The 119,915-nt window shown below is 38.1% G+C and overlaps 12 protein-coding genes and 4 long non-coding RNA genes across 42 annotated transcripts; 10 read left to right on the top strand and 6 right to left on the bottom strand.

The window, feature by feature from the left end:
• Positions 1-4,478: 4,478 nt before the first annotated feature.
• Positions 4,479-7,239, bottom strand: LOC113678532 (uncharacterized). Its single transcript, XM_027195424.2, has 3 exons — positions 7,100-7,239; positions 6,223-6,551; positions 4,479-5,131 (listed from the first exon to the last, which is right to left on the bottom strand). The coding sequence occupies exons 1-3, from the start codon at positions 7,131-7,133 to the stop codon at positions 4,688-4,690; spliced, it is 807 nt and encodes a 268-aa protein (XP_027051225.1). The 5' UTR covers positions 7,134-7,239; the 3' UTR covers positions 4,479-4,687.
• A 1,704-nt stretch (positions 7,240-8,943) lies between these two features.
• On the top strand, positions 8,944-15,512 carry LOC113678533 (uncharacterized). 11 transcript variants are annotated; one of them, XM_089206203.1, is made up of 4 exons: positions 9,276-9,507; positions 10,371-10,531; positions 12,972-13,302; positions 14,560-15,512. In XM_089206203.1, exons 3-4 carry the CDS (start codon positions 13,048-13,050, stop codon positions 14,998-15,000), a joined length of 696 nt encoding a protein of 231 aa, XP_089062329.1. In that variant the 5' UTR covers positions 9,276-9,507; positions 10,371-10,531; positions 12,972-13,047; the 3' UTR covers positions 15,001-15,512. The 11 variants fall into 11 exon arrangements, with proteins under 11 accessions (XP_027051230.2, XP_027051229.2, XP_089062330.1 ...); XM_089206206.1 differs by lacking the exon at positions 9,276-9,507 and adding an exon at positions 9,754-10,040; XM_027195429.2 differs by lacking the exon at positions 10,371-10,531 and having other exon boundaries at positions 8,944-9,288.
• Positions 15,513-16,624: 1,112 nt separating this feature from the next.
• On the top strand, positions 16,625-22,090 carry LOC149044787 (uncharacterized). Of its 2 annotated transcripts, none has more exons than XM_089206200.1 (3): positions 16,625-16,862; positions 19,053-19,363; positions 21,650-22,090. In XM_089206200.1, exons 1-3 carry the CDS (start codon positions 16,844-16,846, stop codon positions 22,061-22,063), a joined length of 744 nt encoding a protein of 247 aa, XP_089062326.1. In that variant the 5' UTR covers positions 16,625-16,843; the 3' UTR covers positions 22,064-22,090. The 2 variants fall into 2 exon arrangements, with proteins under 2 accessions (XP_089062326.1, XP_089062325.1); XM_089206199.1 differs by having other exon boundaries at positions 16,649-16,862; positions 19,050-19,363.
• Positions 22,091-23,970: 1,880 nt separating this feature from the next.
• On the top strand, positions 23,971-29,161 carry LOC149044786 (uncharacterized). The gene is made up of 3 exons (XM_089206198.1): positions 23,971-24,269; positions 25,500-25,813; positions 27,465-29,161. Exons 1-3 carry the CDS (start codon positions 24,131-24,133, stop codon positions 27,906-27,908), a joined length of 897 nt encoding a protein of 298 aa, XP_089062324.1. The 5' UTR covers positions 23,971-24,130; the 3' UTR covers positions 27,909-29,161.
• A 1,140-nt stretch (positions 29,162-30,301) lies between these two features.
• LOC149044785 (uncharacterized) lies at positions 30,302-36,136 on the top strand. 2 transcript variants are annotated; one of them, XM_089206202.1, is made up of 3 exons: positions 30,302-30,509; positions 33,115-33,425; positions 35,694-36,136. In XM_089206202.1, the coding sequence occupies exons 1-3, from the start codon at positions 30,491-30,493 to the stop codon at positions 36,105-36,107; spliced, it is 744 nt and encodes a 247-aa protein (XP_089062328.1). In that variant the 5' UTR covers positions 30,302-30,490; the 3' UTR covers positions 36,108-36,136. The 2 variants fall into 2 exon arrangements, with proteins under 2 accessions (XP_089062328.1, XP_089062327.1); XM_089206201.1 differs by having other exon boundaries at positions 30,345-30,509; positions 33,112-33,425.
• A 2,061-nt stretch (positions 36,137-38,197) lies between these two features.
• Positions 38,198-45,476, top strand: LOC149044783 (uncharacterized). Its single transcript, XM_089206194.1, has 3 exons — positions 38,198-38,314; positions 39,597-39,910; positions 44,908-45,476. Exons 1-3 carry the CDS (start codon positions 38,296-38,298, stop codon positions 45,346-45,348), a joined length of 774 nt encoding a protein of 257 aa, XP_089062320.1. The 5' UTR covers positions 38,198-38,295; the 3' UTR covers positions 45,349-45,476.
• On the bottom strand, positions 40,551-43,472 carry LOC149044784 (uncharacterized). Its single transcript, XM_089206186.1, has 2 exons — positions 42,993-43,472; positions 40,551-42,719 (listed from the first exon to the last, which is right to left on the bottom strand). Exons 1-2 carry the CDS (start codon positions 43,321-43,323, stop codon positions 41,149-41,151), a joined length of 1,902 nt encoding a protein of 633 aa, XP_089062312.1. The 5' UTR covers positions 43,324-43,472; the 3' UTR covers positions 40,551-41,148.
• A 1,065-nt stretch (positions 45,477-46,541) lies between the features above and the next one.
• On the bottom strand, positions 46,542-53,910 carry LOC113678537 (uncharacterized). Of its 4 annotated transcripts, none has more exons than XM_027195435.2 (5): positions 53,518-53,910; positions 51,669-51,793; positions 49,334-49,643; positions 47,917-48,209; positions 46,542-47,060 (listed from the first exon to the last, which is right to left on the bottom strand). In XM_027195435.2, the coding sequence occupies exons 3-5, from the start codon at positions 49,380-49,382 to the stop codon at positions 46,686-46,688; spliced, it is 717 nt and encodes a 238-aa protein (XP_027051236.2). In that variant the 5' UTR covers positions 49,383-49,643; positions 51,669-51,793; positions 53,518-53,910; the 3' UTR covers positions 46,542-46,685. The 4 variants fall into 4 exon arrangements, with proteins under 4 accessions (XP_027051236.2, XP_027051238.2, XP_027051239.2 ...); XM_027195437.2 differs by having other exon boundaries at positions 51,688-51,793; positions 53,518-53,884; XM_027195438.2 differs by having other exon boundaries at positions 49,334-49,616; positions 53,518-53,804.
• Positions 53,911-54,553: 643 nt separating this feature from the next.
• On the top strand, positions 54,554-56,610 carry LOC149044782 (uncharacterized). The gene is made up of 2 exons (XR_016186532.1): positions 54,554-54,826; positions 55,231-56,610. It is a non-coding gene; the product is annotated as an uncharacterized LOC149044782 (long non-coding RNA).
• Positions 54,828-70,457, bottom strand: LOC113678515 (transcriptional regulator ERG homolog). 10 transcript variants are annotated; one of them, XM_089206187.1, is made up of 5 exons: positions 70,211-70,457; positions 62,872-62,989; positions 60,767-60,830; positions 56,394-56,656; positions 54,828-55,594 (listed from the first exon to the last, which is right to left on the bottom strand). In XM_089206187.1, the coding sequence occupies exons 3-5, from the start codon at positions 60,771-60,773 to the stop codon at positions 55,202-55,204; spliced, it is 663 nt and encodes a 220-aa protein (XP_089062313.1). In that variant the 5' UTR covers positions 60,774-60,830; positions 62,872-62,989; positions 70,211-70,457; the 3' UTR covers positions 54,828-55,201. The 10 variants fall into 10 exon arrangements, with proteins under 10 accessions (XP_089062313.1, XP_027051201.1, XP_089062314.1 ...); XM_027195400.2 differs by having other exon boundaries at positions 62,872-62,934; XM_089206188.1 differs by having other exon boundaries at positions 62,872-63,010; positions 70,211-70,288.
• On the top strand, positions 64,696-65,520 carry LOC149044781 (uncharacterized). The gene is made up of 2 exons (XR_016186533.1): positions 64,696-64,813; positions 65,119-65,520. It is a non-coding gene; the product is annotated as an uncharacterized LOC149044781 (long non-coding RNA).
• Positions 70,458-74,584: 4,127 nt separating the features above from the next.
• LOC113678527 (uncharacterized) lies at positions 74,585-80,935 on the bottom strand. 2 transcript variants are annotated; one of them, XM_027195420.2, is made up of 4 exons: positions 80,366-80,935; positions 76,787-76,837; positions 76,095-76,336; positions 74,585-75,605 (listed from the first exon to the last, which is right to left on the bottom strand). In XM_027195420.2, the coding sequence occupies exons 2-4, from the start codon at positions 76,797-76,799 to the stop codon at positions 75,261-75,263; spliced, it is 600 nt and encodes a 199-aa protein (XP_027051221.2). In that variant the 5' UTR covers positions 76,800-76,837; positions 80,366-80,935; the 3' UTR covers positions 74,585-75,260. The 2 variants fall into 2 exon arrangements, with proteins under 2 accessions (XP_027051221.2, XP_027051222.2); XM_027195421.2 differs by lacking the exon at positions 80,366-80,935 and adding an exon at positions 78,144-78,210.
• LOC149044780 (uncharacterized) lies at positions 78,432-79,623 on the top strand. Its single transcript, XR_016186534.1, has 2 exons — positions 78,432-78,552; positions 78,681-79,623. It is a non-coding gene; the product is annotated as an uncharacterized LOC149044780 (long non-coding RNA).
• Positions 80,936-82,511: 1,576 nt separating the features above from the next.
• LOC113678523 (protein MON2 homolog) lies at positions 82,512-113,760 on the top strand. 2 transcript variants are annotated; one of them, XM_089206183.1, is made up of 33 exons: positions 82,512-82,807; positions 83,036-83,108; positions 84,679-84,803; positions 86,121-86,252; positions 87,120-87,249; positions 87,728-87,825; positions 89,596-89,721; positions 90,360-90,536; positions 91,164-91,288; positions 92,102-92,401; positions 93,036-93,259; positions 96,887-96,974; positions 97,393-97,729; positions 97,982-98,086; positions 98,626-98,706; positions 99,279-99,352; positions 99,736-99,823; positions 100,016-100,117; positions 100,265-100,375; positions 100,985-101,077; positions 101,549-101,631; positions 102,181-102,343; positions 103,006-103,275; positions 103,590-104,684; positions 105,354-105,474; positions 109,068-109,127; positions 109,729-109,792; positions 110,252-110,312; positions 110,414-110,540; positions 111,159-111,278; positions 111,896-112,004; positions 112,411-112,502; positions 112,605-113,760. In XM_089206183.1, the coding sequence occupies exons 1-33, from the start codon at positions 82,700-82,702 to the stop codon at positions 112,772-112,774; spliced, it is 5,232 nt and encodes a 1,743-aa protein (XP_089062309.1). In that variant the 5' UTR covers positions 82,512-82,699; the 3' UTR covers positions 112,775-113,760. The 2 variants fall into 2 exon arrangements, with proteins under 2 accessions (XP_089062309.1, XP_089062310.1); XM_089206184.1 differs by lacking the exon at positions 109,068-109,127.
• LOC149044779 (alpha-1A adrenergic receptor-like) lies at positions 93,908-94,942 on the bottom strand. Its single transcript, XM_089206185.1, has one exon. It carries the CDS (start codon positions 94,889-94,891, stop codon positions 94,049-94,051), a length of 843 nt encoding a protein of 280 aa, XP_089062311.1. The 5' UTR covers positions 94,892-94,942; the 3' UTR covers positions 93,908-94,048.
• A 459-nt stretch (positions 113,761-114,219) lies between the features above and the next one.
• Positions 114,220-118,981, top strand: LOC113678535 (uncharacterized). Its single transcript, XR_016186531.1, has 3 exons — positions 114,220-114,361; positions 115,217-115,286; positions 118,843-118,981. It is a non-coding gene; the product is annotated as an uncharacterized LOC113678535 (long non-coding RNA).
• Positions 118,982-119,915: the final 934 nt, after the last annotated feature.

The raw sequence follows: 119,915 nt of genomic DNA, 5'->3' as shown, positions 1-119,915 counted from the left end.
AAAACTGGGGGATATAAAATATGGAATTAGGACAATAAACTCTGAGCCATGTCTGTTGCATCTTAATTCTCTGTACTAGTTAACAGGTGATTGTAAAAAACCCACGCACTTCTCGCAAAGAGTAGGAGAAGTGGCTCCCACTGCTATGGTCTAACCTAGTTTCCAATTTAAGGCACCCGCAAAGGAAAAAAAAAACATTAAGGAATGAAACTCGTTCGTAAGTTGTTTGGTCACGTCGTTCCTGGCGCTCACCGGAAGTACTACTATAAATAAAGACTGTGGTTTTACCCTGAGATGGACCAACAGGTTTTCTTCAAACATTCTTATGAGACTCTTATCACGCTACAAACGACTATGTTTATCTTAAGAACCCACCGGCTCTCTGATATTCTCCAGCAATAACAACTCTGGGAATAATATCCAATTAAAAAATTTATTTTAAAATTCAAGCAAATTGTGCTCGCTCATCAATATCCGAGGAAGTTTCAAAAGCACTGTGTTCCGTCTGATTGTTACTGGGTAAAATAACTTGATAAAGCGGAAGACAGGACTGAAAGCTTATGGATTTTGAAAAGATAAATGAGATTGACGCTTTGATATCATAAGTGTATCGCGCTGTACTGATGGCGTCTTACGCGTCGTTGGACAAATGAATCAATGACGTAATTTAGCGATAAACTAATAAATGCTATGAGGTCATTTTCACAGACGGGAACACGTCTGTTTGTCCGTCTATGTCACTGACATGCGGCATAGCTAATCAAGTGTTAGATTTACATAATAATCTATTTGTTTTTTCTCTCGTGTCAAAGTATTGAATTCGACTCTAATCAATCTATATCCAAAAAACGGAAACATTTCATTCAGTATTGCTGGACTTGATATAAGGAGAAGACGAAAGCGTTCTTGTCACTCAATGAAGTAGAGTTTCATGGAGGTGCAACTCTATTTCGACGTCAAGGTCAATTGACTCGAATCCCGTTAAGACGTTTTTCAGTTCAAGCTAGCGAGTGTTTTCGGTCGGTCTTGAAAAAGATAATTTTGGCTTTATGAAGTGGGTTGATAATTTAAATTGGCCAACGTAAAGAGTACCAAAGGTGATGTTTCGAGCGTTAGCCTTCGTCATTCGCTCTGACGAAGGGCTAACGTTCGGAAACCCTTTACGGTGGCCAGTTTACATAATAAACTCAGTTGATAAACCCAAAATGATCTTGTTATACTCCCCCACCGACGCAGCACCACAGTTTCTTCTGGAACAACCCCCTTTATTCACCAATCCAGAAAACGGTTGCCTTGGAAAGGGTATTAGTAAAGTTATGTAACCCCTATGTAAATAAATCCTCGTATAACGTACGTCTGGAATGATGAATTGCCCATATTAATCAAAATAAATAAGGTATCGCACAGGAGTTCGATTCAACATGCCGAAGTTACGTTGGAGCGTATGGTTTTTATGTCTAAAAAACTACCACAGGCTACAGATGTTTTGGCGTTATCTGGTTTATCAAAGAATGCACAAAATTGATCTTTAATAGAGCCATCCATGCAGTAATGAAAGATATGTCGCGTGTTTATTTTGCCGTGAAATTCTCGCGACCTTTTCCGAACCCATAATTGCGCACTTCAGATTCCTGTGGCTGAGGTTAGGAAGGGTTGGACCATTTGGGTACGTAAGACAAATCTTTTTTTGCGAATGTACAAAATAAATGATCGGAACAACGAAACTAAGTAAAGGAAACAAATTTCGATATTGCCAAAATTTCCAGTAAATTCACTTGTATAAATATTTTTATCAAATATCAAAAACATTTCATGCATTTCACCAGCTAGTTCTGAACTTGAATAATTCACGTTATTTTAGGTGATCCATCAATGGTTTTCGTTGAATACAGTAATTGCAATGAAGATGCCAATATTTGGATGACTACTTATAAAAAATGATCTCAGGTCATACAAAGCAATATAATCTTGACGAAAAGTCGGACCCACGAGGCCTTTCATGAAGTTAGCTCTTAGACAAATACATACAGCTAAAACCTGTTCCCGTTTGTCTCATCCGTTAGGCCGTTTTGACAATTTTTGGAATAGTGCTCGCTTGAATGGGGGACCGGATGTAAAAATAGAACAGTTGACGTATATTTAGAACTTGTTAAGATTCTTAATCGATGTACGTGCTAGAATTTTTGGCTACAGAGAGTCTCCACGCCCAGGGACAAGTTTCAAGACGGATAACATTTCCGAAGGAGGGGAAACTGTGAAATCAGTTGCACTTTGGAATCCTGTCGTGTTTGGTATTTAAAACGATGTATGTATGCAAGAATTATTAGCTCAAGAGTCTCCGTGCACGAGAAAAGTCCTAAAACGGCTAACATTTGCGACTTAGGGATACTTGTGGGATATGTTTCAGTTCGGCCGTCACGTTTGATATTTCAAATAGATAATAGCGATTTTAATAACAGTCAGTTATCGGCGGTCTACCGCCGCTTACAAGTCATTATAGGGCATCTTTCACTACCGTTTATTAATAGTATTTTTGTGACTTGTGTGGCCCCTCTGCAGTCACAGCCGATTGATCTTCCATCTACATCCACGAATAAAAATATTCAAAGAAAGCTATGAAATATGAAAACAAGATTTAAAGAAACCTTTGCAAAATGGCGAAACATGGTCAGGTCGAATATCGGAATGCCTTGAGGAACCGGCTCTCGTGTTTCGCTTCGCCAGCAACTCGACAAATCAATTACTAAGTTTTAAAAGGTTTTCTTGAAGTTGGTCTCTCGGAACAGCTTAGCTTCTGTTAACATAAACAGCGCTACCGAGTAATCGATTGATTGAGTAGTTTCCTTACTTAAAAATATTTTAAAGATTCTGACTTTGAAAGAAAAGTAGATAAAGTTCTTACGAGATCGTAAGTCATTAGTAATTGACAACACGAAGAAATTTGAAAATTTACTTTAATAACCACGGATTTAAGAATTATTCCTCTAACAGACGTCCACAATCATCCCCGAGAAAAGAAAACGAAAGACAAAAACATTAATAAAACCACTTGCGGCTTCCGATCTGCTATTTTCGATGTTCACATAAGAGGAAGAACGTATTTTGATTCTTGCATCTTGACCTTCTCCCGTCACCGCAAAGGCTCGCTAATCAATGTGTACAATCATGATCAATCATCAACATTTCGTACCACACTGATTAGCGGAAGATGAAAATTGTCTTCAAAGGAAGTAGTTCCATACTTGGTTTTAATAAGCTCTTTATAAAAGTAAAGAAATAACCCGCCCTGGCACTTGAGCTGCGATTAAAGAAAGTAAAGAAAAGAACTAAAAGAGTGAATAAGAGTGGACGATATTCGAACACATGCCTCCCAGATACTACATGAGGTTGGCCACTCGAACCAACTGAGTTTCGCGGTCAACTTTTGGGAGCAAGACATGGTCTAGAAGGTGTCCTTTCTCGTAAAGGAATCTCATAATCACTGATCACAATATATGAAATAAATCATGATTTTGACTTGTGGTCGATAATTTGTATTCATTGAAGGATAACAAGAGGAGAATCAAAACAGAGCGATGTTGTCAGCGGCAGAACCATGAAAATTACTCTTGATTTTTCGGCTTATTTTATCAGATAGCTGATACGTCGTACCAATATTATGAAACTAGGTTTCATCCCCCCTCCTGACATTTTAGTCATAACTCTTTTCAATATCGAGTCTGTCATAACATCCTAATCTCCTTGCTTCCTTCCCTCCATTTCGGCTCGTATTCTCTCTCACTTTTCCTCCCTCAGAATTGCGAATTTGATCCCACTTTTCTGACAGGAACTGAAATGAACGTAAAAGCTAGCAAACTCTTCAAAGCTTTTAGAATATCAGGTCTAAAACTTAACAGTTAACAGTGTTAATTATAACGACTTGATGAAGAACTCAAGTTGAACAATCCCTCTTACACTAGGTGCACTTATAAATTTATATAAAGTATAGTTGATTACTTGGGAAGTTATGATACAAATGTGTTCCCCAACCAATGAGAAATGAAGTGCACTGAACCGTTCAATGCACGTCATAGGGTATTGTACTATTACACAAATCAACACCCTTTCATCAAGATTTTCATCGAGGCTCATCCCTCCATCTTTTCATGTGCTCTGACCTTTGGCGAACTGACATCAGCAATCGGACTTCATGTGAGGCGTCAACTGATCAAGATTTTACCATGGCTGATATTGTGCACACGCAGAGCGAGCTGTTTCCGTAGATGTTGTGGATGATGTTGGTTGTTTAAGATAGAGATTTTACACCGGCTCAATTATTTCAATGCATGAGATTGGAAGTATATTGAAATAACATTCTGCCCCGGATTTTTTTAGTTGCTCTGAAATCGGGTGATCATACGCTATCGCTTTGGTGGGTGAAGTAAGCGTTGAGACCAGGAGATGATACAGGAAACAATAAAATTGTGTTTCAAAAGCAGTTTTTCATACAACCTTCCTTTTATTTACATACACCATTATATACACATTTCAAGTAAGTTTATTGTCTATGTACAAAGAAATGTTTACTACGGTAGCTATGGTTTGTCCTCTTGCCTTCACTCTTTGTTGATACAAGAGAGAAGGGCCGTGGCACCGAGTTTCTACTCGAATAACAGAATCTGGGAGAGCTTTCCAGCACAATATGTCTTTACATGGTTCGCTGAATAACTGAAACTGGTATTGACGTATTAAAAGGTGTTGGCTGAATTGGTTTAAAACCTAATGGAAGTGACGTCAACGGATCCATGACCGGAACCATAATCCTGCTTCTGCCAATGAGGATTGCTGATGGTTTAAGAAGCGAGGAGCCTTGATACCACAACATCGGCCGAGTAGGCACGGGAACAACTGGCCATGACCAATCTTTACTGAGTGGGGTAATAACGGGGCTAATGGGACTTGTTGGACTTGGTGGAAGGAAAGCTGAAGGTACAGGCGATGGCACAGTGACTGTCTGAGGAGATGGTGCTTGATGTTGTTCTTCGGTGTTGCTTTTATTTATTTTCTTTAATTGATGTTGAGATCTTGTTACACCAGGCTCGTATCGATATGGAAGTTTGTTAAACTTGTACACGAGCCTTTGACCACGGACCTGAGAAAGTTAAAGAAATAACTGATCAGTAACGCGCCTCAAGAGAATCATTTCTCTTTCTAAGATCCCCAACCACTAACTATTTTAACAACTATTCTGTTATCTCTCAACGAGTAAAGTGAAGTTACCATTCAATTTTTTGTGTGTTTAACCTGTCTATTAAGCCTGTTACGTCTGAAATCATGATCAATTATTTCAAGTCCTCATTCATGCGTCAAAAGGACGTTAGTGTCTTTCTATCATTAATATCGGCTTAGATTATTTTGGGCACGAGAGAGTACACCCCCTCAATGTAACGAGCAGATAAAGATTTTTTCTCATAAACTTTAAGACATATAATAATAAAAGAATGAACTGTCTATTGAGGAGAAAAGTATGATTGGCGAGAAGACAGACTTCATAATTTTTTTTTTACAAGAGTGACATTATCTTTGCTCAACTTCGAAAAAATTCACAAATTTTTTTCTGACCAAAAAGAAGGCAAAAGTGAAAGTTTCGCTCAGCTTAAGACAAGTTAGGCTTTAATTATCAGGAGAATATTCGCTGAAGACATTCAAAGTATTTGAAACCTTCAGATACTAGTCAAAAGCAAGCGACAATCCAATATTTTGAAACACTATTTTTAGCCAACACATGAGACAAAAGTGTTTTTTCCTGTTTGAATGTGGGGGCGATTTTGTCAAAGCAATTAACCTTGCTAAAGAATTTTCGAACAACTTTAAAGCTAACCTGATCGCAAGCTTTGAAAGAAATTTAGAGTTCACTCTTTTTCTGCCATTGTTTTGATTACAGCGAATAAAATCTTTGACACGTTGTCAATTTCTTGAGTATTTACGTCATCCTAACATACATGTTCCCACGTTCTTTCCGAGCTTAAGGCAATCTCTACTGATTAATGCTTGAAGTTAGCATCCACTTTTTATTGTATGGGTTTTTTTTTTTACCAATTTCTCGAGTCTTGTTATTCTTAATAATTCAAGACATACATACTGTTTTCTCTGGCGACCCGTGTATAACAAGCGCTTCAAAGTTTGAAAAATCACATGTAACACTAAGATAAAACAAAATCTGCTTGGGATCCCTTAACTCACCTTTTTGATAATTCCTTGTTGATAGTAGTATCTCAAAGCTCGACTGAGTTTTTCATAGTTCATTCCTGTCTTCCCTTTTAAGCGTCCCCATCTTTTAGCAACTTCGTGAGGGTTGTTCAACCTGAACTCCCTGTGGTCTTTTCTACTCCAGCAAATGATCCCTTTGCAGCCATCGCTCGCCAACAGCTCCAATAGAAACTCCCACAAGTGGACTATGTTTTTGTAACGAGGTTCTCTTGCGACTGAGGTCATTTCGGACTTCTGAAGATCTACTTGGTTCAAACATTCTTCGGTAAAGGTTTCAGGTTGTTTCTGCATTGAGTGATCAACTGTTTGCAATGAAATGAAAGGAAGGGAACGTTAAACTGATCTCATCATATAGTCAATAGTTCATTGCCTTTGTCCATAAAGACCGACGTAATCACATTTTCTCTATATGAGCAGTTAAAGGCAATTTGATATGGCTGATGCATCTTGGAAAATTTAGCTACTCTTTTGCAACTTAAAGTACGTCTTTATCTCTGCCATCTCTTCACTGCTCGTCGCTTTCAGTTCACCTCTCGCAACGTAACTACTTTTGCACGTAGATTAGACAAAGGTTTTATAAAAGTTTCGTTCTGTGCAAAGTTGTTTCTCCTTAACGCCCAGAATAGATGGAAATATTATAATTCACTCGTTCAATTTTACATGGATTAGGAATTGTTTGCTAATAGTTGAAATGTGTTATTTTCAATTTGTGCAGCAACTCTGTTAGTTCTTGATTAGAAACTAAGAGATCTGCGTGATTTCGAACCTGTACCCCGGGATTTTTATGAAGTGCATAAGCTACGATATCCAAGCCTGCAGCAAACGAAATTTAAAACAAAATATGTTTTACCATGGCTTTCACGCTCCATTGTCGACATATTCATTCGTTCGTGATGGTTTCTCCTCAACTTTTAACCAGCTTTGCTTATGATGAGTTATGGGATGAGTTTCTCCTTGTTTCAACCTCAAATTGGCTGTGTTCGACTGTTTGATCAAGCATCAATACAGGCTTATTTATAACAGAATTTGGAGCGACAGGAAGTGCTTAAATTAGTCATTTGCTATTCACTTTCAATTTGCGTAAAAGCATACGTGAGGTGAGTGAAGGTCACGCAATTACGCACATCTCTTCTGGTTACATAACAAAACACTTCAAAGGCCTCGCGTCTAAAACAAGGTTCCTATGAATTTTGCAAATGTTAAAAATACAATTTTTAAGCCTCTGGGCTACATCGCTCGACGATTTAACTGGCCCGAAACATAAATTGAACCTGCCGACTACGTAATTTGCGAGAAAAATTTTTTACAAAACCATTAATGTTTGAGCTCGTTGTGAGAAGGCAGCTAAGGCTTGCTCGAGATTAAAATTGTCTCAGAGAGCTTGAAAAAGCTCACGAACACGGATTCAAGGCTTGCAGTGTATATAAGTTGGAATGATAGGTTAAACTCATGTATCGCTCGCGTGATCAGCTCACGTTGCGATGAATGGTTTCAAAGAGAATGATTTACTTTCTTTAGAATAAAGAAATATTCGTCCACTCGGATATTCAGCAGTTTATTCGACTAGTGTAAAAAAAATATTCTTAATTTTCAGACCGACAAAACGGAGATGGTGATCTCATTTGGTTTGTTTTGTCGTTTTATATCGTTGCGTGACCAATAAAGGAACTTCAAACTCTAGACACCGGAAACAGGAACAACTCTATTTTCAAATGTCTTCCGGGCTTTGAAATAATATAATATTACAGCTTGTAAATTGAAGCATGCTCAAAATTAAACAAACAACATTTTAAAGGAATTTAGAACTTAAGAAAGAATTTAGGACTTAAGAGCGCAGAATGTGTGTTTCATTCTCTTTTTTCGTGTCCAATGGTGAACCACTCTACGTTTGGTGCAACTCAGTCACGTCACGCCATTTATGCTTGACTGTTTTGATACTGTCGTCAAAAATGCTCGATCCCATTTAGCCCTATCCCACCCACGCAAATTCCTGGCTGAGAAAAAGACAGCAATTCGGACAGGTTCCATTACTTTTTCGATGATGTGGAGCTTAAAATAATTCAGCGCAAATTATGAACTTCTATTTCTACACGATCCACAGAATCAAATTGTTTCCGAGAACATTTCATATCTAGACATGCGTCATGGACGACTGCGTACGATAGCAGTAGGTTAAGTTCTGAAGAAAGTTATGAAGGCTCAATGGCTCTATTGGAACAGTTTATTACATTTCCACTCCCGGTCAGACTTTTTGCAGCTCACATGCGGGAAGTCACGGTCTCTGTCAACGTTTAGGGAAGTGGGTGACATACGGAACTTTTTGTTTTGACGGGGGCTCGTCATGACAGCACACATTATCTTATTAACCTGAGTGACGAAGTGTTTATTGTGTATTGCGTAAAATCGGTCTTGGACAGGGGGCCGTAATGGTAACTACAAACATTATTGCAGATGGCAAAGTGACGTAAGGAAACAAGAATTATTAAAGTTGCCGGGTTATTAGAAATTCTGCATATAGTCTGGAGATTTGTGATTTATGTCGATTGCGTGTTCCTAAATCTAGGCTTGTATTCCAGCATTGCTTTTGAATCAGATCAAAATAGCCTTCTTAGCTCAAGCCTTAAGTTTTACGAACGAATTCACTAAAACAACGGGAATCTTCTCTGTGTACACGAGTAAATTAAAAAACTTGGGAAAGCGTTTAATATGACGCTCATTGTGAAGTCTTAGTGAACACTTGCGGTCGGTTTTCTTTGACATTCCAAAGAAATAATCAACAATACCTGATTCATGCGTAATAGACAATCTGTTCAAATTCTAGAACACATGTTAGGCCAAAAAAATGCGTTACCTCATCAAGTGAAAGCACTCAGCAGGAAATGCATGACCTTCGATTGAACGAATTAACAACTAAACAAAACGCTACTTCCTGTTCCGCACGGCAACTGACGAGCAACTTCCAGGAGAAGTTAGCCAAAAAATGAATGAAGAATATCCTTGATGATATCTCCATGTAGACGGAAACATTTAATCAGTTGAGTAAGTTTACACTGCAGGACACATTCTCTCCGTAAGGTAACTCAACATCCCAAGATATGATGTGGTAATCATTGCGCAATGAATGTATGTTTATAACGTAGCCATTGCACTTTTTTCTGTGGGGGCGGTGGCACAACTAGGAAATATTTAGAAATCTAAATGTATGCAAGCTAACTAGGCGCACCAATTGAGCCGGATAATGCAACATAGTCATAATAGGTAAGTCTTTAGACTTAGTTAAGCTGTATATAATCACAATGTTGAGGCAAATGGTTCTTGCCTTTTCGCTATGGAAACTTGACTTGCGGTGTTTATCAAAATAGTGCGATGAGCTGCTTAACCCGTTCTTTGCATAATAAACTCAGACAGCTTGGAATAGTTGGAAATGCATGAAATTTGACAGATTAAAGTGCTCTCGGAGATAGCTTGTTCATATTTAAGTCGGCCTTTTAGCTGCAGGGACTTGTGAGCAATCGTTAATGATACGAGAGCAAAGGCTCCTGCATCTCTTAGCTGATACGTATACTTCACAAACCAAATTGTATAATCTCGCCCGTTCTTTGAACAAAAAATTTAGACCTTATAGCGGACTCGTCTTTCTTTGTTTCATTACGAAGCTTTCGATATAGCTGATAGTGGCTGTCTACGGCAAGGTGTTCAATATGAATTTAGTTAAGGCCAGGCCCACTATAAACTTCTCTCTCGGTAGCTACACCTTGTATCTGGAGTATCTAGGGTACGGAATCTGGCAGGTCAGTGTATCAAAAGACAACACGATAAAATTAAGAAAGTATTTGCAAGACTTAGACTAGAAATTATTATTTTACAGCCATCGTCTGTAAAATTAAAATTCTATGGCATCTCTTTGACTTAATCCGCTTGACCGAATCTGTGTGAAGAAGCTAACAAGCAGGTTACCCTTTAGTGTAATACAAACTAGAATTCAATACGGTCGGTATTTACTTTTCGTTTTTAAATTCTGTCTCATAGTATGACTGCCGGTGCTCCTTCCGGCCGAAATACTTTTATTCCTGTTTTGTTGTTGTCATTATCTTTAAACGCATGGTATCTTTCCTTTTAAGGCAAATTTCTGAATCTAGATCAGTAATCAAGACTAAGCAACAGATTTTATCAATTTGCCGGTTTCATATACGAGTGTGAAACTGACAGGTGGTTTGTTATTGAACAAACTACGCTTCAACAAGGGAGCGAACAGCGATGAAGATCGGTAGATTATCGTAAGGTATGAGCTAAACCCTGGGTAACGCTGGGAATACTTAGAGAGGTCAAATGAGAATTTAGGGTCATATCTTCTCCTGGTTGTTTTTTATTTTGAAGCCGACGCTACCTTCTGGAATGAACAATTTCGTCAGAGATAAAATGGGAGAACCTTTGAAATTTTAGTCATGTTTGCTGTAGCTCGTGCGATCTGTCATGTTTCTGACCCTTTGACACTGTCTTAGTTAGTCTCTGAATAATCGTTTTTTTCTACTGGATCAACACGTCCGCTATAGTCAACGCCTCCGGAGGAGGAGGAGGAGGCGTTTACTATATAAGGACGTGTTTTTGGTTAGCCTAAAGGAAAAGTTTATTCACCACGAGACACTCATAAAAAGCAAGTTCAACTTTGGTTTTTTTTTTCCTCAGAGGGCTCGGTAACGAATCTACAATCTGATTGGTTCTTAGCGCGGTCCGTATTTTCCTATCTCTGCCCACGGGCACAGTAAGGCTTTCTTGAGTCGCTGAGTACATCCCTACTTTCGTTGCCATTTTTCATAAATATATCTCGTTTTTCCGGCTGAGTAGTATTTTTAAGCAAAGAAGTCGGTCTCTGCCTCAAGCCGAAATATAATTTATTAATGCTCTCTTTTCTCAAATCACTTTGGTTGACAGAAAAATATTGGTTTCGAAATTAATTTGTGTAAGCAAGTATCATTAAATTGATTGACAAGCGGCTTATAAACCGTCTGTGAATAACAATCCTTCACCAAAAGTACCTAGAAAGTTAACATGAGAGGTATTTCGTTACAACTGAATTAACCGATGGAACTTTTATCCATTTCATATCTAAATTCTCTAAGACAATTTTTTTTCGTAGTGAACGGGCGAGCGAAGTTTTCAGTTCTACTTCAAAGACGCTTTCGGTGAGTCTTTCCAAGTCCGTTCTATTTGGACGTTTGAACCGTAAATTGCACAACAGAAATTGAAGGAATTCAATGAGAAAAAGCCGCATTAAATCCCCTCGTGTTTAGTTGAACAAACTAAATTCGCATTCGAATTTAGTTCTGTGGAGGAAAGACCAGATTTACACACGCCATTGCAACTTCAAAATAAAAAATTTGATTATAAAATTACTTTCCTTGCTATTTACTTACTGAACAGAGGTAAATCTTCGTACATTAATAAATCTTCGATAAGAGTGAATGACACTTTCCGTAAGATCATAGACTATTCTAGAAAAAAACATTGTCGTGACCATCCGTTGTTTTTTCAAAGATGCACATGCGTTTGTTTTTCTTGCGCGCTCTCTGATTGACAGGTGTCAGATTGTGACAGATACTTGTAACAATAATGCTTCAAAGTTCGTTTGGAAGCCTTTTATTCACCTTTATCATTACGCAAATTAAAACGTTTTGGTGAGGCCACTCTCTTTAATTTGCATTGCTGCTATTTTAGCTACCATTTACAAGCTCAAAAATTGTTCATTTTATGGAAGATCTTGCTGTAATTACAGCCCTTTATCATTCGGGTTCTTTTGGAAAGAATTTCGTTAACTTTAAGAAAAATGTTATCCACTAGCCTGAGTCGGTCCGTATTGGGAAAAAATGTGCCCGCATTCTTAATAATTGCCCTCGGCATTTGGCCTCGAGCAGTACCCAAGACCTCGAGCGCAGTTTTTCTCAATACGAACCGACCTAGGCTGGTGGATAACATTTTTATTTTTTTCTTAAACTTAAAACTTCATGACATATATATTACTCACTCCTATATTGCTCATTCGTAAGAAACAAATTCGTGACCGCAGCCATGCTAAACGCATCTGGGGTTTCATTTTTGTTGCTAAGAATATTTTAGGAGAAACACGATTCTCTACAAATGTTCCTTTTTCATACTGACAAAATATCGCCATATCAGTTACAAACGCCAGAAAAAAATTTCGGTTTCCACTTGGTTGGAAAGTGATTAACGAGTCGAGATTTGATTCTGACAGCGAAATAGGTATTAAAAAGTTGCCGTGATTGAAAAATGAAACAGGTCATAACTTTTTGTTTAGAAGTTTAAATTTCCCATCGAGGTTGTGATTTCTGCTGATGATTTTAGCGCAAATCCAGAGCCGGAATATAGAGGTTAGAATTGAGAGAACATCACGTAGGCACCTGACTTTCTATTGCTAAAAATTTGATTAATTCTAAATTTAGAGATGGCAGTGACAGGAAACTTTCACCACGAGTATGAAAAGTTAGTGCAGTTTTGAATATTAGACCTAAGGAGTCTCACCACTATGATTTAGCAAATTCATGATTCCTAAAGTGTTTAATTCTGAGTGAGTCGCGTTCGGAAAATTAATCAAGCGTCACAATACCTCCAACAACCTAAAGAGCCAAACCCACCTGTACAAACGCAAGATTTGAGCCCTTCTATTGTTACAGCGGTATATTTACACGGCTTTCTTGTCCTATCAGCTGATGCTGCATTGAGAGGAGCTTCAAAAAATCCCTCTGAAGAAGAAGACGCAGTTTTAGTTTAATCGTGTCTGACATGGATTCCGAGAGCGGTGAACCACGCTACAAGAACATAGTTCACTTGTGGGAGTTTCTCTACGAATTGCTTGCCAGCGGGGACAAGTGCAGCTCAATCATAGCTTGGATCAGAGAGGAACACGGGGAGTTTAAGTTGAAGAACAAAGAAGAAGTCGCAAAGAGGTGGGGCGCTTACAAGAAAATAAAAGGAATGAACTACGAGAAACTCAGTCGAGCTCTTCGACATTACTATCCAAAAGGAATTATTAAAAAGGTAAGCGTTTTACACGAGACTGACCTTAATTTCTGTTTCATTGTTGCCCATCCATTTTTGTAAGGCGTGTATGGCAGTGATCGTAATTGAGTTATCTTGAATGTATTCATCGAATTAAGAAGAAATTTAGTCGAAGGCTAAGAGAGCAAACATATGAAATTCCTTAGGTGAAACCTCTTAACTTCGTAATAGGTGGTGAACCATTCTCCTGTTCACAACTCGGAAATAACGATCTCATTGAGAGCATGTGAAAAAAGTCCTCAGTAATTGTTTCCCCCCAAGTCTTTTCGTCCACTTTGTTTTAAGTTACCTTCCTATTGATAACGGACGCAATTACACAATTTCAAAACAAATTTATCAGAGTGAGGACATGAGGCTTATCGAAAACATCAATGTTTTCGGCAATGAATGCTTTTTTTTTCTACGTCTAATTAGCATAATACAAGCATATACAATCAAGGAACTTTATTAGAAGGACTAAAGAATCGAAAGTGAAAGAAGAGATCACGTTCAAGTAAACAGTTACATCAGAATTGCAGATGCAAGCCAATGAATTTCGGTAGTTCCTTCTGAGCGAATGGATGATAAATTTCGCATTTCGATTGGCCGCGGTAACTCAGAGTTGAAAGCCACTATCATGCATCTTTGAGTGTAGGAATATGATTTTTCGACTAACTTCGATCACAATAAAGCAAAACAAAATTCAAAACAGGAAAAAATGTGCTCTCAACTGCTCCAGGTTGGAAAAAACTGCTTAAATAGGTGATGTTTATCTCACAAACTTCCTCCGAAAGAACATCGATCAATGTAATATGAAATCAATCTAACGTCTCGTTTACTTTCGAAAGTACGGGTGTGTGTGCGTAAGGTCAAGAGGGTTGAGTGTAAAGGAACAGCTTCCCGTCACATCTCCTGGACAACAGCCATATTCCCATTCGTTATCTTGCTGGGCGATTTATAAAAAGATCTTCATAGAATTTCTCTTATCTTTAACCTCATGGCGACAAACAGCCCAGACGACCGGAAAAACTATGGCATGTAGTATCCAAGGTGAAATAACAGTGTGATAAACCGCAGCCAGGACTCAGTCTTTTAGAAGCTCGACAGTTTTTTCAGGTTGCAGTTTTTTTGGATGTGAGATAAGCATTTATCAATTCTGCTGTTGTTTCGTCGGAAACTCTCGTGGCCAATCAAGCAACCATACGTTAAGTCTGTAATGTACAGGTTTTAAACATTCTTATTTTTTTTATTTTGTAGGTTGCAGGCCAGAGATTGGTGTACAAGTTTAACAAACTGCCATATAAGTATGAACCCGGTGTAACGAGATCTCTTTACCACGGGAGTAGAATCAAGGCTTGCATCCAAGAACCAACGAAATCTAAAGAAGCCGACCCCACCCCTCCCAAGACGAACACTAACACTTCACTGTCAGCTTTTACTCCAGTCCCAAAAAAGAGCTGGTCTTGGCCGCTTCTTTCCACGCCAACGAACCCTTTCGTGTTGTACCCAGGTTCCACACCTAACACGCCTACAATATTTGACAGCTCTAAGACCATGATCGTATTCCCGTTTGGTCCCAGTCCACCCGTGCACCATCCATTACAGTTGCATTTGAAACGGGAACACGATAAACCTGTTGGTAAAATGATAACCTCTGAAGTTACTTCGATTCCGGTTTCGGTCATTCAGCGTGTCTAACGCACGCTAATACCGAGATTTAGGACACACTTCACAGCTTTTTTTTCCCTTAAAAAAAAAAAAAACAGAACTTAGACAAGATATTAGATTAGAGTATCTTGCCCTAAAGTTGCTTTACCTTATAACAGTTTATTCAATTACTTATCCTGCTTATATATTCGTTTAGGCTCCTCCACTTTGACGTAGTCCGAACAATAGAAAAATTGCCGCTAAGTTTTCCAGCTCGATGGGATAACATCAAGCTGAAAAGAGAAAGTCATCATCTCAGATAATGCTTCCAATGCTTTAAGGCTGGCCAATATTTTATTCCAAAAGCGCTACGGTTAAAAAGGTAAATTTTCCCGTAAAAAAAGTATGTTTTTTGAAAAGATGTAGAAAATATTTTAGATTTTGCGATAAAAAGTCTGAAGATGTATTTTTTTTTGTACAATTTATTTTAATTTTGCAAGTTAAAATATATTTTTTTTAAACAATGATGTGAGATGGAAATAAATTGATATGGTTTTGACGTATATCTGCAAGTTTTCCCCTTGAAAGGACGTTCCAGCGGCGAATAGATCTCTGATCTGAGTAACTCCTTTGCGGCCTAGAAGAAACTCCTGGCGTTACTGTCCAAAAATGATGCACGCACAGAAACTATTTGCTTTTTGCGTCCGCAGACAGAACTTCTTCTTGGGGTCAATTGTGGTTAAGTGCAAATCATTTATTTTACGATTCCTGGTGACCGGAACAACTTCTTCTGCGGTTGAGGTTTTAAAACGCGGGACCTTCTTTAACGGGTTCAACTTCTTCGCTGTGCTTTTCGCTAAGAGCTCGGAAACAGAATTAGAGTTGATGACAAAAGGCAAAAGTCTTTAACCTCTCACTGTTTTTAGCATTCTGATTTAAATTTGCTTTTAGGAAAAATCTATTATATATATACTTTAAAATCCATGAGCCGTTGCTAAATAGCCTTTTATACCAAATTTACAATTATAATTAGCTTACACTGACACTCTTAGAAGAGCAACTTCCGCTTTTCGACATCCGCTTTCTGCTTTCGTTTTTTGTTTCTATCTCTTTCAAAAATTTTCCAAATATATATTTTTTTGTCCCAGTGTCTTTTTTTACCAAATAAAGGGTGTCTGTGTTACACACGTCACCTTTTCTGTTTCTTGTGTTATATTTCACTCTCACAGCTCAAATATTCAGGCCTCGGTTGATAGAAGCAAAACTCGATCTCTCGTACCTAAAAACACAAAATTGTTGGTAACCAGCTTCTCTGGGCGTTATCCACCGTTCATAGATAAATAAAAAAGACAGTGGAAAGTTCAGTGTTCTTTATTACTTTAAACTTCCGCTAACCGGAGGTGAAGATCACGACCTCCCTTTAGTATATTTGATATGGTGAGATTTAACTCAAACTAAATACGACTAAATTTCCTTGAAGGACCCCAGAAATTGAGAGCTTTGTGTTAAACAATGCAACTGAGAAAATAACTATTGACCTGGTCTTGAAAGCTTCTTCTTTTCTCCTTTTTTTTTATCTCTCTTGGTTGTGGTTTGTTTTGTTTTTTTTTTGTAATACTTAATCACAACCAATTGCGTGACGGAACAGAACTTTCTGGATTGTCACGCCTATTGTGATTTCAACCGGAAGATGCCGAGAGGAAGTAAATATAATTTTATATGATTGATAGAACTTCCCTTGCAGCTTTAGTCATGCTTAAATAAAGCCTCCAGGTGCAGCTATCATTATGAGTGAGACCCATGTAAAGTTAAAAGTCCTCCAGTTTTCTGTTGCATTTCAAATTGAAAGTGATCGAAGAAGGACGCACCTCTGACTGATTGACTCCCGCGCAATATGGCGTCGCAAACAGCAGGTAGATCATTCTTTTATTTTCTTGATTCTGTATTTTAAAATAAAATTATTCAGCCCAAGCCGTGGGTTTCTTATGCCTAAAATTTTAGATGTATCAATTAATTTTGAAAGGTTTTGTTCGGTTGCGTGAATAGTATTTTATCTTTGACTCGGCAATCATGGTATCGAGTACAACGCCTGACGAGCGACGAGTTGTCTAAAAATTATTATTTTGCGAACTAATCACCTAAGAACAACAAGCGAACTTACTTTCTACAAATGGAGATCCTTCTCGATGCTTAAAAAGTATCTTAAAACGATTAATGACAAAAAACAACTAGTTACTTTGAAACAGCTTTTCTCGGCAACTGGCTAGTGCGGCGTGGGTGCACGCGACTGTTTGGTATTATATCATAATGACGAATGTCGGTAACCACAACAAAGAGAAGATATTTCTAGAATTTTGAACAGAAAGAGAGCTGTTGCTTCCAGTGAGTGTCATCTCCTCGTTTCGTTTAAAGTTAATTTGAAGTTTTTAAGGCTCACAAGAGACGACTGACAGAGAATCGCAAAGCCGTATCTTGAGTTAAGCGACGGAACAGTTCTCAGTCATCATTTATACAATTTGCTTGTTGAATCGTGTCACTCACGAGCAACACAATTTTTTTCTTTGAGCTGTGAACAGATAAGAGGCTAGAGCCTTTTATTTGGGAATCACATCGACACAAGTCAAAATAAAACTTGAATTTTTAGAGCATCACCCAAACGTAGGGAGAATGGTGCACTTTGCTGAGTTCAGCGAAGTGAGAGCCAACAATTCTAGTTTCAATCCAAATTTACAATGTTTTCTCGTTTATTTTTAAAGTAAATTACAATCATTACCAAAGATCTAATGGCCATTTTCTCAGAATTTAATGATCATTAATGCAAATCTAGTTTTCAAACTGAGGATTCTCGTCTGGTAAGACTCAAGAGTCCAAGCCGAGTCCAAAACTGTGGTGAAGAGTATTACTAGTTAAGTTTTGAAAAGCATCCATATGTTTCGTTGGATTATCCTTAATCATGTTATCATGTTTTAGGTTCTGTGTCCTAGAAAATATTCAAAGCTTAGAAAAGGCATTCACGAAGAGCTATATCCTCTTCTGTTGAGGAACAGCTGCAGCAAGAGCAAATGGAGTCTTTAGAAAGAAAAACGTTTGCAATAGGAGCAAATCTAAATAAGCTTACGTTTTCTTCATAAGTTTTAATAATTTTGTAGGGGCACACAATAACCAAATTTTTTCTTTAAGTTAATTAGAGAAAGCGTTTGGTGTTATGCAGGCCATCATGAGTTGAAAAGGTAAATATTGTTGTTATTGATCGAAGCGAACTGAGTTGTTTATCGATAAGAACTCTGTCAGAAGCACAATAATCGTTTGTCTCCTGCAATGAAGACACTCGCTGTGAAGATATTGATGATAATAATTGCTTTATAAACGAATAAAAGGCAATTTTTTTTACAGCAATAACATAGTTATTTTCAAGTCTATCACTGATATCTACACAATAAGCTTATGAGTGTGCCATTTAACTCAATAATCTATTGAAACCCACTTTATCTGAAATACATGATTCGCCTACTGAGTCAAATAAATTTTCGGCGGAAATTCAAAGTTAGGTTCAACGCAAGCTTAACGACACATCTGTTGTAATTGGTTAACTTTTAGTTCCCTCCAACAGGTGTAAAACTGCGTCAATTGTCAGCTTAAGTCGTTGTAACCCTTTCATTCAAGCATATGGCTCTTAACTGTATGTTCAGGGCTTTTAGTGCAAACTTTTAAGTAGTTGGGTTGTCAGGAAACTAGTACCCTCTTTAACTGGAGAAAACGTGGTCAGCGTTTGCTTTGAAAGAACTTTGAGCTGCTCTCCGCCAAATTTCAAAGCAGATGGGATCTTACTTCCCATCTTTGACTACGGGGACGGAAGGACTTGGTTTTGAGCTTTCACAGTTCTTTACTAGGGGCTCGTTATAGGGATAAATGTTACGTCAGCAGAAAGGGTTGTAGATGCTTTGTACTTTAGAACGTATTTAACTCAGTTTTAGTGTTTATTTGAAGTATCAAGATTTTATAAGTTGGTGTTACGATTCAAAAGCTGACAAATTGTTTGATGTTAAAACTGATAAGCCTTTCTCTCTCTTTCCTCTTTCACCAAACCACTGCCATGAAAGTAGAGACTACGGTGAAAGATTTAGGAATCGAGGTGATAAACAAATCAAACGATGGAGGTAGAAATCCAGAAGTTAAAAAATATCGTCGCAAGAACATTATCCACTTGTGGGAATTTTTGTTGGAGCTTCTCGCCAACGACAATTTGTGTACGATAATCTGCTGGAGTAGGAAAGAGTTCAAAGAGTTTCAGCTTAAAAGACCCGAGGAAGTGGCAAGAAGATGGGGTCTGCTAAGAAGAAGGAGGAAAGGAATGAATTATGAGAAACTTAGTAGGGCTTTGCGATTCTATTATGGTCAGGGAATAATTCAAAAGGTTAGTACTGTCGTCATGAAGTGTTTACTGATCGATGGATACACTTACTCTTAGCTAAGTAACCCAAAGTTTACTCACAGTTGACATGAAAAGCTTGCAAAAGCCATCTTACTAAAGAATTGAAGGTTGAAGGACTGGAAATGGTGAAGCCCAGGAAAATATACAGCCATAAATTATTCCTGGCTTAATCTAACTATAGTCCTTGAAACGTGTGAAGAGATATTGCTCATAGAGGCGATTGTATTGTGTGTCATTGCTGTCTGTTTCGTAGTCGTGCATTGTATTACCAACCCAGTTTCCTGATGCTCAATTAGTTTGGTAAATGCAATACCCGTTGAAGTTTTAGATACAAAGCTTATTCAGTTGTCGTAAGACTGAAGAATCTTACTGCTAAAAGTACATTGTACATGGTGTCGGCCAGTTGGAGTGTTGCATGGTGTTTGGTAAAATTATAGTGCAATGACTCTATCATTGTAAAGAGATTTCCCGCAGTGCTTCCTGTAATGTAATAATCTTGCTGTTTGCTACCAGAGTTCATGGATCGTATCTGGGTTAGCATGATGAACATTGTTTTTTTCATACCTTGCACAGTATATTTCGATCGTATATAATTACACTGAACGTGGTATGTCATAGCTATGGTACCATATGGTACTTGTTGTGAAGAATGGTACCCTTTTCCTGACCTACATGGGAAAATTGATTCAATCTTCCAATTTTTATGACTCACAGTACAAATGTACTTCACAAAGGTAACAGGTTAATGATGTATAAAATGAGCAATAACCCATGTGTCTACCTTTTCCTATAGTATGGAGATTTTAACATTTCTTTAAGGTTTTATGGCTTTTCCTGCGAACATGAAGGGTGCTCTGAATATCTTTCCAGTGCCTACCTTTTAAGAAACATTCATTGCTCTCTGTACTATGTACTGGTCTATGCTAAATGGCGTTTGGTACTTGGTGAAATAGCGTTCAAGGGTTGTAACCTGTTATCAGAAAACACTGTACATGCAATTAATACCATTAATATCTATTATTCCATGTGTGTGGCCTTGGATTATGGTTACTTTTTATGTTATAGTACATTATATCTAATGCAAGGTGTGGTAACACTATATTCTACATTCACATTCTAAGCTGCTGTTCCAAGAGACTCCGGTGTACCTTATGCACTAAGGAGTAAGTAATACATTGTTACTAGTGTAAAGGTGTTTAATGAGGGTCTTATCTTGAGTGGTCTCACTCTCTTTGCTTTTATTGCGATGGGACACAGAACCAGTTCATAATGTCGACTGTAAGTTAATTTTGCGTGAAGATTGTTGAAGTATTTAGCAATAAACGCGTGCGTTTTCGTTTACTCTATGATTTTGTACCGTGTTATGGTACCCTCGAAAGTGTTCAGTCTTACGAGAGATCAACGAGGCGTGTTACACCTCAATCAACTGTTTAAGCAAAAGACGTTCGCTATTAATAACCGTTTTAACACTGATTGCTTGCTTGACTTAATGAGTAAGGATATTCCTCTGGTGCAAGTTTTTCTTTAAAGTGGACCTCGTAAGTTTCTTTGTGACCTGAAGAGCGGAAACCGGCCATAAACGATATTCATTAAAACTGAAAAACTGCCGAAAACAGTTTTTTAAAACCAATATGAAACGATTTAGGCCGGGAAAAAGAGAACCGAATAGGAAACCGAAAAACTCATTTTTACTTCTTCGCGTCATGTAAAATGACCAAAACCAAACACCCCAATGTTCCTTCCTTTACGTTAGGCATCTTGAATTCGGCGCGCATTTTTTTGTTTTGGTGACAACAGTCCTTCACGACAGCGGCCTTGCGAGGAACCCTAGTGCCCGTATTGAAAATAGTGCCGAAGGGGAGAGTCAGTGAGGCAGGTTATCGAAAACAAGACTTTCATTTCTGGCTTTCCACTGATTTCGAGGAGTATCTGTTGCATATGACATAATTCCCCTGGTCCAGTGGAACGAAAGGATTCAGCCAATGGCTTCTTACAGGTCTTTCAAATTAACTGAGTGAATTAGACTTTGATCGACGTCGATCGTGCACAGTTTCAAACGAATGCTCAAGGTAGCTAATATATGTAATGATCCTTACAATTTGGTAAACTGTATGAAGATGGACTCTAGCTAAAAGTAAACTTGTGAATATTTGGTCAAACTATTACAGTAACACAGAGGAATGGTTTTCACTCACTCGCTCATGTTATAGGTCGTTTGTGGCTATCTATTATTCACCTACCGATAATTTTATTTTCATATTCTCGTAGGTTCCCGGCCAGCGTTTTACGTACAAGTTCGACAAATTACCTTACAGATACGATCCAGAAGTTTCACAATCAAGGTATCAAGAACGAAAGAAAATATCATCTGATAAATCTACATCCTGTTTATCGGGACAATCATTACTCTCGTCTTCATTTAAGCAGTCAACACTTTCGCGTGCCCAGATCCCTTTGGGGAGTAGCATCTCCCCCTCTCTCATACCCAGTGCTGCTCGGTCGACACAAGCAAGCCAAATGACCACTCAACAACTTTCTCCCCAAATATGTATTACTTCAAATCTGAGTAAAATAAGATTGAAAGCTTCTGTTCCTTTACTCTTTCCAAAGCAAGATCTTCTGAATTGTCCAACTAAGTCTATTCCTGTGTCAGTGATTAAGCGAATTGCCTCCAATCCATAGCCAATAAATAAAATGTTGATTTTGTCATTGGTTGCTTTTCTTGTGATATCTGAGACTCTCAACGATCAACTGGAAGCTTTTCTAAAAGTTTCCACCAAAGGTAACATACACAAGGAAAACGAAGGGCTGACGCTCGAAACGCCAGCTTCAGAAACTCTCTATGAATGCAAATTCACATGATCAACTCAAGTGATAAAATCAAATTATCTTAACTGTTAAACTTCCCTCAGAGGCAGCACCACAATTTCTTCAGACACTTACCCCCTATATACACAAGGATAAAAATTTGCCGTCAATTCTTAACGGTAATTGCCCTAAAAGTGTGTAGAGACGTTTTCAATCAGTTAGTTTCCAGATTATGGTTCAGCACTATTTCAGCTGTGAACGTGATCAACCTCCATATTGATGCGTTTTGCAAACAAAAAACACTTAGTTGTATTTCAAGCTACAGCTGTTTCAATGATATGTGACCCTCTACGATAAAACGCATACTAGGCTGAACACACGGACACGGTAAATGACACGTTAACTATTAAGCAATAAATCAGTCGTGCCCAATGACACGACTGATTAAAATATTTCCTTTGTTAATGTGGCACAATAAAAACAAAGGCGCGTGGATGTGTATCATAGATAATCGGAAAAGAACTGAGATGGTAAATTTTGAGCACGGTCATGAAATAAAAGAAACCCTTCTCTAAAGAATAAAAGCCAAGTTTTTCGGATCCCGCGCTCCGATGCTCCACCACAGAGCAACAAAGAACTCCACACCTTCCTCACAATGTTTGCAACATCGCTGATCGTAGCGATAGGGTACCTGTCACATTTAGAAGCAAGTAATCCCCGTTTATTCCCAGGTTCTCGTAAAAGAAGAAACACATCTTTTTTACAATATAAAAAATAAAGAGACCATTAACTTCATCCACTCGTAATATGATACCATGGTTATAAGTTCTCTCCGCTTGAAGAAATATAGCATCAATCAAATTCAAGTCAAAATAATTTTAATTCCATTCAATATTTACATAGTTAATGATTGACAATTACCTTCCTGTTTTATTATTATTATTATTATTATTATTATTATTATTGTTTTCATAGCTGCGACGGTATTTTCGAATGTTCATATCCTCTGAAGAGGAACGTGGCTTAACAACCTTAATTCTGCATTGTAAGGTGGATTAGGAACCCTTTAAGCCTTTAAGACAAAGAAATGCTGTTCAGTACCAAGTTTTAAGGGAGGCTGTTACACTGTATTTCACTTGAAACTTGCGATAAACAGGAAACTTGCACTTCCAGAATCTTACACAGCAGCTGAAAATTATTTTGTAAGACTTTCGCAGTTGTTATTCACTTTCAATAGCAATTTGGACAAAACAACATCCGGTTACCTGCTTCCGGCTTCCGGTCCTATTCATCACTTTCAATCGGCTCAAGATCTTCTCTCTCTTTCTCTGTTTTTTTTTCCTTTTACCACTAAGAAATGCAGGTACCTTGGATTTAAAGCCAGTTAATACTTGGGAAAAAGCAATTTAATTTCTTCAACCTCAGAATTTCCCTTTCACTGCTCGTAGATCACCCAGAAATAAATTCTAAAAACAGAATCACTTTCCTTGTGCTTCAAAATATGTAGCTTTTTAGCATTTATGACGAATTGGATTTTCTAACAAGACGAAGTAGGTGAAAGAAGCAGAGGAAAGTTCAGTTTTCCTCAGGACAATGCACGATTGAAAAACGCCTTGAGGTGAGAATAACGACCTCCAAGACTGTGTAGATATTTCGGTTCAGAAAGTTTCCTAGTAAATAAATATTAATACCATAGCAAAAAAAAATTACATAATAATCATTTGAATTTGAACGACATAGTTGAAGAAAAGCCATCTTTTTATTTCCTATTTGTTTTATAGGCTAATGCGGGACAAAATGTTCTCGTCTGCTGTCACGCCGTGTTTGTTACAGGAAGTCCCTGGAAGGTACTACTACTGTCTAGCTTTGAGAGGAAGTATATTCTCTTTTATAGCACATAAAACTTCCGTTTTATACGTCATGTTTAAATAAAGCTGCAAGATGCAAATATCATTATATCTAACGAAACACGCAAAGCTGAAACTCCTGTCTGAGTCCTTTCTTTTCCATGTGAAAGTAATTGGGAACGACACCCTCAGGGACTGTGTGGGATTAACTGAAATGGCGTCTACAACAGCAGGTAAAATTTTGCTTAAATTTGTTTATTCCTAATAAATACTTGGAGCAATAGCATGGAAAAATATCAATCGTTCTAGCTCTAGAATCCAAGTTTTCTTCGTGTGTTTGACTCTTTATATCGTGCAGAACGCCCAAAGATATTACAAATAACTTGCGAAAATTATTTTTATAAGAACGTAAAATGAATAAATACTGCATTCATATCCTTTTCAGTGATGATCAAGGATAACGATTTACGAGAAAAAAAGGTTTAAATAGCCTTTTCCAAAAACTTGCCACAAGTTTTGTGGATGGTGAGCATGACTGGTTAGTCATTCGTACCAAATTGTGGCATAAACAACCATGAAATACACTTGTTTTTAGACTTGTAAACAGATCAGGTTGTTGTTATTTTACACTCAGGTATTATAGGTGTGAATTTATACTGAATTTCAGGTTGAGAGCTTCCCTTAGAAATACTAAAAATTGAGTTCATGGTCTTTGAGACTAACGAACGACAGTTTTGTTGGTTGTTGTTCCATATTCGTGTGTTCCACTGGCCGTTTAACGTCGTTGTTTTATCTCGCAGTTATACCCGCACAAGTTGTTAAAAATCAGTATGATCATGATAGCTGTACATTTTCGTCAATTTTGGATAAAAAACCGGTAAAATTATTTGATATTATAGAAAGACTGCAGTTATCGATCAGTGATGCAGAAACGAAGGAAAGGGAATATTCACTCTTGCCTCCAAAAGAATCATAAGAAGGCTTAATTTCATTGACAAGTGATCATTTGATGTATGAAAATTCTTTAGAAAACTCCAAATGAAACTAAAAGAGTGACTCATGTAAACACAGCTCGTTCATTTTCGATTTCAATGTTGATGCTTCATTTGTTAGGCTTTCCTTTAAAGAATTTCTTCGTTCTACTTGCATGGCTATAAAGATGAGGGGCGATGTGTTTCGCTTCTCTTGTCTCACATGAGAGACCTCGAGTGAATCTCAAATGATGTTAGCGCTTTTTGACATCGATCCAGTTAATGCCTGGGAGAACAATATATAAGATGCTTCTTTAAAAAGTTGGCTTGCAAGAATGGACATGTAAGGGATGATTTTAAGCTAAGAGACATGGATTGTGTTGTGGTATTCATTCGACAGAAAAAAAGAATGCCGGTAAAATTCCCTACTCGAGGTCGTTATTTTATTTTTACTCCTCTCTCCTTCTCTCCAAATCACTGGTATTTGAACAGAGGCTACAGAATCATCTTTGGAAATCGAGTTGACCAAGAAATCAACTCGCAAAGATGGAACTAGAAATTCAGAAGGAAAAAAACGTCGGCGGGTGAACACCATCCACTTGTGGGAATTTTTACTGGATCTCCTGGCAAATGATGATTTACGAACTATAATATGCTGGAGTCGAAGAGAATTCAAAGAATTTAAACTGAAAAGACCCGAGGAGGTATCAAGAAGATGGGGTCTGGTTAAACGAAAGAAGGGAATGAATTATGAGAAACTCAGTCGAGCATTACGATTCTATTATGGCCAAGGAATCATTCAAAAGGTTGGTATAGTCATCAAGTATTGTTAGATGACAAATGTGCTAACCTGTTACTATAAACGATTAACTTAAAGCTTACCTACTGAGGGGAAACGGTTTCTTGTATTTACCAAAACAAGCCACTGTAGACAGCATTGCTTGTTTGTGTATGATTCTCAAGTGTAATAGTGATTAGCATTTCTATCCTTTATTGTTGTTTCTGACCTTTTTTTTTTATCATGATTGAAATATTTATACATTTATTTCAAAAACACACATTACATATGGTATCAATGATACTTCCGTCCAGAATGCACAATACCAATTGTTACTTTTTATACTACAACATTGCTAACAATACTAGATTGGTAGTACCACCAACTCCAATGCTAGAGTCAACCCTAACACTAACATTGCCTATTTAAAAAGGCACAATGAAGATGTCAACCATACATTCAATTAAGTTGCATATGATTTATTTATCATAAACAACCTTAAATATTAAGATTACGTAAAATTTCTTCATGGAAAACATATTCTATTAATAATATATTTAACATTAATATAATATAATAATTATCTATTAAGACAAATTGCTGCCTGTTTCTTATTGAACCTAATTTCTTTGTAGTTCCTCGTAGAAATTTACATTTCCGTTTCAAATTTTCAAATTTCATTTTGATCTTAACCATAAGTTCAGTAAAACTTGAAAAAATTAAGAAAATCAATCCCACACACATAATATACATAATTTGGCTATCAATACGAGATAATTCCTCAATTCGCTTTTTTTGTTGTTGTTGATGGTTCAAGTTAGTAATGCGATGTTTGATTTTTTTTTTTAATTTTAATTTTTATTTTTTTCAATATATTATACTTACATATGTACTTACACTATACATACTTCTTACACGATGCATATATTACAATACAATTACACTAGTCAAATTGAATTACAGTTGATCTATTTGCGTTATTGTTTGCATGTTAATTGTTCCAGTCACTTATAAGAATTTTGTTTGCTAATTAAACTACATAGGGTATTAATTTTCTAGAATTTACTAGATTATTAAATAAATAGGTAGCGAAAAGAAACAAATCAAAATACAAAAGTTGAGAAGAAAAAGGACACAATACAATTTTATAAAGACAGAAAAAATTTCCATTTGTTCCTGAATTCCTTCTCCTTATTACAAGTGACTGCAATATATTATTCTAGATTAATTTTTTCGCCTACAAGTGAGACAAAATCATCGAATTGGTACGTTATGGTTAAAAGCGTTAACATGTAAGAAATATTTACCCAAAATACCGAGATGGTTGAGGGCTAAACAGTAGGTGTGACAGCGAATAATTCCGAACATAACCGCTAGTTCTGATGTTTTAATTTTTGTACTTTATGACCTGTTGCACCTTTGTGATTTCTACCTATGTTTTAGCACAGGGCACATGGTGCATTTTATTATATCATAGCTTTAAAGGATAGGAATATGGAATAACCAGAGAAGCCCTCCTCCAGCCAGATAATTGGTTTGGCGGGATACGGGATGCGGGATGCGGGATGCAGGATGCGGGATGCAAGTCTGTACCTTCCTCTATAACAATCCATATGATTGTACGTCTGGCTGATATATCTATACATTTTTTATTTTTTTATCTTTTTCATCTTCTCCAGATTCCTGGCCAACCTTTCACGTACAAGTTCGACAGGCTACCTTACAAATATGAGCCAAGAGTCTCAAAGTCAAGTGATCAAGAAAGCAAAACGAGTTCATCCAACAGAGAACAAGAGAAAATTTCATCTGATAAGTCTACATTACATAAAACTGGACAATCCTCACTCTCGTCTTCATCTGAGCAGTCAACACTTTCTCCTGCCGAGACTCCCCGGGGGAGATGTACATCCCCCTGTCTGGTAGCCATACTTGCAGAGTCAGCACAAGCGAGCCGGGAGACAGTTGAATATTGTTCTCCTCAAGAAAGCAATATTTCAAGCTTCAGTAGAAAAAAGATTGAAAGCTATCGTCCCCAAAGTTGTCTAAAGCGAAATCAAATGAATTCAACTAAGGCTACACCGGTCCCAGTAATAAAACGAGTTGCCTCATACAATTGTCAATGAACAAATTTCTTATCATCAAAATAGCTGCCTTTTTGTGAATGAAATTCAAGATAAAGCTGAACAAACTATCGCATGTGGGAAATATCCAGGGTGAAATAACAGTGTTATAAACCGCAGCCAGGACTCAGTCTTTTAAAAGCTCGACAGTTTTGTCAGGTTGCAGATTTCTTGGATGTGAGATGAACATTTATCAATTTTGCTGTTGTTTTGTCGGAAACTCTCGTGGCCAATCAAGCAACCATTCGTTAAGTCTGTTATGTACAGGTTTTAAACATTCTTATTTTCTCATTTTGTAGGTTGCAGGCCAGAGATTAGTGTACAAGTTTAACGAACTGCCATATAAGTGTGAACCTGGTGTAACGAGATCTCTTTACCAAGGGAACAGAATCAAGGCTTCCATCCAAGAACCAACGAAATCTAAAGAAGCCGACCCCACCCCTCCCAAGACAAATACTAACACTTCACTGTCAGCTTTTACTCCAGTTCGAGGACATCCCAAAAAGAGCTGGTCTTGGCCGCTTCTTTCCACACCATCGAATCCTTTCGTTTTGTACCCAGGTTCCACTCCTAACACACCTACAATATTTGACAGCTCTAAGACAATGATCGTATTCCCGTTTGGTCCCGGTCCACCTGTGCACCATCCATTACCGTTGCGGGAACACGATGAACCTGTTGGTAAAATGATAACTGCTGAAGTTACTTCGATTCCGGTCTCGATCATTCAGCGTGTCTAACGCACGTTGATATCGAGATTTAGGACACACCTCACAGCTTTTTTTCCATTAGAAAAAACAGGACTTAAAAACAGGACAACATATTTGATTAAAGTATCTTGACCTAAAGTCGTTTTACCTTATAACAGATTATTCAATTACTTATCCTGCTTATATATTCGTTTAGGCTCCTCCACTTTGAAGTAGTCTGAATAATGGAAAAATTGCCGCTAAATTTTCCAGCTCGATGGGATAACATCGAGCTGAAAAGAGTAAGTCATCATCTCAGGTTATCCTTCCAATACTTTAAGGCTGACCAATATTTTATTCCAAAAGCGCTACGGTTAAAAAGATATATTTTCCCTTAAAAAAAGTATGTTTTTTGAAAAGGTGTAGAAAGTATTTTACATTTTGCGATAAAAAGTCTGAAGACGTATTTTTTTTTTTGTAAAACTTATTTTAATTTTGCAAGTTAAAAGCCTTTTTTTTTTACACAATGATGTAAGATGGAAATAAATTGATATGGTTTTTGACGTATATCTGCAAGTCTTCCCCTTGAAAAGACGTTCCAGCGACGAATATATCTCTGATTTGAGTAACTCCTTCGCGGCCTAGAAGAAACCCCGAGACGTTACTGCCCAAAAATGATGCACGCGCAGAAACTATTTGCTTTTTGCGTCCGTAGACAGAACTTCTTCCTGGGGTCAATTGTGGTTAAGTGCAGGTCATTTATTTTATGATTCCTGGAGGCCGGAAGAACTCGTTCTGCAGTTGAGATTTTAAAACGCGGGACCTTCTTTAACGGGTTTAACTTCTTTGCTGTACTTTTCGGTAAGAAGTCGGAAACAAAATTAGAGTTGATGACAAAAGGCAAAAGCCTTTAACCTCTCACCGCTTTTAACATTCTGATTTAATTCTGCCTCTAGGAAAAATCGATTATATAAATACTTTAAAATCCATGAGCCGTTGCTAAATAGCCTTTTATACCAAATTTACAACTATAATTAGCTTACACCGACACTCTTGGAAGAGTAACTTCCGGTTTTCGACATCCGCTTTCTGCTTCATTTTTTGTTTCTATTTCTTTCTAAAATTTTCCAAATATATACTTTTTTGTCCCAGTGTTTTTCTTAAATCAAATATAGCGTGTCTGTGTTAAACACGTCACCTTTTCTGTTTCTTGTGTTATATTTCGCTCTCACAGCTCAAATATTCAGGCCTCAGTTGATAGAAGCAAAACTCGATCTCTTGTGCCTAAAAACACAATATTGTTGTAACCAGCTTTTCTGGGCGTTTTCTACCGTTCAAAAATATAAATAAATAAAAAACACAGTGGAAAGTTTAACTTCCACTAACCGGAGGTGAACCGGAGGTGAAGATCACGACCTCCCTTTAGTATATTTGATATGGTGAGATTTAACTCAAACTAAATACGACTGCATTTCCTTGCAGGACCCCAAGAATTTTGAGCTTTAAATTAAACGCCGCAACTGAGAAAAGACCTATTGACCTTGTTTTGAAAGCTTCTTCTTTTTTTTCTTTTTTATCCTTTTTTTTTTAATTTTTTTTTTGTAAAACAAAACCTAAAAACAAAACACAACCAATTGCGTGACGGAACAGAACTTTCTGGATTGTCATGCCTATTGTGATTTCAACCGGAAGATGCCGAGAGGAAGTAAATATAATTTTATATGATTGATAGAACTTCCCTTGCAGCTTTAGTCATGCTTAAATAAAGCCTCCAGGTGCAGCTATCATTATGAGTGAGACCTATGTAAAGTTAAAAGTCCTCCAGTTTTCTGTTGCATTTCAAATTGAAAGTGATCGAAGAAGGACGCACCTCTGACTGTTTGAGTCCCGCGCAATATGGCGTCGCAAACAGCAGGTAGATCATTCTTTTATTTTCTTGATTTTGTATTTTAAAATAAAATTATTCAGCCCAAGCCGTGGGTTTCTTATGCCTAAAATTTTAGATGTATCAATTAATTTTGAAAGGTTTTGTTCGGTTGCGTGAATAGTATTTTATCTTTGACTCGGCAATCATGGTATCGAGTACAACGCTTGATGAGCGACGAGTTGTCTAAAAATTATTATTTTGCGAACTGATCACCTTAGAACAACAAGCGAACTTACTTTCTACAAATGGAGATCCTTTTCGATGCTAAAAAAGTAGCTATAAAGCGATTAATGACAAAAAACAACTGGTTACTTTGAAACAGCTTTTCACGGCAACTGGCTAGTGCGGCGTGGGTAACACGCGACTGTTTGGGATGATATCATAATAACGAATGTCGGTAACCACAACCAAGAGAAGATATTTCTAGAATTTTGCACAGAAAGAGAGCTGTTGCTTCCAGTGAGTGTCATTTCCTCGTTTCGTTTAAAGTTAATTTGAAGTTTTAAAGGCTCACAAGAGACGACTGACAAAGAATCGCAAAGCCGTATCTTGAGTTAAGCGACGGAACAGTTCTCAGTCATTATTTATATAATTTGCTTCTTGAATTGTGTCACTCACGAGCAACACAATTTTTTTCTTTGAGCTGTGAACAGATAAGAGGCTAGAGCCTTTTATTTGGGAATCATATCGACACAAGTCAAAATAAAACTTGAATTTTTAGAGCATCACCCAAACGTAGGGGGAATGATGCACTTTGCTGAGTTCAGCGAAGTGAGAGCCAACAATTCTAGTTTCAATCCAAATTTACAATACAATAATTTGAAGTAAATTACAATCATTACCAAAGATTTAGTGGCCATTTTCTCAGAATTTAATGATAATTAATGCAAATCTAGTTTTCAAACTGAGGATTCTCGTCTGGTAAGACTCAAGAGTCCAAGCCGGCAATCCATAGGAAAAAAGTGTTAGTTCGCAGCTCGACTATCTTTACTGAAGTTTGTTCACTGTCAATGGGTGTGATCGATGGCTAATGAAAGAATATTGTCCTGAGAAACTGAGGGGTATGACTAAAGTTTCAAAACTCAGGGAGAAACAAAGAAAATCGAGACATTATCAGTCTTGTGCACAAGTAACTGGAGGATAAGCCTCCAGAGACTTATTTATTGTAGATAGGAACTCTTTCCCAAGGAAACTGAAAGCATGACTCATACGAAGAACTCTTGTTTCAGTTCACATAGTGATTGTACAGCCCTCGTGAGAAGAAAGATTTAGATATTTTGGTAGAGTTGATAAGTATTTCATTTTGTGTCATCCATTATCCGTGTTTTTAGGAGGCTCGATTGTGCAATAAACAAAAGTGTAACTGTGGTGAAGAGCATTAATAGTTAAGTTTTGAAAAGCATCCATATGTTTCGTTGGATTATCTTTAATCATGTTATCATGTTTTAGGTTCTGTGTCCTAGGAAATATTCAAAGCTTAGAAAAGGCGTTCACGAAGAGCTATATCCTCTTCTGTTGAGGAACAGCTGCACCAAGAGCAAATGGAGTCTTTAGAAAGAAAAACGTTTGCAATAGGAGCAAATCTAAATAAGCTTACGTTTTCTTTGTAAGTTTTAACAATTTTGTGGGGGGCATAGAATAACCAAAATTTTTCTTTAAGTTAATTAGAGAAAGCGTTTGGTGTTATGCAGGCCATCATGAGTTGAAAAGGTAAATATTGTTTTTATTGATCGAAGCGAACTGAGTTGTTTATCGATAAGAACTCTGTCAGAAGCACAATAATCGTTTGCCTCCTGCAATGAAGACACTCGCTGTGAAGATGTTGATGATGATAATTGCTTTATAAACGAATAAAAGGCAATTTTTTTTACAGCAATAACATAGTTATTTTCAAGTCTACCACTGATATCTACAATATAATCTTATGAGTGTGCCATAAACTCAATAATCTATTGAAACCTACTTTATCTGAAATACATGATTCGTCTACTGAGTCAAAGAAATTTTCGGCGGATATTCAAAGTTAGGTTCAACGCAAGCTTAACGACATGCGATCGACACATCTGTTGTAATTAGTTAATTTTAGTTCCCTCCAACAGGTGTAAAACTGCGTCAATTGTCAGCTTAAGTCGTTGTAGCTCTTTCATTCAAGCATATGGCTCTTAATTGTATATTCAGGGCTTTTATTACAAACTTTTAAGTAGTTGGGTTGTCAGGAAACTAGTAACCTCTTTAACCGGAGAAAATGTGGTCAGCGTTTGCTTTGAAAGAACTTTGAGCTGCTCTCCGCCAAATTTCAAAGCAGATGGGATCTTACTTCCCATATTTGACTAGGAGGACGGAAGGAATAGGTTTTGAGCTTTCACAGTTATTTACTAAGGGCTCGTAATAGGGATAAATGTTACGCCAGCAGAAAGGGTTGTAGATGCTTTTTACTTTAGAACGTATTTAACTCCGTTTTAGTGTTTATTTGAAGTATCAAAGCTTTTATAAGTTGGTGTTACGATTCAAAAGCTGACAAATTGTTAGATGTTAAAACTAATGAGTCCTTCTTTCTCTTTTCTCTTTCACCAAACCACTGCCATGAAAGTAGAGACTACGGTGAAAGATTTAGGAATCGAGGTGATAAACAAATCAAACGATGGAGGTAGAAATCCAGAAGTTAAAAAATATCGTCGCAAGAACATTATCCACTTGTGGGAATTTTTGTTGGAGCTTCTCGCCAACGACAATTTGTGTACGATAATCTGCTGGAGTAGGAAAGAGTTCAAAGAGTTTCAGCTTAAAAGACCCGAGGAAGTGGCAAGAAGATGGGGTCTGCTAAGAAGAAGGAGGAAAGGAATGAATTATGAGAAACTTAGTAGGGCTTTGCGATTCTATTATGGTCAGGGAATAATTCAAAAGGTTAGTACTGTCGTCATGAAGTGTTTACTGATCGATGGATACACTTACTCTTAGCTAAGTAACCCAAAGTTTACTCACAGTTGACATGAAAAGCTTGCAAAAGCCATCTTACTAAAGAATTGAAGGTTGAAGGACTGGAAATGGTGAAGCCCAGGAAAATATACAGCCATAAATTATTCCTGGCTTAATCTAACTATAGTCCTTGAAACGTGTGAAGAGATATTGCTCATAGAGGCGATTGTATTGTGTGTCATTGCTGTCTGTTTCGTAGTCGTGCATTGTATTACCAACCCAGTTTCCTGATGCTCAATTAGTTTGGTAAATGCAATACCCGTTGAAGTTTTAGATACAAAGCTTATTCAGTTGTCGTAAGACTGAAGAATCTTACTGCTAAAAGTACATTGTACATGGTGTCGGCCAGTTGGAGTGTTGCATGGTGTTTGGTAAAATTATAGTACAATGACTCTATCATTGTAAAGAGATTTCCCACAGAGCTTCCTGTAATGTAATAATCTTGCTGTTTGCTAATTGAGTTCATGGATCGTATCTGGGTTGGCATGATGAACATTGTTTTTTTCATACCTTGCACAGTATATTTCGATCGTATATAGTTACCCTGAATGTGGTATGTCATTGGTATGGCACCATATGGTACTTGTTGTGAAGAATGATACCCTTTTCCTAACCTACATGGGAAAATTGATTTGATCTTCCAATTTTTATGACTTACAGTACAAATGTACTTCACAGAGGTAACAGGTTAATGATGTATAAAATGAGCAATAACCCATGTGTCTAGCTTTTCCTATAGATTTTAAGATTTCTTTAAGGTTTTATGGCCTTTCCTGCGAACATGAAGGGTGCTCTGAATATCTTTCCAGTGCCTACCTTTTAAGAAACATTCATTGCTCTCTGTACTATGTACTGGTCTATGCTAAATGGCGTTTGGTACTTGGTGAAATAGCGTTCAAGGGTTGTAACCTGTTATCAGAAAACACTGTACATGCAATTAATACCATTAATATCTATTATTCCATGTGTGTGGCCTTGGATTATGGTTACTTTTTATGGTATAGTACATTATATCTAATGCAAGGTGTGGTAACACTACATTCTACATTCACATTCTAAGTTGTTGTTCCAAGAGACTGTTGTTCCAAGAGAGGAGTAAGTAGTACATTGTTTCTAGTGTAAGTGGTGTTTGATGAGGGTCTTATCTTGAGTGGTCTCACTCTTTGCTTTTATTGCGATGGAACACAGAACCAGTTCATAACGTCGACTGTAAGTTAATTTTGCGTGAAGATTGTTGAAGTATTTAGCAATTAACGCGTGCGTTTTCGTTTACTCAATGATTTTGTACCGTGTTATGGTACCCTCGAAAGTGTTCAGTCCTACGAGAGATCAACGAGGCGTGTTACACCTCAATCAACTGTTTAAGCAAAAGACGTTCGCTGTTAATAACCGTTTTAACACTGATTGCTTGCTTGACTTAATGAGTAAGGATATTCCTCTGATGCAAGCCGCTTCTTCTTTAAAGTGGACCTCGTAAGTTTCGTTGTGACCTGAAGAGCGAAACCGGCCATAAACGATACTCATTAAAACAGGAAAACCACCGAAAACAGTTTTTTCAAACCAATATGAAACGATTTAGGCCGGGAAAAAGAGAACCGAATAAGAAACCGAAAAACTCATTTTTCCTTCTTCGCGTCATGTAAAATGACCAAAACCAAACATCCCGATGTTCCTTCCTTTACGTTAGGCATCTTAAATTCGGCGCGCATTTTGCTTATTTGGTGACAACAGTCCTTCGCGACAGCGGCCTTGCGAGGAATCCAAGTGCCCGTATTGAAAATAGTGCCAAAGGGAAGAGTCAGTAAGGCAGGTTGTCGAAAACAAGACAAGAGGAGTATCTGTTGCATATGATATAATTCACCCGGTCCAGTGGAACGAAAGGATTCAGCCAATGACTTCAACTGATGAAGTTGAAGTCTTACAGGTCTTTCAAATGAACTGAGTGAATTAGACTTTGATCGACGTCGATCGTGCACAGTTTCAAACGAATGCTCAAGGTAGCTAATACATGTAATGATCCTTACAATTTGGTAAACTGTATGAAGATGGACTCTAGCTACAAGTAAACTTGTGAATTTGTGGTCAAGCTATTACAGTAACACAGAGGAATGGTTTTCACTCACTCGCTGATGTTATAGGTCGTTTGTGGCTATCTATTATTCACCTACCGATAATTTTATTTTCATATTCTCGTAGGTTCCCGGCCAGCGTTTTACGTACAAGTTCGACAAATTACCTTACAGATACGATCCAGAAGTTTCACAATCATGGTATCAAGAACGAAAGAAAATATCATCTGATAAATCTACATCCTGTTTATCGGGACAATCATTACTCTCGTCTTCATTTAAGCAGTCAACACTTTCGCGTGTCCAGATCCCTTTGGGGAGTAGCATCTCTCCCTCTCTCATACCCAGTGCTGCTCGGTCGACACAAGCAAGCCAAATGACAACTCAACAACTTTCTCCCCAAATATGTATTACTTCAAATCTGAGTAAAATAACATTGAAAGCTTCTGTTCCTTTACTCTTTCCAGAGCAAGATCTTCTGAATTGTCCAACTAAGTCTATTCCTGTGTCAGTGATTAAGCGAATTGCCTCCAATCCATAGCCAATAAATAAACTGTTGATTTTATCATTGGTTGCTTTTCTTGTGATATCTGAGACTCTCAACGATCAACTGAAAGCTTTTCTAAAAGTTTCCACCAAAGGTAACATACACAAGGAAAACGAAGGGCTGACGCTCGAAACGCCTGCTTCAGAAACTTTCTATGAATGCAAATTCACATGATCAACTCAGGTGATAAAATCAAATTATCTTAACCGTTAAACCTCCCTCAGAGGCAGCACCACAATTTCTTCAGACACCTACCCCCTATATACGCAAGGATAAAAATTTGCCGTCAATTCTTAACGGTAATTGCCCTAAAAGTGTGTAGAGACGTTTTAAATCAGTTAGTTTCCAGATTATGGTTCAGCACTATTTCAGCTGTGAACGTGATCAACCTCCATATTGATGCGTTTTGCAAACAAAAAACACTTAGTTGTATTTCAAGCCACAGCTGTTTCAATGATATGTGACCCTCTACGATAAAACGCATACTAGGCTGAATACACGGACACGGTAAATGACACGTCAACTATTTAGCAATAAATCAGTCGTGCCCAATGACACGACTGATTAAAATATTTCCTTTGTTAATGTGGCACAATAAAAACAAAGGCGCGTGGATGTGTGTCATAGCTAATCGGAAAAGAACTGAGATGGTAAATTTTGAGCTCGGTCATGAAATAAAAGAAACCCTTCTCTAAAGAATAAAAGCCAAGTTTTTCGGATCCCGCGCTCCGATGCTCCACCACAGAGCAACAAAGAACTCCACACCTTCCTCACAATGTTTGCAACATCGCTGATCGTAGCGATAGGGTACCTGTCACATTTAGAAGCAAGTAATCCCCGTTTATTCCCAGGTTCTCGTAAAAGAAGAAACACATCTTTTTTACAATATAAAAAATAAAGAGACCATTAACTTCATCCACTCGTAATATGATACCATGGTTATAAGTTCTCTCCGCTTGAAGAAATATAGCATCAATCAAATTCAAGTCAAAATAATTTTAATTCCATTCAATATTTACATAGTTAATGATTGACAATTACCTTCCTGTTTTTTTATTATTATTATTATCATTATTATTATTATTGTTTTCATAACTGCGACGGTATTTTCGAATATTCATATCCTCTGAAGAGGAACGTGGCTTAACAACCTTAGTTCTGCATTGTAAGGTGGATTAGGAACCCTTTAAGCCTTTAAGACAAAGAAATGCTGTTCAGTACCAAGTTTTAAGGGAGGCTGTTACACTGTATTTCACTTGAAACTTGCGATAAACAGGAAACTTGCACCTCCAGAAGCTTACACAGCAGCTGAAAATTATTTTGTAAGACTTTCGCAGTTGTTATTCACTTTCAATAGCAATTTGGACAAAACAACATCCGGTTACCTGCTTCCGGCTTCCGGTCCTATTCATCACTTTCAATCGACTCAAGATCTTCTCTCTCTTTCTCTGTTTTTTTTTTTCCTTTTACCACTAAGAAATGCAGGTACCTTGGATTTAAAGCCAGTTAATACTTGGGAAAAAGCAATTTAATTTCTTCAACCTCAGAATTTCCCTTTCACTGCTCGTATATCACCCAGAAATAAATTCTAAAAACAGAATCACTTTCCTTGTGCTTCAAAATATGTAGCTTTTTAGCATTTATGACGAGTTGGGTTGTCTAACAAGACGACGTAGGTGGAAGAAGCAGAGGAAAGTTCAGTTTTCCTCAGGACAATGCACGATTGAAAAACGCCTTGAGGTGAGAATAACGACCTCCAAGACTGTGTAAATATTTCGGTTCAGAAAGTTTCCTGGTAAATAAATATTAATGCCATAGCAAAAAAAAATTACATAATAATCATTTGAATTTGAACGACATAGTTGAAGAAAAGCCACTTATTTTTCCTATTTGTTTCATAGGCTAATGCGTGACAAAATGTTCTCGTCTGCTGTCACGCCGTGTTTGTTACAGGAAGTCCCTGGAAGGTACTAATACTGTCTAGCTTTGAGAGGAAGTATATTCTCTTTTATAGCACATAAAACTTCCGTTTTATAAGTCATGTTTAAATAAAGCCGCAAGATGCAAATATCATTATACGTAACGAAACACGCAAAGCTGAAACTCCTGTCTGAGTCCTTTTCTTTTCCATGTGAAAGTAATTGGGAACGACACCCTCAGGGACTGTGTGGGATTAACTGAAATGGCGTCTACAACAGCAGGTAAAATTTTGCTTAAATTTGTTTATTCCTAATAAATACTTGGAGCAATAGCATGGAAAAATATCAATCGTTCTTGCTCTAGAATCCAAGTTTTCTTCGTGTGTTTGACTCTGTATATCATGCAGAACGCCCAAAGATATTACAAATAACTTGCGAAAATTATTTTTATAAGAACGTAAAATGAATAAATACTGCATTCATATCCTTTTCAGTGATGATCAAGGATAACGATTTACGAGAAAAAAAAGGTTTAAATAGCCTTTTCCAAAAACTTGCCACAAGTTTTGTGGATGGTGAGCATGACTGGTTAGTCATTCGTACCAAATTGTGGCATAAACAACCATGAAATACACTTGTTTTTAGACTTGTAAACAGATCAGGTTGTTGTTATTTTACACTCAGGGATTATAGGTGTGAATTTATACTGAATTTCAGGTTGAGAGCTTCCCTTAGAAATACTAAGAATTGGGTTCATGGTCTTTGAGGCTAACGGGCGACAGTTTTGTTGGTTGTTGTTCCACGTTCGTATGCTCCACTGGCCGTTTAACGTCGTTGTTTTAGCTTACAGTTATACCCGCACAAGTTGTCAAAAATCAGAATGATTATGATAGCTGTAGATTTTCGTCAATTTTAGATTGTTTCAGGTTCAAAGCGAGTTATGATTCCACAGTAATAAAACAATTTCTTTTATCTACCTGTAAAATTATTTGATATTATAGAAAGACTGCAGTTATCGATCAGTGATGCAGAAACGAAGGAAAGGGAATATTCACTCTTGCCTTCAAAAGAATCATAAGAAGGCTTAATTTCATTGACAAGTGATCATTTGATGTATGAAAATTCTTTAGAAAACTCCAAATGAAACTAAAAGAGTGACTCATGTAAACACAGCTCGTTCATTTTCGATTCAATGTTGATGCTTCATTTGTTAGGCTTTCCTTTAAAGAATTTCTTCGATCTACTTGCATGGCTATAAAGATGAGGGGCGATGTGTTTCGCTTCTCTTATCTCACATGAAAGACCTCGAGTGAATCTCAAATGATGTTAGCCCTTTTTGACATCGATCCAGTTAATGCCTGGGAGAACAATATACAAGATGCTTCTTTAAAAAGTTGGCTTGCAAGAATGGACGTGTAGGGGATGATTTTAAGCTAAGAGACATGGATTGTGTTGTGGTATTCATTCGACAGAAAAAAAGAATGCCGGTAAAATTCCCTACTCGAGGTCGTTATTTTATTTTCACTCCTCTCTCCTTCTCTCCAAATCACTGGTATTTGAACAGAGGCTACAGAATCATCTTTGGAAATCGAGCTGACGAAGAAATCAACTCGCAAAGGTGGAACTATAAATTCAGAAGGTAAAAAACGTCGGCGGGTGAACACCATCCACTTGTGGGAATTTTTACTGGATCTCCTGGCAAATGATGATTTACGAACTATAATATGCTGGAGTCGAAGAGAATTCAAAGAATTTAAACTGAAAAGACCCGAGGAGGTATCAAGAAGATGGGGTCTGGTTAAACGAAAGAAGGGAATGAATTATGAGAAACTCAGTCGAGCATTACGATTCTATTATAGCCAAGGAATCATTCAAAAGGTTGGTATAGTCATCAAGTATTGTTAGATGATAAATGTGCTAACCTGTTACTATAAACGATTAACTTAAAGCTTACCTACTGAGGAGAAACGGTTTCCTGTATATACCAAAACAGGCCACTGTAGACAACATTGCTTGTTTGTGGATGATTTTAAAAGTGTAATAGTGATTAGCATTTCTATCCTTTACTGTTGTTTCTGACCTTTTTTTTATTATGATTGAAATATTTATACATTTATTTCAAAGACACACACCACATATGGTATCAATAATACTTCCGTCCAAAATGCACAATACCAATTGTTACTTTTCATACTAAAACATTGCTTACAATACTAGATTGGTAGTACCACCAACTCCAATACCAGAGTCAACCATAATACTACCATTGCCTATTGGAAAAGGCACAATGAAGATGTCAACCTTGCATTCAATTAAGTTGCATATGATTTATTTATCATAAACAACCTTACATGTTGAGATTGCGTAAAATTTCTTCATGGAAGACATATTCTATTACTAATATATTTAACATTAATATAATATGATAATAATAATAATAATCTATTAGGAAAAATTGCTGCCTATTTCTTATTGAACTTAAGGTGGGACTTAACCTAAAAAAGACCCCTTTTTTCAATGACTTGTCACATCCACAGTTTTTAGTTAAACCATATAAAACCATATATCACTGAAAAGCTAATGAATCACAGATTTCAGTTTTTTCAATTATTTCTGCACACAGTTTATTTGTAACCTGATACCAGCAAAATATTGTTACCCCATACTGTGCACAACCCACATGTACTCTAGAAAAGAAATCTTGATATGGAATGCAGCTAGCTCTGATTTGTTTTTATAACTATATAGTATATAGGCTAATCATGGGGATGAGCATAGAGTTTTAAAAAATATAAAAAACTTTGGTTCCAGCCTCCAGTTAAAGTAAAGCAAAATTTTTGGGGTGAATTTCCACCACAATTTTCTTTGTAACTTTTGACAAAGTAAAGCTACAGAAAAACCCTTTGCTCATTCCCAGACACTCTTTGAAAGCAATAAACATTGAAAATTTCAAGTCAATTGGTTAAATCCTCTATGAGATATGTTTTCTAGAATGCGCAAAATGCACATTTTGAGAAAAGTGCGATTAAAGTTAAAAAGCTAAAACGAAGATTGTCTGCACAAATTTGCATGGCTATGAACTATCCAATATCATAGCAAATGTTTCTTTCAGTCACTTAGAAGCCTCCAGGTTCATAGGTATCACCATCAGCCTCCCGTAGGGCATCTTCTCTGCGTGTGCGCCTCATTTGCTCTCCTTGCCGGCGCTTCTTTTCTTTAGCAGAGGTCTGAAGGTCCGATTTTCTCAACCGCCTCTTGTCCTTTTCTTCTGAGGCCTTCTGAGTGTACTCCCCTGCTGGAATTACCAGTCTCTGCATTATTCTTGCTCTGCTGGCAGCTCCACTATGAAAATGGCACACAGTAGAAGCAACTGCACATCTAATCACCTTGGCACCATGATGCTTGTGTTTTGGGCAGCGTGCCCACACCAGTCCGTTGATGCATTCATTGCGATTTTGGGTGGCGCCACGCACACACCTTTGGAGCAGCTTAGTTTCACTAAGTGTGATGAATGTTGGCTTCAGCAGTTCAAAGAACACTTCAGGCAAACAGTCACCTGCTTCATAAGTATTTGTTCCAGTAGCACAATCTTGTTGCCATTTACACCAGGAATCCTCACCAACAGGGCAGAAGCGATGTTGTTTAGCAGCATCTTGTGACTGGACACTGTGATGGAGGATGGCAATGATATTTTTCTTCATGGTGTAAACAACAACATCAACCTCTCTTTCTGTTAGGTTTGCTTTAGTTAGGGTGTTTTGTCTAATGGCTAGACCATAGTACTTCTGAAGGCGTTTAATGCGGCTCTCAGTCAGTCGGCCCCGTCCTCCAATGGGTTTGCCATCTGCAAGTTTACCTTTGGTTCTTGCTTTAAGATTAAGTAGGTGCTTGCCCATGCGTTTTTGCACGTGCCCAACACAATCCAGTTTTTCCACCTTGCAGTCATCGCCATATATATTCTCCACAGTATTGAATGCCTTACTGTCTCCGTCAGAAACCATCCATTTATACCTTATTTTATGCAGTTCCACAGATCTACTCCAAACAACTATGGCACCCTCAGCTTCCATTGCAGGTGAGCTTCCATTAAAATTAATGTCACACTCATTGGAAGCAAGATGCTCAATCTGCCATGCTTCGAACTCCCCGTCAGTTTGACACTGAGACCTTTTCATGGTACATTTCCGGCATTCTTTTGAAAGGACATGATAGTCAAGAACCTCTCCAGTGTCTACAGATATAACAAAAACAACTCCAGTCAGAGAGGTAAACCCCCTTTTCGCCCATGTACCATCAAACGAAACGGCTGCATCGACTACATCATCATTGACTTCATCTCCACTTTCCTTCAGGATGTACTCGCGAACTCTTATCCCTGCCTGTGTCATTTCATCTTTGGCTTCAGCTTCTAAAGCCTCAAGTATTGTGTCTACTTGTCTGTAATAAGCAGGTAGTGATAGACATGGCATGTTCATGATGCTGCAAAAGGTTACTAGCCCTTCATAGCCACCTCCTGTCTCCAGAGAATGATAGACTGCACGACGATTTACATCAAAAGATTGCCCTTTCTTTGTTATTGTATCTGATGTTTTCAATGGTGTAGCTTCAAGGCAGGAGCTACACTCCACAGAGAGGTCTGCCATTAGCCCATTTCTCCCAGAAGAATTCTCCTTCAGAGTTAAACTCCCTAGAACATAATAACAGTATACACTAAAGTTATTTTGTGCATTCTCATACATGTATATGAGTCACAAAATTTATTCACCACATACCACACAACAGACAGTTACAACTGTAATTTTTAATAAATGAAAACAATAAAGATAGTACTGAAGAGAAGTAAAAAAACATTCTTAGAGAAAAAAATGGAAACTGCACACTGTTACTAGCATATGCTACGAGACATGAACAGTAAAGAAAAGGTTAAAAGTAAAACAGATGTTCACTTATGTTTTCTCACCTTCCTCGCACACATGTGCTTCAGACAACGTGGCATATAATTTCTTGAGGTCTACAAGTCTGTATCCCTCTCCCTGAAAATCATTTACATCAGAAATCTTTGATGAACTATCTGGTGAATCTTCTGGTCTCATTTTGAGTCTCGAAGCACTGATGGAAGCACTTTCGGCATCTGACAGAGCCTCATCACACGAGGAACTCGATGCTGAGTTTGTGACTTCTCTATCCGCACGCGGCATTTTCTTCGCTTTCCTTGCGTATCTCTGCACTCCAGTAAAAGGCTTTCCTTTCCGCTTTCTTCTATATACAGTATTCTTCTTCCCTCCTGGCATTTTAGACAAAAACTTCGCTGATATAAAACTCGAATCTCGCTCTCACAGTATCTCCACAGTTGAAAACACGCCAGCTTTCAATCCCACGCCACCTCCGACTAGCTATACTTCATGTAAGGGGTCATATAGCTTCCTCTTGAAAATACTGAGGAAATTCTAGGAATTGGATGGACTTTCGGGCTTCAAATTGGAGCAAGACTGAAAGATGCTACGTTGCGTTGCCATGGTAACCAAAAATATTTTTTTACTAGCTTGCAGAAAACTTATCGTAGGCAACAAAATAAAGCAAATTAGTCTTAAAAACTCATGTCATGGCTTTCTTCTATGCCTGAAGTTTCAGATTTCTCCAAAAACAAAAATTGCATTTTGTAGTCAAATTTTAGGTTAAGTCCCACCTTAATTTCTTTGTAGTTCCTCGTAGAAATTTACATTTCCGTTTCAAATTTCAAATTTTCAAATTTTCAAATTTCTTAACCATAAGTTCAGTAAAACTTAAAAAAATCAAGAAAATCAATCTCACCCACATAATATACATAATTTAGCTATCAATACGAGATAATCCCTTGATTCGCTTTTTGTTGTTGTTGTTGATGGTTCAAGTGAGTAATGCGATGTTTGATTTTTGCACTTTATGACCTGTTGCACCTTTTGTGATTTCTACTTATGTTGTAGCACAGGGTACATGGTGCATTTTATTATATCATTGCTTTAAGGGATAGGAATTTGGAATAACCAGAGAAGCCCTTCTCCAGCCAGATAATTGGTTTGGCGGGATACGGGATGCGGGATGCGGGATGCAAGTCTTTATCTTTCTCCATAATGAGAGTACATTATCCATATTGTAAAGGCTATTATTTGCGTATTAGTTGGTAGTGAACTGGAGCGACTTGGATATAACTAGGCAGGATCGGGATGAAAATGTTCATTACGGCTGGATTGCGGGATGGCGAGATGGGATAAAAAGAACTAGCGTTGGGATGCAGGATTAGGAAAGTCTATTTTAGACCCCCTGTGATCTGCTTTTCTGTAGTTAGGGTGTGGTTGAATGTAATGCATACTTTGGTAAATAGCGTTCAAAGTTTGAATGGGGGTGATCCAATTCATGACTTTTCTTGCAGTTACGTGGACTACATGATACTGATTAACTTTTTGTAATAGTGGTAGCATTTTGTAATGGTAGTAGCATCTGTTTGATGCTTCAAATTGACAAACTTTTGCAGTGAACTAGAATCGTTACTTAACTAGGAAACTACGTTAGCAACTAAATTCCATGATTAATTACAAGTGATGGTGTGTCATATTCTATGGTAAATGGTGTTCGAAGGTTGGATAAGGTGAACCAATTTATGATTTTTTTGCTAGATCTGTGGATCTGCGATGCCTTGATGGTGTTTGTTTTATAATTGAGTGACAGGTTCAGGGAATCACTATGTAGTTAGAAATTTGCAAGTTTCTTTGCAAAGGAGAGAGCTTAATTCTTATGCTTAGAATCCATTGGGCAATTCATTTTTGATCCACATGATTGTACGTCTGGCTGATATATCTATATATTTTTTATTTTTTTATCTTTTTCATGTTCTCCAGGTTCCTGGCCAACCTTTCACGTACAAGTTCGACAGGCTGCCTTACAAATATGAGCCAAGAGTCTCAAAGTCAAGTGATCAAGAAAGCAAAACGAGTTCATCCAACAGAGAACAAGAGAAAATTTCATCTGATAAGTCTACATTGCATAAAGCTGGACAATCCTCACTGTCGTCTTCATCTGAGCAGTCAACACTTTCTCCTGCCGAAACCCCCCGGGGAAGATGTACATCCCCCTGTCTGGTACCCATACTTGCAGAGTCAGCACAAGCGAGCCGAGAGACAGTTGAATATTGTTCTCCTCAAGAAAGCAATATTTCAAGCTTCAGTAGAAAAAAGATTGAAAGCTACCGTCCCCAAAGTTGTCTAAAGCAAAATCAAATGAATTCAACCAAGTCTACTCCGGTGCCAGTAATAAAACGAGTTGCCTCATACAATCGTTAAGGGATTAATTTCTTATCATCAAAATAGCTGCCTTTTTGTGAATGAAATTCAAGATAAAGCTGAGCAAACTAAAACTTGACCACCGAGACACTCAGGCTCCAAGTAATATGGTTCTTGGTTCTTGTGCGTAAGCTAATAAACAAATAATCTCTTTCGTTGTTCCCTTTCAACGAAGACTAAATAATCACTAACCAGATATAAATTGAATCCTTTTTTGTATGAAGCGTTATAATTTTACTCGAGCGTCATAAGCCGCCTACCTCACCCTTTCCTCCATAAAAATTTCTGATGAGAGATAGGTTGCTTTAGCCCTTGAAATCCCGTGAGTGACCAAGACAGAATTTCTCCTTACAATATCAATACAATACCAAGCAGACAAGTGATGAGAATAAAGAAAAATTTCAATTAGGGGATTATTAGTTGATCCAATACCAATTTCTCCGATGCAAAACCATAAAAAGATTGTATGGTAGGCATTAAGGAGAATTTCTTATGAGATCTTGAGAGTGAAAGGGTTAAAGTATAACCCTTAAATGCGATTTTCTTATAAATAGTCTTCCAGGCAATTTAACGAACTCTCCAATTGTTTCTGAGTAGGATGTGAATTTTTTGGAATGAACAACATGGCTTTTTATATAACCTATTCAAGGAAACTTAATTTTGAACGAAAAGAGATGGTATTTTCAGTTTTATTATGTCTAAGCATTTGCTTTGAGGTCTTTTCGGTTTGAAACTGTTATCACGGATAATCATAAAACTTAAAAGGTGACGTTGCTCTCCTTTCTCCACTGATAACACATCTCTCCCAAACTTGTCTCTTTTCCCGTTGTTGCTCTTGGCATATTTCAGTCGACAAACTAAACGTTTCGAATTGGGCAAAGACAGAAGTTGTCTGAGCGGTGTTTTTCTTAGGGAGCGCGAGTTTTTATGATGTCGATCGTTTGCCGAGTTAAAATGTTTAATAATCGGCTACAGTGGGTTAAAAAAAAGCGTGTGGTGAGACGGAAGACGCTTGGAATCTTTTCTCTTATCCCTTACCTCCTTAGTATTTTTCTCGCCGTTGCGCTATTGATTAGGTGAAATATCTCTCTCTCTCCAACTTTCCTCTGCTAAAAAATTTAAGATTGTGTCGATTCACATTTCGCGAGAGTTAGAGAGGACAATGGTTCGCGAGCGTAATTCGGTTCAAAAAATTATGAAGAGGTTCACATTTTTTTTTATTATTATTTCTATTACACTGTTGACAAATAAAACGCAGCAAGTTTGTAGCGGTTCTGCTAAAAGAGGAAACACGATTGGGAAAATGAAGCGAACACCTTTTTCTACCAAAAAATTGGCTACGTTGAATTCATCATGTTCCTATAAAAAGGGTTGTGACCAGAAGGGGAAAAGAACGGCTTCATTGCATCGACACTGGTCGGAAACATGACTTCAGGAAAAGGCAACAGGGAAGATAGGGGATCTGGAAACCACATCTTTGGACGAGGAGGCGTGGGTCTTGGTGTCTGGCAGAAGCATCTTATGATGGGAGCACAAGATGACGATAAGTAACAGCCGTGAATTACAGATTGGAAAGACGCAAGCTCTTTTGTTCTGAGTTTTTTTTGGATACATTCATTGAGTCTGTATCCATGATAGCGAGACCTTGTGACACCAGGTTCGTAGTTATAAGGCAATTTTCCAAACTGGTAGCACAGTCTTAAGCCAGCAACCTGTGAGAAATGAAAAAAGACAAAAAAAATGCAACATTAACCACATGAAATTACTGAAAGTGATTTCTTCTTTCAATCAAAAGCTTTACTACTTGAACTGGCGACTGAAAAGGCTTTTGTAAGGAAAGCAAATAAACGAACCGATATACGTCAACGGGAATGAGAATGTGTATAGAATTACAGGCAGGTTTTACGCCGGTTCACAATGAAATTAATTATCATATTACAGTGATTCTAATTTTTATTTAACTTCAAGAAAAAGCCATAAAATTTAATTAACACGAGAGCTTTAGATTTCCCGTAGGTGACAAGTGAAATCTTTTGACGAGACTTCAGAAAACACCGCGTAATCGACTGCATGTGTCATTCTCATTGCTCTATGGATTTCTAATAACGATGTTCTCGTGCCCTTTCAAGAGTCTCTGAAGGAACAAAGACAGCGACAGCAATTTAAAAAGCGGCGACAAAAGATGCAATTTATAGAACTGATTGCTTTCTAATTTAATTGCGTGTCACAACTTGAGATTTTTTTTTTTTTTTTCACCTTCCCTTACAAAATAACAGGTAAAAGTTACCAAACTTTTCGAGGGCTGAGTCGTGGCGTGTGGGAACTATTCCACACTGTTTCCAACTCACGCTGTCCTTGAGTGATATCAAAAGAGGAAGTCTGGCGCCATTCGTGACGGTGAACATAATTTCAGACAATGTTAATTCATGTTTTTAAACACACTTTTTTGTGTCTTTTGAGTTGCTGAAGTAACAACAGCTCGCGAAGGAAAACACGTTGTTCTGCCATGCATTTTGACTCTTAGTGTAAATGGCATCTTTAAAAATGGATCATTTTAATTTTCCTTACCTTTTTAATGATTCCCTTCTGATAATAATATCGCAACGCTCGACTGAGTTTCGCGTAAGTCATTTCATGTACATTTTTATAGGCACCCCACAGTTTTGCCACTTCCTCTGGATTTTTCAGCACAAACTCTCCACGTTCCTTTCGAGTCCAGGCTATTATCGATGAACTTTGGTGGCCGTATGCTAGAAGTTCCAATAGGAACTCCCACAAGTGTACAATGTTTCTGTAACGCTGCCTTTGGCTCGATGATTCACCTCTGCCTGGGTTGACTCGGTCTTCCACTTGACCTTCAACTAGATAAAGGTAAATTTTGTAAATAGGTTAGTCGTCAAGAGTACTGAATAAATCAAGGAGAGGACCATTGAGACAAAACTAATCGTGCAACCATCTTATTTTTTTCTAAATGCAAAAAGCTTCCTTTTTCAGACAATTCAAATAACGGAGTCCTTTATAAGTTATAAAAACATTTTCCCCAAGTAGATTACACCTTTCTTAAAAATAATTTCATGCAATGGCCACTGCAGAATGGAAATTTTAGAGTTTAAAGAAGATTTTATGTTCAATTGTTTTCATAAGGGATTGCGAACGAATCCATATACACTCTCTCCTTATGATAATATTAGAACTTGACAAAATTTGACTGTTGGTGGTCTATCTTTAGGTGGAAAAGTTTCAAACACGAAAAAAAAAAACCCTTCTGTGGCTAAATTTTCTCGTTTTAAAAAGGAAGGGTGAAATTCCAGTGGTGGCAATGGACACTCAAGTGTACTGCAGCAGTTCCATCAACAAACTTAAATAAAACAATAGATAATTTGATTTTATCAACTGAGTTGATAATGCAAATTGAATAACTTAAGAATGAAGAAAACGGCTTGATGAGGTTGATGTGGCTGCAAATCCTAATTTTGGACTCGTTTTTAAACGGTCAATTTGTTCGCTAATTTCTATTTCTTCAAAAGAGAAACCTCGCGGAATTTTTTTTTTATCAGTATTATTTTTTAAGTTTTGGTCATTCAAATAGCGTCTAATTGAGGCGAAAAGAGAAAATAAAGGTTTCCAAGGGTATAAAAACACCGGACGTGTAAGAAAAAATAAAGAGGGAACAGGAATGTGTTGGGATCAATAGGATTTACGCGGATTTTTTTAGTTTGGGTGTTTGGGACTTTAAATTGCGGCCAATTCAGATGAAGATGTAAAATGATTGTTTCCAAGAGTATAAAACTCCAGAGTGGTACAAAATGAAGGTGCAACGATATTTACGGATGAATAAAATTCACAAGGATTGCAACACGGTTGCCTCGGAATATACTAGCTTGGTATTTCAAGATGCCAACACAAGTCATGGCGAGGCCTCCTTATAGATTAAAAACTGTTAAGAGGAAGTCAAGGATGGGTAACAATGAATTGTAAATCTTACCCTGCTGTTGCATTTTCCTCATTCTTGTCAGCGAAATGTTGTCAGCCATAGTTATCTAATCAAGGTCCCCTTTTTAGCAGCGCGAATTGAAGAGGTATCTGACTTCCTGGAGGTGTTGCCTAAGTTGATGCTCGGTCTTAACTGAATCAAGTTGGACTTTTCCAACAGATCATTAAGAATAAACGTAAGGAGTGGCTAGTAGAGGGTTCATGTCGTCATAAGTGACATATCCTGTCAGTTCATCTCTACCGTCTTCAAACGCTTCGTTTATGGGCTCTGTTACCTGCAGGTAGTTCCAAACACTTTAAACCTGCGATTACAACAATAGCACTATTTTAAGTTTAATATTTCATGCAGCTTTTTAGGTAAAAGGGTACGTTTCTGAAGAAACTCTGGTGCTGCGTCAGTGGGAATGTATAACAAGATAATTTGTTTCCATCAAACGAGTTGGTAATGTAAATTTGCCACCGTAAAGAGTTTCTAACGGCTCAAGAACGGAACTTTTTTTTGGGAAAAGGCTGTATAAGAAAGGGTGAAGAAACAGGCGTTGTGGAGCAAAACGTTTGAAGAGCGTTCTACAATACTACTCAAGCCAGAAGAATTTTCATAAGAGTATGATAAACAGCGTTAATCAAATTTAAACGATCTTAAAAATATTTCTTTTTACTTTCCACTTATAGGGCTGTAAAGAACATTTTGTCTTGCTCAGATGGTTAGGTACCAACGTAGTTTTGTGTGTTTTCATCTTATGGTCTGTCTTTCCATGAAGTACAGAAACCGTTATGGAAAATGCGATAAGGGCATATAGAACTGCTAAATGCAAGTTTTTTATATTTTTGTATAAGTTTTGAGAACGTTATCTTTCGCAGATCTCGATGACTAACTCAATAATACAATACTTAAACAACAAAATTATTTAATAGCCACTATCATGAATTAGTTAAAAGTTTTGTCAAGGCTCTTAAGAATATAACTTTCTTCGTATTTGAGGGATTTCAACATGAACAATTTATTAGATCTCTCAAATTATTTTTGTATATTTTTTTTTGTTGAAGGGATGGAACAAAGGTACTCAAAGGAAATTTTTATTTGCAAGAATATTTCATTTTTCCCACGCCTAATTGGCTCTTCCATGGGAAAACAACAATATTCCCTGAATATTTTCGCGCTCACGGTTTCCTGAGTTTGATAGTGAAGAGTGCAATTCTATTTTCAAACACATGCAACTTTAAAATTTATCAATACTCCACGGAGTTATACGTGACTACTAATTGTGTGAAGAAAAAAAACTCAAATATCTTTGAAATCCATGTCACTCAAGTTGCTGCACGCGGTCGATCCGACATTGTAATACGGAAGGGATCCAGAAATCTTTTGAATGACTTAAAAGAATGGCTATAAGGGGGGGCTGATTGATATTGCTATTTTCTAATTTGGCAGCCCTAGTCAGTTCGTCTCCACTGTATGTGAGCGACCGCTCCATGTGCTTGGAAAACCGCAGGTGCAACAATAGCATAATTTTTGGTTAAATATTTATGAAAGCTTTTTGGGAAAACTGCTTCCAAAAACACTATGGCGGCTTTTGTGAGAAAACACGTGCTGAAGCGAAACTTGAGGTTCGTTGTTGAAATGATACTGTGCAAAAACATTGAAAATATTTCTTCCTTTTAAAAGTAAAAGACGTATCGTGCTATAGGCAAGATTCCGTCGGTGAAATAAAATATGGCACTGCCGAAGAAAAATGATGCTTCCTTATCGAGGTGATTGGGCGCAACATGACCAAGTGCTGTAAATGTTATATAGGAATATTCCTCGTTACGGAGATGACGATCATGTTGGTATTACGAACTTGTCAAAGGCGAATTTTATTTTTAAAAAAATTCTTTGGGTTTTACCACTTTTGTCTATATCACCTTTATCGTTGTTTCGAAACAACCACAATCTTATCATTTTCCCACGCAGAGATTTTGAAATACACATGCTGATCGAAGGTACACTTAATGGCAGAACTGATGTGTGCATGCACCTATCTATGTTACTTTGTCGTTAAAATATACTGTTGCTTTTAGATTATCGATGGTAACTTTCATATGGAATATTTTTTCCTAATTTTTTTGCCTAAACCATTTCCCATTTTTAAGGAATTTCATTTGGAGGTGTTTGTATTGGCATGCATTAAGAGTTAGTTTCAACCACACATTGCTTGAGACGAATCAAAATTTACCCTGAGTAGTAATTTTTTTTTAATACTCAGTATCAGAAATAAGAAAAATCTAAGAACTGCAGCATGAAAAATGGCACGTGTGCTCAATTGGGTTTTTAATGAAGAAAGTACCTTGAATTTTCAACCAGACCTTGTGTTGTCCAATGATATCTCCCCGCTGGTCTTCTCGTCTCCACAGTCTTAGACACCGAACCTCCATGTCATCGCTTAACTGCAGGTACTTTGTAACTGTATCACTGCAAACATAAAAATAATTATTATGGGAAAACAGCGTCTGGAAAAATCTTCAAACACTAACCTATCTGTAAACTTCACCAATAATTAATAAGTTGACTGAGCACGTGTTTTTATACGGTTTCTTACATTATATGTAGCTGCCCTTTACGAAACAGCGTGGATGGTTCATGACATACATCACGGTCTGTTTATCTGGGAAAATTCTCAAGTTCGTTATTTTTCAGCCACTCGTTGTAATTTTGTCTGTCATTAACCTCATTATTTGGGACGCCAAACTTTTCATGAGCCGAACTTAATTTAAAGTTTCCTTAATTTTTTCAATTTTTTTTTGTAATCTTTAGTGGAAAGGAAGTCTTTAGTTGTTTCCTGTTTACTAGTTCCTCTTTGCTTTTTGTCCATACTCGTTTAAGATAGTGTTGTGAAAAAGTTGCTTCAAGATAGTTTCAATTACTTTAAGCTGAGTACAGTATTTCCCCAGTAAATGCCGGAGCGGACGAACTGAACACAAAAAGAGATATGAAATGATCAAGAAGAAACAGGAATGATTAAGGAAAGCCAAGATTAAAACAGTTTTTGCGCGATGAATGGGGCTATAACGCTCTTCATTCAAGACAAAAGAAATCTACTCGTGCTTGAGTTAAGCTTGTGGAAGACTCTTAGTTTAAAGGAAACCAGCGACAAAGTGTGCGCGCGGAACTTGGTGGCAGGTATAACGCAAAGAAAAATAATTCGTGGTTCTTTTCAAGCCTGACACCCACAACCGCCGATTATTTCGCGCCCTTTCTTTCACTCGCCTCCGTCGGTGACTGTAACAGGCTATTTTAAGGTCCTTTTATTTCCCCCAAGTCGTCCAGTAGGGAGTGAGCGCAAACCACCCGGGTCCCGGTTGTAAATTTCGCCATTCGTCGATTTCTCCTACAAAAATGTGAGCCTCGTACGAAGTAAAAATGATGATTCTGTTTTGGAAGTGGACAAGGCTGGCTGCGAAACCGATGGACCTTCATATCAAATTCTGACTTTTAGGGTACTTAACAAAAAAGAATGGGGAGGAAATATTTTTAAGAAATATCATCTAATTGAAAGCGGTTTCCCCTTCTGAGAAGAGTTATGGCCCCTTTTTTGCGACATGCGCTAATTTATTTCAATTTCGAAAGCAGAGGAAGGAAGTCCGAATCAACATCTATAGATACTTGTGTAAACTTGCCTGTTGAGTTCGTGAATCTGCTTTTGAGCTAAGAGCTCAAATGTATTTAGTGTGCATACAACAACGGATTGATTTCTAGTCCACAGACGGACATATTTGACGCAATTATATTTATGCTAAGTTTGTGACCACAACATTTACCACTATTTTAGTCCATTATGACAAGGCTGGAGTGTGAAACCGATCCATATCGGATTGCACTCGCTGATTGGTTAATTCAAGGGTAATATTACCTTCGCAAAGCAAAGATGAGAAACTGAAATTCAAATTCATTACCTTGAGTACAAAATTGTGGCGGCTTCAAAAATTCGAGGATTATATTTTCAATTTCATTATACCAACGAACGGCAGAATCTTAATGAAAACGTTTTTTGGCACTAAATTAGGCGTCCCGACAATGTTAGCACTGGGCGTAAGCTAATGAAGAAATTGAAGGCTAATCCAGTCGGGAACTATTAGACGCAATAATAATGCATCTGTGCGGCCTGTTTTGACAAGCAGGAAAAAGGGAATACTCACCTTAGCGTGTTTACATCCTTTTTCACACCCAAGGTGTGAGTCCTCACGGGGTCTAAACAGTTTCGTTTGGTACATACTCCTTTGTACTTAACTGAATGTGACACGTTTATCGTACGTACTCTTTCAAAAGTCATCATATGATCCGAATTGCGAGCAGCGAAGAAGTCAAAACGTTTGCATGATCTGTGTGGGTGTTATCATTATGCCCATCGAACAAATAAATAATTGTTTCATTTGTCAAGGTGTTTATAGAAATAGGAAGCACGCAGGAAGTTTGGTAAAGCTTCTAGCAAGACCCAGCGGGAAGCAGCTTTGTTTTCTTTTCTGCGTTCCAAGATCATTAGGTACTTCGTACCGAAAGGAACGCACAGCTGAAGCATAAACCTTTGTTTTAAAATATTTCCGGCGCGTCTGTTGAAATTTTGCATTGTGAAAAAGGTCATTTCCTACGCTTCAATGCGTGCACGCACCTTAACACCTTTCATAATGAAAATGAAAGGCACGTTCGCAAAACCAACTTAATTTCTAGAATTTACGGGCTTCTTTTATGAAACGAAGTAAAATCTGACCTGAATGTAGTGATGATAAAGTCCTATTATTAGGTATTAAGGGGGGTAAATTTTTTTTTGCTGCGTTGATGAGGGTTCTACAAGATAATTTGGTTTTATCAACTTAGTAGATAATTTAAATTCATCACTTTAAATAGTTTCCGAAAGCTGACGTTCGAGCTTTAACCCGTCGTTAAATTAGCGTTAAGCAATACTTAGAATATAACAATCGGTCAGTGTAAAACGCAGACTGAAGACTGCAGACCAGGGGTAAAATGAATGAAAAAAAGGGGTAAAATGATTTGCCTCGGGTTCATAATTAAGTGAAACAACGAGCAGATCAAAAGGCAAACACTTTGGGATATTGTTTGGAGGTTTTTAATAGGATCCTTATCTCGCATCCACAAATTAACAATTGGTTCATACGTCAGCGTGCGTTCATCGAGATATGAAGCACGCAGGAAGTTTGGAGAGCACGAAAGAAGCTAGAGTTGCTACGCCTCGAGCAACTCTTACGCATCTTTCGTGCTCTCCAAACTTCCCGCGTGCTTCATATCTCGATGAACGCACAGCTGAAGCATGAGCCTATTGTCACATTTTCAACCCGATGGAAATTTTTTTCTCAAGGGATTTGTTTGCTGACGTCATGAGCTTGCACAATAGGAATATGAAGCACGCTCGAAGTAATCGAAATTGCCGATGTGTGATGAAAGTCTATTGCTACTACTTTCAAGGCCAAACAAAGTATACATGGGCTACATGTAAGTTAAAGCTACCTAATGTTGCTGTTTATTACATAACAAAGGAAATACATTTAGCTAAACTACATATTCAAACACTCACGTTTCTAACCGTTCGTTACCTTAAAACAATATCTGACCTTTTTTTTCTCGAATGATGTTATTGTCGGTCGTTATTGTTTCGGGCAACGTTTTATCTGAAGGTAAAATAACATGCATGTGGACTCTGAGTCGCAAGGTCTCACGAGAAATTATCTTGTTCTCAGATACGTTTTGAATCTTCAGTTCTTGTAGAAAACGTTCACACGATGGCGAAAGTAATTTTTTCTGATCATTTTATCAAAATTTGTACAAATGAAATAAAGAGCGGCCATGTGCGACCATCTTAAAGCATTACTAAACAAATCTCGTTATCACTTGAACAGGCATAGAGCTTGGTTCGTGGAGCATGCGCAATCCGCATCCGTAAACCGCTGACCCCCTACAACTACATGGTGGAAACATTATCTGGCTTCTACAAACTGTTGGCGCATGGGTTCGCGGAGTACATTCAAGACAACTGTAATGGTGGTTCGCGGGTGCGCTGAGCTGACGCTGTGGTTGGCTATTTGAGTGAAACATGGACATCAGAGGCCAGTGCGTCGTCAACGAAACCGGAACGGAAACGATATCAGGTTTTTCTGGTTTGGAGTTGTCCTCTACGGGTGGTCGCCAAGGCCAGTTATACTTCACCGGTTTGTACGCGTAAGGAAGTTTGTGGAATTTATACACAAGTCTTTGACCTTGTACCTAACGTAAAAAGGGAAAACATGTTAGAATAACTAAACTGCGTTTATTTATTTTCCCGGGTATCAATAGGTTTTTTTGGCCCGACCCAGAGTCATTTTAGCCCGAGCCATTGGGCGAGGGTTCAGGTAACTGAGCCCAAACCATTTCATGTCCTAGTACATAAACTGTATCATGGTCACTATCGCAAAAAATACAAAACAGTCGCGTGAGCGGGATAAAATGCATTCTAGCTCGCAAAAATCTATATCTTAGCCTGAAAATGTGTCACATTGCTGGAAAAAGAGATAGAAATAGTTTTCTTAATGCTCGTCCCCTCGCGCATTACACGCGTTCCGTGATGGCCTTCATTTCACTGTATACAGTCCTTTCGCCCTATGGCTAAAACTATTACTGTCTCGTGGTTTTGAAGAATGCACCAGGCGATAACTGCATCTCAAAACAGAGCATTGCTCCGCTTTATAATTGTTAAGGTATATTGCCTGTGCTGGTGCTGAAGTACGAGTTTACTTCCTCTACAATTTCAGGCTTCCTCGATGTTTCACTCTCGATACCTATTTTTTCACAGAAAGGGCTCCTATAATAATAGAGAAAACTAAATTTCATGAAGTAGATTGAAATGATATTGCAGCCAATGGGCGTGTTGACTAAACTCTGCAGTGTTACTCGTTATCAATGTTATGAACGTGATATCATTGCTTGACCTTAAACATATGCGTAAATGTCACGCTGTAACGTAACAGATACAATTTGCTCAGCGTAACTCGCGCGGAGGCAAAATTGAGTATTCTCCAACACTGACCTTCTTTATAATTCCTTTCTGGTAATAATACCTCAGCGCACGGCTTAGTTTATCATAATTCATTCCTGCTCGTTGTTTTAGGCGACCCCATCGTTTGGCTACTTCTTCCTGTCTCTTAATCTTGAACTCTCCATCTTCCTTCTTTGTCCATGAAATTAACGGGATGTATCTTTCGTCTTCCAGAAGTTCCAATAAAAACTCCCACAAGTGTATGGTATTCTTGTATCGAGTTTGTTTCTGTTCCTTCTCGGGATTGTTGCGTTCTGTATAAAAACAAGTGAAGAAAAATTGCATAAATGTATTGGTTATTAACTCGCCCAGAAAACTTAATGCCAGTTATGAAGTTTGCTAGCGATCGTGGAAAGAAAGAGAGTGTCGAAGGTTGAACGTGGGAAAGTGATCATGACTTATAATACTTTGCAGCAAACTTAGACGCTTTAAGAAAATTTGTGCAAGCGTCTTCTCTTTAACAGTACATGTACCTCCGTTCATGTACACTGTCGAAGATTCTGGATATCAAACAGACAAAGCAATCTTCGGTCGCGTATCGAAACTGATGCCAGATTGCAACTTTTTAGGCATTGCTTTACTGCATTGTGCAATTCATTCAATAACTTCGAGCTACTTTCTCAAGAAATCAGATGCAACACTAAAATCATAAGCGACCTGTTTCCTCTCGTTTTCCAGCGCTTAGAGTCCTCATTGACTCGCTGACTCGCTGACTCGCTGTCACTTTCCGACCGGAAAGATGATAATAGATGTAACATTTATTGAGTTAAGAAGTCTAGTCTGGGTCAGGAGGCTCTTTTTTCTCACTATTCGACAACTTGGGTGTATTTTAAAGATGAGAGTGTGTTTCCTGAATGCTACTTTGTTGGATTGTCTCCATTAACAAGCTGATTAGCCTATGGTGTCTCGGTGCAATTATCTTGTTAATGAAGACTTCTCCAGGGGGATCAGCTCTCTCAACAAAGCATAAAGATTACAAGATGCCCTCAAAACCATCATCGTGTGATAAATTGTATTACGATAGAAGTGACAAGCCTACAAGTTCAATAATTTCTGTGGGTCTTGATGACACCCTTTTAGGTGACAGGAAAAAATAAGATCATTTGAAGCATAGCTTTGATTAATCCTTCCACACCGAGATTCCTGCATGTGCAGACTCTCTTTGGTCTAAAAATATACGCGGCGCCGACTGGATTTTCTCTGAATTTATTAATAGCTGACTTTGTCTGAAATAGGGGAAAGGTTTTATCCATTTTGATCTGGATTAGAGCACGTTTCGTTTTTATGCCCCCATTGTTTCGGAACTGGGCATTTTTTATCACAAAGATTTGATTTTTCCACACTTTTATCACCATAGCAAACATTTTAACCTCTTAGAACTGAATTGGTAGCGAAACCGTTAAGGAAGGCGAGGTTGTGTAATAGCACTTCAACTAATTTTCAAGGTCAGAGACAGAATCCATAAAAACACATCCCACACGTGCACCCCAATCAGATTTTCAATCGATTAATCCCTTGTGAGACAAAGTCAGAAAATTTAATCAAATTTCTAGGAAGAGAAAGAGAAAAAAAAAACAAAAACTTAGTGTCAGGGTGTAGCCTTTTAGTCCTCAAGACTCAACTATTGTATTTATTATAAAAAAATGCAACGAGCTTCTCATTCTATATAGACTCCCCATTCCAATAGGCTCGCTTTCTAACGAGCCCCTTCTCTCTGTTAAATTTCCCTCTCTAAAACGCCTACCCTTCTAGGAAATTTCCCTTTCTAATTTTCCTCTTTCTCTAATAACCTCCCTCTCTAATAAGCCCCCTATTAAATAAGCCACCCCCTGTCTGTTAAATCCCCCCATCTAATAAACCCCACACTTTAAAGGGCCTCCCCTATTATGAAACGTCCCTTTCTAGTTAGCCCCCTTCTCTATACCCCCTTTAATAAGTCCCCTCTTTGTTAAGTCCCCCTCTCTCGTAAACTCCCATTTCCGAAAGGCTTCCCCCTCTAGAGAACTCGTCCTTCTAATTGGCCCCTTTCTCTGATAACCTCCCTCTCTGATAAGCCGCCTCTTATAAACAAAGATCCCTTCTCCAATAAACCCTCCTATGCCCACTCTTCCTAATAAAAAAAAATTAAAGACAGTAGTTTTGTCATTCATTTGTTTTAGGTGGTGCTGCAACACAATGTCTTCTTATAAAAGCACTTGGCAGTTTTTTCTTTTTAATGTCTCGTATAGGCTTTCAACCTAATAAATATACTTGTTGTACGTTTTTCATTAAATCGGAGCAGCAAATTACATCGAAAATAGTCAAACAAGAGTCAGGGTAAACTGAGCCCAGTTCCCATACTTGTTGGAAGAAAAAACATAGAGCAGTTTTCAGAAGAGTCGTGATAACTTTGCTAAGATATCCATGGTTGCCAACGATATGGTGCTCAGGAAAAGAGCTTATTACAAAAGCTAATTGGCTTTCTAATTGGCCTAAACTCTTTACAAATTATCCTTCGTGAGCATTGTTTGTCTCTGGCAGGTCTGTGAGATTGATTGATTGATAACCTCACTTGAGGACAATTGACTAACCCATAGGCGCGGCGTTCAACTCCACGTCTCTGTTTGTCTGACTTTGATAGAGAATCCAAAGGAGCTAAATTCTATTGTTTTGCCTTTGATGCAGCTATTGCCTGACAGATGTACCGACTACCGGTACAAGAATTCCGTTATCTTTCCTTTTATCTTACTAATCCCATTCAAACATTTCTACAAATAGATAGGCTTAAGGTAAACCCCTTGATAACTGAGATACCGTAAATTTTCAAGCATACGCGCTTTCTTTCTTGCAATAAGGCCCACCCTGATGCTTAAGAGCTAAAATATAGCAAGAAATCTATATATAGCGAAGACAAAGAACGGGGTAACGTTACACCAATCGGACATAATTATTTGTAACTATCTTCAAATGATCTTCAATAATGAATACCATGCTCTTTTTTTTCTGTTTTTTGTTTTAGATTTTGTTGGTAACAAGAAAAGTCAAATTATGTCATTTCCAGAGTAAAGTCATCTGCAATGTTGGGCTTTACAGTAAAGAACAACCGGTCAATTGGTAGTGATTCTGTTCGTAGCTTATACATAAAAGATCTTATTCAAACGCATATACGAAAAATGATATAAGGTAAAGACAGTTAGAGGCGGAATGGATAACGCAAACATCCTTGCAAATTGAAAAAAAAAACATGTTTTTGTGAAGCGACAATTTCACTTCGAGTTTTTTAGCTATCGACTGTTGTAACATTTTCCATCGTTATAATTTGCGGAAGAGTTAACCCTTGAATTCACTAGATCTCATTAATAATTCTTTTTACTGTCTGCTATAAAATTCTTATGACGTTGGTTGGAAAATTTGTTATCAAATCAACTAATCATCCCCTAATAGATACTTTTTCTTTGTTTTCATCCTTTGTCTGCTTGATATTGTATTGATATCCTCAAAACCGTATTGAACTTTAGAAGAAAATTACCCATGATGTTAAGGCTGATGGAGTAGCTAAGATCTATTGATTCTAGGCTGTGAGAGATAGTTTTCTGACCGGAAAGATCCTTTTTTTTCTCATTTTAGCAGTTTATTCATATAGGATGCCTGGAACAGGGGCTAAGCTTTAACACTAAAAATTCGGTGTTGGAAAACGTACCCAAATTTTCAGCGACTGTCGAAGATGTATCAGTTTCACTTAAGCCACGTCAAAATATTAGTGATTCGACTTTAAAGCCCTCATTGATCTGTTGCAAATACATTTTCTGAAGTTTGCATTCTGAATCACGTTCTTCACATGTCTGGGTCAAGAGCAGTGAGTGAAATAGATGCGGAACGTTTGTTTGATGAGTCGGATAAATGAAATATTCAGTAAAATTGCTACATATGATAAGAAAAAATGGATTTCATTACTGAAAGGATGGCAAACACCTTTGCCAACTTGAGCGTATATATGCACAATATGCGATCTATTTTCGTTTGGACGAGGATTGTAGTTTTTGGAGTAGCATCCACTTCTCTGTTGTATTGATAACACCACAAACACTAATAGTAATGCAAAACTGATTTATCTTCCCAAATTATCTTCTTCGTATTATCTTTTTCAAAATTATGATTAAGAAAAAACTTAATCCTTCAACACCCAAGACTTCCTTAGTAATTCTCCTTACTACCTTCCACATTATTCTTATGATGTAAGTTTGGAGAATTCGGTATTGGATCAACTAAAAATTGATATTTTTCCTTACTGTTATCGCTTGTCTTGTTGATATTGTATCATATTGGAAGGAGAAATTATGTCCTGCACGAGATTATTTAGCAGCAAAGTGTTCAAACAGAAATACCTGACATGACTCTTGATCCTTAGAGCCAAACCGCTTCCAAACGTCAGGCTTCAAATCGATGAACCTGAAATAAGAAATGTTTTGTTTTAATTATGAAAACAGTCTTTCTCTAGAAATGAACAATTGAAATATTGAAATCTTGACGCAGTTATCATAACACTTTAAATATTTGATCCTATAGGATCAGGCCTACTTCTATGACCAGATACAAACAAACGGTGCAATGGTAACTCATCAGAGAGACGCTATCATTAACACACACATTATGTGATGAATCAGCAATGGATGAAAGTGGTTGGGTGACTACACATCGGTTTCTACTGTCTTCAGTCCTTTATTGCAGCCATATGACCCTCTTACAGATGTGGTCGGAGAAGACAAAAGTTTAAATCAAATGTGCCGACATTTGCGCGATTTTAAGCTTTGTTTGAGGGTTTGATCCGCGGCTCTTGCACATAACGTCAATTCTGTGCTTCAAGTTAATGTTGTAAACAACAGAATTACGACTTTGTCGGCCGTTAACCCGTACATTGTGTTAAGGGAGCTGTGAAAACAGAAACCTCAGCTGGGAAAATATCGTATTGGAATTTACCTGAAAGTACTTAAACTCAAGTTACCTTGTACCCTCTGTATTCCTTCCGCCGCACTGATATGCCTTGAATATGCCGCTTAACGACGTTATGGCCCGATAATGCGTATGCTAAATGGCTGATAAATAATTTCCTTATTTACTGATGAATAAGATTCGGACGTGACCAAATGCACTTCCGCAGGGGCTGTGAGGTTAAACATACCGATATAGAATTCCCCTTCAAGAGAGCAGGATCTAAATGTGTAAAATGCACATTTATATCCATGCTTATACCTGTGCCAGAGCACTTTCATTTTAAACCCTTTTTTAGTTTGTGTACAAAATTTGTTAGGAAATAAAAATTCATCTCTCATACATGAATATTTATAACGTCATTTATCACAACTGAAACAATTGCTTTATAACTCCTAATGACTAAAGTTTTCTCTTGTTTCTTGCAAACTGAAGAGTGCCATTCTAATTTCGTATTGAACCAAGGAATTAAACCGTCTGGGAATTTTCTTATTTAATGAAACTTCCGAAAGATATAAGTTATGTGAACTAATTATGTCCCTTGTACGTTAAGGAATTTTACAGGAAGTATTGAAAGGTTCCCGAAGAGTGTGCTATTACACTGATATATCATATTCACAAGGGACGTATCTGATGGTTGTTATCTTATTTCAAGGCACGTGTTTGTGGTTCGCTAGGCAAAAGTTTAAATATAGAATTCCACCTACATCGACCAAAGCACCGAGGTCAATTTAAAGTCTGTTACTCCGCTCAGATATCATCGATGTGGTACTGAACAAAGCAACGCTCAATAGACTTCCTTTCAAATGTTACACTGGTTTTCAATCAACCACAAACTCAATAGCTACATGGTCAAAACTTCCTTGTGCAATTAAAGAAACATAAACATTTGGCGTTTAAATGTCTGATGGCCACACTGCCTTCATTTATTTGGTTAGCTGCACACCGTTCACGGGAAAACTCGTGGCTAACTTTGACTTTATGTCGAGATACTGAAGGCCCTATTTTCTCTTCAGAATCTTTCACCGAAATGGTCACACTTCGGTTTCATCGCCAATAACAATCTTTCACAGCATAACAAACAATACCACAAATTTTAAATTGTATTATATTAACCTACTGTTTAGGTAAATAAATGCAAAGTCCTCTTAAACTCGTTTGGACGTTCTTAAGAAAGAACTGGAAACTCTCAATCTTACCTTTTTTCTTCAAGTAACTACAAATTTCTTTCACTTTCGAATTCAGACACAAACAAACTGTGTCTCTCTATAGATTGACTATCTGTCGGCAGTTGACGATCGATATCAGCGTGTTAAGCCGTATTTGCCAGTCTTATTAGATATATAACGGTATAAGGTGATATTGTAAACAAAATGTCTCCATAACAGTCAAAACTGTTAAATAATCACAAAGGAAATTGTGGGGGGCCAGAGAGACGTACAGATGGATGGATTTGAACAAGATTAGGACGGATTACAATGATCTAATTAATCCAACTTACCGACACCACCTTCACGACGCTTGAATTCACTCGATGTCGCCGCCGGGTCAATCTGCTACAAAGCTGGCGATAAACAATACTCGGAAATGAATCCTCTCTTTCGCCACGGTCTGCAACGCTAATGTCATTTGTGTTCATACTAATGCAACAGTTAGATAAGAAAGTTAACAACTTGTTTTCAAGTAATTACGCGAACATTTTTGAACAGAAAGACAGCCTAGATTCCATATAATTCATGGGTTACAATCATTTTTGTGGCGAGATAACAGTAGTTATTTTTTACAAATTAGCCATTTTTAATTAATCATTACGTTGCTGTGTTCCTAAATCCGTTTTATTCCTAATTTCTCAGAAGCCTCCCACCACTGATCTTGTTAAGAAACTAATAACTGAGTACATGACAATGTTCCGTTTTCTCATTCCGCTATAATCTTCGACTTTGCAAGTTTTCACGTACGCCCCAAACCCTCCAGTTGCAGTGGAGGGTCTTATGCAATTTTTTTAAATTTTATATTTAATTTTTAAAGTTTCCGCTTTAGAATTTTCGGTCAGCTTTTTTGGATAAAGATACCTCGAATTCTTTCTATTTTTGCAAGACAGGATGAGAAATAATTCTAGCATTTTTATATAAATATTAAAGTTTGGCCCAAAGCGTAAATTTTTGTCTGCAAACAGGAAACAAGGCAATCTATTTTCTTTCGACGATGTCTTAAAATATCGCGTCCAGAAGAGGTAGCAATTATTGAAGGTTCTTTCATACGAAGTCACTTGGGCAAAGCTGCGTGAGGTGAGCCACCAAACTTTTGCATGAGACTTAAGCTGGCTAATGATGCAATAAAATTTCGCGCAAGGTATGCACTCTTTCTAAACATAACATGATGATAAACGAGGTGTGATCGCGAGAAAATTATAACACGTAGTAATTTACTGTGATCAACAGTCCTCTCAGTCAAAACGCAAAGTCTCTTTGTTTCAAGGGAAGATCTGTTACCCTGAGTCAAAGGGCAAGAAAAACAAAGATGCAATTATAAGACCATTGTTATAAATTTATCAAGAAAATATCGCTACGAAATTCAAGAAAGATGAAACAAGAAAAAAAACAGAAAGTTTTCATTGTCAATTCGACGCAGCCTAGACAGCTATTTAACAAATGATCATCAGCTGCTAATCTCTGAAGCCCTTCCCGACAACAGAAAATTATAGGCAATTGCTAAATACCTTTAAATTGAGCTCAGTAGACTAAAACGCCCTCACGTCTTTAGTATTTCCACTCTATCAGCCGAAATTTTACACCGTGGTTATTGAAGGAATCCATCACTGGCTGCCACCAGCACGTGAAGAAAAGTTAAAAAGTACATTGGCGGTGTCATATAAAAGGATCCTCCAGTTCTTTCACTTCATGGTGAACTACAATTTGTCAGTTTGTTGTTTTACGTCCATTGTTCAGTAGCCAAGATTATGGGCCATTTTACGGTTAGCAGGTCGTTCTGAACAGAATATCAGTATCACTATTGTGTTTCAGTCCAAGCCATTTAGTTCGCTTGCATACACGTGAAAGACATTATTCATGAAAAGGAGAAACTCTAGACAACGCAATAAAATCATGAAAGCACACCGCTACCAGTAAAAAATCTTCTGATTCCTTTAAAAGTAACTTTTGTACGTCGTCGTCAAAATTTTAACTTAGGAAATCGTTTTAACCTTAAAAACCGTTTCACAAATGAAACGTAACTGTTTCATTTGTGTTTTAATATCCTTTTATCGTGCATTTGTTTTTCCATTAAGAATACAAAGGAAGAAATCGCAATTGATTTTAATGGCTTTTACGTTCACTAATGGGTTTTCGTTCTAATTATAGTATAGATGGACGAGTAAAGTTTTGTGAACCAGTTATCTGGTCCGTCTCATGGTTAAGCTCTCGTTTGTGTGTTTACATTGAACGGTAGGAAAGCTAAAGTCTTTATCGCTGTTAATTCTCTCAGACAAATTTGCCATGTTCAAAGAACTAGAACTCAAATACCATTACAGACGAGTGGATTTTTTGTAACTAAGATTGAAATTAGCCTTAAGCTTCCAGATGGTTTGTTAATGATCGCCGAATCTTGAAATCGATAAACTGCTGATAAGTGTAAAAAGGGTAAAAGTTGTACTGAACAAATCTAGACTGTTTTATTTATGGCTGTAAACATTATCTATTGAAAACAATGGCTGTAATCTGTTAAATTCTATCTGTGATTTTTTAAACAGGTGATGTTTACAGCTGTCCTTATCAGCCCGTGGTTCACTAAGAAGGATTGAGATAAGCCCTTAGCCCTTTACTGCTCGAATTTCCCGTTAGACTGTTGGTGTGGACACTTCTTTTTAATCCTCAGGCTGAGGAGAAGAGACCCCCTAAAGCGCCAGTAATGACCATCACCTCCCTAAGCGATGTTTATCAATACATTTGGTTAACAAGAATCACAAAAGTAGAAACTGATACATGTATGAATCATGTTCATAACTTTTTTCAAGGATAGGCGGCTAACGATAGTTTAAACTAAATGAGCTGATAATCCTGTGTTATTCTTGTGGCAAATTTCCTTCTCTAAGCTATAGATGGACTAGCATTTTAAAATAGCTTTCTAAATATATAAAATCATTTGTGGAACGCATTTCTTTGTTTGGACCAGTTACTTTGAAAATGTGGAAATTAATATTTATCATCAAGCCACACCACATGAAACTTCTTTTGTCCAAAAAGAGCGGAGCAAGTTATCTTTTGCTTCTTTCGTGAATTCTGCGCTCGTTAATTCTGTTCTTTTTCTTTATTTATTTATTTTATTTTTTAATCTGTTTTTTCCTATTTTTATCTTTAAATTTTTTTTATCAATTCCAAAGTAACGCTATTGCCGTTTCGTTTCATTTTAAGGCCCCTTTATACGATCTACTGTGTGCTCCCTAAATGAATGCATAGATGTGTAGCTTTGAACTGATTTTTTCGATATCGCTACTGATGTCAACAAGCAAGTTCAAATTTGTCTTTCAAGCGACGTCGCTTTGTAAATTCCTTTTAAGAGAACACATGGTTTTCGCGGAACCTGTACCAGAAAGACCTTTAGGAAAAGTCTGGCAACTTGATCTGTAGGTGAGAGAGAAGACATCCGGTAATGACTAAAAAGGAGAGACAGAACAAAATTCCTGCAGAATCTAAGGTAAAATATCTCAGCAAACTCTAGGCTGCTACCAGACAGATTTCTTGACTTATTAGAAATACAATATGGTGTAACAGATCAAGATGATGGTTATTCTACGAGCTGTCGCCATCGTGGATTAACTTAAACAGCTTCTAAGCTTACTTTTTTTTTCTTTTCTAAGTTTACTCACTGCTCATTTCGACGTTACGTATTCAAACATGTAGCAGTATCTCATGGTCAGTGATCACGCGCGGTCGTAAATTCTTTACTTACTAAGATCCCATTCGAAGTCGACACATACGTGCATTTTAATTGCCTGGCGAACAGTCCTTTACGGATTAAACCCAAGTACGGCCTTTTCTCATGACCGCCCACCTTTCCGCTGTCCCATAATGACAGAGCAAAATTTTGCTTTCAGACTCAGCTTTTCCTGTTGGACATTTTAAGATCTTGTTTTTCAGGAAATCTATTAATTCTTTGATTCAACTCGGAGGTCTGTGTTTCAGATCTATTTGCGCATAAAGTAACTTTAAAAATTATTTGCTTTCTTTCTCTTTTTTAATCTTTTGGCGCTGTTAACTTTTCTAAACAATGTTGTCTACCAAATAAAAATACACTGCAAATAAAAATATTCTATTAGGTTGTCGTGTGTCCTAACTCTGACAGAACACATGCAGGATTGCATGTATCCTAACCACAAAATGACAAAGCAGAAATTGTCTTTCAGCTTCCTGCTGATCTAAGCTATTTCGAGGACATTTTTCCCGTGAAATCCCGGCTTACCTTGAAAAGTGTCTCTGACAACTCTTTTTCAGAATTATGTTTCACAGTAGTTAGAGATTACCTACCTCAACTCTCATCTTCACTTTGAACTGGCAGCAATATTAAAAAATATATTTCTAAAACTTGCTTGAAACGTAAACGTTAGTGTTATCCCGTCTGTTAGCCGAAGTGGACGTGACTGATGAAATTCGCACGCATGTATCTATGCGTACTTTAACAAGAACAGGCATTGTTCATAGTTATCCGTTATCGGTTATGCAGCTACCTTACTTAGCAAAAGTAGTCTCTGATATTCTCTGATTATTAAAATGTAGCTCCTGGCTTGATTAAAAAGCGTTTATTGAAACAGCCGTGTTTCTGTGTGTGTAAGAGCTCCGCGTTCACGCGTGAAGCCCATGCAAGCTTTAATGAAATGAAATCATTGAATTCAGTGCATAGTGGTAACGTTTCTATAGCGTTTCTAGGAAAGTGAAATTTACTATTTTAAGAATTCTTGTTTTTAGGCGCCGAGCGTGCCATCAAATTAATCTTATTTGCCAATGTGCTTTTCCGCTTATCAATTCAGCTCTACTCGGGTGCAAAATACTGTCATAGAAACACTAATATAATTCATTTACAAACAACACCTTTGCCAAATCACAAAGGGTATAATCGACTACGATTCACCACAGCTTATCGGATAATACGCTTTTAAATATTACGCTTATAACCAGCAGAGTTCATATAGCGTAGCAGTTAGTCAAAACTTAAATATAGGTGAGTTGCTTTTTTTTTCTTAAATCGACTTATAGGCAAAAGAGACTATCTGGCTGCATACTGACGAACTGTTCACCAGCATACAGCTAAATATTTACAGATATGTTGTTTTGAATATCGAAAAAATGTCTCCTTCAAAAAAAGCTTCAAATCGAGGGGAGATTTTAGAGAACATGATACATTGTATCTTATCAATTATGTGACTTTTCAAGCAATTTTAGTTGAGTGAAAGCAGCGCGTTTGAGCATAGATTTTCTGGTTAACTTCTATCGAATAACTCAAAATGACATTACACGAAAAGCTTGACTTCTCCTTCGAAAGATGGTCAATCTGTGTTCACAGGTGGGCGAGTAGATCAACTTTAAAAATCTAGTCTAAATATTTCAAGTTTTTCCTATGCAATCTGTATCAGTCTTCACTAATGGTAACCATTTTCGTTCCATTTTGCCTTACTTTTGTTCTTTTACAGCCAGGTTACCTTTTATATGGCGTTCTTCACCCTGAGAAAAAGCGAGGTCCGCGCTTCAAACAGTCAGCCCCAATGTATCATGATCAAGCTTCTTTAACAAGATAAGCCTTGTTTGTCAAACTAACTACCGCTATCAGCTGTTTGGGTCAAAACACAATGACCGGAATAATGATATTAGAAACGAGTTTACCTCACTATAGCAATGTCATTGTGCCATTGTTACTGTAATTACTGGTCAACAATTTATACAGAGCTGTCAGAGACATGCTAACCAGAAAAATGATGCTGCAAATTACATGTAAAATCGATCGAAACGAAACTCATAACATAGCCCAACAGAAAGCAACCCCAGTGATCCAATCAGACTCTCTTAAAGTAATCTCTTGAGCATTTTAATTGGCTAAGCCAAACTTTCAGCTGCAATTAGTATAACGATATTTCATCTGCGAGGCACTCTTGATAAAGGCCCAAGAAAGAGTGAACAGAGGATATGTCCACTGTACGTCATAAAATGCTTTCATGTTGTCGGAAATTGCACACATCAACCTCGCCCCTCTTCCTCTGAGAGCGTTGTTTCCGATCTGCTCTGCGTAATGACCAAACCGTTACGTTCCAGAATGTCTTCAGTGTCGTATTTCAAAAAAAACCGATCTTCGAACAAGTTGTTAGGCTCACCATCTTATTGTTATATCAATTTTTTTGCCTCACAGAAGAAGAATGTTTTTAAGCCTTTTTTTTGGCAATATAAGAAAATAATCAGTGGAAAATTCAAAGATTATCAACAATTAATTAAGTGTTTTTGTGCACGATTTAAGGTTGCTATACGACTCTGACATCGCCTACACATTTTCCTAGTGATTGGTACTTATGTGATTTAGTTGATCTTAGCTTGATCATATCCCGTTAGTTTCTATGGATATAATTAGCGTTTGCTATTGATCTGCCACCTTTATTAAGTGCCAGTCCTTGTTTCCTTTACATTGAAGAGCCAGCTTTACGAAGTTATCTCAGTAAGGGTCAAACTATTTGAATCCTGGAGTCCACAGATATCAGTTTACTGAAGGACTGAGCCGCTGAACGCTATGAAAACCCTTATGAAGCATGCAATTTGCTGTCATTCCTTAAAATCAGTTTGTCAAACGAGACTAAAATTACTTCAGTAAGGCTAAGTTTAATGGAAACGTTCTTTAAAACAAATTAATGTATTTTGTGGGGCAAATAAAACTCTCCACTATAATGCATCGGTTATGCACGAAATCCTTCCAGACTTCGAGCTAATTTTTTTTCAGAGCAAGAATCCTTCCCGACAAACGAATTTATTTGTCGTCTATCTTATGATGAAAAAGTTTTGCGTTTTTAAAAATCACGTTATTCCACTAATTTCAGTATGTAGAATGTTTCACGGTGCACTAAAAGATATCTACAAGTGTGCGTTCTTAAGCTTCTCTTAAGCGGTTCCGTTTCATTCCTTGAGAGCATGCAGAAACTTGTTTTGAAGTGAGTGTAAAGAGTCTTGCAATTTTTTCCAATTTTCAGATGAATGCAAGTATTCAGCACATGAAGAAGTATGAAGCATTAACTGTTTTCTATTTTGAGTTCTCAGGTGCATTATTTTTCTCTCTTAAAGAAAATCCAACTCCGTTAATGTTATCGAGAAGTAGGCTATATATATACATAACAATATGGCAACATATAAAATCACTGGAATGTCATTCACTAGTTTTAAGTTCAAAGAATCATCAAGGAATTAGATCTGTATTTTTGGATATAGAAAATACACGGCTCACAATGGAAAAAGTCTATTCGGGGGCAGAAATCGGCAGCAGACTGATCACAGTTAGTTCTCAGTTCAGGACAAAGTAATTTGGAGCCGAGTGCGTTATACGCGTTAAATGATAGCTCTCTATCTTGCAGGCGGAATACTCAAGGCAGCACTTTCCGAACATCTCCCAAAACATCGAGCGTAACAGAAATCAAGATTTTTTCGGAACCGCTGGGTTTTAATATAATTGATTAGTCGGTGCATTTCCTCTGATTTTTAAATTAAATCAAAAGGGATTCTACAACTTAATATTCAGAAGACTGAATCGCCGAGTCATGTCGACATATGGCTCGTGAACGTAATTGTTAAAGAATTCAAGTCTCATGCGTTACTAACCTTAGTGGGATCGGATCAGATCTTTCGTCTGAACTCAATTCTTGTAACCAAATTGACACCTTATCGAGAGCACAGAACAATTTAAGCCGCAGAAAATGCCTGGGTTCACCGCATGGGTCGCACATACGTCATACCCTTAAACCTAGCCCTGATCGGAACATTATTTCTCCTTATAATTTTGATACTCTGTCAAGCAGAAATGATGTGAGAACAGAGAACTTGATCATCTGGTATTCGCTGTTAATGCAAAGCTGAATTCTCAGAATTTACATTTAAGGCTAAGTATGGATTTAGTAAGGAGAGTCGGTGTTTTAATCTTGGCTTAGGATAACGTCGCGTGGCAACGGATGTTGCGAAATTATTATGACGTTTCCTGACGTGATCAAGAATTGTTGTATGAGAGGACAGGAAAAGGAAACTAGGATACACTCCAGATTTAATTCTTTATTTTCGAGTTGGCTGAAATTAGATATTACTAAACGTAATGAATACCATGGGGACAGAACATATCACCAAAAACAACTCTTAAAACCTGAGAATACTTTGACCTATAAAATGTGAATCGAATAACTCAACCAAATAATTTAAGTGCACAGGTTTAAAGTTCGGCGGCATTCACTCTCCGTCTCAATCTTTACTATCATTACCCGTCTTCCTTCCTTTTTAGTTCATTTTACCCATTTTTTGTTTGTATCCGCCAATTAAAAAATAATTGAAAGATTTCCTATTAATATAAAGAAGTTTCGATTGACGTTAATATGGCGTGTCGAGGCTGTCTCAAACGCCGCCTACTCGGAATTTCAGTTGGTTGATTTTACAGACTTCATGATTAGAAATGGATTTTTTCTCGTGAACAATAGGGAATTTGAAATATGTTATTGACCTCTATTGTAAATATTTCATGAAATCTAACAACATCGGTATAATTGTTTTTTGTCGAGCGGAAGTTTTGAGTGTTTTTATGAAGAATATTACATCGAAGAGGAAAGTTATAACAATAGCATGGAGAAACTGACAAAGATAAAAAAAGGAGTCTAAATGAAAATAGCAGATAACAGGAAGCCTTACGTTATTCTTAGCTTATTTGCTAACTTAAAAATAAAACCAATTTGTCCACGCGTATTTCTAAAGAGATCTAACGAAGTTTACATGATGGGAGATTTTTTGGTCGTTCCTAGATCCCAGGTTTCGTGCCGAATGCAATCTCCCACGAGTGAAATTGAGTGAAATTACGGACGTACCGAATGCTGTGTTCGGTAAAACTTTGAAGACGTCTTAAAATTTTAGTTATGTGCGTTCAATCCATGTATTAAAAGATATCCCTTCGTGTTCACGGCGCCGCATAAAGTGTCCTCCCACTTAATCTTACCACTTCCTTCCTCAGTTAGACCGAAATATGGAGTGTACTAATAGATTTGTTATTGTTTCGTTGACAACAGCAATTTAACTTCAGGGTGTCAAACATCAACCGAAACTGAAATAAAACTTAAATGACTGAGCTGGGTGAGTAGCAAAAAAGTTGAGTAATAACCGCTCTTTCCAAACTGGAAAAGTAACGGTAACATGGTAGCCTCATAACAAACGAAGATCATTTGAACTTCGGTATAATTTTTTTTTTCGACTCCTCCGGATCGGACTTGTGAGTCACTCTTCCGGTTCTCTCGCATTCCGTGTAAGATGGGTCAGTCAAAATTATTCAACTAGTGATTAGTTTAAAATTCTTTTCTTTTTTTGATATTCAGCTGTTCCCTGAAGGAAAAGTTTTATAATCCAAGTATTCAAATATTTCAAACTAACTGCATTTTCCTTGATTTTCTTCTTCTGAGAAATTTCAAGCAATCGCAATTTAATCGTTTTAAAAAGTTGTGCACCAGAGTATCATAGTAACCTCTCGCGGAGTAACGTCGTCTCGACCAATCAGAACGCGCGCTTCCTTATACGTCACCAGAATAATTGTACTAAATCCAGCCAGCAAATTACATCTGATAAGTTTGTTTCTTCTTTCTATTCGCTTGCTGGAGAATGTATTAATATTGTGAGGAGAAGTTACACGTTGATCACGTGGGGGAAGTAAATGGTAAAATATAGGCAAAGCCTCCAGGTAGCTAACGACAGGAACGTAGGTGTTGTTATAGCAGTCGAAGATAAGACAGGGATATTGAAAGTGTGTTCTGCTCGCTCGAGGTGATTCGTGCATTGAGAACACTCATCTTTGCCTGGTAGACGAAAATAGCATATATTTTTTTTTGTCTTCGACGAATGTTTCACCTCAGGCAATTTATTTCTTACGAAGGCGATAACAAGAAGCGTTTCGATGGTAAAGCATCGCAAATCAATGTCAATGCTACGAACCTTAAGTTTTTTTAATTCACTCGCTTCCCTTCTCATTCCTGAATTACTTTTCAAGCACTGCGATTTTCGTGGGATGGCTTCATGTAGCTCTGCAAACAGCACAGGGTTTGACAAAGGGAGGATCCAAGCAGGTGTTACATGAAGTATGACGTGGATTACCGTTTCACATTAAGGTCCCAGACTCAGGGAAACATGCTCTGTTTGGCAGCACTTTCGTGTTAAGACCAATCATGGGAGTTTCCCGGGTTTTTAAAGTTACCCCCTGGGACTTGGTCATTGCCTCACATTCGAGTCCCGCACTTTTCATAGGCATCCTAGACGAGTTCTGACGGCTACTGTCAAGTCTATATATAGCAAGAGCTGTTGATATTCTGCCTGAGTAAGCTGAGAATCTTGTGACAATCAAGTGAATGCCGCTGAGCAGAATATGTTCAAATGGTTCTATTTTCGTACTGTGATACACTGTACAATGTGGGTTTAGCTCATGTATGAGTTCGGACGTGACTCAGTAATAATTTAGAAGTCGACACTTAATTTCATGTCAGCACAACGTCTAATTATAAATGGCATATTGACATTATGCCTCACAGGTGGCTCTTTGAGATGAAGTAGATAACTATTCATGGGTTGAGCTTGAAATAATTCTTGTCTGATGGGGTTGTTCAATTTCAAAACTTACATCTTCCGTGATTTCAAGATTGCGTCAGGCAGAATGTTGATATCCAGCGTTCATTATCTTTAATCAGAAGATGAGAATGTTTTCTAATGGTGAAGAGAAGATCCGCTTTGATATTGTGGCGTCTGAACAGGTGTATCTTCGCCGGAAGGAAGTCTACTGACACAGAAGTTCGCTCGAGGCACGCAACGCCGAAGTTAGCTAGCCAATATCCCTGCAATGAGTGGGCGAGAGGGGGGGGGAGGAGAAGGGATACCTTTTCTCTCCTATGTAAGCCAGATATATGCTGCCTCGAAGAAAAATCATTTTTTAAAAACGGTTTTTAATATTCACTTTTGAGTGAAGATACACCTATCTTAAATGTGGTGTGTTTTTCGTAAGAGCTGCGGCAGCGTATAATAGTTTTTATTTGTTCGAGTTCGGATGAATATCAGTGAGAGGCAAGTACAACATGCATCCTTCGAAATGAATTTTCAGGTAAATTTTTTACCATTTGTCGATTTCAATGCCGAATCAAAGCTTGATTATGCTACAATGAAGCGAAGCGGATTCACAAACCCCTTTTCAACTTTTAGAAGCTCTGCCTGAAAACGGGTGCGGAAAACGGAGCAGATCGGTGGCTGAAGTAGATTCACGACAGCACATCCACACTCTTTCCATCAAACATTATACCCCATTCACACCAGCAAAACACGTTTAGTTAAACCAGGTTTGACTGAGTGAAAATCAGAAACAGAAAATTGAAAACTTAATCTCCCCTAGGGTTTAATCACTTATCAACTTGTCTTTGTGTTGTGCTAAATTTGAAGTCGACAAACATTGGTTTTTAAGCTTCGATGAAGCAAACAATTTTAAACGATGTTTAACAAAACAGCTTTAATACATGTTTAACCTGTAGTGTGATCGGGGTATTAGACGAAAACCTTAAAATGAAAAAAATCTTCCGTTTCCCTCCCTAGTTTATGAAGAGTTTCTTTAACACTCTCTCAGTACGCAGAAACGTTGAACGTTGCTATTCCTAGATGTCAGATGTAACGCGTTTGCCGCGCAAAAAACAACTACAGTCAATAGGCCAGAGAGTTTATTTCGTGAAATAGGTTGCATTTCTAGTTATTTAACATAGTGAATATACTCAGAGTGAAGCCTGGTCGCTTATTGTAGAGATTTTGTCATGTCCGATGTGGATCGCGTCGTTCCGACTATACACTACCAGTCTTCTTCTGACGATAAGGTCGACTGGATACGCGTCACACCATGAACCATTATGCTCAGTTGTGATAGGCGTGTTTCGGGATTAGCCCATTCTTACCCAAGACTGAAAATATAGAGATACAGACGGACTCTTGTCAAAGTTGGCGTGAAATTTATTTAAATTATTAAGAGGCTATCTAAAGCCTGTATCATTATGTACAAAATAAAAACTCACACCTATGACAATATTCACTCTTTGCCCCTTAGCAAAACAACACTGCGTTAATCCCATTCTTGGCAGTAATCTAGGGGTAATCACGCAACACTCGTCACATAATCCCGCCACGAACATCACGAAAATGACGTGACTATCTAAATATGACCTAATCCTTAGTATAAATTATAAGCAAAAATCCTGCAACGACAGCTAAAACTGTCAATACATTTTAAACTCTTATCAAATTGATACTGTACACTGGAACTCATATTTACAGCTGCCGTCAATGTCAATTGGAGAAATGAAGCAGCTTTCTAAAGGCAGCGTGATAATTCTTTTTTTTTGTTTTTTTTTTGTTCAACGATGATGCTTTCTTTGAATGTGACGGAGAATTATGTACAGTAAACTGAGAATAACACTTTAAACGAATGTTTGCCTAAGAGGTGTCTCGAATCTTCCTTGAACTAGGCACAATTAAATTCGGAAAAAAATGGAAAAGAACGAAGCGAAGTGAGGAGGAGGAAGAAATTCCAAGTCACAAGTAATCTTCTCCTTCCTGATTTTTTTTATCTTTTCTAGTACCACACAATAACAAGAGGACTATTTATGATTGTCTATGACTTGATGACCCCAAACTGACGGCACGCTGGGATGACGCAAGGTACGAGATATGGGTAGAGAGAGAGTGGATACGTCATTTGACCTGGAGCGACTAATGGGGCTTGAATGATTCGGAAACCCATCGAAGTGGTTGTGAGCGTATTCTGAGGTACTGTTCCTGCATTGGTTCGTACGCAAGGCACGCTGGGGGATTCACTGTTCCCATCTGCTGGTTCTTCAGCTTTTACTTTATCCTCTCCAATCGGTGCTTGCGTTTTTGAGGGAACTTCTCGCGAGGGAGAACTCTCTTTTCCGAGAGGCGGTTTGACAAATTTGTAAACAAGTCTCTGACCATTTACCTGACAAAGGAAGAAACGAAAATTGTCCTTTACCAAAAAGAGATCCCACTTAACAAAAAAATAAAGAAAATGTTGTTATCTTTTCGCTGAAAATGTGAACTCTAGCCAAAGGCAAAGGATTCAAAAGTCTTTCAGGCCACCAGAAGGAACTTTCCGGTCTGCACGTCATTGCCATTAATCAGCTTTATGATCATCTTAACAATAAATCCCCGTTCGCAAAGAACTATTCACCTTTTTGGGACACGAATGAAAAGTTTAATTGTTACAGGAAAACCTTTACGCACGTCAAAAGTAATTTGTCTGAAAATTGAAAGGGAAAAAGGTTTTAAAAGATGAAGGACATTAAAATGGGTTACAACTGCTCGAGAAAATTTGTGTTTGCTCCCTTAAAAAAAAGGAAAACAAACATGGTCTGAGAAACTGTATGAGAATGGAAGAGATTAGAACTGCAAGGAGTTGTTAGTTTCTATTTATAATAAAGAACATTACCTTCTTGATGATTCCTTTCTGGTAGTAGTATCTCAGCGCTCGACTTAGTTTATCGTAATTCATGCCAGGTCTGTGTTTCAAATTTCCCCATCTCCTTGCGACCTCTTCCTGGTTTTTTAGCTTAAACTCTCCTGCTTCACGATTGGTCCAGCATATCATGTGATCACTCTTTTCATCCAATAATAGATTGAGTAAAAATTCCCAAAGGTGAATGGCAGTTTTGGGAGGTTTTCGTAAGCTTTCTATAAACGAAAATGTCAATTATGAGGGTTTTTTTAGACCAAATATCTATTCAACAGAAACGTCGGTAGGAACTGAAAATTTCCGGTGTCAATTAAAAACCTACCTGAAGTCAACTGTCAATAGATCGACGCTAGGAACCGATTAACATATTATTTAATAGCATAATATTTCTTTTCTCCATATGTAGTAAAACGCCACCTTTGTTATTCGAAGCGCGAAGGAGGAAAAATTATACCACTTAATTTGAACATGTCGTAGACTGTTTTCGTTGGCCAAAACAATTGTCAAATTTTGCTGCAGTTATTACTTCTTTATCTTGCCTGATTTGAAATTTTCATATTTTCATTTATCGCTGAGTTATTCCTTATACGCTCTCGTCAGTTCTTATCGCACGAGATATCATCAAAACCGCTAGTTTATCTCTCCACGTATGAAACGCTCAAACTTACCAAATTGCGACATCGCTGAATGTCCTTCTTCTGCTAATGAATTTCCCTCTTCTATAACAAAAAGGAAAAAATGAATATTTACTGACGTTTTCAGCACATTTAAGAAATAAGTGATGCGGAATTCGGTGAAGTTTAAGTCTATGCCATTAAAACCGCAACTGCTTTCTTCTTAAGGATAAAAAACGGATCAAAGCATATTTCGCGTGATTCCAATTGTTTCCGCGAAAAATCCTGTTCTTGATTGGTCATTTACGGAAGGAAGCTACATGACGTTATTCATGGAAGAAAGCAATTTTCGCTGCCTTTGTCTTTCTTTGACAAATGTAAACGGCACAAAAACACGATGGAAAACTTTTATCTAAATGTTTGCGTTGGGAATAAACGGCTGCGAGAAAGAAAAATATTTTAACCACTAGGAACTGTTGGACGCCTCGCTTTTGAGTCAATTGAGTTTTAAACATGTAGTTGAAATAACATCAAAGAAGTGTACCCTTTATCTCGTCTTCTCAAATTGCGTGAGAAAGTTACCGTTTTTGACCAATATAAACATCCGCCCTTAGTTTTTGGTTTCGATCGAGGTTTTCCCAGTTTAAGAAGTATTTCTCTGAATTTCATATTTTTGTCCTTTGAAACGGCCACACGAAGGATTGTTATTTCCTCTCCTTAGAGGTCATCTTTGGCCCCCTGCTGTCCTTAGAACTTCCGCTCCGGAGTTGAAAAGACGTGTTTCTCTTGAACGTGTCGAAGCTTACCAACAAATGTAGAACCTCGAAGGTATCTCAAAGATATGTGCAAATTGAGAGAAGTTTCTTCGAATTTGAACAACAAACTGTACTTTTACGAACATTTGGAAGCTAACACAACAGAAATCGATTAAAGCTTTGGCAGTTAGTGGAACTGTTGTCGTCGATCTTATACGCTATACGAATGAATCGAGTTCTTATTCTCACGCTTTTTTAAAGCTTTGGACAAAACTTACGTTATGTACTTGTTTCGACAATTCACATGTTTCCTGGTTACAAAATTTGAATAACGAGAAGAGCACGTAACCCATGGAGCGACCGAGCTCGCCGCTAAAACGCGGTTGCAGTCTATCTTTCTTCGTAAGAGAACAATAAATTTTACTATTATTTTGCAAGGCGTCGAACTCATCTCAAACTTTCGCGATAATTTAATAGCAAATTCAGATTTCTGCCGAACAGAATAAGAAAATGCATTGTTAGCACAACGAGATGATTCACTTGCAACGCCGTTCGAAATTGTCACCAGATGCGAAATCGTAGAAATTTTCGCTGAGAAATCTAAACTCACATCGTGAGCCAAAAAACATCAAGAAACCAATGGTAATTAGACATACCTCTTAGAATCGTCGTTCTTTTAGCAGTTTCACAGTCGTAACTCAGCCAGTATCGAAACTTAGTAATGTCGTGTGGGCGATTTGAGTAGGTTTTTATACAAGCGTCAAGACTTCCTGTTTGTGTCAAGCTGTCATTGGACCGAAGCGTGGGCGGAAGTAGATGTTGTTATATAACAGGAAGTGGCTTGTCACGCAGCACAATTATTTCCTCCTTGTTATTTGAATAAAGGAATATTTATATATGAAATCAACTGGAGCGTGCTGTGAATACTGAACATTTTCGAGAAACGTCATCACTGATTGTGCTACAACAGTGCCAAATCGAAGACGTGCAAATCAGTCGCTTAGCGTTTCAACTCAGCTTCCTCGAAAATGAATGTTAATACCGTCAAAATTAACTCGAGGATTGGTACGGAAGCATTCTGTTTCCTTTATGAACTTAGAAACATACGCTGCATCTTCACGTGCTTTCCGGTAGTTATCCTTCACTCAACGAAATTTTTCTTTTCTTTTTCAACTTAATTATTAATATCACAGGAAAAAGGAAAAGAGGGCTCAAGGAAACAGAGAAGACTTGATAATAATACGACATCTGATATGTGATAAATAATGGTATTTTCCCGCAAAATGTTTCTCTTATAAATGTTCTTACCGTTCGCCGGGACACGCTCTTTTCGATCACAGGTTATTTCAGTCAGCGTTATTACCGCGCTGAATTTTTAAGAAGCCTTTTTTCATTGAACTTCGTTTGCAATTCACACTGAATGGAAAGAGGAGTTTGTTTTGGGGAAAGCCTCGCTCGATCATGACCCAAAGATAACCTGCTTCCTGACGAATACCATATGCATCCGAAACTGGCAGGATTTTAAACATAGGCCCGCTTAGTTGTGGTGATTTCACTCTTGCGACGTTTTTAAAGTATGGCAAGGCTATTGCAAGCCTTTGTCAATGTTGCAAGGAATCGTGCGCGTGACAGTGAATTTATTAATTAGTGTTTTACAGACGCCAGTGTAGGAATACATTGGGAATTTGTTTGAGGAGCAGATCTCTTTTTAAGATATTACTAAAAAGTTATATTATTTTTAAAATCCTATTATTTTTCCGGACGGCACGGAAGACGCCCACTGTATTGGAAAACTAGGAATGGACTGAGACACCCTTCAAGATGACACAGAGCATAACGTGTAGTTGTCTTCAAACTGACAAAATTATTTTCAACTTGACAGATTCCATTTTTTCTAGGTGACAAGCATATTCCGCTGAAATTTCTGCTCTGACATAAGTCTTATTCAATTTTTGCATTTGAGTCCTAAATCGTAGTTTAATATTTCAGTTCTAAGGTATACGATATTTTAATGAAGAATGAATTAATTCTTCCGGTTCCGAATAGAAAGGAAAAACATTTCTCTTTCGGCCCTAAAACAGCAAATTTTCTCATATTAGAAAGTGTGGATTAAAATAAATGTTTGCGTTGAGAAAAGGAAACCTTGATATGGGAAACCCCGCCGAATTCAGGGAAATACGTTCGAGCCAAGGTCGATTGCAGATATTCCAGTGACCAAAAGCGTCTCAGACTTCCCCTCTACCTGATGCGCGACTTGGCGAAACTTATTTTTCACTTTTATAAATCGTAAACTTTAATATTAAATTGCGACAAAAATACATTCTGCTGTATGTTAAATTATTTCGTTTACAATAATTGCGCCCATATTCTTCAAATTGTCTTTGGTTAAAACTATGATAACTTGATAGGAATAAAAAAAGCAGACAACTTTGAGTGTCCTGTTTGCATCGTGGTTTTGATCCGACGAACTCACCCGTAATGTGTGCTTATAACAGATTGTTTATACAGAGATAGACGAAGAACGCAGCAGTAAAAGGGTCAAGTGCGATTCAGGTCATCTCCATGATTCACAGAAATTATGTCACGAACCAACTCTGAATTATGAATACAACGTAAACCTCTGTCGAAATATAGTAATTTGATAAAGTTATAAATTTCTGATCATATTGCATACAGAGCTGATTTTTTGTAGCTTTCTTCTTTTGATAAATTTGTAACTCTGCTAACACTTTTTTTTTCAATTCTCACACGTTTATTTATAGTTACGTAAATGTTATTAAAAACCCTTCCTTGTATATCAGTAGTTACAGTCGAACCTCAGCTTAACAATTCCTAGGGGAAAAAATCATCATTTTCGTGTTATGTGAGCCCTACGTACCTGAATAGATCACACAGCCTCTTAGGAATCTTTAAATCTCCGCTGAAGCTACGTAGTAGAAAAATCGTTGATGGAAGATTATAACTAGCCAACTAAACAGGAAGTCGTCGGAAAACCTGTTTGATGTGACATAAATCATGAGTGACAAAGTGACCCAGAAACCCATTCAATAATTTAACGATAAGGGATCTGACGATGGAGTAGTTCGTTCGATTTATATCTGTCGCGGCCGCGCAAGATGAGAAGAGAAAGTCACTTCATTTTGGCTTTTCGTCTTTTCTTGAGCCCGGCCTTTCAAACTGCCTTCAACTTGATCAAGACTTCTTTATACTTCTTTAACGAGAAAGAAAAACTCAAAGAAGAGTTTTATAAGCTAAGAAGTAACAATTATGACAAAGGATGAAAATGTTTGAACAGTTGCAAACCGTGAACTTGAAAGTTCAAAGTAGGCTTGGTATTTCTAAATTCACACAAAGCTACGGAGCTCGCTCGTCCGATGCTTGAGTAACAGTGGCGAAATAGGAACGAAAATAAACTATACGATGGTAGGGTGAAAAGAAAAGATTGCGCAACTCGTAATCTTGTACCAAAATCTCTTCCGGTCGATACAGAAACGAGAATCATCTTGAAACGTGACAAATATTATTTAAAGGTTCTCGGTTTAGCAAAAGGAAACTGATCATGAGTAGGTTTTTCTATTTTCTCTCTCACGCTCCCAAACAGAATTTCTCTTCTTTTTTTCTTCTTCTATAGAAACTGAAGGACGAACGCTTCCCTTTAATCGCTTAAAGAAAAACAAAAGGAGAAGAAAAGAATACTAAGTTGCGAGTTATGTCTATCCTCTGAACTGCTGAGTAAACACAACACATGTCGGTTACCCCATGGGGAGACATAATTATTTCCTGAGTCCTAGTACATCATATAAACAATTCTGTAGGTTAACCGTCCCACTGAAAACAGTCTAAGCGAGCTGGGTTCTCTCATTAAACAATATTATTATTATTACTATTATTATTATTGTTATCAATGTTATTATTATTTTCTCTTCTGTCACAGTCTTTGCTGGTGTTCTTTATGTGCATCAGCCATGCGCAAACCACACACCAAGGGCATCAGCCTCTCTGGTCAATAATTCTGTTTAACCACAAAGCACGTTTCTGAGGATTCGCGCAGATCCTAGCATGCAAATCTTTTGAATCTCTGTCACAGTAGCTGCTTCTGATACCTTTCTTATGCTTTCCAACATCCCTTTCTTTACTGTACCAAGCGCACCAACAACCACAGGGATCTTATTATTATTATTATTATTATTATTATTATTATTATTATTATTATTATTATCATCATTGTCATTATTGTTATTATCATCGTTATCAAGGAAAATAAGAATTAGGAAAATCGTTGTCTATTTTCTTTAGTTGTAGCCTCCTGTTTCCTTAGGGATTCATGCTCTGAGATGTCATAGCCATTAATTCATTACAAATGTTATAAGATAACCGACCGTTATAATTCTGGCTTCTTCTGATCTGATTGCAATATTTTAACTTGTGTTCGCCGGGATTTTCTCAGACCTCCTACGTTCACAAAAAAACAGGCTCATCATAGAATATCACACGTGGTCGTATATTCTGTGAGGGATATCTTCAGGTTTGAGTTACAGATCTAAGAGATGGAACTAAGGCCAGTTTACATGGAGGTGGGGGACCCAAGGTAGGTGAGGTAACCCGCCTAGGTGGGGTAACCCGCAACGGAAACACAAGGAGTGTAAAATGTTCACATTTCGGAATATTTAGCGTTGTAAATCGACCATATTTGGTTTCCCAAACTATTCCGTATAACGTATTAAGTCAACAGTTCCTCGCCAAACCAAACACCGCGTAACACAACGCGTGACGCTTTCATGAATAAATACATATGTGTCTGTAAATTAATATTTTGTTTTTTTCGAGATGTGAGCTTGGGACTTCTCAGCTCAATATTCTTAATTGCAAGCGTAACAACAACCTCAAGAAATCTCACCCCAGCACCCCGGGGTTGTAAGATTGCATGTAAACGCGTTTTATTTTTCGACCACAGCTGGGCGGGTTACCTCACTTACCTGGGGTCCCCCACCTCCATGTAAACAGGCCCTAAACTTCCTGTGGTTGACTACCATAGAGATCTGGCACGAGCCACATCAGCTATCCAATATGGCGGCCTCCTCCCTTTGTTCCACCAAATTAATCTGTTGAAAACTTCGGACAAAAACAATCCTAAAATGGCCAGAAATGGTACAAATCCCAGCACAGATAAAAAATTAATTTATGTGAGGGCTCGCTGCTGATCATCTCGAAGATGTCGAAAACTCTGGACGAGCGATCACGGAAATTTATTGATGCAGTCCAATCTGACCTTAGGGCTTTGTCGAACGAGACTAGGCGAAAATTTCAACCGGTTAAAGAGGTGAGAAGCCAGTTTGATGTCTTAGAATAGCCTCGCTTGTGTCTTTGAGAGCTTTTTCTAGTGACCAGAGTAATAACGTGTTCAAGTTTAGCATTCTCGATTTAAAATCAACAAAATTTTATTTTAACTATATTTAATCTTAATGACTGTTGTTGATCGTTTAACCTTGAAATTTTGATATCCGCTTGCCTCCATCCCCCGGTTTGACAATTGTTATTCTTTTTATAGGCGGCAGAAGCTGGAATCTTACGCCTCAGAACTATTGGTGCTGCTAAGGTGAAGAATTTGAAAATCACGAAAGGTGAGGAAACATCGTATAGAGATATTCAACATGAACTTTGAAATCAGCTTTTGTCAGGCGTCAGTCGTAAAATGTTTTTATTTCTCCATTTCAATTTTATTTACAAATAGAATTGGCTATGAATTAATAGCAGTTTCCTTGTTGAAAGGAATAAAAACACTGATAACTTAGGAGAAATAGCTCTTTACAAATAAAAACGTCTAATATAAGCATTGATAACTTGCAACACACATATGTAGCTGCTTCAAAAAAAGACAGATTTTCTCAGGGTTTTTAAAAATCTTCACACCTGGAGTGATCAAAAGGGTATTTCTCCTTATAATATGAATTCATTTAAAGCAGAAGTGTAATGAGAATGAAGAATAATATCAATCAGGATATATTCTCTGACCAATGTAAGACTGAATCCTCTGGGCTGAAATTATATAAAATATATACAAAGTAGCATGTAAAGAATTTAGCATTTATATGAACATGTAGATTTTGGGAGTAAAGGGGTTAACTCTTTATGCCCCTTAACATCAGTATGCATATTCTCCATACTGTTCTCTATACATTTCCTAAAGTGCTGACAAGGAGAATTTGTGTAACAATCAAGAATGTCTGAAGTTGGTGATCATTTCCTTATTCTTGTTACATTAATGTGTGATTCAGGGGTAGAACTGTAAGGAGAAATAAGATGCTGATCAGGCTAAGTGGTTACAGGATCAAGAGATAAGAATGTGAAAGAAACAGGAGAATTGTTTCTACATCTGAATGAAAAAAAGCTCTGGTCCAGGTTGTTCAAAGCTGGGTTAAGATAATGCAGAGTTAGTGTAAAATTTGATTAAAGATCTGAAAGTTTGTAAAGAACATTCAGTTTAACTCTGTTTGTCTTCAATTTGATGATTGGTGATGGAATGTTCTTAAAACAAAAGAGAAAAATGTCCCTAAAACAGCTTTTAAACAGAGAAATATAGATGCCTACTAGGTAGATTAAAATTTAACCCTGGGTTAGCTAATCAGCATTCAAGCAACTGGGCCCAGGCCATTAAAATTCTGCTAGAAATGCAATGCTTCCAAAGGTATGATGCAGCTCTCTTAAACTTTTAACCCTCTAACTCCCAGAAGTGACTAACATAATTGTAACTTCTCTCTGTGGTATCCATACATTCATACATTATTCTGCAAACAGGTAATGGGAATACTCAAACTTATCTTGTAGAAGTTATCTTGATCTAACATCAAATTCTTATTATTAAATTACAAGGAAATGTGTTGTGCCTGGAGGGGAGAATTAACAATCCAATCTTGGGAGTTAAACGGTTAAATCCTAAGAGTAACTAGCATCTAATTTCTCCTTACAGTATAACTACTGAACCATTCTTTGGGATCATGAGAGGAAAGTAAATAATCGCCAACCTGAGGAGCTTTGATTGTTAAACAAATTCTCCTTGTCAGCACTTTAAGAAATGTATATAGAAGAGTATGGAGAATGTAGATACTGATCAGAGGGTGTACAAGGATGAAAACAGCATTAACCAAATAATGATCAACATATAATGACATGTATTTATTTCCTTTTTAACAGTGATTGCTGAAGAAACTGAGATAATCCAACCTTTCTTGCTTGGCTGTGATACCAAGAGCCTCCGAGTGGTACAAATTTCTCTGACAGCTCTTCAGCGGCTTATAACCAATGATGCTTTATCAGAGGTTTGCACACCATCCTGATTGTTATAAAGAATTTGATAATAATAACTACAATGCCGGGTAATTTTATTAAGCTCATCCAGTTGAGTGTAATCCTGAAAAGCATTGTTGTTGATAGTAATGACTGATGTTTAGACAAGCTGAGCAGAAGATAATATCAGAGTCAAGTAAAGAACTATTTGTCAGTCAAGTGCTTAAAGTCTGCTTCATGGAAACAGAACTATCAGTTTTTGCTGTGATGTTTTTGACTTAAAAAGTTTAGAAGCATAAATCATTTTCTACCCATCAATAAAGCAAGGTAATTCTGTGAAGTTTGTTTGCTGTACTTGTAGAGGTGGTAGTTGTCAACATCTGTTGAGAGCAATTTATTAAATTGTTGAGATTGTTCAATTCTTTGTAAAAGCAGTACTACTTCCTTTTTTGTGAAGAGTTATACCCTAAAATTACCCCGTTAATATCATCAGGCTCCATTTGTCTAACAGGGTCTCAATGGGGTGAACTTTTAGCAGTAAAACCTCCAAAAAACTTAGCTGTTAGTTGTAAAATTCTTATTCAAAGAGAGCAACCATCCTTGAATCAACAATTACACCACATGTAAATCTAAAACTATCCTTTTAATTCTCACACTTTTATGCTTTACTTCTTTTCTTGTTGTCACTATTTATCATAATTAGCATTGTTCTACTTGCTATCATTATAATTTAACTTTCAACGCTTTGTACAGTAATTAACTGAAGATGACAGAAGTTTCTGTCGAAACATGTATTACAGACTTAAAAGGTTTGTCACTTTCTTTAAATTCTTGACTTACCTGCTAATATCAAGACTCTTTGGAAACTACAATGTGTTATTTTGAAATTGTCAAATTACCTATTAACTTTTAAGTAGACATTATTTTAACTGTTAGCCATACAAACAACTACCCCATTGAGGCCCTCTTAAACTGGAAAGCATTTCCTTTAGCTAAATTTGTTTTACTATATAATAATAATTATAATAATGATAATAATAATAATAATAATAATTTATTTCTATAGCTCATTTCCTAATGCTCAAATGTGCTTTACAGTGTCAAATTATCAAAACCTATAATTAAATAAAAATTTAAAGTCTAAAAATATGCTTGCCAAAAAAGATAGGTCTTAAGCTTAGCTTTAAAAATAGAGACAGATGCACTGCATTTAATGTCAAATGGAACCAAGTTCCAGTGGTAAGGCACGCACACTGAGAAAGCCCTCAGGCCAGTCAATTTGTGCTTGTAATATAGGTGACTCCAGTTTAACACCTGCTAACACCTGTTAATTTATCTCTTTGTTGCAGTCGTCATCTGTTAACCTTGTTAGCGCACTGTGGCAGTTGATGGAAGGAGGATTAGAAGAATTACGAATTCTTCAGACTATCATTCTTCTTATTACAACTTCAAATATTGTTCATGGGGAAAACCTTGGGAAGGTCAGTAAATTTTGCTTAAACTGGTGTGTATTTAAAAACCTTTGACCCTTAAGAGTGATCAGCATATAATTTCTCTTAACCTTATCACTCTCTGAATCATACTTCAAGGTCAAGAGAATAAAGTAAATGATCTTCAGCTGTAGAAGCTCTTGATTGTTAGACAAATTCTCCTTGTCAGCACTTTAGGAAATGTATAGAGAACAGTATGGAGAATATGCATACCGAAGTCAGGTTGTAAAGGGTTAACACCAAAAGGAGCACTAAGGAGCAACAAAATCCACTGATCTACTTAATTAAGACTGAAAAAAATCTGCTGTGACCTGATGATTTACTCTACGAAGTCATGAAATTGATCAGTTTTAAAATCCCTGAACCTCATCTCTCAAAGGAATGTGGAGGTATTGTTGCTAGTTTAATATGTACAGTGTGTAGGATGATAAAATAACCACGACCCTTTCTTAACCCTTTACACCCTAATATCAGTATGCATATTCTCCATACTGTTCTCTATATATTTCCTAATGTGCTGGCAAGGAGAATTTGTTTAACAATCAAGAGGTTTTTCGGTTGATTATCATTTCCTTTATTCCCATGACCTTAATGTTTAATTTAGGGGTGGTATTGAAAGGAGAAATTAGATGCTAATCACTCTCAGGTATTAAAGGGTTAAACATCAAAAAAGTTAGCAATTATGATTAGCTATGACTTTTGCGTGCTACAACCTTCTGCAGTTACCTTAATGTATGATGTGTAAAGTGCACAAAACTCTTAAGTCTATTGCTTTAAAAGTTAGATGGGCACAGTATTAGAATTACCATTTTATAATTTGGTTAGAGTATAAATTCTCCTTACTTTTCCTCTTCTTAGGCCATGGTTTTGTGCTTCAAGTTGTACTTCATTAAAGATGCAACAATCTGTACAACAGCAGCAGCAACTGTGAGGCAGATGGTGTCAGTGATATTTGAAAGAGTTATTACTGAGGATAAACAAGGCCTGGGTACTAAGCTCTTTGACCTATGCACTTAATAACTTAATAACTCTGAACTTTTACTTACCTTTAATTTTTAAATAAAACTGCTGATCCTTTGACACCCTCTAGAATCCAGGGCTGTTCTTCTTAAGAAATGAATGGGTGTTAATAACTTGTAGCACTTGTGGTTGTGAAAAGTGCCACCCTGGAATTTTAGTCCATGAGTTTGTACATATATACATGTGAGATACATGTTGTAAGAAACTCTACCATACTATTAACCCTAAAAGCTAGCAGGCTGAACTCTGGATTGAGAGGTCTGGGTTCAAGACCTATTGTACTCTTGGGCACCTAGAAGTTATAAATGGGTACCAGCACTCAGTCAGGGAAGTGTGAAGCATCTTATCATAGAGAGTCAAGGGGATAAGAGCTTCAAAAATTATCTAAATTATTAAATTTTTTCAGTGTCAGCCTGTTGTGACAGTCAGTATTGTAAATTTTCCAGCTTCTCAGGATGTAGAAGAAACAGCAGGATCAGTGCGACACAAGAACTGTCCAGTCAGTCTGCACCCATGTGGAAGGGATGCTTATCTTCTATTTCAGGTATATACATACCTCTTAATAACCAAGTTTGAGGTCTGTACTGTAACTTGTGGACTTAGTTTTTGCTCAGATTTATGGCCCTAGCCTGAAGCCTACAGGCCACAAATCAGAGCAGAAAAAATGAGGTTTTGTAACTTATATTATTGTTTTTTTAGAGGGCATGGTAACGAATCTTGCAATCTGATTGGTTCTTTACCCGGTCAGTATTTTCCTATCTCTGCCCACGGGCCACGGTAACGCTTTCGTGAGTCGCCGAGTACATCCCAACTTTCGTTGTCATTTTTCATAAATATACCTCGTTTTCCAGCTGGGCAGTATTTTTAAGCAAACACGTCGGTCACTACCTCAAGCCGATAAATAACTTATGAATCCTCTTTTTTATCTCTATCAAATCACTTTGGTTGACAGAAAAATATTGGTTTCAGAATGAATTTGTATAAACAATATTGTCATTACGTTGGTTGACAAGCGGCCTAATAACCGTCTGCAATTAATTTTAATCGTTCACAAAAAGTACCCAGAAAGTTAAAACGTGAGGTATTTGGTTACAGTTAAACTGAACGATGGAACTTTCATTCATTTAAAATCTGAATTTTCTCGAGCAATTTGTTCATAGTAAAAAAAAAGCGAGCGAAGTTTTAATTTAAGTTCTACAACAAATATACGCTCCCGGTGAGTCTTTCCAATTCCGTTCAATTTGGACATTTGTACCTTAAATTGCACAACAGAAATTGAAGGAATTTTTTGAGAAAAGGCCGCATTAAATTCCCTTGTGTCTCGTTGGAGTGTGCCGTTCGAATTTAGTTTTTGTGAAGGAAAGACCAGAGTTAAACACGCCATTACAGCAAACAAACGAGCAAACTCTCACAACTTCAAAATAAAAAAATTGAATTTACTCACAATTACTTTCCTCGCCGTTTACTTAATAAACAGAGGTAAATCTTCGTACATGAATGAATGGTCGATGAGAGTGAATAATACTTTCCGTTAGATCGTTAACTGATTTTGAAGAAAATATTGTCGTGACAGTCCTTGCCAAACTAGTTCTGTTGGTTTTCAAATGTTCCTACGCTTTTTTTTTTTCTTGCGCGCTCTCTAATTGACAGGTGTCAGATTGTGACAGATACTTGTAAAAATAATGTTTCAAAGTTTGTTTGGAAGCCTTTTAAATCACCTTTATCGTTACGGAAATGAAAATGTTTCGCTGAGGCATCTCTCTTAAATTTGCATCACCTCTATTTTAACTACCATTTACTCACTCAAAAATTGTTCAGTTTATGGAAGATCTTGCCGTATTTACGGCTATAAATTATTCGGGTTCTTTCGGAAAGAATTTCGTCAAGTTTAAAAACAATAAATATGTTATTTACCGGCTAAGGGTCGGTCCGTATGGTGAAAAACTGTGACCTCGGTCTTGAAAATTCTGCCCTCGGCCTACGGCCTCGGGCAGTATTTTCAAGACCTCAGTCACAGTTTTTCACCATACGGACCTCCCAGCCGGCAAATAACATATATGTATGGAATGATGAAAAGAAGTTAATTATGTATTTGAGTTCAAATAGAGAGTGAATAATAATTATTTAATTCAAACAAACTTTTGAATTTAGCAGGCCGCACAGTGAAATACATCCTGCTAAATTGACCAATCATGGTGTATTTACAAACTGAGTATGGAACACACAAACTCAGAAGGTTTTGATATCAAAAGCCTCCTTGGAAAGTTTATATTGTCTGTGATAGTTAACAACTTCCCTGTGAATTTTATTTTAGGACTTATGCCAACTGACAAATGGTGAACAACCTTACTGGTTGAATGGTATCACTGAGATGACAAGAACATTTGGATTAGAGCTGCTTGAAAGTGTGCTCAGAGGTTACCCGAATATATTTCTCAAGGTAAATTAAATTCTGTGCTATCCAGGGCCCAGTTGTACAAAGGGTAGGTAATGCTATCCAAGGGATAAATCACTATCCAGGGGATTAGTGACTATCAAACATACTGCACTATCCAATGGATAGAGATTTATCCAGTGGATAGTGTCATCTGACCTCCAAACAACCAGGGTCAGATGTTAAAAACAATAAGGCATAAAGATCACAAGTTAATATGTTTCATGAGAGATCTGAAACCCACAATTATGATGCAAGGATTGACAACAACATAAGCTTCCCAAAGTGCTGCAAAAATCACTTTCCAGAAAGTTTTCCAAGTAGAAATTAATCATTATTTTTTAAGTTTTCTGTAGCAGTTGACATCTTGTTTATGATAGATTGGACATAAGTAACATAGAGTAATCTGTATTTGTTTTCAGTTTTTAATCATTGTTGTAATTTGACCCAAAGATCCCTCTTGGGGAGTCCCAGTGAAGATGTTGTATTGTATTTTATTGCATTCATGAGTGCCTGATTACCATAATCACTTCAAACTGAGGAATTGTAGCAAGACATGATGTAATTATCAATCAGGCTGAGAAAGCAAAACTCTTTATTCATCAGTCTTAAAATAATTAATTGGCTCTGTTTTTTTCCTTCAGCATCCAGAGTTCAGCTTCCTTCTGAAGGAAAGGGTATGCCCTCTGATTATCAAGTTGTTCTCTCCAAGCATCAAACATCGCATAAGCTCCACTCCATTAGAGAAGCCTCTTTATCCAGTGGCCGTTAGACTTCTGAGAATTGTCTCTGTCCTGATCGAGAAATTTTACACTCTTCTGGTGAGCTGTTTAATTTTTATATTTAATTTCATAGATTTCATTTTAATCTTAAAAGAACAGTAATGGAATGATTCCCTGAACATGACTTACATGTACCCTCTTACAATTAGCATGTAGAAATACAGATCTGATGTTTTTGCACTAACTGATGTATCAAGTTGTCTTTTGGAGGGCTGCAACATTCAACAGGGAACTTAATTTACTTTCCCCCTTTACACCTTAACATCAGTATCTACATTCTCCATACTCTCCTCTAAATGTTTCTTTTGGTACTGATAAGGAGAATTTGTTTAATAATCAAAGCCTCTTAGGTTGGCAATCATTTCTTTTTCTCTAATGATCTTAATGTATGATTCAACATTATTTCTGTTAGGAGAAATTAAATGATGATCACTCTTAGTGTTTAAAGGGTTGAATATTATTTTTTAATTTAGATGTTAACTTGCATTAAAAAGTGCTTGAGAGGTGGTAAATGACAGGGCTGATGGTTGATAGCAGCTTGAAACTTAAAGTGTTTGAAATACATGTACAGTACCTTGACATAAGGATTTACTGCACTTGCTATTGAAAAGTTCAATGTATGAACCAAGATTAACTTTTTCTTGGATATTTTTGGTTATATCACAGGTAACAGAATGTGAGATATTTCTTTCTCTCTTGGTGAAGTTCTTGGAGCCAGACAAACCTCAGTGGCAAAGAGCACTGGCTCTTGAGGTTCTTCATACCCTTACCATCCAGCCAGCCTTGCTGAGGTAAGTTATTGTTGAATCCTCTCGCTTTAACCCTTAAACTCCCAGAAGTGATTAACATGAAACTTCTCCCTATAATATCCATACATTCTTCAGCAAACAGGTAATGAGAATATTCAAACTTATCAGGTAGAAGCTGCTATCTTGATCTAGCACCAAGTTCTCATAACTAATTTACAATGAAATGTGTAGCAGCTAGAGGGGAGAATTAATAATCAGATCAGATTCAAATTATTACCCACTTTACAGCTCTTATGTCATGCTGCAAATACAGTTAAATGTTGCACTAAATTTTGAGGGCAACTTTACATTTTGTTCTGAGTCTATTTGAACTGCAAGCAGAATTCTTAGTTAGGAATTTGGGTCTTAGAAGTATGCAACAGGGCTAAAAATAATTAATTTTTTGGAGAGTTGGCAGTTATGCTGGCTGGCCGAACAAATTTTAGCTCGGTCTCATATCTTTTCTGACCTGTCAAATATTTAAACTTTTGATTTTTAAGTAATGGTCCGTTAGAACTATTGCCTTGTATGCCCAAAAACTCCTTTCTTAAGGGTATAGAAGTTTGATCGACCCAAGGTATCACGCGTGTACGCTATTTGCATTGATACAAGCAATGGCCTCTGCGCTCTATTTGGGACGAAAAATTTTTGACTCAACATTCGATTTATTTTCTGATGAATTCGTTTCCTTAATTTTTGTATTAGACAAAACACGCTACGAACACGTAGTTTTCTTTGAAACACAAAAATTTTGCAAACCTATGTCTCGTGTTCACCGTTTCGTAAGTTTCACAATAAATACTTTCTCACCTGTAGGTCATTTTGTCTCTTCTACGACATGCAAGAGCATTCTACAAGAATCTTCCATGATATGGTGAATGCTCTGACGAGTTTTACCCAGGGAATATTCACCAACCTGTCATTGCACAGCTCGTCACAGAACACAGCTCACCTGCCGAGTGCGAACACGATCCAAACACCCTCCAGTGCCCCTCCCCCATCAGTTGTGGCGTTGAGTGCAATGGGCGGGGTCACCCCGCAACCTGGATTCTCCTATAGGGGTGCATGGATACCCCTGTCTGTTTTGCCCGTTTTAGGACAAGCGAAACCTGTTTAGTAAGTGTTCATGAGAATCTCCCCGATTGCTTCTCTAAACTTTTCACTTATGCATTGTTTGGCGGAGGTTTGAATTATTTTAAACATTTCCACGATCAAATCTGCAGATTTATGCCTGTTTTTTTTCTCCAGAAGGTAGCCAACCCTCTAGGAACTCCTGCAGCTACAGGAGGGACCCCAAAGGGGAACCCCTTCCAAAGATGGTGGGAAACCTCTGTAGAACGCCTTCCCGTGGGGGAGGAAACCCTTTGAGGAACTTCTTCCCGTGGGGGAGGGAACCCTTAGAGGAACCTCTTCCCGAAGGGGAGAGACTAAGTTGCTTGACGCAGCCAAACAACAGCTGCAAAAGACACTAATTAACCGGTCAAATAACCAAGGTTTTAAGGTTTTGTGGAAGTTACTTCGTGTTCAGCCGCGCGCTTTGCTAAAGAAAATCGGGAAGGGGCGTCTTTGATTTTTCGGTGATAATCGTGTTCAAATACCAGACGATATTTTTCTGTAATTTGTGGAGATGAATGGACTAGCTATCGTTCGCAGATCATTGAGACATTGAAACGACGAGTTTCAGGGCCGCACAAGAGACTAGTTAGTCTTTAGCCAATTACAAAAAGGTACCATGTTTTTCTTTTCGTAGCCTTGAACAGTTAGAAAAAGAAAATTCATCGATCTCCGACGGCTACACACTCTCCATTGCGTTTGCTTGTTTGCTGGAGATCGTCAAAAGTCTTGATGTGCTTGTACAAGAAAACAATGGTGTGTCAAGTGCTGCCGAAGGGATGGGGTGGATTGAGCCTGATGCATCAGGAGCAGCCATTGAAACCGGAGTGGGAACTGACACCATCAATGAGAATGATAAAGGTAAGGAAAAGCTTTTGTTTGTGAATGACCAAGACAGAATTTTTCCTTACAATATCGATATAATATTAAGCAGACAAGTGATGAGAGAAAATTAGGGGATTATTTCTTGATCCAGCTCCAAATTCTCCGAACTTATGTCAAAAGAATTGTATAGCAGACAGAAAGGGGAATTACGAATGAGATCTTTGAAGTGAGAGGGTCAAAGTGGAGCGATTTCTCTCTGAAATTAATCCAAGATTGCTTCGTTTTCTTGAAATCTCTATTCTTTTATTTCCTTAACTTTCTGAAATGGTCGTAAAATTAGTTAAAAGAGCATAAATATGCTTTGGAATTTGCAGTAGAGATTAGAGGTAAATTAAGTTGCGATAGGTCTGTTATTTCATTACAGCTATGTGTCTCAAATTTTCCATATTTTTAATGTAGAAAAGAGAAAGTTCGTTTCAAATCTCTCGATTAATTCATTCAGCTAAAAAGACTTTTAAAGACAAGTACAGTTGCTTACAATAGACTCTTTCCATCACCAGGAAAAACCTGTGTCTCGCTTATATACTGAATTTTACAATTTGATTCTCTGCTTTCGTTATACTTCTTTGAGGTCATTAAACTATCAGAAGTGATTAACATGTAACTTCTCCTTATAACATCCACGCATTATCTAGCAAATTGGTCATGAAAATACTCAAACTTATCAAGTAAATGTTATCTTGATCTAACACCAAATTCTCGTAAGTAATTTACAGGGAAATGAATGGTAGCCAGAAGGGAGAATTAACAATCAGATCTTGGGAGTTAAAGGGTTGAACGGATTATTTTTTTAAACTCCTTCTTAATGTCTCGCTTGAAAAGAGCATACGCTAAGGGATTCACTGCAGAGTTAAGTATTAAAATAGGCAGCTTGTAACTGAAATCATCGCAACTGGAATCCTTTGAAATTACCATCACAAGGCTACATTTCAAGTAAATGCCATAACAAATGAGAAACACTCCAATTGCAATAGCCATCATCTTGACTGCAGACTTTCCTTGAGTTTTAGCCACAAGTCGATGGTTAAAACGGAGCTGTTTTGCAAGCCTGCGGACGGCATGGCCTTGTTTGAAAACAACACACAACATTGATGTTAAATAAAATACTAAAAATACACACAAAACTACTTCAAAAATCATATACAACCATCCAGTGACGTGGAGAGCAAGAGTTGTTTCTAATCTGTATCGAAGTAGTGACACAAGTCCAATAAAAAGAGCGGGAATTGTCCAGGATAAGAGTATTATTTGTATGACTCGGCTGCGCCTCATGATAGATAGGTATTTTAACGGCCTCACAACAGCTAGGTAGCGTTCGATGACCAAACCGCACAGATTTGTCCCAGACGAGTATTGGAAGAACACCCTGGTAAACATTATAGGTAAAAAGTGGTCGATTGGCTCACACCAACTCGCCAACTCGCAGAAGAGATGTGAAGGAACTGTAGTCAATCCCAGGAAAAAATCTGCCACTGCTAAGGAAATAACGAACGCGTTGGTTTTGGTGCGAAGATGTCGATTCCAGCATACGAGGAGGATCACAAATCCATTACCGATAACTGTGAAGATGGTGAAAATCCAAGATATAATCCAAGCCCATGTTTCCATTTTCTGTGAAACGCTCTCACTGTTGCTATTGCTAATGATCTAAAACAGAGATTGCATTATTATGTTTGCAAGAGGTTGTTTTAAACCATCTGCTCTCCCTAGAGTTATTTACAATTTTGTCTTTGCATTGAAAATAATATTACCACTTTTTCAAATTATTTTGTTTGCAGGCGGTTGTTTAAACCGTCTGCTCTCCCTAAAGTAATGTACAATTTTCTTTTTGCATTGAAAATGCAAAAAGCAATTTTTCATCATGCAACTCGGTAAAAGTCCTTCTTTCGCCTAGGTAATATAAACTGATAGCATCAAAAATTAATTGGTTGTTTGAGGATGTCTAGCACTTTAAATACTGTTTTTCATAGCTGTTATCGCATCGGAACTTTCTTTCGTGTCATCATAGTGGTGAACAAAATGAAACAATTATGACGAAGAAATTAATCCTTTCCGTCAAAAACCGTAAGCCCATACAGCTAATTTAATAGCTCTTATGACTTGACTTTTATTTCTACGCTCATAATCGCACGCAACTCAAATAATGGAATCAAGAAAAAAAAAAAAAGACCCTCACTAACCATATCCTTGTCCAAAATGACGGTTGAAAAGTAAACGAAGCGTTATTAAACAACACGCGAAATACATAATAACGTCCGTGTTGTTAGTAACTTTTAAACAGTTTCGTTCTGCCAGTTTCAGTTTCAGCAAATAACATGTTTAATCTGAATATAGAAAAACTTATGGAGATATTCGTATTAGGGGGGCGTTTTCTTTTAAAATCAACAGTTTCAGACTGTCGAATTTTTCTTTAATTAGTCATCATTGTGTTGGTCACTTCCTTTCAACGAGTTTTTCAGTAACTCTTGCAATTAACGTAGTAGGTATAACATATGGAGCATGAATAAATCTAAATTCCGTAGATATGCACTGAAACAAGGTGCAGTAACTTTGTTGACAAGAAAATAACCAAAAGGAAAAGCGAAATTTAATTTAATTAACATATGGCATGATCAGCATACGGCATTAGCATATAATTTTTTTTTTTTTAATTTTGGGAATTGCACACAGCTAGATAGTAGTTTTATGTGCTAATAAATTAATATTTGGTTTTTTTCTCCTTTTTTATGTGCTCTTTTTCTTTGACAAAGTTATTGGAATTAGGTATAAGTAATAATCTTGGACTCCATTTAAAGCACGGCTGTTGAGAGCAGCTTTGAAATAAAATTAATCATTTGCTGCGTTAGTGTTTTAGGGAGTTCATTCCAAAAACGACACCCGGCTCTTTATTTTATTATTATTTATTTAATATGAAAGATTCTTGTATTCCAATCATTTAAAGAAAGTAGCAGTATTTAATAATTATGAACTCATTCTGTCTAATTTGTATACACCTTGGAATGCTATGTTAGAGCGTGCATTAGATGATATCGATTAGTCACCGCGCTTGTTTTTACCATTTAGGGCAGTAATCAATGAGATGATTACTTTGCTGGTTTTTAAAGTAATTTTCAAAAGTCGAAACGGTGAGGCGGGAGTTCTTTGGTTTTGACTTACTTCCATTTGTGATTGGTCTAGAAAACTGGCGCCATGCTCTAAAGCAATCAAACGCTAAATGAAAACCAGTCATGACTTGACTGCGATTCTCCTTGTTCTTACTTTCAGTCCTGATTGGCTAATGATGTCGCAAACCTTCGTAATGATTGGCTGTTGTGATTACTTTGGGTTTGGTTTTACGACAGTCAACTGTTAACTATTCTATGATAGTAATCGAATCTTGACCGATATGTATGCCGGGAAGAATACTATTTAAACTTGAGTACACATGTAGCTTGCATATGAAAATAGCTAAGAATCGTTTTTAAAAAGCTGTCATTTGTTAAGGACAAATTTGCCCAGAGAAAAAAAAAGAACGAAAGAAAACCTGAACTGTTAAAATGACAAATAATAATTCAAAAACGTTACCTTTCCTGAATTTTAATGTTTTATTTATTCATTTTTCAGGATCAAAGGCTCCAGATTTATTTCAGGAGATGGTGTCGGCCTCGTGGTGTGGTATTTTGGCGTCACTTTCTTTACTATTGGAAGCAAGGTACTGAATCGCGCAATATTTTGATTGGAAAACGCATAAACCGATCGTAGCGGTAAGAAAACCTCTCTGGAGGGATCCCTTAGCCTAAATCAACTTCCCGCATAAGAATTTAGAGCGCATAATTTAATTGTTTTAGTATAGATCCACTAGTTCAAACGTTAAGAACAAGACGGGCTCGTGATTTTATTCACTATGGTCCATAACTGCACATAATTAGGCTACTCACTTCACTCATCATCTATCACGGAATAATTCGGGAGTAGCGTTACCAATCACATGACGGCATTTGTAATAGAACACTGGTCGATTTTTACTAATACTGAAAAGCCACAGGAAATATTTAATGTATTCGTTAATTGGATCACGTCCAGGAAGTAAAAGGTTTTTGTCAGTGCTGATGCGATAAAATGTCTTGCAGCAATGATGAAACAGTCACGGAATCCATTCTAAAATCCTACCAGCTTTACGCCAACGTCTGTGGTATATTGAATCTTACAACTCCAAGAGATGCTTTTATCACATCACTTTGCAAGGCAGCACTGCCCCCACACTACACCCTGACAGTAGTCAATCCCCACTCTGGTACCGCACAGGTTTCTTATGTCAAGATGCCAATTAGTGGGTCTCAGGCTCTCTTGGATCCTCAAGGAGGAGATCACCGGGCTCTGGGTAAATCACCGACCAACTCAGGGGAGACTGGTTTTGGTGCTGTGGTCACAGGGACCCCACTTGGCTCTAGTCATGGTCCAGTGTCGGTGAGTAAAAACGTTGGGTTAATGACGTCATTCTAGTCATTTAGGGCAATAATGTATTTGAACTACAGCCTAAACTTCTTAAGTCTGACATTTGCAATCATTTACAAAGAGGGGTGTCAATAACTTTTTTCATAACCAACTGCCGATGGTGGAATAGGCGAATGTAACTTAAGGTGAAACCGAAACACGAGAGCCTGTAGGCTGAACAGACGGCGGTGATTACCTTGAAACTAATGGTGTATTTATTTCCAGTTGACAGCGAAGAACATCCAATGTATGCGATCGTTACTGAGCCTTGCTCACTGTCACGGTGGAATTCTGGGTACAGCGTGGCACATGGTTCTTACCACGCTTCAGGTGAGACAAGAATCATTGATGAATTTCGGACTCAAAAACTGAGAAATTAAGGATCAAGAGACTAAGGAATGAGACAAAAAGGAATGAGAGATAACGGACGAGATTTGAAAGAAAAAAAGAAGAAGAATTTATGAGTGAGGGAAAGAGAATTCAAGAATGAGAAGTGAATAAATGGGAGATGAGCGAACGAGAAATGGAGGAATGAGAAATGAAAAAATGAAAGTCAAAGGAGTGAGAAACGAAACGTAGATTATTGCAAATTTAGGTGGCTCTGAACCAACGATACAATCTTTTTTGTTGTTGTTGAATTTTACCCAAAGCTATGTGTTGGATCACATAGCCGGCTGAACTTAAGGGTTTTTCTGAGAAGCTTAAGGGTTGTTATGGTAACTTACCACGTTGGGAAAACAAAATGTATTTAAAGAGGATTGGAAGTTGTATGATACTTCATCTGAATTCACGAATGGAAATTTATGGTCTCATTTATTCTTAAAGCAAGAGATGTTGAACAAAATAAACTACAATTTATATCTCAATAGCATCTTACCTGGATTTTGGGTCTCAAGCCATCAACTGGAGGAACACTCAAAGCCATGCCAGCGAGCGAGGCCCCTAATCTGGTAACAAGTACATTTTGTAAAGAAGGGATTGTGATCACAAGCGACTAAAATGTTTATTTTCTTTGGAATCTCATCACCATTTAAGTTTCTCTAGTTCTTTATTTGGAATCCTTGTCGATAATCCTCGCTGTCCTTAATCCACAGCCATCTCCGTCCTTTTTTCGTTGATTATTACCTCTCTAGATGTTGATTCTTTCATCTAGTATCTAGTGAGTATTTTCCCATTTTTCCATCGCTATACGAAGATTTACGTCAGATTTTACGACGCAAAAATACAAAAAAATTGCAACAAAAACAGCAACAGCAGCAATAAAAACAACAAATGAAATATCGTAGCCTGGTTTTCAAAGGGATCTGATGTGCACGAAAACCGGGCCCTTTTATTTTCAAATTTGAATATGAAACCAAGTCATTCATTTCCTGTGGCAAGTAATCCAATTTTTTGCGCTGCTTCATAGAAAGGTTATCTCTTCTTTTAAGTAGCTTTCGTCAGTTTTTATTCATCGTAGTTTTCATGCACAGCTGAAAAAGTCATTTGTGACTCTGTTAATGGCTGGCTTTGTCTCTTCCAGGTTATAACACAAACAATGATGGCTGAACTTCCAGTCTTGGCTGCAATCTTATCAAGACTCTTTGAAACATCTAAGTACGTTGTCGTAGAAAAATTACTTATTTCGCATTGGAGCAATTTTTAGTCGAGTGATGAACATAGTCTGGCATTGCTTTGCTTTGCTTTAGTTCGCTTCTTTATCGGTTCAGGAAACTCCCTCCACCGTCTCGACCAGTCAGATGCGATACTTGAACCAATCGCGAAATGTTCGCTTTCATCTTCACTGAAATTTTTCCGATTTCCAAAGGCTTTCCGAGAAAAATAAAACGCATAGTTGTTATGCAGGCCTATCCGTGGCCTTTTCTCGTCAACACGTCCTCTATAGCTCAGTTGGTAAGGTATCCAAACTCAAATCGCAGGAACTCGCTACAGTTCGACTGGATTCATTCGGGAACTTTGATTGTTTCGTATGTTTTTAGATACCTGGATGACGTAGCCCTCCATCATCTTGTAGACGCACTTTGTAGATTGTCGTCTACATCCATGGAACAAGCTCAAAGCAACAAGGTAACAGAAAAGTTTAGAGTAAATTTCATGGCTCTAGTTCGATCGATTTTCAATCTTGAAATGTTCAGCCGGGGTTTCTAAGTGCTTGACAGTCTTCTCCATTCGTTGCCACCCTTTTTCCTTTTAGGTTATTATTGTCTCCTTTGTTTTGTTCAATCTAAGCGAAATAATACTTATTGTCGTTCATTTTAGGAACCATCTCTCTTCGCCGTTGCTAAGTTATTAGAAACAGGCCTAAATAACCTTCACCGCGCACGCGTTTTGTGGAAACCGCTGACCGCACATCTGTTGGAGGTAAGTTTTTTCACTGCGACGAAAAAACGGAAGTTGTCTTTCCAACCCTTACCTCTGTAGGTCCTTTGTGGCTGTCTGCTACTTCTCGCCTGTACCACCATTCATGGCATATAAGTTTGTCTGTTTGTTTTTTGTTTGTTTTTCAAGGTTTGCCAGCATCCTCACACTAAAATGAGAGAATGGGGCGCCGAGGCGGTGACGTCATTGGTTCGCTCAGCTCTGACGCATGACCACGATCCACCATTGAAACAAGACTTGGTAAGTCACGTGGTAGATATTATAGGCCAGCCTCGTTGTATAGCAGTGTTAGATCATTCAACTCGTTTGCTTCTGAATGGTGAACGGATGGATGGACACTGGGAAAGAAAAAAGAAGGTCTAAGGGTCGGAATCTTATAAAATCTATGGCAGTGTACCAATCTTTATCAACTTACAGTTGATAGCCAACTAATTTTAATACAGAGATAGACACTCTCAAATCTGAAGTAATCATGGCTAATTAGAGGAAAAGAAATTATCACAAGCAGCCAATGAGACCTCTTTGTAAAAACCAAGCAAACTGCTTGAAGCGCGGGAAACCGCATTTGGCTTTAGGTTTGAATCTGATTGGTTGAGAAAGTGGCGCAATTCTCTGGACCAATCATATAGCGAAGTTAAGCAAAACCAATGCAATCCCCGATTACTTAGTTTAAAATTGCAGTTCGATACGAATCGTTAAGTCAACCAGTCAAACACATGGATAGACAATGGCAGACACTCAGACAGGTTCTTGTCATAGATCAACTATGATTGTACAGCGTCTGTGGTGTTGCTGTCATAGGGAAAACGGAAACTTACGTTATTATCTTCCCTCTGTCCTCTTCCACAGCAATTACAGTCCATGCTTCTGGGTCCACTCCAAGAAATGTCCACTATAAGTTTCTCTGATATTCGCTATAAACAATTGGAATGTGTTCTGCAGGTGAGGGTATTGCTCTATATTATCGTTGAATGCCAATCTTGTTTTGTGGCTAAATGTTTCTTGTCTGGTACATTTTAACGTAGAAACCTCGAATTAAATTCATTTACCTTTAACCGTAAAGTTATTGATATCCTTTACATACTTGTGTTCAAAAATGAACGGTCGCAATAAATTTCCATCAGCCATTTGAATGCTCGGTAAGGTGCCAGCAAATCGTTTTCTGACATGGGCGAATTCACCTGCGTTTATCTATTAGCAGAAAATTGGAAGGAAAAAGCTTTCAGTTTTCTTGAAGTATCGGGGCATGTTTCCGAAAAATTCGAACTAAAGATTAGAAAGTTTGTCCCGAAAGAAGATGATACAAATCCTTACAAAGTTCTTATGCATTTTACAGTCATTTGTGTAGTCTAGAAGTGAAGGAATCATGCGCAAGGATAAAGTTTAAATAAAATCCTTGTTTACTGTCCACAGATTCTTCACTCCACTGGTCAAAATCTTGGTCAGGGTTGGTTATGTGTGTTGGGAGTTATAGGGGCAGCCACTAATCAACAAGGGTGAGATACGTCTTTATATTTCATGGCCTGTTGACTTAGATAACCTGCATCGTTCTACTGTTCTTTTTTGCGAACATTGTAGACCTTGTTTGGCCAATGTGAATATGTTAAAATGTAGATAACTTTGATGAAGAATTGGAATTCTAGGGATAGGCTATATTATAGAAGTTACCGGCAGCTGTTGAGCGGGCCTAATTTGTGTGTGTGTTTTTCAAGCTAGTGAAGGCAAGCGCGAGTAACGTACAATGCGAGGATTGGGGCAAAAATGACGCCGTTTCTCTCGCACGACACTCCCACTTCACGTTTGCCTCGTGCTTTACTCGCGCTTGTACATTGCTCTCTGGAAAAACGCAGAGAAATTGCACCTTTACCGTAGCCTATAATGTGTTCTGTACTGACTACAGGAACACCTATAAGTGATTTATTATGGAGAAAATGAAAACTTTAACAATCGGGTATCCTTTTGGTTGTGGAGCCCTAACAGCGTAGAACCAGTTGCCTTATGCTAAGGTGCACTAATACGTCGATTCTTCTCCCACGTTGTTACAGGGAAGGTCTTATTCGCGTGGCGTTCCAAAGCCTGCAGCTTGTGGTGACCGATTTCCTTCCCTTGATGCCTTGCACGTGCATCAAGGTGGTAGTAGATGTGGCGGGAAAATTTGGCCTCCAGCCTCAGGAGCTGAACATTAGCTTGACAGCCATTGGTCTGTTGGTAGGTTACCGATCTGGGCCAGAGCCATGGTTATTTTATTGTAGTGTGTTGTTTGGCAAGACACTTCACTCCCATTGGTCCTTTCTTCACCCCGGACGAAACTTCACGAAACTTCACGAAACTTCACGAAAACTTCACGACACTTCACGACACTTCACGACACTTCACGACACTTCACGACACTTCACGACACAGCAGGGGGAGGGGGTAGAGTTCGTGTCTTGCTAGTATGGTAGCTTTTTCGTTCTTCCTTGTTTGCTTATTTAGTGTAATAGGCCATTTTTGATATATTATGATTCAAACTTGGCTCCGAGGCTCGGGGGAACAAACCAAATGGAATCACACCAAAATTGAGGGATGAATAATTAATTTCTTTTGTTTTATTCCCCCTAGCCTCGAAGCCATGCCAGACTTTTAATTAATCAAAATTGACCAATTGTTGGCCTGTTTTTTTGTTTCCTAGTTCTCCCTGTTTTTCAACTCGATTCCCTCTTTTATGCATGTATTTTAAGTTACTTCTGAGTCTTTTCCTTTGCCTTTATTTTCACAAGAAACATTTCAATTTTCGTTGCTAAAACTTCCCTTGAAATGAGCGTAACAGCACCAGGTTTTGTTGAAAATCAGAAAAATTTGTAATTTTAATTCTTTATCTTCGTGTTTAGTGGAATATCTCCGATTTTCTCTCACAACACCGAGAAAAAATTCGCACAGAGTTGCAAGACATTGAGACGACCTTAAATGACAGTGCTAAGTACGACAAACCCGTCCCCCCCTCAGACAGGCAGTGGATGTGTTTGTATTCCAAACTTGGTGAGCTGTGTGTCGACCCTAGGCCAGCCGTCAGAAAAAGCGCGGGGCAAACGCTGTTCTCCACCATTAGTGCGCATGGCTCGTTGCTGGAAAATATCACGTGGTACACAGCTCTATGGAGGGTAATCATTGCTTTGTTATCTGTTGATCAATTGCTAATTCTCCATTCTGGTTCATTTATATTTAGTCGTCAGTTAGAAAAGAGAATTTAATTTTGGGTCAAGTGAACACCCCCTTCCGCCAGCTGATTAATTTGTCTTTTCTCTCCACTGTAATATCAGATAATGTTTTGAAAGGAGATGTTATACATTAACCTCTTCTTGGTGCCCAAAGGGTTGTAGAGAGGTTTTTTCCATTGATTGTCCGCTCAAAGCTCACCTCATTCCCATGGAGAATGTAAGACATGACATACAATGTAGTATTCATTTTCCAACAGGTGTTGTTTCCTTTGCTTGAACAAGTGAAAACCATGTCTACTTCAGCAGCTGATGTTCCTCCTCCGAGCGATGCAGTAAACTCAAAGAATAAAATCCTCATTCACCATTCACGTGATACCGCTGAAAAACAGTGGGCGGAAACTCGTGTTCTGACACTCAGTGGCGTGGCGCGTGTGTTTAACAACCGGCGCCAAATTTTAGCGGGCCTTGATGAGTTCCCGCGCGCATGGGCGCTTTTGTTGGAGTTTATTGAGTCTGCGGCTTTGAGCAAGTCCGCTGAAGTTGCACTGGCGGCTCTCAAGAGTTTTCAGGACATCGTTCAAGATTCGTCAGAAAGTCAAGAGGGTGCTGGCGCAAATTCCTCGAATACAGGAGACAACGGGAAGGACAAAAGAGTAGCAAAGGGAGCTGCTAAACTTAAAGTTAAACCCAAGTTTTGTGAGGCAGCAGACGAGGATTTAAATCTATGGACGAACGCGTGGCGTGCTTGGTACAACATCGGCATAACAAGCATGTCAGAGGCACATATCGTCAGAACTCGCAGGGACTCTTCTGGAAAAATCACTACTGCTAGAACTTACCCTGCGCAAGCTTTCCTGGCAGCTTTAGTTCAGATTTTTCCTTCGCTATTCATGAGAATATATAGCCGTTTTGGCTTGGCTGATCTACAGAAGCTTGCGCGAATTCTACAGACCTCTGTAACTATTCCTGTACATATAGATCAGTCGCCGTTTTTAGTTCCTTCATTTCAGGATACTGTGTTAACAGCGTTACAACACGCTATTCTGGATGCTATTGAAATTTTGCGCGAGCCACTGCCTCATTCTCCCAACTCGGTTCTCCACGATTCAAAACAACCAATGTATCCGACACTTTTTATACTGTTGCTGCAGTTTTTCGATTATGCGACAGAACCTCCAAAAGTTGACGATTCGTCTCATGCAGAGGCTTCGAGAAGGAAGAAAAAGGAATGGATTATTCTATCGTTGACTCCGTTCTCGGAGAAATGCATGGAAATGGTTGTGGTACTTTACGGGGAATGTTTATCTGAGCCAGCTGTTATAGAGGAAAAAGTGTTGGAGAAAATAATCAAGGTACGAAAGGCAATCAGCTTCTTAAATCTCTTTATATCATCAGTATGTGGTTCACTCAATAATGAACAAATAATGAAATTTTCTTCGGAAATTTATGAATTAGGTAGTTATTTTCCGATGTACAACAAAGTGATTGAAACAGAAAGCAAAGCTTTTTTCAAACGTATTACATAGAACAAAACCTGGGGAGAAGTTATTTTTAAAGGCCAGTGACAAAAAAGGGCAACTTTTCCAAACATGAGGGAATTTGAGCATTGCTTTCAAGTTCTGGCAATAGCAAACGGCAATACTGCACTTAATTTTTATTTAGACGTCAAGGAATCAATTTTTTTTTCTGTAAGCCGTAAAGTTCATGCTTACTTTCCTCATGAAACAATCGCTTGGACAAATCTGAACGAATATGGCCTTCATAGCTGGCAGTTTTGTGTGCGCCTTAGCCACTATCTTCCGTCCCAATCCTCTCGCGGCTTCGGTGCTTGCATTCTCGGTCTTCAAAGCGCCTACAAAACCGCCAGCTACGCAAGTTGGGACAAACGAGGTTTACTTTCGTTCTGAGGTTTTATGAACTTTGTGGATTCTTACAATTTTTGTATTGATCCTGTATGGAGCCTTTCCTCTTTTTTTGCTTAATGAAATCAAAAATGTTAAATGGACGATCCCTGTTTCCAGTCTTTGCGCAATCCTCTTCGTCTCAAGTACAGCTGCTCGTCGCAGTCCACCTGGAAGCTAGCTGTCGATTCATTGATGACTGTCATTCGTAAAGGACTCAATGTGGCCCTCGCACGACCAGGTACCGTGACTTAAATTGACTTAAATGACTGTTTACTTCATGAAGCTTATCGTGTATGTGGATTGGCTGCCGTAACGAGTAAGTTAAATCTGTCTTGTCCGCTCAAGAATGTCTGCTTTGTTCTCTTTGTTCCACCCCTTCCCCCAATATCCCCATCTCTTCATTTCTCCTCTCATCCACCTCTCCTCTCGATATTTTCTCCCTTTTTCTCCCTTCTCTTCCCCTTCTCCGTGTATCCCCTTCCTTTTCTATCTCCTTCCCCCATTATACCCTTCCCTATTATCTCCTTCCCCCAATATCTCCTTCTCCTCATTTCTCCTCTCATCCACCTCTCCTCTCGATATTTTCTCCCCTTTTTTTCCCTTCTCTTCCCCTTCTCCGTGTATCCCCTTCCTTTTCTATCTCCTTCCCCCATTATACCCTTCCCTATTATCTCCTTCCCCCAATATCTACTTTCCCCATTATCTCCTTCCCCCACAATACCCTTACCCCACTATCCCCTTTCCCTTCTATCTCCTTCCCCCATTATCTACTTCCCCCTCAATCCCCTTCCCAACCATCTTCTCTCCCACAATCCCCTTCCCCCTTTATCTCCTTCCCCCATTATCTCCCTCCCCCTCAATCCCCTACAATCCCCTTCCCCCTCTATGTCCCTCCCCCACTATCCCCTTTCCCTTCTATCTCCTTCCCCCACTATCTCCTTCCCCCTCTATCTCCTTCCCCCTCTATCTCCTTCCCCCTCTATCTCCTTCCCCCACTATCTCCTTCCCCCACTATCTCCTTCCCCCTCTATCTCCTTCCCCCTCTATCTCCTTCCCCCTCTATCTCCTTCCCCCTCTATCTCCTTCCCCCTCTATCTCCTTCCCCTTCTATCTCCTTCCCCCTCTATCTCCTTCCCCCTCTATCTCCTTCCCCCTCTATCTCCTTCCCCCACTATCTTTTTTCCGCTCTATCTCCTTCCCCCACTATCTCCTTCCCCCTCTATCTCCTTCCCCCACTATCTCCTTCCCCCACTATCTCCTTCTCCCTCTATCTCCTTCCCCCTCTATCTCCTTCCCCCTCTATCTCCTTCCCCCACTATCTTTTTTCCGCTCTATCTCCTTCCCCCACTATCTCCTTCCCCCTCTATCTCCTTCCCCCACTATCTCCTTCCCCCACTATCTCCTTCCCCCTCTATCTCCTTGCCCCACTATCCCTTTTTTCCCTCTATCTCCTTCCCCCTCTATCTCCTTCCCCCACTATCTTTTTTCCGCTCTATCTCCTTCCCCCATTATCTCCTTCCCCCTCTATCTCCTTCCCCCTCTATCTCCTTCCCCCTCTATCTCCTTCCCCCTCTATCTCCTTCCCCCTCTATCTCCTTCCCCCACTATCTTTTTTCCGCTCTATCTCCTTCCCCCACTATCTCCTTCCCCCTCTATCTCCTTCCCCCTCTATCTCCTTCCCCCATTATCTCCTTCCCCCTCTATCTCGTCCCCCCTCTATCTCCTTCCCCCATTATCTCCTTCCCCTCTATCTCGTCCCCCCTCTATCTCCTTCCCCCTTTATCTCCTTCCCCCATTATCTCCTTCCCCCTCTATCTCCTTCCCCCTCTATCTCCTTCCCCCACTATCTTTTTTCGGCTCTATCTCCTTCCCCCACTATCTCCTTCCCCCTCTATCTCCTTCCCCCTCTATCTCCTTCCCCCACTATCTTTTTTCCGCTCTATCTCCTTCCCCCACTATCTCCTTCCCCCTCTATCTCCTTCCCCCTCTATCTCGTCCCCCCTCTATCTCCTTCCCGCTCTATCTCCTTCCCCCATTATCTCCTTCCCCCTCTATCTCGTCCCCCCTCTATCTCCTTCCCCCTCTATCTCCTTCCCCCTCTATCTTCTTCCCCCTCTATCTCCTTCCCCCTCTATCTCCTTCCCCCACTATCTCCTTCCCCCACTATCTCCTTCCCCCTCTATCTCCTTCCCCCTCTATCTCCTTCCCCCTCTATCTCCTTCCCCCACTATCTCCTTCCCCCACTATCTCCTTCCCCCTCTATCTCCTTCCCCCTCTATCTCCTTCCCTCTCTATCTCCTTCCCCCTCTATCTCCTTCCCCTTCTATCTCCTTCCCCCTCTATCTCCTTCCCCCTCTATCTCCTTCCCCCTCTATCTCCTTCCCCCACTATCTTTTTTCCACTCTATCTCCTTCCCCCACTATCTCCTTCCCCCTCTATCTCCTTCCCCCACTATCTCCTTCCCCCAGTATCTCCTTCTCCCTCTATCTCCTTCCCCCTCTATCTCCTTCCCCCTCTATCTCCTTCCCCCACTATCTTTTTTCCGCTCTATCTCCTTCCCCCACTATCTCCTTCCCCCTCTATCTCCTTCCCCCACTATCTCCTTCCCCCACTATCTCCTTCCCCCTCTATCTCCTTCCCCCTCTATCTCGTTCCCCCTTTATCTCCTTCCCCCTCTATCTCCTTCCCCCACTATCTCCTTCCCCCTCTATCTCCTTCCCCCACTATCTTTTTTCCGCTCTATCTCCTTCCCCCACTATCTCCTTCCCCCTCTATCTCCTTGCCCCACTATCCCTTTTTTTCCCTCTATCTCCTTCCCCCATTATCTCCTTCCCCCTCTATCTCCTTCCCCCTCTATCTCCTTCCCCCTCTATCTCCTTTCCCCTCTATCTCCTTCCCCCACTATCTCCTTCCCCCACTATCTCCTTCCCCCACTATCTCCTTCCCCCTCTATCTCCTTCCCCCTCTATCTCCTTCCCCCTCTATCTCCTTCCCCCACTATCTCCTTCCCCCTCTATCTCCTTCCCCCTCTATCTCCTTCCCCCACTATCTTTTTTCCCCTCTATCTCCTTCCCCCACTATCTCCTTCCCCCTCTATCTCCTTCCCCCACTATCTCCTTCCCCCACTATCTCCTTCCCCCTCTATCTCCTTCCCCCTCTATCTCCTTCCCCCTCTATCTCCTTCCCCCACTATCTCCTTCCCCCATTATCTCCTTCCCCCACTATCTCCTTCCCCCACTATCTCCTTCCCCCTCTATCTCCTTGCCCCACTATCCCTTTTTTTCCCTCTATCTCCTTCCCCCATTATCTCCTTTCCCCTCTATCTCCTTCCCCCACTATCTCCTTCTCCCTCTATCTCCTTCCCCCTCTATCTCCTTCCCCCTCTATCTCCTTCCCCCTCTATCTCCTTCCCCCACTATCTCCTTCCCCCTCTATCTCCTTCCCCCTCTATCTCCTTCCCCCTCTATCTCCTTCCCCCTCTATCTTCTTCCCCCTCTATCTCCTTCCCCCTCTATCTCCTTCCCCCTCTATCTCCTTCCCCCACTATCTTTTTTCCCCTCTATCTCCTTCCCCCACTATCTCCTTCCCCCTCTATCTCCTTCCCCCACTCTCTTTTTTTCCGCTCTATGTCCTTCTCCCACTATTTCCTTCCCTCACTATCTCCTTCCTCCACTATTCTCTTTTCCCACCATCCCCTTTCGCTCATTTTCCCGTCCCCCTTTCCCCTCAGAATTGTCTATTCTGTTTTCCCATCCTTAACCTTCCCCCACTATCCCCTTCCCTTTTCCCTCTCCCTCGTCAGGTTTGTCTGACTTGTTTCCCCTGTCCTAGCCGAGGATTCATTGATGACAGCCATTCGTAAAGGACTCAATGCGGCTCTCTCACGACAAGGTACCGTGATATGAATTGACTGAAATCCACCTCCCCCTCCATCCCTTCCCCTCTCAATCCCCCCTCATTCTATCCCTTTCCATCTCCTCCCCTCAAGTTTGCCGTTTTGTTGCATCTTTTTTCCCCTCCTTTCACTATCCCCTTCCGCTTTTTTCCCATCTCTCCTCCTCCTATGGTCGTTTGTTTCATTTCACCTGCCCTCCTTCTTATCCCCCCGCATCCCCCCTTACCCCGCATCCCCCCTTACCCCCCATCCCTCTCCCGTAGAAAAGGGATCGGCCTCATAACATAAACGGCTATCTCAACCTGAGACATCTATGTAATAAAACGTTCGGTGGTAAAACCTTACAGTGTCTTCATATGTTACAATCAGTCTCATCTTGGTGAACTGTCTCTTCAATCCTTTCCAATGTTCACCCTCCCCTCCCTCTCCCGTCCTTTATCCCCAAAACCTTCCCTTCTCAGAAAAATGGTTTTGCCCGCTTAGATGGGATATGATAAAACCTTATCGTCGTTCATATAGTGCTCTCAGCGTCATCTTTGTAAATTGTATTTCCAATCCTACCCTTCAATAGTACTGACGTCTCGCTTGTCCTTATAGATTCTTTTAGGTCCATGTGGTACGAATTAGCTTCAGCGTTTGAAGACTTTCTTTTTTCAGATATGTAAGTTTCTCCATTAGTTTTGTATTAAGGTAGATTTGAGGAAGTTGTTTTTAATCTTAGAACTAGAGCACTGTAGCTGAATGAAAGTTAGACGCTTGTGAATGGGCCAGCGCAGGAAAACACACAACACTTTACAAGCGCGAGAAAGCGCGTAAATCGTTACAAACGCGGGAAAACATACAACATGACATAAGTGCAAAAAGGCAGATAACCTTGCACAAGAGTGGGCGATCCCGCAAGACGTCAAAAACGCGGTATCAGCAATGACAAGTATGTGGAGTGCGTGCATTTCTCCAGGCGTGTTTGAATTAAATTTCATGGCCCACGAGTCGAAACAAAACCGCTAAAACCAGCTATTCAACGCACATTAAATAAAGACTTTGAACAGCTTAGTAATCACAGTTAATAAAACGTTAGCCCTACACCTCCCCGTGATGAAACGCATGTTTAATTTTATAGGACCCCCCCTGAGAATCAGTCGCTGGAACAGCATCAGGCAGATGAAGAACTGGACATCAAGGTGAAAAGAAAACAGTGTTTAAAGGGGGGAGGGGGGGAGAGACGGGTTATATTACAGGAGCAATGACTTGGAAATTAATCATGGTTTATTTTGATCGACAGCTTTTGCGCATGATCCGTGAGGAGATTCTACCCCATTCCGCTGCTCTGCCTAAAGACTTCATGGCACGAGTGATGGCGCTCCTGAACAGAGGCTCAATTCACTCAGCTGCAGACGCCACTTTTAGCGGTACGTAGCTCATTAACTGAATTCTCTCAAAGAATGACGCAGAGAATGTATGAAAATAGTTAAAAAAATTTATCAGCAGCATCTCCTGTGTATTTAAGCACTGGTCAGGCATGTCAAGAAGACCGTGATTTTCTTTATTGCGTTACATTGGCTGCGGCCGCAGTAAGCGAGTTATATGGTTTTTCATAGAAACCTGGTTAAACTTTCCAAATAACTTAACTCGGTTTAAGATTGGTTATGATGAAACAAAGGGATTATATTTTATGAGCGGCAGCACTGAAGTGGGTTACGAAGTGTTGAAATCAATTGACATCATGAGGTAAACCAACAAAATGGCAGACTTCAAAGGACTACGTTCTTATTTTCTCGTTTTTCTTTCTTTGATTTCGTTTCCTTTCGCTGTACTCTTGGTTGAGGCAGTCCCTCTTCCTCCTGATGCGTTTTACGCAAATTTCCGAGGCAGTTCTTTGGAACATGATGCTGATTTTGTGTAGACGTCAGAATGTTCTCCGTCGCCGTGAATTTCGTGAACAGGTCGCCTTCGTCTTTTAGTCTTTCTAGCGGTTTATTTAATTCAATGAATAAGATTTTTTTTCATGTTTTTTTATTTCTTGACAGGGACGGATGCTAACGGATTTCCTCTTCGTGAAGAGTTTGCCAAGTCTTGTTTCGAAACTTTGCTACAGTTTTCGTTCGTCAACGGAACATCTGAGGTGGATCAACTTGCAGAGCAGCCGGGTAGGAATTGTTCATCATTTTCTTATCTTGAAAGTGACGAAATAGTCAAATGCGCGACGTCCTGTTGGGGCAAATAGTTGTATTAGCTCTTCGATGATATTCAACAAGGTTTCGCAGGTTTAGGGTGATCTTTGTGGACATAGGCTAGCCGTATTCAGAATGCTTCGGCCGTCTTCAGAATTTATTAACATCAGTCTGAAATTTGCTATAATTATGGGTGAATTTCTGCTTTGTTACAAAGTTAGTTGAGTAGAAATTTATCCCTTTGACTATTGCCGTTCAAATCAGGTAAATGAGCTGGTGGACTCGTAAATTCCCTCGATGTTTTTCCTTCATAGAGCCAAAACCTTTTTGGAAGATCCTTAACCCTTTCACTCCCATGATCACATATGTAATTCTCCTTACTGTCTGCCATACAATTCTATGATGTTAGTTCGGAGAATTTGGTATTGAATTAACTAATAATCCTTTAATTGAAATTTTTGTTTATTCTCATCACTTGTCTGCTTGATGTTGTGTTAATATTGTAAGGAGAAATTCTGTCTTGATCACCCGTGGGAGTTATAGGGTTAATGAAGTAAAGGAGATTTTTGTGACCATTTTACGTTGTGTTGTAGACGGCAAGGTGTCAGAATTGGCGCTGGACGCTCTACTGAGACGATGTAGCGACGTTGTTGTTAAATACGTGGAAGATGAGAAACTAAGCGGAAAATGCCCTTTACCAAGGTAACAACTTGTCTTTCATGTTCGACCTGAATTTTAACATCCCTGATTGCCGTTTCCACTCAAGTGTAAAATGTCTCTGAGAGATCCCACAGAATTCAGCTTGGACGTCGTCAGTTCTTCCTTTTCATGCCTCCATGCGCCGGCATAAGAACATGGAACGCCATTGATTTCTGTCGCCTGTTGGTCAAGCTGGAACCATATCCAGCCTCTCCTTCTCATTTCCCTTTCTACGGTTCTCCTCCAAATTTCCATGGGGCGGCCTCTTTTACGTTGGCCGTCGGTGGTTCATCAAAGGGCGACTCTAAGCAGAGTTGATGGTGGCATTCTGAACTCGTAACCGATCCATCTCCCTCTTTCTCCCTGGACTTTAAATGTTACTTACTAAAATTCTTATGTTATTCATCAGAACGCGTATGGCGGAGATGTCTTTTGTCATAAAAGCCATAAGTACGTTGCTGTCATCCTTGAAAAGAGCTGTGAAGGAAAATCCTACCGTTGGTAAGTTCAATTATTCTTCTCTTCCCCTCTAAGGTGAATACTCTTCGTTAAGGATAGAGCTGAGCTCGTGAAACCCAATATGGTTTTTTTCTTTTTGTTCAGTGGACGCGCAGATCTGGGAACAAGTCGTTGAGTTGTACCCGCGTCTTGTGGAATGTACCGTTTGTAACTCCACCCCCGTCCGCCGAGCTTTGCGAGAGGCGTTACAGGAGTACGCTGACCTGGTAAAACCGCCCATTCGTGTGTCGAAAGCTGTAAATGGTAAACGTTAAAACGCAGATTGAAGCAGAAAGACATCAACCATTCGCTTTTAAGCGTGTAAAGGAGATAATTTGACATTAAATTTTTAAGAAGAGGATTTGAATTCCACCAAAGACTATTGAAAATACATATAATGAAGGAAATATGCATTTCAGAAGATATTTCTGGTATTGTGTCTTGCCGACTTCCAAGATGGTTCATGCGCGACGGTGAGCTGGAAACGAGTCGGAGAAACTACAGTTCCTTGGGATATTTTATAGGGGTTCATCCAATCCCCCGCAATGCTCTTGGTTTATAGTCTCAAGCAAACAAAGCTGTTTACCGCAGGGGTATCCATAATTTAATTAAATTTCCGTGGGGTTTTTCTAGCCATTGAAGCTAATGAAAAAAGGAAATTGTGCCCAATCTTAAGCCATATTTGGCGAAGAAAAATAAAGGGTTTTTTTTAACCGTTTCAATTACGATAATTTATAGGAATATTAACCAGGGTATTCTATTCAATGTTACTCCAAGTTATTAGAGCTAATCCTATGGAAAGAAATGTACAAATTATAAGGAGGATTATTATTTAGATCTTGGAAGTGAAAGGATTGGACCTCCTTATTTTCACTTATGTTTTCATGAGGTGAGGAAAACAAAGATTCCAATAGCTTTTCACTATAGAGCAGTTTTGAAGCGAGTGTTGTAAAACAGAAACCATTGCTATTCTACAAGCCAATTGCAGCAAAGGAAAACAGCACAGCCGACCAATAGGAACGCTAAACAAACACGTGACATCAATAGATGGCGCGAGTTTGTCAGCCAATTATTAGGCGACACTTAGTTAAAGCTCGCTTTATAGTTATATCAGCACCTTCAACTCATTTTACGTGTCCTTTTGTCCAATACCTTAAGGAGCATTTCGTGGAAAATTTCAATATTTGTTGTATAAAAATATGTATGAATTTAATTCGTAAAAATATCGTGTGCAATAAAGTTAGAAGAGAAATCACGATAATTTTCTAGAAGTATTACGTTTTTACTCTGACTTTGTCATCGAAGAGCTCTTATCTAGAGATTTCTTGTTCCCATGTATAGAAAACGGTTCACCGTGTGTTACTGTATTAAGAGAAGACGACTCTCTTGGGAGCTTTCTTGCAAGACAGTCTACAAGCAAAAGGATTTTGCCTAGTCTTTTGAGCATGCTAGCACGCTAGACCTCATTCGTTGACCTCTTTCTGAAACAGAAGTTAAAAATTAAATCAACAGCTAGTCAATATATTTCGTTTTACAACTGATTGAGAGAAACCGAGAGCTTTCTGGTAATTTTCGCGACTCTTCAGTCCAAAAGCTCATTTGAAATTCAAATGTATTTTTTAAATCAATATTCATATTTGCGAGTAATCTTGCACGTGGAAGGAGCTTTCGAACTACCAGAAATTTCAGCTTATTTTTCAGCTACTTAAGAGCCTAGGAACTCTTCATTGCAAACCGATTACCTCAGACATCGTCTGTTCTGTCAAGGCTTGGCGTGGATTACTTCAGGGTTGCAGAACCAAATGGTTTAAAGTCGGTGTCGAGGATCAATGAATGTGTCATTTTGCCTCGATGTTTTCAAGGTAAAAAACCTTCATATAAAAACATTTAAGATAGAAATACATTGTTTATGTTTATCGTTGTTGCCCCCGAAAAAATTGCAGAATTGAATGTTAAAAGATTGAGCATGCTACACACAAGAAAGTACAAGAACAGTCCTCAATGTCAGCCGGCCGCCATTACATGACGTCATTACATTCTTATTGAATCACGTGACAATGAGGGCAGCAACGACAACTTTTTCCTCTTTGTAATTTTATCGTCTCTGTAGTTATTTAAATACAATATACAGTTGTTTATCCTGATGGTATTTTAAACGTTGAAGTCGTTTTACTTGTTCTTTTTTCGGTCCTAACCCCATCTGCCACCGAAGTAAGAAGTGATTATAAGAACGCCTTGATCAATCAAAAGTTTTATTACTATCCTAGATATCTCGGCCCAGGCCTCAGATCGAGAGGTCTGGCTTCAAACCCTCATTGGGTCAGTATTTTGCCAGTCTTGGGAAAGAAAACCCAATCTTACGGTGGTTCTCCATCTTAGATTTGAACTTAGTACAAGTGACCTCTCATGGAGAGATCTGTTAGAACACTTAACCCTTTGCACACTTATATCAATGTAGATATTCACCATACTGTTCTCTATACATTCTCTACGGTACTGACAAGAAGAATTTGTCTTACAATCACAGCTTCTCCGTATGGCGATCATTTCCCTCATTCTCGTGACTTGATGTTTGATTCAGGAGTGATAGTATGGGAGGGGGGAGGGGGGGGGGAAATGAAGATGCTAGTTAGCCCATGATATTAAGTGTCACAGAAAGCAATCAACCAAAAATATGTATTCCTGGATTTATAAGATTTATTTTCTCTCTTATCAAGCTCGGAATGGGAATGTCTCGAATTCAAGAAATTCAGGGGAGGAATAAAAATCAGGATGCCTTCCATTAAGGTGAGTTAATTTGATTTTTTTTTTTAAATGAATTAATTATTACTACAACTCTGGATTTAACTAATATGCGAAATTCATAACAAAGCGCGATGCAAAGTGACAGGAATTTCTCTTATTGAGGTGGTTTTCATTAGTTTACTACGCTTTTGGTTTGGGAGGTCATTACTAACATTTTCGTTTCCGTTTATGGAAAACAACTGAGTCGAAAGAATGTCTTGACATTATCGTGCATGTTATAGCCAACTATATTACCATAGCAACAGATCAGCCAGCTTTTGAATTTGAAGAGAGTGAGAGTGAATAGGCATGGAAATTTTTAAGGCGTTTGAATGATAACAAATTTGTACCTGATACAGATAAGGAACTGTTTTACTCAATTCAAAGAGAATAACTTTGAGCCTTTTGATGAATGTCCTATCTCCTGAGGAGTTGAATAAAATTAAGAGTATGCTCCAACAGTTAGTAACTGAAATATCTGATAAGTATATAGATCTGACTATTTTTTTGTTTTAAAATTAAAATTTCATTCATTAAAAATATCGCAATTAAAGCACAATTTTAAAATGTTTTGGTTTTTGAGGCTCAGAGAATATACTCAAGACAATAAATTTTTGGAATTTTTTTTCGAATTCTCATCTTATTCTAAAGCAGGGTTTTTCTATTTAAATCATTTATTTAAATCCTTGGATTTTGATTTTTAGATACCTGGGCATTTTAGGCTTAAACAAAATTTGATACGTTTCAAGCCTAGAATTTTCCAGTTTTGTCACTAGAACTTGTTATTACCTCTCCGATAAGAATGATGCCCTGTTTTTTTTTTCAAAACTGGTCGTATTTTCACTCATCTCGGAGTCTTTTTTAATTGTTAAGTTATAAAAAAAGCAAAAGAACAAAACAAGCCAAAATTTAAAAAATTCATTTTTTAGCTCTTGACGATCTCACAAAAAAAGATTGTTTGTTTTTAAAACCAAAATTCAAAGGCCATACCAAAAGAAAATTGTTTTTTTTTCAAATTGTTCGCAGATTTCATCTGTAATCTCGGGTAGATTCTTGATAAAGTTTCAATAAAACGCGAAGGTTGTTAAGCTAAAAATGAAATAGTAGTAATTTTTCCAGCTAGAACAATTGACGGTTGCATTTCAGTGCATCAGTTGATTTGGGAATTCGGCTTTGATCTTTTATAAATATATATATGTTATTTGCCGGCTGGGAGGTCCGTATGGTGAAAAACTGTGACCGAGGTCTTGAAAATACTGCCCGAGGCCGTAGGCCGAGGGCAGCATTTTCAAGACTGAGGTCACAGTTTTTCACCATACGGACCGACCCTTAGCCGGTAAATAACATATTTATTGTTTTTAAACTTGACGAAATTCTTTCCGAAAGAACCCGAATGATTTATGGCCGTAAATACGGCAAGATCTTCCATAAACTGAACAATTTTTGAGTGGGTAAATGGTAGTTAAAATAGAGGTGATGCAAATTTAAGAGAGATGCCTCAGCGAAACATTTTCATTTCCGTAACGATAAAGGTGATTTAAAAGGCTTCCAAACAAACTTTGAAACATTATTTTTACAAGTATCTGTCACAATCTGACACCTGTCAATTAGAGAGCGCGCAAGAAAAAGAAAAGCGTAGGAACATTTGAAAACCAACAGAACTAGTTTGGCAAGGACTGTCACGACAATGTTTTCTTCAAAATCAGTTAATGATCTAACGGAAAGTATTATTCACTCTCATCGACGATTCATTTATGTACGAATATTTACCTCTGTTCATTAAGTAAACGGCGAGGAAATTAATTGTGAGTAAATTCAATCTTTTTATTTTGAAGTTGTGAGAGTTTGCTCGTTTGTTTGCTGTAATGGCGTGTTTAACTCTGATCTTTCCTTCACAAAAACTAAATTCGAACGGCACACTCCAACGAGACACAAGGGAATCCTTCAAATTCCTTCAATTTCTGTTGTGCAATTTAAGGTACAAATGTCCAAATTGAACGGAATTGGAAAGACTCACCAGGAGCGTATATTTGTTGTAGAACTTAAATTAAAACTTCGCTCGCTCTTTCACTATGAACAAATTGCTCGAGAAAATTCAGATATTAAATGAATGAAAGTTCCATCGTTCAGTTTAACTGTAACCAAATACCTCACGTTCCAACTTTCTGGGTACTTTTTGTGAACGATTAAAATTAATTGCAGACGGTTATTAGGCCGCTTGTCAACCAACGTAATGACACTATTGTTTATACAAATTCATTCTGAACCAATATTTTTCTGTCAACCAAAGTGATTTGATAGAGAGAAAAGAGAGGATTCATAAGTTATTTATCGGCTTGAGGTAGTGACCGACGTGTTTGCTTAAAAATACTGCCCAGCCGGAAAACGAGGTATATTTATGAAAAATGACAACGAAAGTTGGGATGTACTCGGCGACTCACGAAAGCGTCACCGTGGCCCGTGGGCAGAGATAGGAAAATACTGACCGGGTAAAGAACCAATCAGATTGCAAGATTCGTTACCGTGCCCTCTAAAAAAACAATAAATTTCGATCTTTCCATCTTTCTACTTTCCTGTTGTGGAATCCGCTTAGTGTTATCATGAGCCCGCAAGAAATTTAACTTGCGAACAATACATTGAGCATGCGCTGAGACACTATGATTGAACTGAATTGAATCACCATTTAGACTTTTTTGTGTCCAAACTTTGAGTATTTTCGTGGTGTTACTGTTTACTATGAAAAGATATTTCGAGCTTGTGATTACATTTAATTAAAATCGTAGTCGAAGGAAAATGTTTATCCATAAGGGTATAGACGTTTTATATAAATTGTTAATTACCATTTTTTTTTCTGGTAATACGTATTCACCAAAGCAAAGAAACTGTAAACTGCTTCCTGCGACCTTTATCCAAATCTCCAGGGAACTTGATCTAATGCTAAAGCGGAGTTACAAAGTTTGGCAGGAGGCAGACGTAAGCGGAACTTAAATTCCTTTTCGACAACATATTAGAACGATCATCAGCAGTAGTGTTGAATTTCTCTGTAAATCCATGCTTTGTTTACGTTATCGTTTACATTTCTATTAAACCCTCTAACCCGCGATCAAGAAAGAATTTATCGAAACAATATCAATTAGACGTGATGAGGATAAAGAAAAATATCAACCAGGGGATAAGAGGTTGATTCGATATCAAACTAACATCATGACTGGGTAATTTAGTCTTATCGACTGAGTTAAAAACGTAAATTAGCCACCGTAAAGAGTTTAAAGGCTGACGTTTCGAGGGTTAGCCCTTCGTCAGAGAAATGGACAAAAGCATGACAATTGTAGAGCAGACAGTAATGAGAATTACTAAATGGGATATTGGGAGTGAAAGGGTTAATGTGCGTTATGACAAAAGAGAATTTAAATATTGAATTATATTCGTCTAACTAAGTACGTTTAAAGATGGGGTTTTTGCGAGTGAACCACCCTCAATCATTTCGCTTAAAAAGCAAGATTCAGAATTCCAGATCTATTCAGCTGTTGATTTATAGTTTATTTTCATTTTTTTGCAGACTTCTTGGGAATATTACTGATGATTCAATCGCGAATGAAACAGAAGACTGGACAAGAAAAGATTTAATCAGAGTTACCATCCAGACGAAGGGAATTGCTATCAAGATTGTATCAAGTCGAAGCTAGCATTAATTTACCAAAATCGCAGACTTAAAGCCAAACGTAAGCAGATGTTATCTCGTGGACTATTTGGAAGGGTTTTTTGTCGGCTCGACTCGTGTTATGGGCAGTTTAAACATTTTCAATTTTCCCGCCAAAAAACTTAGAAAAATACGGGGTCTGTAATTACGCATGCGCCATTTTTGTTTATTCATTCTGTAAGTAACATCTGTTCAATTGTGTCAGATTTTCCCGCCAAAAAACTTAGAAAAATACGGTGCTCAAAAATACGCATGCGCCGATTTTTTTTTTTTTTGCATATTGTGTTTATCTTATTTTCTACATTTTCAATAAAGTTTGGATTTATTTTCTTGTTGTTTTCATGTGTTAGAACTGTATCTACCTGAAACGTCATAAACAACTTGTGTTTCGTTTGATAAATCATTTTATTTGTTCCAATTTTATTCAAAATACAAGTCAATTAGGTAAGTAATTTTCAGTTAAATTAAAAAGGTATTCAGAAAAATTTTCTAAATATATACTAAGACTTTTGGCGGGAAAATTTGGACGAATTTGCACAGAGTTTCCCCTGGCAACTTTTTCGCCAAAAATTTGAACAAAGTTTCCTTTAAGATTTCCCGCCAAAAACTATTGCATCTCATGCAAAAAATTGAATCTCAATGCAAATTTCTCTTAAACCTTTGATTTTTTTTCTTCTTAAGGCTATTCTGAACGTTGGAGTTTTTCGTTTTCGATTCTTTGCTCGAGATGACAAGACCATGACAAGCTGTGGATAGTTCAATTTAATCAGAAAATGAAACATTTATCGTCTAAATTTTTAATCATTTTTCCGTTTGTTTCCAATCTGAAGGTTTTTACATCCGAATAATTATTTAGCCCACAGCTTGCCATAGTGCTTTTTCAGAATAAAAGATCTTAGATGCAGTCAGTTTTCAATGTAACACAGGATGCA

The sequence above is a fragment of the Pocillopora damicornis genome, chromosome 5 (assembly GCF_964200805.1).
Source record: "Pocillopora damicornis chromosome 5, jaPocDami1.2, whole genome shotgun sequence".
In the NCBI taxonomy this organism is placed as follows: Eukaryota; Metazoa; Cnidaria; class Anthozoa; order Scleractinia; family Pocilloporidae; genus Pocillopora; species Pocillopora damicornis.
This window is presented reverse-complemented; position numbering and strand designations above follow the sequence as displayed.

What these genes read in the sequence shown, in the direction of transcription:
- LOC149044779 (XM_089206185.1), bottom strand. Translation starts at nt 94,891, where the DNA reads ATGGAAACATGGGCTTGGATTATATCTTGGATTTTCACCATCTTCACA.
- LOC113678532 (XM_027195424.2), bottom strand. Translation starts at nt 7,133, where the DNA reads ATGAATATGTCGACAATGGAGCGTGAAAGCCATG. An exon ending in AATGGAGCGTGAAAGCCATG is followed by an intron (nt 6,552 to 7,099) that starts GTAAAACATATT and finishes CATTGCAAACAG; the next exon opens with TTGATCACTCAATGCAGAAA. An exon ending in AACAAGGAATTATCAAAAAG is followed by an intron (nt 5,132 to 6,222) that starts GTGAGTTAAGGG and finishes TAACTTTCTCAG; the next exon opens with GTCCGTGGTCAAAGGCTCGT.
- LOC113678533 (XM_027195429.2), top strand. Translation starts at nt 13,048, where the DNA reads ATGGATTCCGAGAGCGGTGAACCACGCTACAAGAACATAGTTCACTTG. An exon ending in CAAAAGGAATTATTAAAAAG is followed by an intron (nt 13,303 to 14,559) that starts GTAAGCGTTTTA and finishes TTTATTTTGTAG; the next exon opens with GTTGCAGGCCAGAGATTGGT.
- LOC149044787 (XM_089206199.1), top strand. An exon ending in GTCAGGGAATAATTCAAAAG is followed by an intron (nt 19,364 to 21,649) that starts GTTAGTACTGTC and finishes ATATTCTCGTAG; the next exon opens with GTTCCCGGCCAGCGTTTTAC.
- LOC149044785 (XM_089206201.1), top strand. An exon ending in GTCAGGGAATAATTCAAAAG is followed by an intron (nt 33,426 to 35,693) that starts GTTAGTACTGTC and finishes ATATTCTCGTAG; the next exon opens with GTTCCCGGCCAGCGTTTTAC.
- LOC149044784 (XM_089206186.1), bottom strand. Translation starts at nt 43,323, where the DNA reads ATGCCAGGAGGGAAGAAGAATACTGTATATAGAAGAAAGCGGAAAGGA. An exon ending in AGCACATGTGTGCGAGGAAG is followed by an intron (nt 42,720 to 42,992) that starts GTGAGAAAACAT and finishes ATTATGTTCTAG; the next exon opens with GGAGTTTAACTCTGAAGGAG.
- LOC113678537 (XM_027195435.2), bottom strand. Translation starts at nt 49,382, where the DNA reads ATGGCTGACAACATTTCGCTGACAAGAATGAGGAAAATGCAACAGCAG. An exon ending in GAGGAAAATGCAACAGCAGG is followed by an intron (nt 48,210 to 49,333) that starts GTAAGATTTACA and finishes ACCTTTATCTAG; the next exon opens with TTGAAGGTCAAGTGGAAGAC. An exon ending in AGAAGGGAATCATTAAAAAG is followed by an intron (nt 47,061 to 47,916) that starts GTAAGGAAAATT and finishes CATTTCTCACAG; the next exon opens with GTTGCTGGCTTAAGACTGTG.
- LOC113678527 (XM_027195420.2), bottom strand. An exon ending in AGAAAGGAATCATCAAGAAG is followed by an intron (nt 75,606 to 76,094) that starts GTAATGTTCTTT and finishes TTCCTTTGTCAG; the next exon opens with GTAAATGGTCAGAGACTTGT.
- LOC113678523 (XM_089206183.1), top strand. Translation starts at nt 82,700, where the DNA reads ATGTCGAAAACTCTGGACGAGCGATCACGGAAATTTATTGATGCAGTC. An exon ending in GGACAAGCGAAACCTGTTTA is followed by an intron (nt 92,402 to 93,035) that starts GTAAGTGTTCAT and finishes TTCTTTTCGTAG; the next exon opens with CCTTGAACAGTTAGAAAAAG. An exon ending in TGGTTCTTACCACGCTTCAG is followed by an intron (nt 98,087 to 98,625) that starts GTGAGACAAGAA and finishes ATATCTCAATAG; the next exon opens with CATCTTACCTGGATTTTGGG.
- LOC113678515 (XM_089206187.1), bottom strand. An exon ending in AGAAAGGAATTATAAAGAAG is followed by an intron (nt 55,595 to 56,393) that starts GTCAGTGTTGGA and finishes TTTTTACGTTAG; the next exon opens with GTACAAGGTCAAAGACTTGT.
- LOC149044783 (XM_089206194.1), top strand. An exon ending in GCCAAGGAATCATTCAAAAG is followed by an intron (nt 39,911 to 44,907) that starts GTTGGTATAGTC and finishes CATGTTCTCCAG; the next exon opens with GTTCCTGGCCAACCTTTCAC.
- LOC149044786 (XM_089206198.1), top strand. Translation starts at nt 24,131, where the DNA reads ATGCAAATATCATTATATCTAACGAAACACGCAAAGCTGAAACTCCTG. An exon ending in AATGGCGTCTACAACAGCAG is followed by an intron (nt 24,270 to 25,499) that starts GTAAAATTTTGC and finishes GTATTTGAACAG; the next exon opens with AGGCTACAGAATCATCTTTG. An exon ending in GCCAAGGAATCATTCAAAAG is followed by an intron (nt 25,814 to 27,464) that starts GTTGGTATAGTC and finishes CATCTTCTCCAG; the next exon opens with ATTCCTGGCCAACCTTTCAC.